At 32.5% G+C, this 144,179-nt stretch overlaps 9 protein-coding genes across 10 annotated transcripts in view; 4 read left to right on the top strand and 5 right to left on the bottom strand.

The window, feature by feature from the left end:
- Window positions 1-5,368: 5,368 nt before the first annotated feature.
- Window positions 5,369-15,139, top strand: LOC135949400 (facilitated trehalose transporter Tret1). Its single transcript, XM_065498951.1, has 7 exons — window positions 5,369-5,552; window positions 5,793-5,929; window positions 6,123-6,233; window positions 6,303-6,388; window positions 12,146-12,262; window positions 12,934-14,460; window positions 14,528-15,139. The coding sequence occupies exons 1-7, from the start codon at window positions 5,518-5,520 to the stop codon at window positions 14,834-14,836; spliced, it is 2,322 nt and encodes a 773-aa protein (XP_065355023.1). The 5' UTR covers window positions 5,369-5,517; the 3' UTR covers window positions 14,837-15,139.
- A 6,346-nt stretch (window positions 15,140-21,485) lies between these two features.
- E(var)3-9 (Enhancer of variegation 3-9) lies at window positions 21,486-24,131 on the top strand. Its single transcript, XM_065515850.1, has 4 exons — window positions 21,486-21,889; window positions 21,946-22,699; window positions 22,819-22,899; window positions 22,970-24,131. The coding sequence occupies exons 1-4, from the start codon at window positions 21,725-21,727 to the stop codon at window positions 23,845-23,847; spliced, it is 1,878 nt and encodes a 625-aa protein (XP_065371922.1). The 5' UTR covers window positions 21,486-21,724; the 3' UTR covers window positions 23,848-24,131.
- Window positions 24,132-24,610: 479 nt separating this feature from the next.
- On the bottom strand, window positions 24,611-25,372 carry MED28 (mediator complex subunit 28). The gene has a single exon (XM_065515851.1). The coding sequence runs from the start codon at window positions 25,316-25,318 to the stop codon at window positions 24,683-24,685; it is 636 nt and encodes a 211-aa protein (XP_065371923.1). The 5' UTR covers window positions 25,319-25,372; the 3' UTR covers window positions 24,611-24,682.
- Window positions 25,373-27,048: 1,676 nt separating this feature from the next.
- On the bottom strand, window positions 27,049-33,624 carry XNP. Its single transcript, XM_065498952.1, has 4 exons — window positions 33,299-33,624; window positions 30,942-33,086; window positions 29,735-30,622; window positions 27,049-28,903 (listed from the first exon to the last, which is right to left on the bottom strand). Exons 2-4 carry the CDS (start codon window positions 33,031-33,033, stop codon window positions 27,771-27,773), a joined length of 4,113 nt encoding a protein of 1,370 aa, XP_065355024.1. The 5' UTR covers window positions 33,034-33,086; window positions 33,299-33,624; the 3' UTR covers window positions 27,049-27,770.
- Window positions 33,625-36,927: 3,303 nt separating this feature from the next.
- On the bottom strand, window positions 36,928-47,046 carry LOC135949403 (nuclear factor related to kappa-B-binding protein). Its single transcript, XM_065498953.1, has 6 exons — window positions 46,772-47,046; window positions 45,173-46,372; window positions 40,990-44,287; window positions 38,760-39,883; window positions 37,837-38,181; window positions 36,928-37,779 (listed from the first exon to the last, which is right to left on the bottom strand). Exons 2-6 carry the CDS (start codon window positions 46,301-46,303, stop codon window positions 37,471-37,473), a joined length of 6,207 nt encoding a protein of 2,068 aa, XP_065355025.1. The 5' UTR covers window positions 46,304-46,372; window positions 46,772-47,046; the 3' UTR covers window positions 36,928-37,470.
- A 1,513-nt stretch (window positions 47,047-48,559) lies between these two features.
- Polr2M (RNA polymerase II subunit M) lies at window positions 48,560-71,174 on the top strand. Of its 2 annotated transcripts, XM_065498956.1 has the most exons (4): window positions 48,560-48,791; window positions 48,846-49,659; window positions 49,722-49,972; window positions 71,087-71,174. In XM_065498956.1, exons 1-3 carry the CDS (start codon window positions 48,640-48,642, stop codon window positions 49,962-49,964), a joined length of 1,209 nt encoding a protein of 402 aa, XP_065355028.1. In that variant the 5' UTR covers window positions 48,560-48,639; the 3' UTR covers window positions 49,965-49,972; window positions 71,087-71,174. The 2 variants fall into 2 exon arrangements, with proteins under 2 accessions (XP_065355028.1, XP_065355026.1); XM_065498954.1 differs by lacking the exon at window positions 71,087-71,174 and having other exon boundaries at window positions 48,561-48,791; window positions 49,722-50,216.
- unc79 (UNC-79 domain-containing protein) lies at window positions 49,978-100,802 on the bottom strand. The gene is made up of 28 exons (XM_065498957.1): window positions 100,723-100,802; window positions 100,361-100,469; window positions 89,181-89,300; window positions 88,936-89,097; window positions 88,700-88,870; window positions 88,548-88,637; window positions 87,565-87,750; window positions 86,097-86,896; window positions 85,496-86,042; window positions 85,165-85,436; window positions 84,851-84,952; window positions 79,075-79,219; window positions 70,857-70,936; window positions 70,361-70,423; window positions 65,823-65,931; window positions 65,527-65,750; window positions 64,705-64,853; window positions 63,900-64,636; window positions 63,081-63,839; window positions 57,398-57,665; window positions 55,323-57,333; window positions 55,078-55,256; window positions 52,381-52,535; window positions 51,609-52,315; window positions 51,367-51,545; window positions 50,784-51,291; window positions 50,603-50,722; window positions 49,978-50,414 (listed from the first exon to the last, which is right to left on the bottom strand). The coding sequence occupies exons 2-28, from the start codon at window positions 100,413-100,415 to the stop codon at window positions 50,241-50,243; spliced, it is 9,072 nt and encodes a 3,023-aa protein (XP_065355029.1). The 5' UTR covers window positions 100,416-100,469; window positions 100,723-100,802; the 3' UTR covers window positions 49,978-50,240.
- A 1,222-nt stretch (window positions 100,803-102,024) lies between these two features.
- LOC135949418 (uncharacterized) lies at window positions 102,025-102,944 on the top strand. Its single transcript, XM_065498968.1, has 2 exons — window positions 102,025-102,416; window positions 102,589-102,944. The coding sequence occupies exons 1-2, from the start codon at window positions 102,137-102,139 to the stop codon at window positions 102,855-102,857; spliced, it is 549 nt and encodes a 182-aa protein (XP_065355040.1). The 5' UTR covers window positions 102,025-102,136; the 3' UTR covers window positions 102,858-102,944.
- A 40,008-nt stretch (window positions 102,945-142,952) lies between these two features.
- LOC135949139 (uncharacterized) overlaps window positions 142,953-144,179 on the bottom strand; it is a 4,183-nt gene continuing 2,956 nt past the window's right edge. The window contains exons 4-7 of the mRNA XM_065498599.1: window positions 143,654-143,754; window positions 143,474-143,596; window positions 143,294-143,417; window positions 142,953-143,203 (exon numbers count right to left, since the gene is read on the bottom strand). Of these exons, the coding sequence (XP_065354671.1) occupies window positions 142,953-143,203; window positions 143,294-143,417; window positions 143,474-143,596; window positions 143,654-143,754 (599 nt within the window). The remainder of the gene's footprint in view (window positions 143,204-143,293; window positions 143,418-143,473; window positions 143,597-143,653; window positions 143,755-144,179) is intronic.

The following is a 144,179-nucleotide window of genomic DNA, read 5'->3' on the forward strand; positions in this document are numbered from 1 at the left end:
TCCAAATCTATTAGAAAAAGGCTTAAGTCAATTTTATTCAATTCATTTTGTAAATGAAAATTTGAATTTTGTATTTAATTTCAATTAACAAAAAATATAATCATTCAAAGGTTTAATGATTTCGGTTAAGAATTAATTCAACGACTTATGACTTCTATATGTTGGGAATAGATTTATGGAATAAATGGCTGAAGTTTTTTAATTCCGAATTAAGATTTTAGTGAATTATGCTCATAATTAATTAATACAGAGCTCTGGTTTCTAATAGAGAACTCGCGAATTGTGATTTGTTGCCAATCGAATAATAGCTAGTTCTTCAGAATTTTATAATTGAAATAGAAGCAAAAGCTAAATCTAGAGAATATAGCCCTTCAATACAACAATCAATTCATTAGAATTTCCTAAAACAAACTTGTTCAAAATAGAGTAGTGTAATTGTTTATTCATTTTGAGCAGGGACCCGAAATAACTGTTATTTTTTTTTAAATAAGCAATTGGTTATAGAAAAAATAACTGCAATAAAATAGGTCCCGTAATAACAATTATAAATAACTAAAAAAAAATTTAGTCTATGATAACCATTATGAAATTTTTTTATTTTTTTTGGTCTTCAATAATCATAATGAAAGATTTTTATTTATTTCGGTCTCTGATAACCATTATGAAAGATTTTTATTTTTTTTGGTCTTCAATACCCATTATGAATGATTTTTATTTTTTTGGTCTTTGATAACCATTATAAAAAATTTTTATTTTTTTGGTCTTCGATAGACTACAGCCATTACAAATATTTATACCCTACACCACCATAGTGATATAGCGTATAGTGCCCCAAGGTCGACGTCTATTGAATTTGGTTAGAATCCGTCTATTATTTCTCCTAGCCCCCAAATGATTGTCCTATCTGAAAACAGATAATCCCTCATAAATATCTTAGTTATATAGATATCCAACCCAAATTCAGCTCAAATAAGTTTTATATAAGTCGAACTCTCACTACTAGATTTTGTGACGATTGGTTCATAATTAGTCGTAGCTCCCATACAAGGCCCACTTCCGAAAAGCATTATAACTAGTATAGATTTCTTAAAAAAGTTGGTATTCAAATAAAATTTAGCACAAATAACTTTCATATATACAGATGACATGTCACTTAATTTTATGCCGATTGGTCCATAATTAGTCATAGCTCCCACATATTGCACATTTTAAAAGAAAACTGTTTATAATCATAAATATTCTTAATTCTTATGAAATTCTGAACCAATTTATCTTTCTCTGTCTATTTTAAAATACAAGAAAACCAGGTCCATGCGACCAAAAAACTTTGTTGGTACTCATAATGTTACGGAAGACCAAAAAAAATAAAAATCTTTAATAATAGTTATCAAAGACCTAAAAAAATAAAAATATTTTATAATGGTTATTGAAGACCTAAAAAAATAAAAATCTTTCATAATGGTTATTGAAGACCAAATAAAATAAAAATCGTTTATAATGGTTACCAAAGACCAAAATAATATTGGTTATTTTTAACTGTTATTCAGGGACCATTTTTCAAAAATTCTTGATAAACGATTATTTCAGGATTTTTTCCAATATTGGTTATAACAGTTATGTCCCTGATTTTGAGAGAACTTTTAAAGTTCCCTCATACAAATACAAATATAGTAAAAACAAAATACATATTTCTGAGTTTTTACCCATTTTTGTGTGAGTCTATTTCTTTTGCGTCAAAGTTTAAAGCATAATTATAATTTTTTTTAAACTTAATTGAGCTTGGTTTAACAAACTTTCTTACATACATAAATATTCATAAATAGATTTACATAATATACATATATGAATGTTTTTTTTTTTTTTGTATATTAAAATGATTTGTGTCAATTTGAAGTTGTGGTCAATAATGATCATTATTAATAATTTATTGTTGATCGTTCAGCAAAGAATAAATAAATATGTATGCAAAACTCGTGACTGTCTAAAATAACTAGAAATAACTTAAGTAATTAACAAGGAAATATACCTAGATACTTTATTCGGCTTTAATAAATTGTTTAAAAACTAAACTCGTATGTTCGTTATAAAGTTATAAATTTGTAAATATGTATATTAATTTCATTATACTATTGGTTACATATTAACACAGATTTAATTAAAATTTGATTTTTATTTTATTTTACAATTTATTCAAAACTTTCACTGTACTGATAATTAAAGCATAGACTTTCCTAATGATGTACAACTAACACTAAAAGCCCTATTTTCTCAATATTTGGTTATATTTTATCATGACGATATACTTTTTACTAATTGCAAGTATATCGTTACGAAAAACGATAACTAGATATTGAGAAAATGGGTCTAAGTGTACGAATCGAATCGTATTCAATTTATTACACATAAAATAATGTTTACTGTTAAAATTAAGAGTTTCGCGGTTTAAAATTCGAACTGAAAGGCATTTCGAAATTGGTGAAAAACATTTCGATGTGATTTATACAGATAAAAGTTAAACCATATATAGTAAATATATGCACACAGACAACAGAATCGTAATAGCAACCGAATTTGTTGTCAATCGGATGTTTCGGTTGCACATATAGAATTTTTCTGGTCAATCAACAGAAAGTCAGTGGATAAAGAAGAATTTCGGTTGAAGCAGCCAAACTTTTGTTACCCCTTCCAAAGTTTTGTAGCCACAACTGTAAAATTTGGTCACTAAGGTAGATTGGCAACAAATTCGGTTGCTATCACAATCCGTTTTCTCTGTGTAGAAGTGGAAAAAGGAAAATTAAACAAAATGCTCTATTTTCACACATATGGATGATAGAATAACATTCTCATGAATTAGGGTTTTGACAACAAATTTAGGTTTTGGCTATCATGCCACTTTTTCGAGCATTTCTGGCCGTATGTCATAAATACCACGAACAATGTTGGCCTCAATTGTTGCTGTTGTGACTTCACGTGACCCTTACAAGAAATAATCGAGAGGTGTCAAATCGCACGAACTTGGAGTCGAATGGTTATCGCCAAATTTTGATAATTTTTTGGGGAAATAAGATCCGATGATGGCACCAGCGTGTAAACAGCACCAAACGGTGCATTTTTCTGGATGTAATGGAGTCTGTAGAGTCTATTGTGGATTGGTATCACTCCATTTGCGCAATTGGTTTTTAACAAACCCGTTAAACCAAAATTTTGTCTTATCGCTGAACACAATTTTGCGATAAAATTGGTCGCAAAATTCGTAACATTGTTCAAGCGTCAATCTATTCATGATGATTTGCTAGTATAATGATCAGAAATATCAAAAAGTGAGCGCATTATGACAGTTCGTTTGACAGTTAACACTTTAGTAAGTTCTACAGGTCTTAAAAACTCCCTATAGTTGTCATAAACAATGAAACACTTATGTAAACAATCACAAATTTATTTCTAAGCAATAGAGAAATCCTTGATCATAGGAGGAAAGGAGAGAGAATTTTTAATGAACAAAATTACTCTTTTTTACACACACGGTTAGAGTTTTTCACGGGAATTCCCGGGACGATAAATCCATAATTTTCTATCCCGAAATCCCGGGAAATTGTGCGAGAATTCCCGGGAATTATTTTCCTTAGTTTTATGAGTTTTTTTTTAACTTGACTTTCTCTAAAAGATGCTTAAAGTTCCAAAAAAAAAATTCAGAAGATTCATACATCAAAAAAGATTTAACCCAAATTGACCAAGAACAAGTTAATTATTCCAAAAACTCGTGAATGTGCATCGCTGGCACAGAAATATATTCCGATCAAAAGTGACATTATTTTAGTATTTTGCTTTTTCACAAAGAGTAAAACGAGTAAACCTTCCTTCATATTATTGGGTTTTCTTCCAGTTTTAATTATCATCTTTACTTAATTTTTGATTTAATAAGTAAAACATTGCCAATTCAAAATTAAAAAAATATATATTTTTTTCAAATTAACAGAATTAATTGGAATCTAACGAAGGTAGAACTAAATCTAATGAAAATTAAACCATTCCGATACAAATGACAAATAGTGACAGGTGTGTATATAACCAAAATTAGAAATCGAGTCAGTTTGTCTCTGTATATTAAAATTTGTTGTGGATTTTTATATTTGTGTCCAATTACACATTAAATTGTTCTAGGCGGGAATTCACGGTACCCCGGGAAATTTCAAAATGAAGCCCGATTTCCCGAGAAATTAAAAATTCTACACACGGTTGATACAATAACAAAATAAATGGCAATTCAGCAGTTCTAGGAGACTGTCAAGAACTAGTGATTTTACCTATCATTTAGGGAGACACTTATGTGACAATTGACTTCATGGTAGATTACCTGGGATTTATAAAGTAACTAATTGACTTCTCTATGCACTACAAAGAGCACATACGTGCCAAATGACCAAAAATACTACTACTTGCTTAACGGCTTAGGTTTTTCGCTCTGAGTTAACTATCTAGTTGACATTGGGTGCCCCGATAGACCAGTCGATAGTGTGCTGAACTATTAATTTGAGGGTTGCGGGTTCGATTCCCGCCAGAGACTCTGGGCCCAACTGCAGACAAGCAAAACGCTTCGCAGTTTGTGTTTGTTTAAAAAAAATCTATGTTCTTGATGATAGGGGATTTGATAAAACCCAGAAAGAAAGCCAGGAGACTCTTTAATAGGTCTTGTGGATGTGGCTTAAGCAAAACATTTTATATATTTTTCAACTTTAGGCAACTTTAGTTGATTTAGACCTTGGATTCTAAAATTAAATCAAAGATTTTAAAAGAAAATAGTTTTTGTCCATATACTTTTATGAGTTTATCAACGATATTTCGATCTATTACAAACGATATTTATTATTTTCCAAGCTGTTTTCCAAAATACATTTTAATTTTATAATACAAAAGTTATTTGCAAAATACGGAACAAAGTCAAGGTCATAAATTTAAATTTCAAACCTCAACCGGTTAACAGAAATTTAGTTACAGTTGTCCAGCTAATCTGTGTATTAAACCAAATTTAACTTAAAACGTCAAAACTGACTCTATAGCAAGCAGGTTTCAGCAAATGCACAATAGCTAATTTCGATTATAACTAAAGTATTGACAATAATAGTTATCACTTGTACTAGATAATTTATATTGTTTTATTTACAATTTTTTAGTAAGTAAATGTGACTTAAATGCAAGTCAATTTAAATAACTAATAAAAATAGTCAACATTTTTCCATTTAAAAAAAATGGCTGACAAATAAAGAAGAAAAAAAACGTTATTTGTTCTATAAATATTTTGTTTTACAATTTGAATAATTTTCTGGTGTTTTTAACAGTTTAATAATTTTACCAAGTATATGATAAAATAATAATAATAAATAACAAACCCAAATAATAAATAAATACATATAAAAATGCCAAAAATTATCAACACCTTATTAGAGTAAAAATAATAATAAAAAATAAAAGCAATTATAATTAAAACAATTTAAATTATTTTAAACACATCACACCATTATGGATATGAATAAATCAGCAGATATAAAAAATGGGTAAATATTAGATTTTAACTATTTTATTCGGAATAAAAAAACGAAATCTCCCCCAAAAAAAGTAATTATATAATTGTTAAATTTGTACAAGCAAAAACATAATATAATGAATTTATTTTGTAACATGTAATTATATTTTATAGTGAAACTATTTTTTTATTATCATTGTGTTGTTATTTATTTATATTTCAATACTATTATTTTTTTCTCTTTTTGATTATTTATATATTTTATTTTTAGTTCGGTTAATGATCGTCCATTGTTTATGCAAAACGGCAATCGTGGTTTCTCGACGAATGATTCACAGGAAATCAGTAATTTCAGACAAGCATTACCACAATTTTTAGCCGTCAGTGTTAAAAACATTTTACTTTTTGGTAATTATTTTATTCACATGTTGTACTACACAAATTTTTGTTTTTATTATGATTATTATTTTAGTATTATTTTGTTGCTCTCTATTTGTAACAACAAATAAAAAATGCGTGAATTTATTTATAGAAATATTTATCACATTTAACACTTAATTGTTTTGTTTGTCTGTTGTCTCTCATTATTTTTGTCAAATAGTTTATGGCATGACATTGGGCTTCCCGACAATTGTTATACCCGCCATACAAGGAGGTGATGGCAGAGAACCCAGTGACATCGTATTAAATAAAGATGAAATTTCATGGTTTAGTAAGTATTTATACGAATAGGTTTTTTTTTTAAATATTTGACTTATTTGTTACAACTTTTTGTTTAAAGGTTCCATAAATTTGATATGTGTGCCGTTGGGCTGTTTATTTTCGGGTTTATTAACTCAACCCATTGGCAAAAGAAGAGCTATGCAGGTAAGAAATGTTTTGAAATTCAAATAATAATATAAAATAATGGCCTAATTAAATTGTTGTTTCTTAAACCTGTTTTTTTTTAACAGAAATATGTTTTGATTTTTCGAATATTTGTAAATTGAACTCAACAAGTGTTTTTTGTAGATACAAAACTCTTGGTATTATAAGTTTAAATGCGAAAAGCTGTTTTTGATTCTTTTATTTTTATAGAATATTTTTAACATAGAAAAATATACCACAAAAAAACAAGTATGAGCGCTATATTCAGCTGTGTCGAATATTATATACCCTTCATCTAATTATATTTTAAATAGTTTTAGGTAAACAAATTAAAAACTAGTAAGAGAGCTATATTCGGCTGTGCCGAATCTTATATACCCTTCACCAAATTATACTTTAAAATAAATTTTTTTAAATATTTTTAGGTAAACAAAATTTAATTTTTTTAAATTGTTTTTCAAAATTTTTTTTTAAATTGTTTTTTAATTTTTTTTTTAGTTTTTAAATTTTTTTTTTGGAAAAAAAATGTATGGAAAAAAATTTTTTGATGAAAAAAAAATTCGGGTTAAAAAATATTTTTCCCGATTTTGACCCATTGTAGGTCCAACTTAATATAGACTTATCTACATCGTTGCAATGGGCTTTGAAATATCTATCATTAGATATCCATATTGTCTATATTAATGACTTAGTAATCCAGATATAGATAAAAAATAGGTCAAAAATCGAGGTTGTCCCGGTTTTTTGCTCATATCTCCGTTATTTATGGACCGATTTTGCTGATTTTAAATAGAAAACTTCTCGAAAGCATGTCTGACAGAATTATTGAAGATTTGGATCCTGAAGATATCTGGGGTCTTCAGAAAATTGATTTCAACAGACAGACTGACAGACAGACAGACGGACATGGCTTAATCGACTCCGCTATATATAAGGATAGGGTCGGAAATATAAAATGTAGAAATTACAAACTTATATATACCATTCTCACGAAGGTGAAGGGTATAAAAATGGGTCAAAAATCGAGGTTTTCCGGTTTTTTCCTCATATCTCAGCAATTTGTGGGCCGATTTTGTCCATTTTTGAAATAGCAACCGAGCTGGGGGAATTCCCGATATATTGATGTATGAATCATGTATGTAAGTTACTTTGGGGCTACGGAAAGATTAATTCAACATACAGATGGACAGACGGACATGACTATATCGACTTCGCTATCTATAACGATCCAGAATATAAATACTTTGTGTGGTCGCAAATGAAAAATGTCATTCCGTTTGTAATTTCTACATTTTATATTTCCGACCCTACAAAATATATATATTCTGAATCCTTATAGATAGCGGAGTCGATTAAGCCATGTCCGTCTGTCTGTCTGTTGAAATCAATTTTCTGAAGACCCCAGATATCTTCTGGATCCAAATCTTCAATAATTCTGTCAGACATGCTTTCGAGAAGTTTGATATTTAAAATCAGCAAAATCGGTCCACAAATGGCTGAGATATGAGGAAAAAACCAGGACAACCTCGATTTTTGACCTATATCTGGATTACTATGTCATTAATATAGACAATATGGATATCTAATGATAGATATTTCAATGACATTTGTAATGACGTATATAAAACCATAGTAAGTTAGACCTACAATGGGTCAAAATCGGAAAAAATATTTTTTAATCCGATTTTTTTTTCAACAAAAGTTTTTTTCGCTAAATATTAAAAAAAAAATTAAAAATGCTAAATATTTAAAAAAAAAAAAACATTTCAAAATTTTTTTTCCTAAAAAATAAAAAAAAATGCTGTTTACCTTAAAATATTTAAAATTTTTATTTTGTATAATTTGGTGAAGGGTATATAAGATTCGGCACAGCCGAATATAGCTCTCTTACTTGTTTTTTTATATAGTTTTTTTACATTTTCAACCCTTATATTTTTGACAACTGAGTTAGGTCTTTGACAGGAGAGTTTCCAAATATGCCAAATGACATGGCATAAAATTGCTCTCAAAGTGTTTATATTGTCTTAGATTAGCTTAAGGAGAGGAGCGAGTTTGTCGGACCATACCTATTTCAGTCATACAATGCTTATTGTGGACTCTAATAGGAAAGTATGCGAAAAGCACATCACTAGTCTCCTCTATATAAAGTCCCAGAGATTTCCAATACAAGCACCTGAGGTACTCCAAATCAGGTATCGTGTGCTCAGAAATTGTTTGCTCAAATCAAATTAAATTTTATCTCTTAACCTTTTCATTAAAGATTTTTTATGAATTAATTCGTAGGCCTAATTCCTCAGTTCCTCAAATATATTCAATTTATTTCGAAAAAAGTTTTCATTCAATTTGAAAAATTTAACCATTCAAAGAATGAATTTATTTATGAATTAATTCAATTAAATAAAAGCCTTTGAATGAATCTAATGCTACGTTCACACGTTGATTTTTTAGTTTCATGATTTTTTTATATTTACCTTATACACAGAGTTGACTTTTTTAATTTTTAATCGGGTTATCTATACAAAATACAACAAAAAAATCACGAAAACAGAAATTGTGATTTTTTTCTCAATCCCTCTTTCACGCTTCCAACCAAAAAAAAAAAACATGATTTCAAATCAACGTGCGAAAGTAGCATAAGAAATTTGTTTTGTTGGGAATGGTTTTATGGAATAAATTGCTGACATTTTTAATACAGAATTAAGATTAAATGGAATTAATTTGAAGCTCTGCTGCCCATACTACTAAATACAGACTATATGTAGATACAAGAAATATTCCACTATCCTACTTTTCGCAACCACAGTGCACAGTGGTGCAGAAGTCAACTGTAAATAAAAGTCCAAGGCTCTAGCTTCAATCTAGACAGTTGACTTAAAAGTTGTTGCATAGGAATATCCAAGTAAGGACTTACAGCATATGACACGAAAAAAAAAACACGTTTGGTTCACTGAAGTTTCTAAGCCTGTCAATGTATGAGAAGAAGATTGAAAGTTTTTAAGAATTTTGTGGACATCTCGCAACCGGATGATATTTTGGGTAATTGGTAATGCTGAGAACGAACCGATTGTATAACAGTTAGATCAGTGCGTTTTCATAAGAATGGAACCCTGTTTTCTTGGGTTGAATCGATATTCGTTCGCCCATGGTTAATATATTCGTGCTAAGGCAGGAGAAGCTGTTTATTATTCTATCCAGGGGAAAGTTCCAGAAGTTTCTATAGCTCCATAAGAAAGATCTTAGAGTGCTTACGAAACTATTTATTGAAAATTGTGATCTCAGAAACCACTTTGAGCAATTTTAGAAAAAAACAAGTAATAGTGCTATATTCGGCTGTGCCGAATCTTAAATACCCTTCACCAAATTATACTTCAAAATTTTAAATATTTTTAGGTAAACAAAATTTAATTTTTTTTACAGTTGTTTTTTGAATTTTTTGGAAAAAAAATTTTTTTTTGTTCATTTTAATTTTTTTTTTTAAATTTAAAAATTTTTTTTTTTAAATTTAAAATTTTTTTTTTTTAAATTTAAAAATTTTTCTTTTTTTTAAATTTTAAAATTTTTTTTTAAATTTAAAAAAATTTTTTTTTTTTAAATTTTAAATTTTTTTTTTGTTTTTTAATTTTTTAAAAAAAAAAAAAAAAATCTGTTTCAAAATTTTTTTCCCGATTTTGACCCATTGTAGGTCCAACTTTCTATGGTCTTATATACGTCGTTGCAAATGTCTTTGAAATATCTATCATTAGATATCCATATTGTCTATATTAATGTCTTTGTAATCCAGATATAGGTAAAAAAATAGGTCAAAAATCGAGGTTGTCTTGTTTTTTTCCTCATATCTCAGCCATTTGTGGACCGATTTTGCTGATTTTAAATAGCAAAATTCTCGAAAGCATGTCTGACAGAATTATTGAAGATTTGGATCCCGAAGATATCTGGGGTCTTCAGAAAACTGATTTCAACAGACAGACAGACGGACAGACAGACAGACAGACAGACAGACAGACAGACAGACAGACAGACAGACAGACAGACAGACAGACAGACAGACAGACAGACAGACAGACAGACAGACAGACAGACACACAGACAGACAGACAGACAGACAGACAGACAGACAGACAGACAGACAGACAGACAGACAGACAGACAGACAGACAGACAGACAGACAGACAGACAGACAGACAGACAGACAGACAGACGGACATGGCTTAATCGACTCCGCTATCTATAAGGATCCAGAATATATATACTTTATAGGGTCGGAAATGAAAAATGTAGAAATTACAAACGGAATGACAAACTTATATATACCCTTCTCACGAAGGTGAAGGGTATAACAAGTAAGAGAGCTATACCGAATCTTTCACCAAATTATACTTTAAAATAAATTTTTTAAATATTTTTAGGTAAACAAAATTTAACATTTTTTTAATTGTTTTTCAAAAATGTTTTTTTTTGAAATTGTTTTAAAATTTTTTTAATTTTTTTTTTTTAGTTTTTAATTTTTTTTTTTTTTGAAAAAAATATGTATGACAAAAAAAATTTTTTAATAAAAAAAAAAATTCAGGTTAAAAAATATTTTTCCCGATTTTGACCCATTGTAGGTCCAACTGTAAATAATAGTTTTTAAATTTTTGTTTTTTTGAAAAAAATATGTATGACAAAAAAAATTTTTTGATGAAAAAAAAAATTCAGGTTAAAAAATATTTTTCCCGATTTTGACCCATTGTAGGTCCCACTTACTATAGCCTTATCTACATCGTTGCAATGGACTTTGAAATATCTATCATTAGATATCCATATTGTCTATATTAATGACTTAGTAATCCAGATATAGATCAAAAATAGGTCAAAAATCGAGGTTGTCCCGGTATTTTGCTCATATCTCCGTTTATGGACCGATTTTGCTGATTTTAAATAGCAAACTTCTCTGACAGAATTATTGGAGATTTGGATCCCGAAGATATCTGGGATCTTCAGAAAATTGATTTCAACAGACAGACAGACGGACAGACAGACATGGCATAATCGACTTTATAAGGTCGAAAATGAAAAATGTAGAAATTACAAACGGAATGACAAACTTATATATACCCTTCTCACGAAGGTGAAGAATGAGTGATTGAGGAGAACTTTAAGGGGTTTTAGGATGCCAGACTGCCTTATCTTCCTATTAGATACGGTTAGACTGTATTACATCCCAGAAGGAAGTTGGTGGGCACAACGGAATGATATGGCTGAGTACTTGGTCATGCTGAGGACGAACCGAATGGATAGCAAAAGGCTCGGCGCGTTTTTATGGAAGCTAATTTTTTGCTTCTTAAGCTTCTTTTATTTTTATATCCAGTAGAAAGTCCCATAAGTCGCCATTGCTCCATTACAGAGATCTTAGAGGGCTTAAGGGATTATCTATTGGAAATTGAGATCTCAGAAACTTCATTGAGCAATATTAAGATTTTGCAAAATATACGAGAGACCTTTGGGAATATGCATTGTGAGTACCCCGCATGGGGATCTTACATGGTGGAGAATTTCGGAATGTCCTTCTTCCTACCATGTTTCCAACACTATATTGGCTTCATAAGAGTGTGGTTAAAATAATAATAATACTTTTGGAAGTTAGTTAGTTTAGAAACAAATAGAAGGCTGGATATCTATCTCAGAATTGGTTAATTATATTATTTTTTAAATTTCTCAAAACTTATAAATATAGATCGAATAGAAATAACAATTATTTCTTAATATCTCTTTAACAGATTGTTAATTTACCCATACTAGCATCATGGCTGCTGTTTCATTTCTCCACCAAAACTGAACATTTGTATGCGGCCTTGTGTTTAAGCGGCTTAGGTGGTGGTCTAATGGAGGCACCGGTGAGTATCACAACTAACTACATATCTATGGCAATAAGGAAAAATAGCATAATTCAAATTATTGGGGAATCCCTATGATAAACTTCATACCAGGGCACACTTAGAAAGGTGACTGCGATGAAACAGCTGATTATTTTTTTTATTCAGTTTGAATTGTCAATTCACTTGTGGTTGTTGTGGCGAAAAATACAACAAACCCAAAAGCAAAAACAACAACAGGCAACTTTGACAGTTCACCTACTTTTTGACAAAAACAAAGTACCTGTTGTTTTTGTATTGTTGTAGTGATGCAGTCACCTTTCTAAGTGTGCCCTGCTTCATACTGTTTAAAATATGTTCACAAATCTGATCAGTACTATGGTTTTGAATTGAAATTTAGAAGTTTCAATATTGACACCTTAAAACGATGCCAAAAATTCCATGCAAAATTTGATTTATAAACCTTTGATGTTTACCAAATCAAATTTAATTTTAAACAATAATTTTTCATAGCTAAGTATGTACAGTGTGTTTCTTTAATTATATTACAATAATTGCCATTATTATTATTGTAAAGCACAATGTAATCATTAACATTAATAGACATTAAAACATTCTTTATATTTAATTAATTATTTATTTAATTAATATAAGAAAACAATTGTTTTCTATTGTTTCTTTTGTCGTTGTAGGTTCTAACGTATGTAGCTGAAATTACTGAACCCAAGTATCGTGGTATTTTATCAGCTTTGGGATCAACATGTGTCATTACAGGTGTTTTCATACAGTTCATAATGGGCTCTTTAATGGATTGGCGTACAATAGCAGCTGTAAGTTCTGTTTTTCCCGTTATATCAATAATCTCCTTGTGCTTTGTGCCTGAGTCACCCACTTGGCTAATACGCGAACAAAGATTTCGAGAAGCTATTAAAGCCTTGCAATGGCTGCGCGGTTGGGTGTCCGAGCAACATATCGAAGAAGAATTTAATAGACTGTACGATGAGTTAATAACCCAGCCTGCTTTGGAAGAGCAAGCGGAACAGGTTCGTCAGCAAGAGGCGGGCGGCAAAACATTTTTCACCCGTTTCCGAATGTTTAAGAAGCGCTCATTTCTAGTGCCATTTTTGTTGGTGGCTTTTACCTTCTTTGTGGGTCATTTTTCGGGTAAAACCTCTTTGCAAACCTATGCAGTACAAATATTCCATACCCTTAAGGCTCCCATTAATAAATATCATGCGACCATATTATTGGGGGTGGCCGAAATGATTGCCACTATATTGTGTGTATTTCTTATACATTTTACGGGTAAAAGGCCTTTGGTTTTAATATCAACAGTTGGTGTGGCCCTGTGTTGGTTTGGTACAGCCACATATGCCCATTATCTGAAGGTAGTACCCGGTTTTGCTATCAACAACGTAGTGGTGAATGCCTCCTCACTTGTGAACAAAGATAATATAATTTCAAGTGATAACATAACGAAAATATTCGAAAGTGAAGAAAAGGCATTGCTGCTAAAAGCACCAATGGAAATGGATATTGAAATGACCACTTTAAGTTCTTTTGGAGACATGACAGCTAACACACAAAATCGTTCAAGAAGACAATTAGCAGCTGAAGTATTGAACACTACTTTGGAACCTTATAACATAACATTTGTGGATTTGAAAGATTTAGATTACAACGACAGTACATCAAATTACACCGAGTCAACGCCTCAATTTGATTTTGAGGATTCAAATGAAAATGAGGACAAATTAACCACCACTATTATGCCTGAAACTGAAGTTTTGGTTTCATCAACTACTACGAGCTCGACCAGCACAACAACAACAACGCCAAAGCCCAGTTTGCCATCATCAAAAGATCAGTCTTCCATATCTAAAGAGATTCTATTGAAAATTCCCCAACAGGAGAAAAACAACCTAGTATGGATTCCTCTAATCTTACTATTAGGAGCAGCATTCTTTGCTCACTTTGGTATACGTATGATTCCCTGGATATTGATAGGCGAGGTATTTCCAGCACCTGTACGCAGTACAGCTTCTGGTTTGGTTAGTGGTCTGGGCTATATATTTGGCTTTTTGGCCAACAAACTATTTTTGCAAATGTTGACTACTCTAACACTGCCAGGAACTTTTTGGTTTTATTCGGTGGTAGCCTTTGTGGGAGCAATAACGTTATATTTCACATTGCCAGAGACGGAAGGCAGAACACTGGGAGTAAGTTATTTTCAAAAAAAAAAAATAGTGAATAAATACTAGTCATATCATTATTTCTTATTATCAGGAAATTGAAGCACATTTTTCGAAAAAATCCGACAAAAATCTTCTATGCAAAAAGCAGCAAAAATTAGAGAGACTGCAAAAACAACAGCGAAACCAACAAAACTGTCCCATGCACATGGATAATTTGGAAAACTTACAAATACCCATTGGTCCCTACACGGAGGCAAAAATCATACAACTACAACAAAGCGATTTCATACCGAAACACAGTAGCAGTAGTAATGGTAATAACAACAACATTAACAATAACGGTAATCAAGGCGGCATTACCAACATGGCGTATGAAGAGAACAACACTACTCATTTATAGTTTGTTTAATATGTAAATATTTATATGTATGTTTGAATGTGGGAGCATCAAATTAATTAGTTTAGACTTGTCTACTTTTAAGTATTATGTGGACCATAATTCCATTTCCTTACGGAAGAAAAACCTACTACTACACAAAATTTGATTTAACTAAACCATAATTAAGTGCCACAAAATAGATTTATTGTTGTGTATAGAAATAAAGTGAAAATGCATCAACAACAAAAATTGTGATTAATTTTAAGAAAATAATAATAAATAATGTAATAAAATAATTTTGTACAAAATTTAAAAACAAATAAACATGATATTTTATTAAAAAATGTAAGATATTGTTACGAAATTGTACTTGAATTCAAATATAACGATTTTAACGGCTGATAATGCTTTCAAATAGCAGTGCTGTAATAGCAAACTGTAACATATCTGTGGGCATTACTCCCTGTCTATACTTGACAAATATTTATCATAACAATTAATGACGTTTGTTGTCAAGACAAAGTTGTCTGAGCAAAAGCACTAACAATTTTGTCATAACGAAGCAATAATACTAATAAATGAGGACTATACCTGATAATTTTTTATCTTGACAACGATTTTGACGTTTATCATGATAAAAATTTATCAGGTATAGACAGGGAGTTATTAACATTGAATAAAAGCTTTCAGTTGACCATTGATCGTAAGTATGGCAACGCTGTTTGCTGCGACCGTATATTCGAATTCGAATATTCAGTTAAAGAACATTGTAGAAAGTACACCACAGATGGTGTATGTATTAGAAAGCTCTAGACAGTTAAAGAGCAATCTAGAGTGCAGATGGCAGTGTTATAAATCGTGTTGCAGTCGTTAGTTTATCAGAGACGCTTTTCGAATAAACATCAACTGAGTGCTGTGTTTTTCAAGTGAATTCGTGTATGTACACTATAAAGTGTGTCTGTATTTCTGCGAATTTATAAACGTGTACATTGAGTGACTATTTCATTTTGTTGTTGTACAATTTTTAAACTACTAATCGGCTTTTATTTGCAATCAAAAGTATCCGGTTTATTTAAAGGAAATAAACCAACGTTTTGAAAAGGTTAAAACGTAACAATATTTAAGACTGTTTTGCTTATTAGGTTAACCATCATCGGATATTATTACAAACTGTATTATCGTCATTATTACTGCCGGTAATACAGTATTTAACTCCGTACAATAAGGTTTTATAGTTGAAAAAGGTCGACTTTTTGAACTTTCGACATTTTTCGATTTAAAAAAAAGTAAACTTTTCGACTCTTTATGAAAAGTCGACTATTTTCGACCATTTATCCTATTTTAACGTAAAATATTGAAGAGAACACGCATTTTTAAAAATTGTTACAGCAAAAAGTGTGTATTACACAGGTTTAGGTTAGTTCGAATGAGAATGAGAAAAATGTCTTCCCAAGGCCAATTCATACAAACTGGTGTCAGTTCTACAAAAACAACGATTGGTCTGTCAAAAAACCAAAATGAAAAATTAAACAAATAAGTATTTAAACTTAATATAGTGTAGATAATTGAATAGTGGGGGATTTACTTATTTATGTAAACAATAAATATTTTGTTAATAAGCTTAGAATATGGAGATATTTAAATATAAAAACAAACCAAAAAGCGAAAAAAAATTATCAGCTGTTTGACTGACTCCACCTTGTGCCTGACTTTCAATTTCTGCATTGTAAAAGGGGACTTAGTGCATAAAATCAGCTGTTTCTTAATTCGCCGTGGTTTAATGTAGGTCTTCTGTCAAACTATGTTTATGTTTACATTTGTTCAAGGTGCATTTAATAAGGTGCCATCGGCAGCACAGCTGATTATAGAAATAGCACGCACAAATGTCAAACTACATATATAAAAAATATTCGCCCGTACGTCCGTATGTCAAACTCTATATATAAAAAAAATAAGTGAATTCGCCTGTATTTATTTCAATTCGCCACTGCTGTCACCTAGTTAAATACGTCTTGCATTTGTTATTGCAAATAGCAGTTAAATTTTAATTCGCCTTGATTTTGACATTTGTTCTAAATTTTTACAAAAACAAAATGCCTGTTGTTTTTCGATTGTTGTATTTGTTGCCGGGACGCACTCATCTTATTAATTCGAAAAATGTCTGCCTTTCAATTTCTGCATTATAAAAGGTGCATTTAATTAAGGTGACAGCTTATTATAGAATAAGCACGCGATTTTTAAATATGCCTTGGCACTCACCTTGTTAATACGTCTTGGTTTGACAGAAGACCTACATTAAACCACGGCGAATTAAGAAACAGCTGATTTTATGCACTTACCTTGTTAATACGCCTTGGTATGTCATAGTTCACCAAGGTATATTAATTATAAGGTAGTGTCAAGGCGTATTTAACAAGGTGACAGCAGTGGCGAATTGAAATAAATACAGGCGAATTCACTTATTTTTTTATATATAGAGTTTGACATACGGACGTACGGGCGAATATTTTTTATATATGTAGTTTGACATTTGTGCGTGCTATTTCTATAATCAGCTGTGCTGCCGATGGCACCTTATTAAATGCACCTTGGGTAGTGTTATCAGCACAAAGTATACAGAGATGTCAAATTTTACGTTTCAAGAAAGGGATAGCAAATATTTTGTACTACAATATAAGTGATGTGTTAAAGCAAAACGCTATATACAACGCGAATATGGTAGACAAAGTAATGTAATCAAAACAAAGAAATAAACAAAACAAAACGATGAAAAGGGCAGTTTATAAAGAAAGAGACAAATAGAAAACGAGATTATTTTCTGTCTCGTGACGCCTCTGTATACTTTGTGGTTATCAGAACAACTGATCGTTTTTTGCTACTATGTTCATTTTAAATTCGTTTATGTTTTAAAAACAATAATAATACTACACGAGATTAGTTTTATTTTTAAAAACATCAAATTAAATTACAAACAGTTTCAAATTTATAAACATTTTTTGTTTAACAAAATTTCCCTTTGCTTTATTTGTGAGCTGTTTTTGACATTTTTCCCTGACAGCCAATTCGCCTTCAAATGCAGGCACAATGTCAAACTACATATACATATAACCAATTCGCTCGGTATTCTGAATTCGCCGATGACACTACCTTATAATTAATATACCTTGGTACCAAGGTATATTAATTATAAGGTAGTGTCATCGGCGAATTCAGAATACCGAGCGAATTGGTTATATTTTTTTTATATGTAGTTTGACATTGTGCCTGCATTTGAAGGCGAATTGGCTGGCAGGGAAAAATGTCAAAAACAGCTCGTTTGACATTTACAAAATGTAAACAAAGTTTGACATTTATAATATAATATAACTACGGCGAAAAATGAACATAGTAGCAAAAAACAATCAGCTGGTCTGATAACACTACCTTATAATTAATATACCTTGCCTTGGTACAATTACCCGAGGCGTATCCAAGGCGAATTTATATACCAGGTGGTGTTGATAGCACAGCTGATTAATGTTGTTTAGAGGTTTGAGCTGTCAAATTATCTTGTGTTTGTTGCGGCGAATGCTACAACAAACGTAAAAGTAACAAAAACAACAGGCAAACTTTGACAGCTGAAACCACATAAACAAAAACAAATTGCATGTGGTTTTTGTAAATGTTGTAGAATCGTGCATTTAAGAAGGTGTCATCGAGAGATTAAGCACGCTTAAATGTCAAATATATAAAAAAATACCGGCGAATTCACTTAGTTTTTATATATGGACTGCTGCCACCTTGTTAAATTAGACTTGGGTGGGGTCAACTGATCAGCTGGTTATGGTTGTTTGGATGTGGAAGATGCCAAATTCACTAGTGTTTATTGCGGCGAATACTACAAAAAAAATGCAAAGACAACAAAAACTACAGGCCGATTTGACAGCTACAGCCGACATAAATAAAAACAAATTGCATGTAGTTTTTGTAAATGTTGTACTTGTTTTAAGAATCAACACCTTAAATTTAATTCGGCTTGGTGTTTGACATACCATCGTTCGGTCGAATATTTTTTATGAGTAAAGCACAAGGCAAATTTATATATCAGGTGATGTCGGTGGCGAATTCATGAATTTTGTATATATGGAGTTTGACATTCTCAACAATAAGATAGTTGTTTCGAATGTCAAACTCCATATATAAAAAATAATGAATTCGCTCGCTGTCTGAATTCGCCACCGACCAAGGCGAATTTATATACAAGGTGGTGTCGGTGGCGAATTCATGCAAATACGAGCAAATTTATGCATTTTTTATATATGGAGTTTGACATTCGAAACAATGAGAGAGTGGTTTTGAATGTCAAACTCCATATATAAAAAAATAATGAATTCGCTCGTATTTCCCTGAATTCGCCACCGAAACCACCTTGTATATAAATTCGCCTTGCCACCGACACTGGTATAAAGTTTGACCCAAGGCGAATTGAAATAAATACAGGCGAATTCACTTATTTTTTATATATGGAGTTTGACATAAATGCGGGCGAATATTTTTTATATATGTAGTTTGACATTTATGCGTGCTATTTCTATAATCAGCTGTGCTGCCGATGACACCTTATTAAATGCACCTTGATTTGATCGGAAAAAGCCTGAGTCTGGACCAAGGCGAATTTATATATCAGGTTGTGTCGAATGCACAGCTGATTAATGTTTACTTTAGTTGTTAGATTTTTAAACAGTCAAATTCACTAGTATTTGTTGCGGCGAAAACTACAACAAACGTAAAAGAAACAATAACAACAGTAGACTTTGACAGCTTAAACAAAGCGAATTCATATATTTAATAAGGTGTCAGCCAAGGCGTATTTAACAAGGTGACAGCAGTGGCGAATTGAAATAAATACAGGCGAATTCACTATTTTTTTATATGGAGTTTGACATAAATGCGTACCGACGAATATTTTTTATATGTGTAGTTTGACATTATCGCGTTCTATTTCTATAATCAGCCGTGCTCCCAATGACACATTATTAAATGCACCTTGGTGACAGCAGTGGCGAATTGAAATAAATACAGGCGAATTCACTATTTTTTTATATGGAGTTTGACATAAATACGTTCCGACGAATATTTTTTATATGTGTGGTTTGACATTTATGCGTACTTTTTGTATAATCAGCTGTCACAAAGTATACAGAGGCGACACGACAAAAAAATATATTTGTCTCTTTCGCTCGAAACAATTTCAACCCGTTTGGTTTTGTGCTTATTTATATAGTTGTTTGTTTTAACGCACTATCTGTATTAAACAGCAAATTTGTTTTCTCTTTCTATCGAAACAATTTCAAAAAAAGCTGATTTTAGTGTTTTTGAACTGTCAAATTTGACACCTCTGTATACTTTGTGCAGCTGTGTTCCGATGACACCTTATTAAATGCACCTTGAAAATAACCATACGGTTCGATATTAATTTTTTGACAGCTGTCATTTGTTTCATATCTGTAATAATCTCTGATATTAGCCTTGAACAGTAGGTAACGGGCAAACGTTCAATATATGTATACATATACACGTTCAATATATATTGACAGCGATCCAGTATCGCGACATTTAATGAACGCAGTATTGATGGATCGCAAAATAGCCTAATATTGTGAAATCCTGATCGCGATCCAAATATGTATCACAATATATATTGAACGTGTAGCAGTAATATATTTGTCCCTCTTTTCAAACCACAACCACTTTGACATTTTCTTTTGTTATTTTTCTATTGAAACTAGCTGATTCATATCTGTATAATTTATGAATTGCATTTTGTTACGAAGCTGAGAATAAACGGAAAAAGAAAAATGTAAACAAAAACATATGTTTTCTGTTTATATACAAAAGTTTGTTTTTCTTATTTTCTTTTCCTTCTTATTTTCGTCACTGTTTTCGCTAAGGTGATTTTTCTATATTGTGTTTCAGAGCGATTTTTACTTTATGTTATTTATATTAAAATGAAATATAATTGTATTGAAATTTGTCTCTATACCACTATTTATAAGATGATATTTATAAAATCATTAAACTGAACTATGGGAGCAATTATTGAACGAACTATACAAAAAAAAGAACCCTATTGAATTAAAAATTGTTATTTATAATTTTACTTTATCCTATTCGCATTTTGTTACGAAGTAGAAAATAAAAACAAAAATGTAAACAAACCATATGTTTATTGTTGATAGACGCTATTTTTTTCTTATTTGCTTTTGGCTTACTTTCGTTGCCATTTCAATTGTTTATGCTTGCAAATATTTCCCGTATTTTTAATAAATATAAAGCATTAGACTTAAATTATTTATGAAACTATAATATATATTATTGCTAACACTTACCTTAAATATAATTCACACAATTTCACTTTCTTTTGGTAATATTAAATTAATAACTCTTAACTACACAAAATAAAAGCAACAACTAAACTTTTGACAGCTCACACCGCGCAAAACATCCGCATACACATGTAATATGAATGTGTAGGTGCTAATTGAAATCTGGCAATACCTCTTATTGATTTATATACAAACAATAGTAGATCAGAAATTCTGCTGTCAAAAACCTAACTGAGTTGTCAAAAACCTAAGTGGTGTAAATGGATTATTGAAGAAAAACTATGTGAAAACAAAAACAACACTCGTGTGTGTGATTTTTTGAGTAAAATTTGTGTTTAAACTTATTTCTAGTTTCCGCTCTATGTGAATTTTATCTATGAAACAAACGCTTTAACAAGTGAGGGCAATACTTCATTGTATTTTTCTGAATACTTAAAAAAAACGCCAAAATTGGCTTACTGCAAACACATTTTTGTTATAAATCTCAAAAAAGAATACAAATTTAACCAAATTCACAATTAAATATAAATGAATTTATAAAAAAATGGATACCGATAGTGAATTTCTTGAAAATATTAAAGCCTGTCGAACTTGTGGCATACACTACGTAACACCAACCAGTCATCAGCTTAAGCATCTTTTTCAGTCACCACTGGAGCACTCAGAAATAATGTTAATACGCTTAGAATTAGCTCAATGGAATGTGGAGGTAAGTTTATTGTGATATTTTTATAGAATAGACATAATTCTGATGTAATATTCAAGGTATCAGAGAACGATGGCTATCCCCAGTTTATTTGCAATACCTGCATACATAAGTTCGAACAAGTATTCGAATTGCGTGCCTCTTGCATTAATGCCCAGAATGAGTTTCGTAAATTTTATAACGTAGCAAATTCCAATATCGCCAATATTAAGATAAAATCAGAATTGCCTGAACCGGATGAAGAGCTACCGATATGTGATTTTATATATGTGGATGATTTGAGTGATACGGAATATGATGGTGCAACACCTTTCAATATACCTCATGTCCCCATCAAAGTAGAACAGATAGAGGCCGCCACCATACCAATGGAAGTAACACAACAGCCTACACATCTAGTGGAATCAGCCAGCCGTGTAGTTGTACAAACGGCACCTTCCCCACCACATACGCCTCAACGTATGCCGTCGCTTAACGAAAGTGTAGCTGCCGCCAGTCCACCAGCCGCAATTAGTGTACCAATGCCTGTAGATCAAGTTGAGTGCAAATTATGCCAGCATCTTTCCCCTAGTCCGGATGAACATAAGCTACATAAGCAACGTGCTCATGAAATCAGAGATATGGGTTGTCATATATGTGGCAAAGAATTCAAAAATTCTACTCCGGCGCGTCTAAAGTTTCACATGAAATGGCATACACTTAATAAACATGTAAAGTGTGCTCAATGTGGTTTTGTGTGCAAATCCAAAGAAGCTTTAAAGGAACATAAACGGGCTAATCATGGCAGAATAAATTGCAAAATATGTGGCAAAGGTAAAATTCTATTAAAATATGTTTAATTTATTTTGCATCTTATATAGATATCCCGGGAAATAATACAAAAAATTTCATGATTCGAAACTTTAATATTTTTTTCTATTGTTTTCTTGTAGGTGTTTTAGCAAAAAAGATGAAATCACATTTACGTCAACATGAACTACTAACGAAATATTCCTGTGAATATTGTACAGAAGGTATGCAGTAATTCAATATTGTCGCTTAAATTTTAAATTGAATAATAATAAAAATCCCTTGCCTTTTCAGCATTCGCTACAGAGGATGAACGAGAAAATCATATTTGGCAAATACATGCCAATGAAGACATCAATACAGCAGCCAACACTATATCAACATCTCAAATAGCAAGTACCCAAGAAGCAACACAAGAAGCAATGTTTGAGGTACAGCAAGCGCCAGAAATATTGAGTCACGAACCTGAAGATGATATAATCAACTATACATTTCTGTGTGCCCACTGTGAACAAGGATTTATGGAACAAATTGATTTGGAAGCACATGTAAAAGAACAGCATCGTCCTAATACATACTTAACAGCGGTACAAACTGAAACTGCAGACTTTGATGAGCAGGCAGTAGTAAATAAAACTAATGAAATCACTCATCATGACCAAGAGGATAATGATGGTGAACATACTAATATAACGGTATTTGAAGATTATGACAATGATACAGAAGAAGTTCATGTGCCTGCAAATAATAATGATTGCTTTATAAACAAAACTCCAGTAGTTACACAAGAATCCGAACATATGGAAAATGAAGAAAACGATCAACATGAGTATTCTGATGAAACAACCGAATATCACACTGAAACAGCTTCAAATACCTCAGCCACAGACGAAGAAGAAGAGTCCAGTGCCACAGATTCGAATGACGAGACTGGCAGTATGTTGCCTGCATATGACCAAAATAAACTTAATACATTTGCTTGTGCAAAATGTTCGGAAACATTTGCCACCATTGAACAATTACGTCAACATTATGGACAGCATTTGGCAGCTGCTCAAACAAACATAACTCCCACTAAATCGAAATTTAAATGTAATTTGTGCGGCAAATCTTTTGACTTGAAATTTAGTCTTAATCGACATGTTAAAAAACACAAAACTGCTCCAATTTGAATAATCCAAAACGCATCATATGCCTAGTATTTCATAATGTACATATTATTTGTAATGTATACAAACCTCATCCAGCAAAACCAACACTCATATATATAATGTATTTTCTTTAATTTTTCTTATTTAAGATTTTAGTTTTAAGATTTTTCTCGCTACCATAAATAATTTTCTTAAGAAAATTATCTTAAAATTCCATAAATATACATACATATATTTCATTATATAACTATTTAATATTAACATAAATAAAACTTTAGTAATGAAACTTGACAAAGTTTTCTCGTTTACATTTTGCATAAATGCACCATTATTATTATTGAAATTTAGAGTCAGACCGAAACGAATCTAATAATCGGCCTATTTCAAATGTACTATTACATCAATATATCCGCTTTTGTTCCGTTTAGGTTGCTAATTAAAATAAAGCCCACAATTGGCTGAGATATAAGTAAAAACTTATAAAGCCCACAAAAAAATGTTTACACCAAACCTTTACGACCTTTCTTCAATTATTCTAAACAGTTTGTTATTTAGAATTACTTTATCAATAATCAATCTGACAGATCAGTGCAATATATAATTTATTAAAGGGTTTTTTTCTGGTCAATTTGAACAAAAAGTGTAAATTCAGTTTTCTTTTTGCACTCAGTTTTACCTAAACGCCCTCATTAAATGAGCTTATTTCCGAAATTGTATGTTTCCTTGGAATATTTAAGCCGCACATACATATTTAATTTTTAATACAATTAATTCATCAATAAGATTTATATCTTAAACATTAAACGAAAAATTTATTTAAAAACTATATTTTACAAAAATAAAAAATGAAAACTAACTACTTTGGTAATTTTCCCATCATGCGCAATTGTTGCATTTGTTGGGCCTGCAACATTTTTTGATTTTGTATGTGTTGTTGCTGTTGACCCACCTGGCCCATATGTGTCATAGGTCCCATAGCACCTGGCACATTTGGCATCATGCCACCCCTTCCGGGTGGTCCACCCATTGCTGCCATCGCTGCAACACCTATGGGTCCAGACGATCCGGATGGTCCCACCATGCTACCGCCTGCTTCTCCCAAACCAACCGGTATTCCTCCTACCGGCCTATTGAGAATAGCCGGATTTTGTTGTATGTCCGAGAGACAGGCCTTCCATTCCTCCAAACGGCTGTAATGTTTGTTTAACAAAGCCTCTTTGCGGGAAATTTCTATGCGTAAATCTTGATTTTCATCTTTTATTAGTTGGTCGGGCTTTAGAGTGGACACCAAAAAGCGTTTTTGTAAAAAGAATGCTTCCATTTGGCGGGCCACATCAATGAAACGATTTGTTGTTTTTTGTACTTCCAACTCGACTTCTTCCTTGTTGGTGCCTGTGTTGGCTTCTAGTTTAGTGAGTGAAAGCAGGCAATTTTGAAAAGCCTCTTCGAACTCGTCCATTAGATTGCCATTAACATTGGAAGAGGTTGACATTTTTCCGTGGCAATTGTAAAAACCAAAGTAAATTAATAAAGTAGCGACAGTACTACAACAAATACAACATTTACAAAAACCACAAGCAATTTTGTTTTTGGTTTAAGGTCTGAGCTGTCAAAGTTGCCTGTTGTTGTTTTTGCTTTTGGGCTTGTTGTATTTTTCGCCACAACAACCACAAGTGAATTGACAGTTCAGACCAAAGTAAAAAAAATAGTCAGCTGTTCTACTGAGTCTACTTTATTAATTTACTTTGGTAAAAACTATACCGTGAAATCAAAACCACAATAATCAAAACAATGCTCACTGACAGTGCTTCTTCTTTATGGCTTGTTCAGGCGAATTCATTACTAATGAATTCGCCTTGGCCTTGTCTGCAAAAAAAAACAAAGTGGCCAGATTTATAATAATAACATTAGTGGAAATCACAATCTTGTACATTTTATTGCAAATTCAAGCAATGGTGCATGAATTCGAATCGAATTAGAGAGTAACCCCCTACGTATGTGATGAATTCGAAAACGATACGATTTGCAAACTAAAAAGTAAGAGAGCTATAATCGGCTGTGCCGAATCATAAATAAAAATTTTAAATATTTTTAGGTAAACAAAATTTAAAAAAAATTTTGTTTGTAATTTATTATCGAAAACGTTTGTGATGGATTCGAAAACGATACAATTATTTTCACTAATAAATTTTTGTTTGGTGAAAAAAAAATTCAGGGTAAAAAATATTTTCCCCGAGTAGAAGTTTTTCAAAATGATTTCTTTTAATTTTTAGTGAAAAAAAAAATGTATGACAAACAATTTTTTGGTTAATAAAGAAAAATTAAGTTAAAATTTTTTTTTCTCGTTTTTGACCCATTATAGTTCCAAATTAATATTGTCTATTAATGACTTAGTAATCCAGATATAGCTCAAAAATCGAGGTTGTCCCGGTTTTTCCTTATATCTCAGCCATTTATTGGCCGATTTTCTCGATTTTAAATAGGAACCGGACCGGGAGAATTCCCGATGCACAGTGGTATAGAAAACAAAAGAGGGAAATAAATCTGTAACTTCTAAACGGTTAGTCCGATGTGAATGAAATTTGACATGCGCAAAGAGGAAGTGTTGTGTTAAGTTTTGAATTTGGACCTCATGGGCTCACCAGGGGCGGTGTCCCAAAAGTAGGAGACCCCGGGTATGTTCAATTTTAAAAACGATCCTATTTCTTCGTTTGTGTTCCGTTGTCAAAGATAAATCTTTTCTTTATTTTCTACTGCTCTGTCTGCCTTCTTACTATTAAATAAAAAATATTTCAAGTTTTTAAGTGCTATTTAAAAAACGTTTTGCAGTATACGTTTTGCAACACCAATCATTATATATTATATATAATTTTATTACTAATTAACCTGGTGTTAGCTTTATATGGGGGGTTTTATGTGTTTTTTTATTTATTCTTTTTGTTGTTGTTGTTGGTTTGTTGTTTATAATTAATTTATAAGTTTAAAAATATTATTAAATTGTGTTTGTTTTTTTTAATGATATAAAGGAGTGTGAGAGGGATTATTTTAGTTATATGTATTTTATAATGTAGCATTACATGTTGTTGTTGTTGTTTTGCCGTTGCTAATTTATTAAACTTATTAAATAGTGAACTAAACCAAAGATTTTAAATATCCTTTTGTTTTTAAAGATTTTCTTATTTCTTTTTATAAGTTAAAATGTTAAAGTAAAGTAAATATTCATTATTAATTTAAATGTGTGTATGTGGTTGTGTATTTGTTAAATTAAAAATAAAAAATTATGTATAATTTATCTTCAATAAACAATATGTAACTTAAATTGGATTTAAAGAGTTTTAATCTATACTCTTTCTTTTATCAACAAAAAAAAAAATAAAAAATATTTGCATATAAAAATAAAAAATGTAAAAATAGCATCTAAATCAACTTATCAAATTGGAAATGAAAGTAGAAAATGATTGAGTAGTGGAAACGATATAGAAATGTAATGAAAAAGGGTTGAGGTTGAGGCTAATAAGGGTTGAATAAACAAACAGAGAGTAAAATTAAAGTAAATTTTAAATAGTTTTTCCTTTTCAAGTTTAGGGGAGATCAGTTTAAAGAATAATTTACAAAAACATAAACTTTCTAAAACATCCACTTTTTAAAAGGGGAAGGGGAAAAAAATCAAAAATAAATAAATCTTAAAAACACTCATAAATGTTTGTTTTGCCAGAAAACTCTTCTGGAGTTGGGAAAAAAGGAAATGTTTTTAGGAAAAAAGGCGGAAGAAAAACTGCATGAAAATAAATGTCAATAAACAAAGAGATTAATTATTACAATTAAACAAAAAATTAAATAATAATAGTTATAATGTCTCCTAGTCTACAAATTATATAGTCGATGAAATGAAATTGTATTTTATTTGTTGTCAGTGTATATGTGTATGTAGGTTACATTATTTTTTAATCAATTTCATAAACCTCATTCGGATCGAAACCTGGTGCTGGTCTTGGCGGGGCAGCCGCAGCTTGAGCCGCTGGATTGGGAACAATTTGTGCACCACCGACGCCAAGACCAACACCAGCACCACTACCAGCCACACCATTGGCTGCCTGGCCCTGAAAGTAGCCAGCCGCCTGTGGATTTTGATTAACATATAATAACGGATTCATATACATGCCACTCGGATGGGCCAGAGTGCCATGCAATGACAGAAGATCCTTATACATAGTAGGATCACCACCATTCATTTGGCTGTACAACTGATTCAAATATGTTGGTACTACTTGTATAACTTGATTTTGTGTCATTTCAGGATGATCCTGAGCAATTTTCATGTTAAGCAATTGTAGTAGTACATCCGAACGAAAGCCGAATATTTTATTGGAAGTAACACTACCCGAGGCATTGCCAAATTGGCCGCCATATGCGGAACGATCATACGCCATAAATTGAGCCGTCTGCACAGTACGTGTCTTCTCGGCCTCGAACTCAGACCAGGCCTCCTTACGCTCCGATTCGCTAAGATTCTCACTTTCTTCGTTTTCGAGCAATGAGTCGTGTTCGTGGTATTTGAACAGCAGCTTCTCATGTTCCGACAGCAGTTCAGCGAACAGACGATCCTTGGGTAAAATGGGTATTTCCCGGGGCACAGTCGGTTGCAATTCGTATGTGTACAGTTCCAGTAAATCCGACTGATTGTAATGACGAGATATTTGCTGTTCATCAATAACACGTTTGGCAGTGGCCTGTTTTGCCACCTGACGTTCATACAGTTTCTGTTCCATGGTGCCCATGGCAATGAGGCGATATATATAGCAAGGCTTCACTTGACCAAAACGATAAACACGGAAAATACTTTGCGTGTCATGCGATGGATTCCAAGAGACATCAAATATAACCACACGATTAGCGGAAACCAAATTGATGCCCAAACCACCGGCTCGTGTGGAAATTAAAAACAGACGAGCTCTCAAATTGGTAGAATCATTAAATCTCTTGCACATGGATTCACGTTGCTCCACCGAACACGAACCATCTAAGCGGAAATAATCTGTGCCGTTATTCCAAAAGCCACTGAAATCGCCGACATCACCTGCAAACGGATAATAGAGTTATTGACAATTTAGTTTTGTTGCAGGGTACGAAAATAAAAGATACTTTTTGGATAATATGGTTTTACTAAAAAAGTACTATTTGGTAAAGGTACTTTTTAAAAAAGTACTTTTCCTAAGGTTAATTTTTTTTAAAAAAGTGTATTTGGAAAAGGTATTTTTAAAAAAATACTATTTGGAAAAGGTACTTTTTAAAAAAGTACTAGTAGGAAAAGGTAGCATGATACGAAAATTAAAGGTACTTTTTGGAAAATATGGTTTTATTAAAAAAGTACTATTTGGAAAAGGTGCTTTTTAAAAAAGTACTTTTCCTAAGGTTATTTTTTTTAAAAAAAAGTGTATTTGGAAAAGGTACTTTTTAAAAAATACTATTTGGAAAAGGTACTTTTTTAAAAATGTACTAGTTGAAAAAGGTACTATTTGGAAATTGTACTTTTTTTAAAAAGTACTAATTGGAAAAGGTACTTCTTTTAAAAAGTACTATTTTTAAAAAAGTACTATTTGAAAAAATTACTTTTTAAAAAAAGTACTAATTGAAAAAAGTACCTTTTAAAAAATTACTTTGAAAAAAATTAGTTCTGTTTGGAAAAGGCACTTGTTTGAAATGTACTACATATTTGGAAGATGTAATTTTTTTTGAAAAGTACATACTACTGATTTTTTTAAAAAAATGTAGTTTCATAATAAAGTAGTTTTTTGAAAATAATGTTTTCAAAAAAGTAAATTTTTTAAGTCATTTTAAAAATAGACTTTTAAAAAAAAAATAAAAAAATTTTGATTATGTTTTTATACATTTAACTTTTGTTACTCACCCTCGTACTCATAACCTCTAGTTTTACTATCTACCAATGATAGAAAATGTTCAATTGTGTCCAGACTCTGCAGTGACTGTGAGAAAACCAACAGTTTATCGCCAATTTGTTCGCATTGTTCCAATAGTCTCATCAGCATAACCAATTTGGGGGAATGATTGACATTGTTAAGTTCTTTGTCAGCCACAAACCGTTTCCACCACTCCGATGGATCATCTTGCTGTACGGGCGGCAACTCCTCTATATCGCTGTCAACATCTACGCCAGCGGCAGCAGCTTCGCGACGGAAGTTTCTAGTCTTGCGTGACTTTGAAGGGGCACCTCTACCACCACCACCCCCACTGCCAAATGATTTAGACGAACCAACCGACGACTCCGATGAAGAACCTGCACCCGCCGGCTCATCATCGTCGTCGTCATCATTGTCGTCCAGGAAGTCATCCATTGAATCATTGTCATTAGCTAATACCTTTTTACGTATAACCGAATCGCTGTTAATGCGCATATTCATGGGATGTGTCCATATGCGTCGTAGCTCTTGAAAGTCTTGGAACAGACGAGCTCCCTTACCCTCGGATATTGAACCGCCGACATCACGTTGATATGTCATATAGTGTTCGTACAACAGTTGCTGCAACGTGGACAGCGTGGTGTAGACAACATATTCATGTTTGGGTGGTAGATACGGTGCCAGCACCGAATAATCTCGCCGTTGTATGCAACCCTGCAACAGCTGATGCAAGATATGCGAACGATGTTTCATTAAACGTATATCGCGTTCTGTGGAGTCCGTATATTGACCATTCGATATGGGATTTACGAAACGATTAAGATATTCCTTGTATGTACCCAAGAGATTGGGTTTGATAAATTGAATCATACAATAGTCTGAAATTTAAATTGTTGGTGTAAAATGTGAATGAAAATATAAGAAATGTTTGTAACGTGAGGGACTAACAAAAGATATTTACGTTCAAGCTGAGAAACAAATAAAGCATATAAATGAAAAATTACATAGGTACTTTTTCAAATTCTTGTAAGTGTCTGCATACAGTTAGTTGTTCAAAAATTTATTTTCCTGATTTTGGGAATTCTTTAGAATATAAATTTATTATGTATTTTTCTTCTTAACTTCTGTTAGTTACAACTCGTCCACAAAAAAAAAAGAATAATAATAATAATGGAGCAATATTATACATTTACTTACATTCCTTGAGATTATTTTGCAATGGTGTACCGGTCAAAACGATACGTCTTAAGGTGCGCATACGTGTTACAGCCTTACTAATCGAAGTCTTTTCATTCTTTAACAAATGGCCCTCGTCACAGACCACCAGATCGGGACCGGGATCAACCAGAGACTGTTGCAACTGTTCACGTTGTTTCTTGCGCAAGCCCTTGGCCTTTTCGTTGGTCAATATACGATACATATCGTAACCCATAATACAGACACCGCCCTCCTCGAACCATTCGTTCAGTTTGAAAATTCGTGTATTTTTATCTTTATACTTGGACATATCGTAGATTTCTATGTTGCGTTTGCGTGTAAAGCTTATCCAGTGTTTGAATTCCCGGGCCCAATTGTTAAGCGTACTTAGGGGTGAAATGATGAGCACTCGTTCGACATTGGTTTTCTTGGAATTGGCCAGGAGTGTGTGAGAGAGGGTGACAATCTGCATGGTTTTACCCAGACCCATGCAATGGGCTAAAATACAACCAGATCCTGGTTTTTCTTGTGCATCCTCTATGGTCTCGAAACAAGCGTCCCACATGAATTTAACACCTGTTACTTGATGAGGCTTGAGTTTTTTCATTAGGCCCTTGTCCACCTCTAGCAGAGTTTTCCTTGATTCGGGATCAAAATCTAAAACCAACTCGTCAACTTCAACACTGTCGGGTTTCTCGTAGATTTGATTATACAATTTCTGGCGCTCTTCAATACGTTTACGTCGTTCTTCCTCTTCCTTGGTAGCGGTTTTAGTGCTAATATTAAGTTCCGAAGTTTTTATTATTTTACGAATGTCCTTTCGTTTGGTCTTGTCCTTTTTCTCATCATCGTCGTCATCTGAGTCATCAGTGGAATTTTTTCGAATACGTCGCTTCTTCTTTTTCGATTTATTGTCGGGTTCAAAATCCTCATCGGAATTATCTGACTTTTTACCTCTATTGAATACACGTCTTTTGCGTGTTGGGATTACTTCGCTATCGCTGCTATCCCTCTGGCTGGCCTCCTCTTCGTCTTCATCAGCATTATCCTCAACGTCAGAGACTCGTACATCGGAATCGGAATCATTTTCGTTATCCGAAAATAGAGGTTTTCTGCGGGCGGCCGATGTGGAAGGCTTTTCGGTGCCACCATTCATTTTAGTTTTTTTGTTGGTTGTCGACTTTAGATTCTTGAAATCCGATAATTTGGAACGTTTTATTTTTACTACACAGCGTCTTACGGTAGATGGAGAAGGAGGGCGGGGTTTGGATTTAAATTTAGCAGCAATTACCTTTGCTACTTTTTTAGTTGGCGGCGGTTCCTCTCCACTTGATTCAGACTCACTTTTACTTCGCTCAGATGTTTCTTCCTCCGATTCACTTTCAGAAATTACTACAAAAGAAGTAGGTTTACGTGCCCGTTCGGGCAAACGTCTAACGGGATTATCTCTGCTAGATCTTGCACTTCTTACGAATCGTTCGTTTTTTTTCTTTAGGGGTGGAGATGCTGAACGCTTCTTTTCTTTTGCTACTTCGATTTGCTTAGGCTTTTCGAGTAATTTTTCTAAAGGTACTATGCGTAATTTAAAACCTGTGTTATTGGAGGCCACGCGGAATTGAGGTTCTTCTTTTTTATCTTCTGACGTTTTATCGTCCGACGTTTTATCGTCCGATGTTTTATCGTCCGACGTTTTATCGTCCGACGTTTTATCGTCCGACGTTTTATCTTCACTTGCTGCTGGATTTTCGACTTTTTCTTCGGTTTCTTGTTTGTTATCCGTTGCCTTGTCCGTTGCTAATGATGAAGTTTTACTCTTTGAAGTTGAAGTTTCTTTTGAGGCTGAGGTACTGGAGGAATTATTGCTTGAGCTGCTGCTGGCTTTTGTGTCTGTACTTGTACTGCTGTCGTTACTGTTATCATCCTCCAATACCTCTGATTTTTTGGAATTCAATTTGCTGCTATTCTTTGTTTTCTTATCGGATTGTATGGAATTTTTATCCTTTAAAGAATTTTCCTTGTTTTCCTCAATAGTTTTCTTAGCATCATTTGAATTATGACAGGCTAAATCGGTTGTGGATTTTTCTTTGCCCATTTATGTTAATATTTAATCAAATACCCACCCTGTATGAAAGTGTTATAGAAAATCTAAAAAATAAAACCAAAAAAATGTTTGTTGGGTTACTCTTTTCAATTTCTTTCTTTACATTATAATTCGTTGAGTGCATGCAAAATTCATGTTAAAACAATCTCAAACATGTCTAAGCCTAATTGCTAAAATTGTAATACACAGTTAAGTGTAATAAACATTTTTTATTTCAGAAAAAATCACCAGTAATTGTCTCAAGAAAATTACTTACTTTTTTCATAGATTTTTAATTTATGTCTTCTTTCTTTCCTTTATTTTACGTTTTTCTCTTTATTTTTTCTTGCAGCAGCTTCACTATTTCTCAAGAATATTGTCGTTTCGCTTATTTTTTTTCTTTGCAACTTTGCTAAACTTTTTCTAGAAAAGTTCACTTATTAGCGTATTTTTCACATATATTTCTTCGAAACTATCAAGTTCACAATATAATTTCACTTTATTATTTATTGTTTAAGCATTTTTTGCGAATGTAAATAGAATAAAATAGTTTCGCAAATTATGTTTTTTCACCAGCCACATAAGAAACGCCGCTAAAAAAAGTATGAAAAAACAGTTTCAGGTATAGAGAGTTGAACTGTGTTCAGTTTGAACAGAGTTGTATTCAAGTCAGTTGTTATTTTTATTCGCTAAACACAGCTGGAGAAATAGTGTTGATTTATACGAATAACAATTATTAATCGAATAAAATTTGGGAGTTATCACATTTGAATGTAAAGTTTTAAATTCGTTTTTAATGGAAATGTGTTCAAAAATAAATTAGAAACAAATATGTGTATTGATGTACACTTAGTCGAAAAACTTTACATTCTTCAATACATTTGATTTTTTTTGTTCTAAGGCAGTACCTCGCTTTCTTCAAACTCTTGGGCGACCATTGTTTTCAAAAAGGTTTAACTAGCATTTGTCTGTAAAATCGATCCTTTCTTAAAACATAGTTTTAAATTAAATGGACGTCTTGTTACTGAACAGCATAGTTCACTAAAACTAACGGTTTTTTTCTGGCCATGTACTACTGAAGTCCAGATTTTACGCATTAATATTTCATCAAAATGTAGCATATAGTTTTTAAAATTTTTTATTACAGTGATATAAAAGTATACTATGATAAATATTTACAAGTTGTAATTTTCAAAGATTAAACATTAACTATAAAATTACTTTCAAATTAAATAAAATGTCGATATCGTTTTCTTCATTTTGATCAATAATAGTCTCTGTTAACTAATTGCTGTGATATCTAATGACATAATCTTAAATACTGCTACGTTTTTACCTTTTAATATCAGTGGTTTATTTCATCTAAATAAACCGTATTCTTTTAATTGCAAATAAAAGCGATCAGTAGTTTTAAAATTGTAACAACTCTTTATTTATTTAAATTTACACAACAATTAATTAAGTTAAGTCTAACATCAACTTGCTGTTACTACTTATATATACACAGTGCCATCTTCTAGTAGTTTCAAAAGTTATCTAACGGCTAGAATGCTGTATTTCTAGAGATTTTAGCAGCTTTAATGTTAATGTTACCAGGGGAGTTATTATATAATTCCTTTTGAAAAGAAATTCGTTCTAATTTGTATGCTTTATATATTGTATTTCGAAAGTGTTTCGTTTTGAATTACATAATATCCCCCCAGCTTTAATAGTTAATGTTTTTATATTTATAAATAATGATAATAACAGCGTGTAGAAGTTTCGAGCACTGATAATGTTTATAACATCATTTATCATGTCAGTGCAAGCAGTCGTTACAGACCAGTAAATTCAAATTGATAGTGTAATTTCGTAATACATATTACGAAATTGTAATTTTTTTGTAAAATTAGTGAGTTTTAAAATCAGTTTTTTCAAGGTTGGAACCGATTTATTGAATTATTAAATAAAAAATGTAATTACATATATTTCGTTTTTTATAACTTTCTGTAATATATCGGTATAAATACCGATATATTAGTTTTATACTGGTATACCGATACCGTTATAATTTAAATACCGTTACAGATATCGGAATAATAATAAAATTAATGCGGATACCGTTATTCGTTTCGGTTGCCAACCTTGGTTTTTTTTCTTCGAAAAATTACGAATTTTTATTTTTTTTTTAATTCAAGATTTTTTGTAAAATTATGATTTAAAAAAGAAATAAGTTTTTTTCGTAAAAACTACGAATTATTTATTATCCCAAATGTTAAGGGTCCCTATAGAATATCTAAAGTTCTTCGAAATGATCGATACCTTCTTGAGGAAGTAGATGGATTTCAGCAATCTCGTACGGCTTACCGATGCTTTTGGTCAGCTTCTAACATGCGAGGTCAGGAGATCTCTTGGTCTGGATGGCCGAGTTGTAGTAATACAGATAGTTGTGAGGTCTGTGTTATGTTGAAGATGTATTGCACTATTATTTTATTTGCAGTTCATCTATTATGGCCATTTGGGATAACGGTATATTTTTATAAACTTCACCATGAGTGGAAAGGGTATATATAAGTTTCTCATTCCGTTTTTAATTTTTCATTTGGATCTTATAGATAACGAAGATATAACCATGTCCGTCTGTAAGTTGAAATCAATTTCCCGTAGCCCTCCCCCCCACAAATTCATACATCCGCTATAGACCCGACACGGTTGCTATTTAAAATCGAGAAAATCAGCCCACAAATGACTGAGTTATAAGAACAAAACCAGGACAACCTCGATTTTTTACATATTTTTATCAATGTATATCTAGATTACTCAGTCATTAATATAGACAATATGGATATCTAATGATAAATATTTCAAGGACCTTTGCAACGACGTATATAACGCCATAGTAAGTGGACCTACAATGGGTCAAAATCGGGAAAAATATTTTTAAACCGAATTTTTTTTCCAATAAAAAAATTTTTCTTAAAATTTGTTTCATTAAATTTTTTTTTTAAATAATTAAAAAAAAAATTTGAAAAAAAATAAAAAAAAATATTTTCACTAATAAATAAAAAAAAAAATTGGAAATTTAAATTTGTTTCACTAACTAAACTTATTTAAAAAAAAAATTTTGATAAAAAATTTTATTTTTTTTCCACTAATAAATAAAAAAAAATTTTAAACATAAGTTAAAGTTAGCACTAGAGTATCCAAAACCGAAAAACGGTCAACCGGTTTTTTCATCTTTGTAAACTCGACCGGTTTCGGTTTTCTTTAACATTCCGGTTTTTTGAAAAACCGGTTTTTGTAAGACGGTTAACCGGTTTTAATGAAATATATTTTCAAAAGCTCATTTCAACATATTTTTGAAAAACTTTGATACCATTTTTGATTGATTCATTTTATGGAAAATTGTAGCATTTAGCAGTATTTCGAAATATATATAAGACAATTGCATTAAGAATTCCAAAATTTTAAATTAGCGTATTTTTCATATTGAATAAAAATTTAAGATAAACCGGATAATCGGTTTTTTTAAAAGATAAAAATCAAAACCGGTTTTTTCAAAAACACACTTTTTCAGTTAAACCGGAAACCGGTTTTTTAAATTTGCCGTTTTTTTGGACACTCTAGTTAGCACCATTTTTTAAAATAATTTTTTTTTAAATACATATGTAATTAAAAAAAATTTATTTTCACTAAAAATAAAAAAAATTTTGAAATTTAACTTAAAGTTAGCATCATATTAAATTTTTTTTTTAAATAATTTTGTGGTAGCAAAAATAATGTGACATATTTCAATTAAAATTTTCATTATTAATACCTATAGTTAGTGTAAATTTTAAGTTATGTTTTAATTGTTAGATCAGTTATAGGATCAGATAAAATTAACCTTATATATCAAGTAAAACCCCCATTTATTTGAAATACAAATTTCTAAAAGCCATATTATATTCAAGATGTTTTTTATTTAAGTTTTTATTATTAAGCTAATCATTTATAATTTAAAAAAAATAAACTCTTTTATTACTAACTCAAGTAGGGGGGATGTAGGTGTAAGTGTGTGTTAAACATTAATTAATATAAATTAAATTTCGTACAAAATGTGTTTTGTATAATTAACGCTTAAGTAAAATGATGAAACTAAAGCAGGGAGGGAGGGAGTTTGGAAGTGAAGGTATGATTGGGTTGGGGGGAATAATTGCAAGTTTATAATATAATAATAGTAATAATGTTAATAATATTTATTTATTCTATATATGTGTATTGTATATTACATTATCTATAATGTATGGGTGTGTGTTGTGTGTCCTATGTACAAAAATATTTTGGGTTATAAATGACATATTATTTACGCTTGGCGTATGTATAGATTTATAGACTAAAAAATGAAACGACAATAAACGCTTATTTGCTTTTCTTTTTTTGTTTGTTTGTTCACATTATATAAAAAAAAGAGTTTTAAAAGTAATGCTTTCAAACATTTTTATCACTTGTAGTGGGTGTAGATGTCGTTTTTAAAATGGTCTGTTGAGCTGTCAACGATGAGGAGGCGGATGACGACGATGATGCTGATGCGGAGGTGCTTGAAGTTGTATCTTTAACTTTAGCTGAGGGATGTTGAGCCAACGATACCACCTTCATATTTTGCAATGACTTAAGATTAATATTACCACCTTGAAAATTGGGTGATAAAAATATTTGACCACCACCTTGTACGGCTAAAACGACGCGATTTGGTGTGGTGCTGACATTTCCACTGGTGGCAGTTTTATTTGTGGGATTCTTTAAAGTAATATAAATTAATTATGTGTTAATTTAGAGTTTAAAAATAAGATTTACCTGTTGCTGCGTTTGTAAAATTATGTTTTTATTTTGTATTGTTTGTGTTTGGGATGTGGCTGGCTGTAGTCTTAACGTTTGTCCCGTCGATCCTACAAATATTGTTTTTGGCGTATTGGAGTTTGTGTTTGTTAAACTATTATCCATATTATGGCTAATTGTTTTTGTGTTGGACACATTTAAACGATTTGCTGTCGATACGATTTGTGGTATTTGTTGCACCCTTAATATTTGATTACCCATGATAACGGTCTGCAGTTGTGGTGTTGCCGTTGTGAGATTTGTTGATGAGTTTTGGCTCGCAATGATATTGCCGCTCTTTTGCAGCAATTGTTGAATATTTGTCTAAATTATAAAATTAATTTTTTTGTTAATTATTTTCTCAATTATTCTCTAATTATATAGCTATTGCTAGATACCTCAAAATTCGATATAAAAGAAAACTGTCTCTAGCTGGCTCAAAATTCATCGATATATTTCTAAAAATTCGATATATACATAAGTTTCTGCTAAAAATTCGGCGTAGTTGAAATTGCTCGCTTCATCTAAATTACATTTATTAGAAATAAAGCGCTACATAGAAAATACATATATTTTGCTACCTCAAAAAGCAAAGTCGCAGAAATCTCTCACGAACTAAAAAACAATTATTTTTGTACAAGAAATATTTCGAAATGAGGTATAAAATATTCGCTGTATAATAAATCTATATATGTCCTATATATGATTTCTACCCTATCTATCCTTCCTATCCCATCTATCCCTCTCTCCAATCTATATAATCTACCCTATATATTCAATAAATCTATCTATCCTACCCTCTTCAATCTATTTAATCTATCTTATCTATTCAATCTCTCAAATTTACTCAGAAACTTTTGCTAAAAAACAAGATTAAACACACATTCGCAAGCTTTACTTACAGTTCCTTGCTGCAGCTTAACCGTTTGTCCACCAATAACAATACTGCCCTGTTGAGTTTGTACCACATTTTGCTGATGCTGTTGCAGTTGAGCTTTGCTAATAGTATTCAAAGTCTTACCGGAGGTTAAGACCACCTGTTTACCCTGTAAGGTGGCCAAATTAATGTTGCCCGTTTGATTGACCGTGTTTATAACACGTATATTACCAGCTGCAGCTGAGCCGGCAGATGACTGTTTTGTAATAATTTTCGTGCCAGCAGCTGTAGCGGTAATAACACGTCCTGTGCCCGTTGAAACTACTGAAGATGTTACTTTTGTGGTGTCTAAATTCACCAAAGACGTAGTGTTGCTGGAGCCAGCCTGGGTGGTGATAATTCTTTGGCCCACGGTAAAGTTTGAATTGCTGCCCAGTGAAATAATACTATTCGGTACAGAAACAATGGCATATTGTTGGGGCTGCTGCTGCTGTTGTTTCACTTGTTGATGTTGTTGAGATTTTTGCAGCATATTTGTTGTTTTAATAGTCTGTGCGGCATTGCCGGTGCCAGTAATACGCAGTGTGCCTCCTTGTTTTTGTATTAAACTATCCAGTGATATTATTTGGCCGCTAGAACTTGTGATAACGCGGGTGCCTCCAGCCGTTGCTGCCGACATTTCGGACTTTAATTGTGGACTGGTTGTTTTGAGTATTCGTGTTATATTTTGTTGTGGCTGTGTTCCATTGTCTTGTGAGACTACCACAACAGCGGTTTTTGGTGTGTTTTGTTGTTGCTGCGTTGTGGCCATAGTTACAGTCTGTGCTCTTCCGGCCATATTAGCTTGTGTAGCTGATGCACTGCCCACCAATTGTACGGTTTTAAATTGTATTTGATTTTGATTTATAGTTTGTTGTTGATTTTGTTGTTGCTGCTGTTGTTTTAGATTTTGTATTAGTATCCGTTGCTGTTGGGGTGTCAAATTTTTAGCATTAATGGTTTGTATTTTGTTGCCGCTTATGGTTGTGGTGGTCGAGGAAATTGTTGCCGCTTGGGAGGGTGTAACTACAACCGAAGATGATGCCACTGGTATTTGTTGTAGGACAATGTTTTTACCTTGACCAGTTTGACCAACAATTGAAGTGTTGCCTAAAAGATTTAAATGAATTAATGAGATTTTTTTTGTTTTGGTTAGAATTAATGTGGAATTCTGAATTTTATAATGATGAGGTGTAAATGCCGAAATTTAACCATATTTTTCTATAGAAAATTTGTGTATAACTGATTTTTTCCATAGAAAACAAGGTTTTTCTTTAGAAAAATGTGTGTATAACAGTTTTTTTTATAGAAAAATGTGTGTATAACAGTTTTTCTATAGAAAAATATGTGTATAACAGTTTTTTTGTAAAGAGAAATGTCTGTATAACATTTTTTTCTATAGAAACATGTGTGTATAACAGTTTTTTCTATAGAAAAATGTGTGTATAACAGTTTTTTCTATAGAAAAATGTGTGTATAACAGTTTTTTCTATAGAAAAATGTTTGTATAACAGTTTTTTCTATAGAAAAATGTGTGTATAACAGTTTTTTCTATAGAAAAATGTGTGTATAACAGTTTTTTCTATAGAAAAATGTGTGTATAACAGTTTTTTCTATAGAAAAATGTGTGTATAACAGTTTTTTCTATAGAAAAATGTGTGTATAACAGTTTTTTCTATAGAAAAATGTGTGTATAACAGTTTTTTCTATAGAAAAATGTGTGTATAACAGTTTTTTCTATAGAAAAATGTGTGTATAACAGTTTTTTCTATAGAAAAATGTGTGTATAACAGTTTTTTCTATAGAAAAATGTGTGTATAACAGTTTTTTCTATAGAAAAATGTGTGTATAACAGTTTTTTCTATAGAAAAATGTGTGTATAACAGTTTTTTCTATAGAAAAATGTGTGTATAACAGTTTTTTCTATAGAAAAATGTGTGTATAACAGTTTTTTCTATAGAAAAATGTGTGTATAACAGTTTTTTCTATAGAAAAATGTGTGTATAACAGTTTTTTCTATAGAAAAATGTGTGTATAACAGTTTTTTCTATAGAAAAATGTGTGTATAACAGTTTTTTCTGTAATAAAATTTATGTATAACATTTTCTTCTATAAAAAATGTGTGTATAACAGTTTTTTTTCTGTGTATAACTGGTTTTTCTATAGAAAAATGTGAGTAAAACTGGTTTTTCTACAGAAAATCTTGTGAAACTTACCCAAAATAACTCTCTGAGGTTTGTTACCCGTCGTCGCCAAAACTGTGCTTTGGGTTTTGTTAACGCCTGCCTGCTTCACAATAATATGTTGCTGCTGTTGACCATGTTTCTGCTGTAGGGAGGCAAACTGTTGTGGCGACATTTTAACAATAGAACCAGCTTGATTTGAAACCGTGCCGGCCACAGTAATCACATTGCCATTATTCGATAGCAACTGCAAGCCAGTAGTTTGAGTCTTTTGTTGTTGATGTTGCGGAGTAGCTGGCCGGTCTGTACCTGCTGTTGTGCCCACAATTTGTCTTTGCCTATTGACAATTTGCGTGGTTGTGGCTGTGGGTGAATTCATGAGGTTTTTAACATTTGAAGCGGGCACTAAACGTATGATATTCTGTTTATTGCTGAGGGAAGCAGAAGACGAGCTAGTACCAGTGCTAGATTGAGCAGTGGAACTGTCTGTAACATTGGAAGTAGGATGCATATTAAGCGTCATATTGTTGGCCATTGATATGGGTATAATAAGATTCGATTGTTGCTGCTGTTGGGTTATAAGCTGGTGTTGATTTGTTTGTAGTGTGATGCGATTTTGTATTAATTGAGTTTTTTGTATGAGTTGGGGTGATTTCAGCTTTTGATTGGCCATCGAGATGTTCGAAGAGCTGGCTGCTGAGGAGGGAGATGAGGATGTTGTTGTAACTTGGTTAATGATTATGGGCTTGTTGAGAGTGACTCGTTTGCCGGCTAAATTGGCGGTAATGTTGGTATGTTGTTGTTGCTGCGCAGTGGAAGTTTGCGGTTGTTGTTGTTGTGGGTTGTTAGCCGATTGTGCCGGCATGACCGAGGTGGCATTTGAAACATGCACTGTTTGCAGACCTTGCGGCGTGGCCACTATAATAGGGGTAGTATTTTGATTAGGAGCATTCTTTTTTTGTGGCATTTGAAAACTATGCTGTTTGATTAGATTGCTGCTGCTGCCGGCATTAATGGACGTGGAAGATATTGTTTTGTTTTCTGTTCGTATGGTGGTTTTTAATAAGGATTTCTGTTGTTGTTGTTGCTGCTGCTGCTGTTGGCTCTGATTACTACTGATGGTTTGTGTGGTGTGGGGTATATTGTATTTCAAGGGAGGAACTGGTGGACATTTGTTAGTGTTTATCAACTGCTGTTGCAAAACCTGTTGCTGCCTTTGTACTCCGCTGTTGTTGCTAACAATAATGGGATTTGAAGGTACCAAGGCAGGCATGGTTATTAGAGAACCTGTGACGGGGCTGCTGCCATTACTGGCTTCAGAACTGTTTACTACTATGAAATTATCATTGTCCGCCATTGATGACGGCTTGCCACTGCCTGTGGTATTGCATAGAGGCTTGGGTTTTCTTTGGGGCAGCTTTTTCGTTTTGCCTATAGTTTGATTTTGCTGATGCATGCGCTCAAATTCATCTTCTGTGCGATTGCGATGTAAATATATCCATATTTTGCGTTTGGGGTCGTAGCGCACACACGGATCGTGTTCAGTGTGCATACGATCCAAAGCCCCACTGACTATGGTTTGTAAAACATTTTCCGAAGCATCGCGATTTATGTATTGTGAACATTTTAAAAGTTCGGAGATTTCTGCACGAGTGCCCTCACCATTGGGCAAACGGGCAGTGGCATCTCTTACCAAGGTTAGAATGGTAACAAAGTTAGGTCTATCCCCCACCATCATGCTGTGACCGCGAGCCTTGCTAAGTGCTAGCAAAGGCGAGTAGATGCCTTTTACCGGACCCACCACACTTTCATAGCCATGCATGTGATAAGTAAAGGCCTTGTGAGGCTGCTCGAATCTGTCTCTTTCCTGTCTTTGGAATTCGCTAATTTCCTCCAAGGTAGCTGCTCTTACAGTCCAGTTGGTGGGACATCTGGGCGGTGGAGGTGGTGGTGTTAAGCCTCCCCCATTATCGCTGCCTTCATCCCGCGAGTCATCATTTTCTATCGAACTTCGGGGGCATATTTCTAATTTAAGTTCCGAGTGTGTTACACTGTTGGCATGTTTATCATTGGGTTGTTTACGTTTCTCCATCCACAAAGTACACAGCTCACTGAGCCGGTTATCGGAATCACGTCCCGCTCCTATCCACTGATAGATATTCAATTGCATCTTATGCTCTATATAGGGCACATATTCATCTGGTAGATCGGGAAATTCACCCACCAAAAATTGTATAGCCGACTTTAAGAGATTTGACCAATTTTCCGACAAAGAATACCATTCATTTAGAGCTGTAATGGGATTGCGCAGCCAAACATCAATCTTGTGTCGCAGGTCATCGTAACGCATACGATGATTAGGCGTGGAACAGAAAAAGTCACGTATTAAAGAGAAGTAACAAGCATGAGTTTCCTGTATCAATTCACTAACAGTGGGTGGTGTGCTTGTGGAGGACGAAGATGAAGATGATTTCGTACTTATTAAAGGTGTTCTAGAGAGAGGTTCTAATTTTGGCACTGGCTGTTGCAAAACAACATTTTCCAATTGCTGTGTCTGATGACTGGCTCGTACATTTAACATGTTTTTCTTGCTGTCATTAAGCTTGTCGCCTGAAGGCATGACCACATCATTGCCAATAACAAAGGCCGGTATAGTTTCCTCACAGGTGCCACCGAATGTTTCTACCTCTTCCTGCTGCAATTCCACCTCATTGTCGAGCATGTTGAAGGCATCATGGTCGCCCGTTAAAAGCGAAGAATCATCCATGCACAAATTAAGATTATCCGCATGATTCGTTATTAGTTGGGCAATATTTAAGGTATCATTCGTTTTGTGTGGCATTTCTAAAGATACGTTTGAGCTATGCAAGGAATGTTGTTGCTGCTGGGATAAATGATGTTGCTGCTGCTGTTGCAGATGATATTCCTTTGGCGAAGATTTGGTGGCTGTTGTGACGATTTGATATGTTTCGGGCTTTTTAAGTGTTGGCTGTATGGGCACTAATGCGGGCGGTTCACTGAGTTTTGGTGGTGGTGGTGGCAGCGGCAGCGATGGTGGCGGTAGTGATATGAGAGTTATGGGATGTGTAATTGTTGTTGTGGAGGGTATGGTATTTGTAGCATTTGTTGTTAACATTGCTGATGAGATGTTTGTCTGCGTAGCTGGTGTTGTTGTTGCTGTTGAGGTTGCTGTCAAAGTTGTGGACGTTGTTTTGGGTTTACGTCCGGGAGTCTTACCAAAAGCAAACATACGCTTGAAATTACCACCCATTTGAGCCCGAGCACACACATCTCTCAAACGAATATCAGATGTTTCAAATTCGGGCTGAGTCTAGAAAATGAATAAAAAAAAAATTTTAGAGAAATTGTTTAATTGAAAATAATATATAAGAAATGGAGTAATAACAGAAATAAAGCCAAGACATTTTTTTTATTGATAAAAATGTTCCATAAAAAAAAAATTTGGAAAAGAAAAAATTTGGGTGAAAAAAAACGGGTTAAAAAATTTAAAAAATTTACAGAAAACCATATTTTCACCAAAAATAAGTTTTTAAACTTAAAATATATTTTTAATAAAAATATAAAGTTTTCTCAAAAAAATCATTGGATTCACCAAAAATCTTGTTTTCAACGAAAAATAAATTTTTCTACAACATTTACAAAAACTACAAGTAAATTGTTTTTGTTTATGTTGCCTGGTGTTTTTGTTACTTTTACGTTTGATGTAGTATTCGCCCCAAAAAACACCTGTTAAATCAATTCGCCGTGATTCATTGGTTTCACCATAAAATCATTGTTTCACCAACAAATTTCAGAAAAAAACAAAAAAATGCTTAGAAATTACTTGATTATTATGATTCAAATCTACATACAAGTTTCGTTGAATTTATTTTTTTTCCAATTTCGTTCTAATAATTTTTTTTACATAAAATTAGTTGGGTATATAATTACTAGTCAGAATAATTAGAACAACAAAATATATTGAGTACGAGAACGATTTTCCATGAAACCTACACCCAACAACTTTCACTTTAAAAAAATCTAAAGATTTTTTTCTTATTGAAATAAGAATTCCCAATATAAATTTGCTGTTTTGCAGATTCATACAAATCTAATTGGAATCGATTTTTTTTAAATTTACAAATTAATTCCATTCAGAATTTAGCCTTTCTTCTTTATATTAAAATAAGAAAAAATTATTTTCTGTAACACTTACCGGCTCTGTTATTTTCCTGCGCTTATGTTCTCTCAAAAACTCTTTGAAGTTGCGATTCGTCAATTTAGATTGTTTTGATTTTTGCTGCAAACGGCAAGCCTCTTCGTCCTCCACATTCTGATGCTTCTTAAAGATCGTACTATAAATACAACGATCAGCCAATGATGTTGAAGTCTTGACGGCTTCACTTTCAATTTCCAAACCGCGCTGTTGTAATTGCATATCCTTTTTCAATTCATCCACCAGCAAACCATCCTCATCTTCCTCATCGGCACTCAACACAACATCGCCTTTTAAGCCCAATTGCTGAGCCAATTGTGAAATTTCGCTATAGAAACGTTTACGGGCACGCATGGCCGACAGCTTGTTGTCTGTGAAAAGATGTGAGGGTTTAGGCTGGTGTTTATTGAGGGAGACTGTGTTTGGTTGCATAACTATGTCCGGTGAGGATTTATAGGCGGTATCCAATAGTCTTTGGCGGGAGAGAAACAATTGTTTAGCCATTTGTGACAGACGTTCACAATGTTGAAATCTTTGTTCTCTACGTCTGGATTTCAAAATATTTTGACGTAGTTTTATGATATCGGGTCTACAGTTGCCAACTTCTAGTTGTTGCTGCAGTGATTTTAAGGGCGATTCGCCAAAACGCGTTAGTTCATTGTTGAAGAGCATAGAAAGCGTGCGAGACTGTTCTACAGCGGCCATTTGAGGGGGTAAAATTTGATTGAAACGGGGCAGGAATTGTTGTAAATGATTTTGCACTGGTTGGGGCAATTCCTGCCATGTTTCCAATGAGAAAAACTCCTGGAATATGGCGGCATTTTCACAAAGCCCTCGAGGTAAACTTAAAACCTCATTGGTTATCTTGGCCAATTCCAAAGTATCTTCTGAGTCTCCTTCATCCGATTCATCGGAGGAAGTTGTCGAGATACTTGACTCTCCGGAAGTGGATGTGGATCCAGCATAGGTCATATAGCTTACATTTTGTTGCTGTATTTGCTGCTGCTGCTGTTGCTGGTTTAAATATTGCTGTTGTTGCTGCTGTTGTAACAGTTGCATGTGTATTTCATTTCCTTCACTTTCATCTTGGCCATTCACATCCAAGGATTCACTGTATTCCGAATCTGACATATGGATTTATACTTTTTAGTATTTTCACTTTAATTGAAATACGTTTGTCACTTTCCTTGTAAAAATGATCTGCAAATAAGAATTTTTTAATTATTTTCCGTTTTCGTAACTTAAACAATTATTTACATTTGCTTGTTCAATTCTTATTGTATATAAATTTCTCTATACTTGAGTTTTTAGTTGCCCATTTCTTTTCTTTTTTTTTAATATTGTTTTTAATTATTTACACTCACGCACTCACACACAACACACTTTAATATACTATTTTTTTTGTCTAACTTATTTTCGTTTTCTTTTCTTGGTTGTATTTTTTTAGTTGCATCATCGTTTTAAACACACTCTTTTTCGAAATATAAATTCTTTAAATTATACACTTTTATATGCACTTTTCTGCCATTTGGAGATTCTTATTACACAGTTTTTGGCCCATACATAGAGAGATTAGCGCCTTTAATGTTGAAAACCTACCTCACACCACCTTATTTCCCCCTTCGGTTGTATATTTTTGGTTTCGACACTTTGTAAGCGGCTCCCAAAGAATATTGTGAATTTGTAAATGCTTATAGCCTCAATTATTTCTAAAATTGATTTTCTTTTTTTCTGTCGGGGCATAAATGCGCAATTTACATGATTTTTCGTCGTTTCTTTCGCAATTGTCTTGTGGCTTGTACTGCTCTACTCGTGTTTTTTTCACTCGATTGTAATTTTCTGAACATTTTTAAAAGCACAAAGTGTCATTTAATACATAAAAAACATTGGACAAGCCATTTTTGTATGGCCGAATGCAACACTGTCTGTGGGGCGAAAATATGCTTTCGAATTTGGCAGCACTTGTTGATTTCGCACATATATGAAAGGTAATTGTTGTGAAAATTGTGTAGAAATGTTACCGGAGGGTTATGTAAATATTTACAAAATGTAATTGAAATAAATGTGACTTTTTGAGGATTTTAAAAATGAATTTCATAGCTTATGGATCAAAAAAGAAAAATAATTGCTGCAACTTTTCTTACATTTTGTTTTATTACATATATATTCTAATACGAACAACAAATATTGAATATTGCCATTTTGTTATTTTTATATTCTTATAGGAATAAAAACTACATCAACAATTATTAATTCTACTACCTACATTCTCCATCTAGTGCAGTTAAATGGAAAACTAAATTCCCACCTCATTTAAAATATAAACCTATGACATCAATGGCTTATAATAAAAAGGGCATCTTCAGGTTTTCCAAAAATAGAGTTTTGATGCCAAACTGTTCAGTATTATATCCTTTACATATAGTATACATTTTGAACAAAAAATAATTCTGATACTCTTAATTCGAATTTCTGTCTTGCAACTATTTACAATTTATTTCGAATAAAAATGTTTAAAAGTCCATAAAAGTCCGTAATGCTTAATAATGTGTACCTTATATTTGAAGACACAATTAAAATTTAATCTTTCATTATTGGATTATTGGCCATAATCATTTTGATACCATCTTATTTCTAAAATATTTTTAGAGGACATTTCATAATATGAATTGCATAGTTCAATTTGTAATTAAATATTCATTCTGGTTATTTTGTGCATATAACATTTATTTACAGATCGTCAAACATTATTTAAGTAGTAAATTTTTACCAAATAAAATAATTAAATTTAATGATTAGTTTTTATTTGTGAGATTTAGGAGAAGTAGTTAAACTATATTGTAGAAGATGGGATGGTTTTTACTAGATTTTTACAGATAGATCTTTTGGAATATAAGCGCTCGACATTAACTGCAAATAAATGCTGCCAAGTTGAAAATTATTTCCAATGGGAATATTAATTAATTAATCTTGATTATAAGATTATAAAACGTGTGGCTCACGTCATGAGAAGCTCACATGAGCAACACCATTTATATATATTATTTTATTCGTAGTGAGAATGAAGGGTCTTCAATCCTATCAGTCCCATAAGAAATACAGGGTGTGTGTGTTTATTGCCTTTGACGTTTGCCAGATGAGCCGGAGTATAAAATTGAACAATATGGCAGCATTTTTGTTATCTAGATTAACCAGAAAGAAATCAGGCGAATTTGTTTATATTTTTTATATATGGAGTTTGACATTCGAAGAAGTAGCGTATTATTTTTTTGTATGGATTTTGACGTTGGCCATTGAAAACAGTTGTTTAGTTGAGGTCACCGTAAATAAATTCGCTTTGTGGCATTATTTTGTTTGTGCATGATAGAAATAGTTGATGAAATTCCTACAAATCGCGCTTAAATTCTTAAAAACAGAAATTCTGTGAAATTAAAAGAAAACTTACAATAAATATAATAGTAAACCAAATGGCTTGCATATTAAGACCCAAACTAAATCGAATTCCTGGCGGTGGCATGCCCTTAGCTAAAAAAGAATCATATGCCAAAGATCTCAACAAATTAACCCAGGTGGAATTGATGGAAATCAAGGAAAGAGAAGAAAAATTATTAAAAAATAAGTATGTTTTAATAAAATAGTGGATAATAAAAAATATTAACAAGGTACTTTTCAGGTCAAAAATGCAAAAATTACCAGACAAAGGGAAACGTATACAAGACTACTATGACAAGGTGCTTAAAGAACTGGAGCGACGTTCCAATGTGGATGAAGCCGCCAAATTGTTTTCCAACTTAAACATAGCCTCGCAAGGGGAGAAAGCATTAAATGAATTAGAGTGGCAGGGAAATTTGACAAATCTACAAGAAAATCTGGATCCTTTGGAAGATGTTTTAGATAGTGATGATGAAAACGAAATGGATCCCTTAAAGATTATAGCACAAAGACAAATGCATGAAAGGAAAATAAAAATCGAACAACCCGAAGTGAAGCTAATAACAGAAGAAGATCTTAAAGAAATTGAATCGTTTAAAGCAGATTCTCCCGATTCTGGTGTGCCGTCGGAAATAGGTTCTAAAGAAACACAAGCTGTGAATGTCATTGAAGCTGAAATTGTAGCCATAGATATAAAGGAAAAATTAGACAGCATTAAGCCCAAATTACAAACTCTTAATAGTAGTATAAATTCCATTAATGGAGAGTCTAGGAGTAGTAGTGCCTGTTCGCAAACATTGGATTTAGAGCCACATGTTCATTATTTAGTGGACATAACTGAAACTAATGTACAGCCAGCGACCAGAGAAAAGTTTAGACCCTACCGTACCACCATCTCTAATGTTCATGACCCCACAAAAGAAAGACTACGTAAGCAAGGCAAACATTGGGAAATAACAGCAGCTACACCACCTCCCATTCAACATAATGGCGCTCAACTTCTTAATCTAATGGATTCTGTAGAAATTCAAGCACAATATATAGTCAAACTTAAGGTATATTGACAAAAATATTTTTTCCACTTGCAAAAAGTTAACAAAAACCAATTTTTTCTTAGGAACTCCAAGAAAAACAAGCTGCCGACCGTTTGGCTGCTAAACTTAAACGTTTAGAAGATCGTAAAATTGTACTACCATCCGAAGAAGAACTCAAAACAAAAGCTGCCTTTACAAAATATCGTAACTCTAAATCTCAAATTCTTAATATAGAAGGCGAACAAAAAATCAATGAAGATGACGAAGTACACGATCCTTTGGATGAGGAAAAGTCGGGCGGTGTAAACTATACCGTTTTTGATTAAAACAACAGGTACCTTTTTCTTTTCAATATATTTGTAGTTAGATTTTTTCTTTATTGAAATCAACAACATTTATTTAACACTGATTGAAACATTTAACTACAAACTCGATTTTGGGTTTCTCTAAAAAATATTGGCCATTATCATTTATAAACATTCTACGACTCTTAAAGAGCTGAGCTCCTTGATTTTGTTTGTTTTTTTTTTTTTTTTTTGTAATTTGGCTGTCTTAATAAAATGTATAAATAGTTTAAATATGTTTTTTTTTTAATAACTATATTAAATTGAATAGAATTGTGTAGCGGTTGAGGCCTGCAATTCAATTTGACCCATTTTGAATTGTAAACGTTGTAACCATTTGAGTAAGTTTTCGGCATGATGTGTCTGCTGTTCCTCATAATCTGGAGCATAATCACGAACGTTTTGTAAACGCACATGCAAAGTATCGGAAAGCTAAAGTGAAGTAAAAAGAAAAATTTTTAATAAATTTTAATAAATCCTCCAGATGGAGGGGTAAAATAAAATAAAAAGAAAAAAAAACTGCGACAACATAAACCACTGTACCAAGTTTTAAAAAATTTATTCAAATTTATTAATATCTTAATATGAAATTATTTTTTTAATTCAATTTGTTAGTTTACCTGTGTCTGCGATGATAAAACTGGACTCCACAAAGGCAATAGTTTGCTTAAAACTGTAGAATTTGTTTCCTTTAATGCCTCCAATAAACTAAGGAAATGTAGATTTACCATTTCGGAAAGCTACATAAATGAAAAGAAACATGTATATACATTCTTTAAAATACTTATTGCTGACACTTACCTTGGCATTGGAATTCTGCGAAAAGTCATTAGCTTCCTTGGTAGGTTTCGAATGTGAAACCAATTGTAATATACAGGGTGTTACTTTAGCCCAAAACTCGAAAAGAACGCCCATGGTATTACCCTCGGGATTATTCGAAGTATGAGCGATTTGTTCCAAATATACTGTCCATAATTGGCATAAAGTGAAAGCATGGAATAATGAGGACATATGCAAGACAGAGGTCTTAGATTGTTCCGCAAAACCGGCAAAAATCACTTGTATATGATCGGCAATATGACAGGAGGCTTCTTGGGGAACAGGTTGGGAGAAATTCGCATGACTAGCTGTTGCATGATGGCCAGCACCGGGATTGTTGGCATTAGTAGGTTGGTTAGAGGTGGCATTTGCATTCGTAGCTGTGTGTATGGTAGAACGTCTTTGCATTAGAGCCATATGGGTGAGAGAACCTAATAACAGCCATGAGAGCAATCTCATGTGTCCCACACATTCGGTAAATTCTTTGGGTCTTTAAGAGAAGGATATTTTAGTTAAGTTTTTGTTAATTATTCAATGTTTATAAAAAAAATTTCCGTAAACCTACCCTTGCTGCAGTGATGAGGGAGCATTGTAGAGCCAGGGCAAATATCTAGCTACAGCCTTATTGTCTCGGGAGTTTCCGCGCGACATTTCCAAAGCCAAGTACTGCGATACAGCACCCTTTAAAACACCACCCAAAGTATCTTCTCCCAAACCATTTTGTGTTTGGGAATTTTTGAAATTCTAAAAGAAATTTGAAATGTTTTAGACAGAATATTAAAGATAAAAATCTCATCCAGCATTTACCTTAATTTTACTCAATGTATGAAAATCTGCCAAAAAGTCTATCACATCATTAATATACTGCCGCATACAATCGGCCGAATTGGTAGATATAGAGGGCGCCACCTCTGGTATATCTTGCAATGTACCCGGTGGCAATGTACCGCCATCATCCAACAATACAAACCCAATAATCATTAGCAGATTATGATCGGGAATATTTATTTTAAACTTCAAGGCCTGCACAAATTCAAATATCAGCTGACGGCACAAATATTGCTTATCACGATCGCGTGAGAACGAACGCGAATAGATGCAGATATCGTATAAAATCGAATATTCCAAATTGGTGTGCTGCACACAATAGGCCAGTATTTTTGAGTAGGGATCTAATAGGGTCTTGGGTACACAATTCAAACGTAAAGTGGCCACAATAAGATCCAAAAGATATTCATGATTTGTCAATGTGGGCAATATAACAATGACCTGTCTCAGTAAATTCTCCAAACTGGCCATAGCCTGAGGCCAAGCAGACTGCACCGTAGTATCGGGCACTACACACTGTAAATACTCGGCCATGTTGCGGAATATAATGGGTAAATTTTCGACCGGTAAAGATTTTTTGGCTTGTAAAGCCTCACACACCATGTATATGGGACTGGAGGCATTCAACTCTTGAAAGTCTTGTAATGCCTTGGCAATACTGCGGAAGGTGTTGCGTCTAACTTTCACTGCAATTAATAAATTTTTTTTAAAATTCTGTGAAATATTGTTAATTTTTTTTTTACATACATACTTATAACTTCAGTTTGTAGAATTTGTAAAAATATGCCGTTGGGTGCTAGTTGGTGTAAAACACAGCGTAGAAATTGTAATGCTACAGCTTGGGCACTGCATAATAAGGGCGGACCATTTTCTCCCTGCCAAGCATAGGTGCAGGTCGATGATATTCTAGAAGTTTTTGTTAATTAGTTAAATTTGATATACAGTGAGTGACAATACAATGGAAACTTAGTTAAAACTATAATACGTAATTTTTGTTTTCAAAAACATGAGAGATCAATAATCTAAAATTGGATATTAGTTCCCGAACTTTCAGTCACAGGGCAAATTCTCACTTAGTTATTGAATATTATAGTGTAAACAACAATATTTTTTTCCTACGAATATATAGAATTGTGTGCCAACGAAGCTTCATATGCGGGACGTTTTGCTTTACATCTTTAATATGAAAAAAGTTTCGCTGAAGCACACCGATTGCTCACCAAAGGTTATGGTGAATGTGTTCCATCGGTTTCAATGTGCGAGAGATTGTTTGTTCGGTTCAGAAGTGGTGATTTTAACACGGAAGACAAAGATCGCCTTGGTCTGTCAAAAAAGTTTGAATACCAAGAATTGGAGGCATGAAGATTGTTGTCAAACTCAACAAGAGCTTGCAAAATCATTGGTAGCTACTCAAGCTGAAATTACAAAATGTTTTCGTGCAGCAGGATTCATCCAAAAGCAGAGGAATTGGGTACCATACGAATTGAAGCTGTGTGATTTTGAAAGACGATTTTGCATGTCCGAAATGATGTTTCAACGCTATAAAAGAAACCCATTTTTGCACCGAATCATTACTTGCAATGAAAAAGGGATCAATTGCAATAACCCGAAGCGTAAGAGATCGTACGTGAAGCCCGGCCAACCAGGCGAATCGGCACCAAAGTCTAAATTGTTGTTGTATAGCTGTTGTTGCTGGGTTATCACGCTTAGTCACGCTCGTATATGACAGCTTTGAACGACATTCACAGAGACGCCATCAATTCCGCGTTAGCAGGATACCGTATGAATGACGTACTTGGAGGTCGCCCACCACCGATAGCAGACGCCGAGAAGATTCTGCCGCGTGGAACAAGAGTCGTTCTGGCACAACTTAGATCAGGATGGAGCAACATGCTTAATGCCTTTTGGTCCCGCATAGACCGTGCCGTCCTTAACTTATGCCCAGCATGTGGTCAGGGTCCTCATGACACCCTCCACATTTAACTGTTCAGCCAACCCTACTTCACTCAGTCCAATGGATTTATGGACTCATCCTGTTGAAGTAGCTCAATTTCTTGGACTTGAACAACAAGCAGAACCACCAGAACATCCAGATTGATTAATGTGCTGCTACAACAACAACACCAAAGTCAAATATCCATGACGCTAAGGTAATGCTCTGTATTTGGTGTGAGCTGCTGAAATCTAGCCAGACCATCACATGGAACCTGTACCAAACTCAACTGATTCGTTGGAAGCGAGCATTTGCCAAAAAACGGTCAGACATGAAACCGTAATATTCCATCATGACAACGCTCGACCACATTATGCAATATCTGTTAAAAACTATTTAGAAAGAAGTGGTTGGGAAATTTTGCCTCACCCGCCTTATAGCCGAGACCTTGCTCTGCCCGAATACTATTTGTTTCGATCGATGCAGAACGCTCTCTCTGGCATACGGTTCACCTTAGAACAAAGTATCCGAAATTGGCTTGATTCTTTCTTGCCCTCAAAATATGAGCAGTACTTTTGGCTTGGAATCCATATGTTGCCAGAGAGATGGGAAAAGGTCATAGCTAACAATGGCCAATACTTTGAATAAATTTATATTCGGGGTTGTCATAGAATCCAATCATTGTCGCAATCGGTTTTGAAAACCGAAAAAATATTTTGTTTAATCGATAAAAAATTTAATTCTATATCGAATATAAAACCGATCATTTTCAATTTCACAAGACCAATGTACTTTTTCTGTCGTTTTCAAAACCGATTCCGACAATGATTGGATTCTATGACAACCCCGATTGTTCAAATGCTTCAAAATAAAAGCTAAGAATTTGAAAAAATCCTGCATTTTAAAGTTATACGCTCAATACATTTTAAGAGGCACTGATGGTAGAACATTTGTAAGACGTCCGAACTGAAAGAGACTGGACTCCAAGTATATATAAAATAACACAATCAAGTTTGGCGGAGTCAACATTATAGTGTGGAATGTTTTTCAGGCAAATATTATGTCTCTAATTCATATCATAAAATATGCAATCGGATACAGATCTATTTTAAACGATGTTATGTAACCATACGCTGAAGAAACTATGCCTCTAGTTTGGATATTCCAGCACGTCAGTGACCACAAACATACCTAGGGTCGTAACCACTCAGTTACTCAGTTACAATCCAATGAGGAACTTATTTTGAAGTGTTCTATCCAATCCAAGAACTCAATACCTTAGAAAACTTATGGGAAATTGTAGATCGCAAAATACGGGATCGTTATCAGATGGGTTTACAAGGAAATGACAAATTATTTCAAAGGAGATGATTGATACTTTAAAGAGCTATCCTACTGAGTCACTAAAAGTGTCAGAAAATGTTTGTTCAAATTAAAGTTTCCATTGTTTTGTCTATTTTAAGAAATTTTGTTCTTATTTTTTGTTTTTAATTTAAGCAAATTTTCAATACTTACTTGGATGTAATGGTTAATATTTCCGGTAAAAAGGGTGCGGCCATAGACGGTTCTCGATGTATGAAAGTGCCCAGTATAACGATTAGCAAACCAATCTCTTCATCCGTATATTCCTCAATTAAAGCACCACATTCCGAACAGCGTTCACATACGGTATAATCTCCTACACGGCGGGTGCTCTGTAAAATTCACATATAAACAATATTTAAAAAGAAAATATTTAAGAATTTTATTAAACAAAATACCACTCTATCTGGCTGTGGTATAGCCTGATCTTGAGGCCCCAAACCATAGTCTTGTGCCTCGTCTAAATCATCATCTTGTTCTTCGGGTGGTTGATAGGGTGGCGGTGGCCAGGAGCCAGCATAACGTGACCGTATATCGGGTATGGCATTGACATCTACAGCAAATGGAGCCATCTTCTGTCGCGGCTTCTTGCCACTATCCGTACGGGTAGCCGTATTAGCGGGCATTTGTGTACCAGCTGCATTAGCGCTAGTAGTACCAAATGTTCCATTCGATTTGATTTCCTGTTGCTGGACCGTTTTCAATATCGATGTATGTAAATCTTGCTGAGATTCATCTCTGTTTATAGCTGACTGTGTTGTAATATGATGTGTTGTATGGGGCTCTTCCAGGGCTACTTGTTTAATTAAGCGTCTAGGAGAATTGGTACGACTTGAGGGTGTAACATCGTCTTTAGTGCTTTCGGAAACATCAAGACTGTCTTGTTTCAAATGGCTGATATCGGGTATATTAAGACCTTCCCGCAGGCGATCTGCTATGGCGGCCACACTTTCTTGGGTGCCTATGGGCAGCAAACGTTCAGGTGTGGGTATTTCTAGAGTTCCAATGTTTTTGGGTGGCGGTAAAGTTGAGGCATCAATTTCATCTACGGGATTGGGCATAACACTCATTTTGGAGAGTGGTGAATCGGGCGAGCCATAAGCTTTATCCGATCTTTTCAAGGTTTTAGAGGTGAGCTTTTTGTGAGTGGCACTTAATCTGGAATCTTCGTTGCCATTCGATGAAGACGAAGTGCCAGCACTACATTCTATAATGGTCTTATGTCTGCCCAAGGGTTTTTTCGACTGTTCCACTGTGGTCTGTTTAGCAGCTGGTCGTTTGTCTGAAACGTCTGCACTACCATTAGCAGAACGTGAGCCGTTAGTGGAGCATTGTGATTTAGACTCGGTAACTCTTGGATTTATATCTTGCAAAGCTCCCAAAGCCTTCAAATGATTGGTGGCTATGGCAGCAAACATTTTAGAGGTGGATGTGGCCGCTGAATCCTGGGACTTGTTGCGTACGGTTATAGCACGATGTACATCAACGGGCGGACTTATAATAGCGGTCTCTGAGGGTTCTGTACCCACCAGGGGAGTAACAATCATGCGCACTCCTTCCTGCAGTGAATGTCTTGAATGTGTAGCCACCACTGTTGTGGAGACAGTCTCTGACACGGTAGATTTTATTTTGGTGGTATAGGTATCTCCAGTTTTTGTAGTGATCATGGTTTTCTGATTCTTAATAGTCTCCTCTGTGGTACGGCGACTCCGTAAAGCCTCCAATTTTGTTGAGTTTATCTCCTCGAAATGTATGGTATCGTCAAACGAACCAGGAGCACTGCTGCCATGTAATGTGCTATCGGATAAATCACTTTCCGGTATGGCTACTAGTTCGGATTCCGTTTCATCGGCATCCAAACTAGAGTCATTGTATTTCCTAAATGCATGCTGCAGTTTAGGTGTAAAAGCCACATTTTGTCCTTTACCCTTGGAGGCACCACTGGTACCTTCCGAAGGAAACATGGGACTAGCGGGGGGACTTTGTTCTTTATCTTCGGGATCGGTACCCAAGGAGGGTTGGCTTACGTCACGTGACCTAGAAGTACCTTGTATATCCAAGATGGTTGTAGTCGGTATACGACGACATTGATGAAAGTGGTTACGTAAACTATTCATTATAATGCGTATAGCTGAGTTAACGTAAGCACTTTGCGGTGGTTGGGTATACGAGTACTTATAGAGCACTACCAACATGGTAAACATCCAATTGCGACGCGGATATAGTTCCATATACCACAAGGAATAGTTAAAGACTTGATTCTGATACGAATCCGCGGCATTGTTGTTGGGATTTGGAGCGTACAGGACAACTTGCATGACCGAGGATAAGATAAGGCCACCTATTAAATGATTTTGATCCAGAACTTGGGGCAAATTAGCCATGAAGGCATTAAAAACAGCTGAGGCTCTATAATAATTAAAAAAAAGAAAATAAATTGCTGAAATTTGTACATATTTTGTTGAAAACTAACCTCAAATTCTCTGGTGATGTATGGAATGTTTTGTCAATTTGATTGTGACCCAATAGCAAAAACAAATGCTTCAATACAATACCCTGGGTTTTGGAAATTGGCTTATCTTCCGAAGGATAAGCTTGATCAGGTCTAGACATAAATTGCATCAATAGAAATACCAGCAAATGTATTGTTTCACGATCTGATTCTTCCAATTCAGTAATACGACTCAATAAACCAATAAGACTGTCATCATTCATGCCACTCAAAGAATGTATATGACCATCTAAACACGTGTACAAGATTAAACAAAAACAAATATTTTTAGAATCATTTTAAAGTGCATTTAATAAATTGTTAACTTAGGAAATTATTACAAAGTCTTTCTTAAAAAATAGATTGTTATTAAATGTGTGTGAAGAAAGATGAGGAAAATGTTGCTCTAAGGAATGATGATATGAAGGGTGTATGGGCTAATAAACAATTTTTAGAAGTTAGTCAACTTTGTCATAATTCCCAAGTCAATTTCATGTTAAAAATTTCGTTTACATTACAACACACTTACACTACATCTAGATTTTTAGTTTTAGTTTTAGGAATTTAGATTACTGATTTAAAATATTTATAGACTCAGCAGTTTTATACACAAACAAGCAGAATAATAGGTTATCAAGTTGGCTTTTAGGAATACATACCAGTTTTGCAAGGGTTAAACATAGTTTGAAATTAAATTTTAAGAAATTATAAAATAAAAAGAAAAATAAAATAAAATATTGTAAAAAGCTGAACATAAAATACAAAATAGTACGAATTTTCATTCACATATGTATCTACAAGAGATCTTAGATTTATTTCAATCTTATTTTCTTTCTTTATTTTTTTTTTTTGGATAAAAAACGTGCATTAATTATTTTCTTTGAAAACGGGGATTAAGTTTTTAATTTACTGTTATTGGCAGTTTAACTTTAAGGAAGTTTTGTTAAACTAGCAGAGCGGGTTATTGTGGTGGGGAGTGAGACAGACAGAGAGAGATAGAGAAAGGAAGCATGCTTTGGCCAAGCTTAGTGTTTATTTCCTTTAATGTTACCAGATGTTTAAGCTGTATAGCTTTTTAGTTTGTTTTGAATGTATAAGAACAGTTTCAGGGCTGTTTTTTGTTCAGTTTAAACTAGAAATTTCCATTTTATCTCAGAAATGTTTAAAATTTTAAATTAACTTCTTTATATAGGGTGAGTTCCAAAACGTCAGTTGCTAAGCAAACTAAAAAGTTCCTCAGTTTTTAATGATATTATAATAAAGATGCCGAATTAATGTACACTAAAATTTTCGATCATTCGATAGGGCAGATAAAGTATTATTAAGTACTATTGAAGCTTATCCAAATCTCCCTTTATATAAAAGTAATATGGGAAGAGAGGGCCTTTTCGAAAATGCATCACTGCGCTGCATCTGATGCGCAGTACATTCTAAAATGCAAAAGTTGCCAACACTGCAAATGTCTTGAGTTCTAAAAAAAAACAGTGAAACAGTTAATGCGCAAAAACCCATCAAACAAGTATCACCAAAAAGGCTGATGCAAACTAATCATAGATGCGCATCAAATGCAGCGCAGTGATGCATTTTCGAAAAGGCCCATACTGAGATTATGCTACCATGTCCTGCATAAATCGGAAAATTTGGGAGAAAAATAGGATCATTTTATTAAACGATCGCAATACGATCACTTTAAACTAATTTATCCAACTCTAAACAGTTGTTATAACAGGCAGTAGTTGGTTGTTCTGCCAATTCTTTTCTGACATGAATTGTGGAGCGATATAATTCTGTAATTTTGAAGTGGGAAGAAGATCTGTTGTGTTCTCTTTTGTCACATTTGAATATTACTCCTTTGGATATCCTGATGTGAAACATAAGTATCCCTTGATCCATCCCATATGCAATTGAGGATTCAATTGTGGAGAGGCACTGGAACTATACAACCAATATTTTTAGAAGGTTTGCTGTAGGAATTCTGTTCAGTTATAGTTCTGCAAGTCTTTTAACTTGTTGCAGTTAATATTCTTGGTGACATGTGCAAGTTAGAAAGCCATAGATAGATTATTTTTCATCGATTCAAAGCTTGTGAATGGAGAGAATGGTTCCGTTCAGGAAACATTAAACAAGAAATGTCTTTAGATCCCGCCATCGGATATTTGTTGGACACAGAGTACAGAAAGGATATCAATAGATCTGTTGTCGTTGATTAAAATCTTGTGCAATTTGTGTGGCGATGGAGGTTATTTCTATGCTGGATGTTGTGTCAGTTTGCGAAGGAGAAGAGCCTCCAGAGTCATGTCGACAGGTGATAATGGAGAGATTGTTCGATTTAAGTGGCGATGCAGGTTCTTGTGTCAGTTTGCTAAGGAGAAGAGCCTCCCGAATCATGTCGACAGGTAATAATGGGGAGATTGCATTGATTGTAAGAATCTCCAAAGCTTGTGTTTTCATGTAAGATCTTCTTCATTAACTCAACTTCTGACTCTTCAAGGATCTTCAATGTATTCTAAACCTTAGAAGAATTGGAACTATTTATTCTTCAACTACTTAATTTTCATAAGTCATGTCGACAGGTGATAATGGAGAGATTGTTCGATTTAAGTGGCGATGGAAGTTATTGCTTTGCTGGTTATTGTGTCAGTTTGGGAAGGAGAAGAGCCTCCAGAGTCATGTCGAAAGGTGATAATGGAGAGATTGCATTGATTGTGTTTTCATGTAAAATCTTCCTCATTAACTTAACTTCTGACTTATCAAGGATCTTCAACTTATTCTTGAACTTAAAAGAATTGGAACTATGTATTTGTTCTTCAACTACTTAATTTTCTTGAGGTAATGATATGAATTTATCTCTTTCATTTGTTAAACTAAGAGTACTTTAAGAATGTCTTCGAAGGGTATATCATAGATCTGTTTCCATTGATTCAAACATTGTGAAATTCGAGCAGCGCTGAAGGTTCTAGCTATGCTGGTTAATGTGTCAGTTTGGGAAGCAAAAGAACCTCCAGAGTCCTGTCGTCATAATGTCGATGATAATTGAGATATCGGTCTGTATGAATCACTCTGGCTTGTGTTTTCATTTAGGATCTTTCTCATAAACTCAACATCAGACTCATCAAGGATCTTCAACGTCAGTAGGGATATTTCGTCTAGATCTTAGAAGAATTGGAACTATGGATTCACGATCCATCTTTTACATCTGTTGGACAAAGAGTACTGTAAGAATGTCATCGAAGAGGCCATCGATATATGTACCTGATTTCGTTGATTTAAACCTTATGAAATTTGAAGGGCGATGCAGGCTACTGCTTTGCTATTTTTTGTGTCAGTTTGGAAAGCATAAGAGTAGCAAGTGTAATGGCGACAGGTGATAATGGAGAGATCTGTCTTTGGTTTCATGGAAGATCTTCCTCATAAACTCAACTTCAGACTCATCAAGGATATTCAACATATTATAGACCTTAGAAGAGTTGGAACTATTTGTTCTTCAACTATTTAATTTTCTTGAAGCAATGATATGGATTCACGATCATCTTTTAAACCAAGAGTACTTTAAGATGTTTTCCAAGGGTATATCATTATAAGCCCATCGTTAGATATGTTTCCATTGATTCAAATTTTGTGAAATTCGAGCAGTGATTAAGGTTCTAACTATGCTCGTTAATGTGTAAGTTTGGCAAGCTGAAGAGCCTCGAGTGTCATGGCGACAACAATGTCTTAGATTCTCGTGAGCACCTGTCGCATGGGCCTTATCTCACGGTGGTCCAAACACCGAAGAACGCTCAATTTGCAAATTCTTGTACAAAAATTGCACAGATCAATGCACAAACCCCTTGCTCGAGAGCTCGGGCTATCTAATCCCTGCCATCCATAGCTAAACAACTAACAAGCCCTGGACAATTATCAGAACAGCAACATCCGGCCTGGTAATCCAGTCCGATGTATGATGTCTGACTTCAAAAGTTCCCGACCGATAAAAGTCAGAGTGTGCTACTATAATACACACTTCAGACCTCGACCTAGAACCAAGCCCAACGATCTGTACATCACGGATGCTACTACCCTAATACATTTCCTGAGCACAAACGCTAGTTATTATCTGCTACTTTCAATGGCTCTGTTGTACTCAGCAACAGCACCCAGAAGATTCATTTGGTGTTCCGAAGTCTATCACTAGCATAGTCATCAGTACTTTAACCAACGATCTTCTTCCCGCGATTTTGGGTTTAAACCACAGCCAGCACGTCGTCACCCAAAGTGACTAACCCAATGATCCTACGGGACCGGAGTCCTGGAGCCAATGATCCCCGTGCTACTAGATAAGACCCTAGTCAGACTCAATGAGGTCCGTGCACCTCGGAGCCCCGGTTTCGCTCCAAATTTCCCATCGAAGCACAACATCAAGGTATGGAGCTAACCAAGATGCATATCCGTGCCCCAAGGGGGGTGTCATGGCGACAGGTGATAATTGAGATATCGGTCAGTAGGAATCACCCTGGCTTGTGTTTTCATTGAGGATCTTCCCCACAAACTCAACTTCCCTACGCTAGTAGGGATATTTCTTCTAGACCTTAGAAGAATTGGATTCACGATCCATCTCTTTCATCTTTTGGACAAAGAGTACTATATGAATGTCATCGAATGAGGAGGCCATCTATAGACCTATTTTTTCGTTGAAATTCTTGTGTCGGTTTGGGAAGCCGAAGAGACTCAGGTGTCATGTCGATAGGCGATAATGGAGAGATCGGCCATGTGTTCTTCAATGGCAGCAGGGATATTTCTTCTAGATAAATAGTTTTCAAATAATCTTGAACTACTTTACTTTCTTAAAGCAAAAATATATCTTGAAAAATTTAAAAATTTCTGAGATGCAAAATAAAAATGGAAATTTCGTGTGAAGTTGAATCAAATATCATGGAAAATCTGATTAAAACTGAATAACGAATGAAAAAAAGTGAGAAGAAAAAGAGAACATGCATGCTGTACTAAATTGAACTTGTAATAAAAGTCATAAGTGATGAAAAAGCTTGAAGAAAAACACCATAAGTGCCAACAAAGTTAGCTTAAAAGAAAATGTATACAAAGTCTACCAGTGAGAATCAGTTTATTTAGTTAACTATTTATTATTACTAGTTAATCAGTGTGTTTTGTTTTTGGTTTTTAGTTAAAATAATTTACATGTGCCTGGAAAATCCGAACAATGGCTGGGCCTGTGAAAATTTAGCCACAAATCTGTTGTTTTACAATTTTATATCCATACGTTTGTATTTACATTTGTATGTTTTTTTTTATATACAAATTTACACGTTAAGTTCAAATATGATATAGTCAATCAATCCATGTTATAATAATTTGTAGAGGAGCAGAGCAGTTATAGAGAGACACAAGGCGTAGTAGGTTCAAAAACGCAGTTATCGAGTTATGGTACATCAAATTTTCATTTCGAAAAAAATATATTATAAGTAAAATGAAATAAAAAGAAAAAATCCAAGAAAAAAAAACATATATTCAAATTGTATATATGTACGTATATAAGACACCATTACGACAGTTATGAGAGAGAGAGAGAAGATATAGTATTATGATTTACACAAAACAAGAGAGCGAGAAAGTAATCGTTCGTTTTTTTTTTTGGTTTGTTTACAAAAAGCATGCTACTACAACCTACCTTGAGGTGCCGGCGCACTAGCACTGGTTGATGCTTGTGTGCAACCGACATCACAAGTACAATTCATTGGTATGGCTGAAGCTGATGGACTGGGACTAGGTGCCGGTGCGGGCGGAGGGGGTGGCAGGAGATTGGGAGCCGAAGGATGCTTTTGGAAATGCGAGTGATAGGAATGAGTGGATGCATGAGGATAATGATGTGATTGTGTGGAGGGTTGGGATTTTGTTTGTTGCTTGTGATGTTCAGCTTCTTGTAACGTCGGCATTGGACTATGAATTAGCGTTTGACTAGGCGCTACACAATGCACTAAATACTGATGACTTTGACTATGAGTCGAGGCTAAAGTTGATGTTGTTGCTACTGGTGCACTACTACTAGACTGATGGGAAGTTGAGGAAAAGAAGAAATGTTGCTGTGACACTGGATGATTATGAGCGGACAAGGAGTGTATGGGACAGGGAGTTTGTAAGGGATTTGTGTGATGAGAGGAGGATGTTGTGTTGGGCGGGGGTTGAGGTTGGTTTGGAGGCTGTGATGAGTAATGTGAATGTGACGACGTTACAGAGTGTGTGGTTATATGAGCACTGTAAGCCGCACGGTGTGATAATGTATTGCTAGCTGTTGGATAACTATAACTAGTACAAGTTTGGCTGGCTCCACTACTAGAGCCTAAAAACTGACCCAAACCAAAGCGTGATGTTTTCCGTTTCAATATGGGTGCCGAAACCTGGCGGCTATAGATTTTCTCTTTATCGGGTACTATAATTAAGGAAATATGAAAAGTTAAATGGAATAAATCTTTTTGGATTTTGTACATACCGAATTTCGAATCCTGTCTGGGTATCATGCTGGCCGGTGCTGACATGGTTCTTTTATATGGCCATTTTGTACCAAACGAAGCACTTAAAGTCTTGGCCATACCCCCGGTGGCTGTATCAGACTGACTTAAGGCCTCTCGAGCCTTTAGTATCTTCGATGACAAAGCTTCACTGCCATTTTCCGAGTTACGTAAATCTCTCAAGTACGAAATATCGCCACACTTCTCCAAAGTTATTTGAGCTTCCACAAATAGAGTATCGAAACGATTTAAGAAGAACTCCCAGGTCAAAATCTTACGATCCGATAGGGAATTATGCAATTGATAAACAGATTGCAAGACCACCGGTCGATCAACGATAAACAAATCAAATTGCGATTCTAAGCAGAAGAGGAGCGACCGAATTGCCGTATCATGTATGGTTCCGATATAGAGTGTAGCCCTTTGGGCCACATAGACATTGATGTCATCCATGCTGGCTATAAGATGACAAAAGGCTGTAGCCAAAGCCGTTTGCAGACCAACTTCGGTGCGCAGAGGAGTCGAATCCATAAATCGTGTAATTACAGTAACTCGTTCAACTGCTGTGAATCGTACCCGCCAATCGGTGTCGTGGAATGCCTCCTGCACCACGCGCCAAAAGACATCAGAGCCCAGAGGCAAGGTTATGCAGTGCAGCAGCAAGGGCACACCAACTTGACAGATGTGCGAATGTTCGGCGTTGCAAAGTTCCCAGAGACTGCAAAGAGAATACATTTTTTTGGAGAATAAGATCATGTTTTTGTGGGAGAAAGAGTTTTTACTTACTTTTTTATAAGCAAATTCTCTTGGCACCATATAAAAAAGCCACGATGTTCTCGTGCGGCCTTGGCCAAAGCATCTCCATGCAAAGCCATTACATTTAAACAGTGTAGGACATAGTAGAGAATTTCCGGCTTTTTAATTGTGGGAATTTCCTAATGAAATATATGAAAAGAGTTAAAATAATACTGGGTTCACACACATCAAGTTTACTTCCGCAAGTCTTTAGTATATAGAAGAGAGAGGAGAAGGGAATTATCTTCTTCTTTATTCTATTAACTCAAAACTTGCGCAAGTAAATGGAAAGAATTCTTTGTTTGTTTTGCAAATTAAATTGATGTAAGTCGTGGACTATGTTTCTAAGTGAGAGCTATGGATAACTTGGCAGCATGTGTTTAATTTCTCTTGTATTCTCTGCTTCGTAATAACTGAATAAACCTATCAGTCTCCTTTGAACAATCATATGTCTGAAACCTGAGTCTTGAGGAAACGTAAAAAGTAGTCTATTTATATTTATTGATAATAGATTTTGGAAACTTTCGATGTCACCTTATGATTCTGGAAGTGTTTACATGATCCATGACTTTCAAAAATTCCATTGCTTTCTAAACAAACTATTTCCTTAATTATAAAACTCTCAGTGGACGAATTTCCGAAAAAGAAAGATCTAAACAGATAGTACGAATTTTGAATTTGAGGCGCTCCACTTTGACAACTTGTGACCCCGTTCCAGTTAGGTACAAAATCCAAAACTCGGACTAAACGTTTAGATTTACATTATTGGAAATTCCGGTTCTGTTCAGCCTCGGAATCTTATCTAATAAATACCGTTAATAGTTGATGTATATATTGCAAACTTTGAGGCAATTGTTCTAAGGAAAATTTAAATTTGCCCACAGAAGTATGCCAAAAATCTTCTCCATCTTCTTCCTCCTCGTCTTCGTCAGAAAGGCTGCCATTTTCTAAGCCACAGGCACCAGCATTGCTGCCATTTCCCAAACCATTATCGCCACCCAAAACAGAAGCTTTGGTAACACTAACATTGGCACTGCCTACAATAATAAAGAAATCCAACAGAAGGTCAAACAAAAATGTTAAAAAATTTAAATATATAAACAACTTACCCACATCCGCATCAGACAAGGTTATAGATCTAGCTATAGCTCGATCTGCGGGCAATATCGAGGCTAAATCTAATTGTTCTGAAACCGTTTCTACGGTAGCCGTCATTATCTAATTTAAAAAATGTTGGATTAAATTAAAATTATTATAATACACATAAATTTTATACTTAATAAACTGAGATTACAAACAGATTTTATTTATTTACATTTATTATAAGAATAATAATAAAAAAATACATTTATTATTTACAAAAGTCACACACATAGGTAGTTTTCTTTTAGGTTAAGTTTTTTTTTTTATTATTTATTTTCTTCTATTATTTTTTTTGTAGATTAATTTTGTACAGTGTAAATTACAGTGCTATCTGAGTTATGAAACTCGAGATATAGGTGCATATTTTTAGGGTTATAATTAAATTGTGCGTTTTGTGTTGCATATTTTTGTGCAATTAATAATAAAAAATTGTACATGCTTTTTACACGGAAAAAATTAAATAATTTTAATAAAATGAAATGAAATTAGAAAAAAATCAAACTGAAATTATATTTGTTTTGGAATAAAATTATTTACATTAAAAAAACAATTTTTAATTGATTTTTTTTTTGTACATTTAGGTATTTTGTTTAATATTCATAAATTTATTTATTTTTTCAATATTCACACACATACAAGATACTTTGAGTCAAAGGAAATTATAGAGTTAAGTAAAAGTTTTTGTTTAAATAAAATACAAAATATTAGAAATATAAAGAAAATTATAAAATAAAACAAGTAAGAAAAGTTCTATATTCGGCTGTGCCGAATCTTATATACCCTTCACCAAATTATACTTCAAAATTTTAAATATTTTTAGGTAAACAAAATTTATTTTTTTTTCCAGTTGTTTTTTTCATTTTTTGGAAAAAAAATTTTTTCGATTGTTATTTTAAATTTTAATTAACATTTTTTTTTTTAAATTTAAATTGTTTTTTTTTTAATTTAAATGTAATTCATTTTTTGTTTTGGATGGCACAAGAACATCTCTTAGCATAGAAGATATTGTTACGTTTTAACCTTTTCAAAACGCTGGTTTATTTCCTTTAAATAAACCGGATACTTTTGATTGCAAATAAAAGCCGTTTAGTAGTTTGAAAATTGTAACAACTCTTTATTTCTTTAAAATGTACAACAACAACAGAATTAAATAGCCACTCAATGTTTTTTTATACACGTTTATAAATTCGTGTACATACAATTTATAATGTACACGAATTTACTTGAAAAAAAACACAACACACTTTAAGGCACTTAGATGATGTTTCTTCGAAAAGCGTCTCTGATCAACTCACTAACGACTGCAACCTCTGCCACTATTTATAACATTGCATTACCATCTAGAAAGCTCTTTAACTGTCAAAGTTCGAATATTCTAGATCATCTGTGGTGTACTTTCTACAATGTTCTTTAACTGATTATTCGAACTCGAATACAGCGTTGCCAACTTACAATCAAATCAACTGAAAGCTTTTATTTAACAATGCCCACAGATATGTTACAGTTTTACAGCACTGTTACTTGAAAGCATTATGATACTTTTAAATCAGCCGTTAAAATCGTTATATTTGAATTCAAGTACAATTTCGTAACAATATTATGTTTTTATGGCGTTTTTCGATATTCCTTCCCAGGCTATTTTAACGGCATGAAATAAATCGTGAAAATTGCCTTTCCTTATTTCAGCAATTTTCACGATTTATTTTCATATTAATAATGTGCCACAAGTTCTCAATAGGATTAAGATCGGGAGATTGATCAGGCCAAAGAAGAACTTGAATCTTATTGCTCTGAAATCAAGTCTTACAAAGTTTGGAGGTGTGCTTAGGATCTTTATCCTGTTGGAAGCTCCCTATAAGTGGCATCTCTTCACTGGCATAAGGCAACATTACATCTTTCAATACATCACGGTACATGAACCGATCCATAATCTCATAAATTTTATGATTTGGCCCAAATCCTTGACCAGAAAAGCAACCCCAGACCATTACATTGCCTCCTCCATGTTTAGTTGTTCCTTTGCAATACTTAGGATTCAGTCTTTCTCCTTTTGGTCTGCGTACACGCCTTATTCCAGAGGAACTTTTTAAGTTGTATTTGGATTCGTCAGGGAACAGTACTGTCTTTAATTTTTGGACACTCCAGTCGATGTGGGCTTAGGCAAATTTCAGTATAGCTTTCTTGTTCTTAACTGATAGAAATGTTTTTTTTGCTGGTCGTCAGCTGAATAATCGCGCTTCTACTACTCTTCTACGGATTGTTCTTTCGCTAACGCATAATCTTAAACTTGTTCGTACTTGAATAGCTGATGCTGCAGGATCTTTTTGTATTGCTCTTTTCATCAAGGAATCATCATATCGTGTGGTTTTACACGAACGACCTGCATAATGCACCGGTGATATGCGACCAGTCTTAAAAAATTTTGAAACGAGCCTGGAAATAACTGATCTGTTAATTGAATATTTTTAACTCAATTCATGTAGTGATAGTCTTCCAGTCTTCAATAACTTTAATTTTAAATTCACTGGAGTACTTGTTCCTTGTCATTGTTTTTTTTAACAATAAACTGTATAAAACTTAAATTTTGCACACTACGTCTTCCTATATTTTTATCTTTTGGAATTTTTAAGTCCATTCATTGTGATTCCCGATAATTCACATTGCAAATATGCAGTACCGAGTCAAATTTTTAAACATCTTATAAGAGGGTGCTTTTGTTTTGTCCGATGCGTTTTGAGTTTTTATATGATTTATCATTTTAAATTAATTTTTAATAAAATTATCTTCATCCCAAAAAAGCCGTTTTTATCAAAACAATTATGATATGAAAAAATTCATTGAGGGGGTGCTTTAGTTATGGCCAATACTGTATATTATGGATCCTTATAGATAGCGGAGTCGATTAAGCTATGTCCGTCTGTCTGTCTGTTGAAATAAATTTTCTGAAGACCCCAGATATCTTCGGGATCCATATCTTCAATAGTTCTGTTAGCCATGCTTTCGAGAAGATTGCTAATTAAAATCAGCAAAATCGGTCCACAAATGGCTGAGATATGAGGAAAAAACCAGGACAACCTCGATTTTTGACCTATATATGGATTACTAAGTAATTAATATAGACAATATGGATATCTAATGATAGATATTTCAAAGACCTTTGCAATGGGTCAAAATCGGAAAAAATATTTTTTAACCCGATTTTTTTTTTCACCAAAAGTTTTTTTTTTCGCTAAATATTTAAAAAAAATTGAAAAAACAAAAAAAAAATTTTTAAATTTAAAAAACAACTCGAAAAATTTTTTTTTCCAAAAAATGCAAAAAAAATTAATTTTGTTTTTAAATTTTTATTTTGAAGTATAATTTGGTGGAGGGTATATAAGATTCGGCACAGCCGAATATAGCTCTCTTCCTTGTTTTGTTATTGTTTATTTTTGGGTCCATAATTGATATTGCTCTGAAATCTTTTGTATATTATTGGTAATTCGGTCCAAAAGCGGACCAAGGTATGGCATACGCTTCACTTAGCAACAGAGTATCCGATATTGGCTGAATTCGTTCTTGGCATCAAAAGATGAGCATTTCTTTTGGCTCGGAATCCATATGTTGCCAGAATGATGGGAAAAGGTCAAGCGGGGAACAAACTCCCGGGGAATTTTTTATTCATAATTGGGCTGTATAATTTTTTAGAATTTAAATTATGTATAAATTGAGAATGTATTTGCAAAACTAAGTTTTTACAATGCTTTTAAATAATTCTTCAAATGGGTTTAATATTCTCTATCTAATCGAGGTATCGCTTGAGGTCTGTTGTTAAAATTGTGATCTAATCTAGGTAAATTTATAAGCACAATCAAATCGAATGCGATGTCTATGCATTTTGTGGGTTAAAATTTAATAATTTCCACATCTACACCATTTCCAATTGAATTGCAGAAGTTTTCAATTATTTTTCAGAACTATCTAATTGAATTTCAGAATATTCCATTTGTATTTCAGAAATTTCCATTTGGGCAATTCCATATCATTGTACGTGACCGTGGCGATTCTCGTGGAATTGCCCATTTGTATTTCAGAGATTTCCATAAAACAAATGGAAATTTCTGAAATACAATTGGAAATGGTGTGTGTAGTGTTTATACTTTATCTAACAGATAAACTAATTTAAAAACTTTAAAATAAAATATTAAAAAATAATACAATATTAACAAAAAAAAAAAAAAGAAAAAAAAACTTTGTACATTTATATATACACTGAACATATAGTTTGAAATAAATCAACATTTATGAATGGTTCTGATATGAAAAACACTTATTTGAAAAAATAAAAAAATTATGAAATTTTTAAAACTACACCGAGAATTACAAATTGTTTATAAAAAGAAAAAATAAAAGAACAAATCATAATAATAAAATACGGTGAATTTAGTAATGATTTAGATTTAGAAAGTTTTTTTTTTTTTTAGTAAATTTTGTGACTTTTTTTTTTTTTTAATGCACAAAGTACCTCGTCTGTAGCGTGAACTTTTCTCAATTCAATACTATCAACCGATTGGCCATTATCGTTTTTCTATAATAAAATGAAAAATATTCAATCAAGATCAAAATTTTGTAGGTGGAAAAAATTGAAGACAAAAAAAGTTTTATAAAATAAAAAAATAAATTGAAAAAAAAGCAAATTTGAAATTGTAAAATGAACAAATAAAATAATAAATATTTATTTGTTTAAACTAGTTTGCAAAAATTGTAACTTAACCTTTTATATTTTGTTTAAAATTTCATTGTTTTGTTTTAATTTTTTTTTGGTATTTTATGGTGTTTTTTTAGGTATTTATTTTAAACGATTTTAAAACTCAAACTCTGCCTTGGTTTTTTTTTTTCAGGGGTTAAACTTTTTAACGTAACATAACAAAATTTTCATATTTCATACAATGTTTTAATGGTTGCTTGCTTTTGCTTAGATTTGTCTTTTTGTTTCGACTTTTTCTCTGAGTGTAACTTACCGAACAGACATGCGGCATATGCACTAAAACGCCACCCACCGAATGTGGTTCGGGTTGGGGTACTGCCACCGGCACTGGACCTAATTAAGGAAATAATATATTAATTTCATTGCTATTTTCAATTGAACACCTTTATTTGTGTTTGTTGGTTTTAAATATAATTGATTTAGTTTATTTGAAATTGTATGTTTTCTTCAATTCAATTCAATTAAATTTTTTTTTCTTTAAAGGTTCATTCTCATAACTTTACATGCAAGGAAAGTAAAATTAATGGCAGAAAGTTCAATTGCTAATAAGGAAAATGAAACAAAACAAAACAGAACGTAAAATATGGCCACTACTAAATTGTAAGTAATTTTTGTATTGAACTATTTTCAAATCTAAATTCAAAAATGCTGGAATCATGCATTTTAGGGGTTTCCATATTTTTTTTTTTTTGGGGTTTAAAACAAAATTTTATATTGTATACAGTTTTATTACTTCAGAATTCGTTATGAAAATAAACAATATAGATTTATAATTCTAATCGAAGTATCCTTTATTGCATGGGAAGTTTCCAGAACATATTATTTCACGTTTTGCGACGTCAATTGGCCACCAAATTCGTGATATTTGACGCCGTTATACTTTTGTTTGTAGGTCTTCGTCAAAGACCACGTCTATGCGGATAATCTCCTAATGTTGGAGCATTTGAAAACCAGCATTCGTCAAGTTATCGCAGAGATACCGCCCGAAATGTGCGAAAAAGTGGTCGAAGTGGTTGGGAAGTTATGCCTCACCCGCCTTATAGTCCAGACCTAGCTCCGTCCGACAAATATTTGTTTCGATTGATTCAGAACGCTCTCTCTGGGATACGTTTCACTTTGGAACAGATTATCCGAAATTGGCTTGATCTCAATGGCGCGGAATGCATATACGCAGAGAAAAAATATAATTGGACATGGTTACTGTAACCATTTAAATAGTGTTACAAGATTTTTAACAATATTATAGTCACAGTAACCATTTACATGATTGTGGTAACCATAATATGGTTAATTTACTATTCACATGATTGTATCAATCATATATAGGGTTACAGTAAACAAATATATGTTTGCGGCAACCATATTTATGATGAATAATTGTATCATAATATGTTGTTCTCAGATTATGATAAGCCTTAAGCCGTTTACTGTACAAAATCAACAAGTTTGTGGATCAGTGTTAGAATACCAAGATTTTAAAAATAAATTAAATCGTCCATAACACGGTGCTACGATGGAAAAAAAAACTTGGAAAACGACCCAGCGTGGTTATAGGTCTTGCTGAGAACATTACAAATTGTGTCTTAAAATTTCCGAAATACCCTCAAATTCAGAAGATTCTAAAAAACCGTTTTCAGTGATGTTGGTCAACTTATCGACCTGTAACTCAGTCAGCTTTTGTCCGACTTTAAATGTTTTAACGGGTTTGGAAAGAAAACTGACAACGCTTTAAAACGACCTGCATTTTTTGATACATATGTAAGTTATGAGTATTGTTTTTGTGAAGAATATCTAATAGAAAAATAAAATTTATCAACTTTTTTGATTTTCGTCGCCTTTCATTGCTTATTTTGATATGAAAGCTTATAAAAATTTATATCTACGTATAAAGGAAATTTAGTTCTTAACAAAACATCGTTTTAATTATTCAAATCAGATGAAAATTGTAAAAGTTATTCAATTTTTCATTAACACTTTTTTTTAGTACTTTCTTAATATTTGTAAAATTTTTAATTTTTACAAGGTAAATTTTTGCGTAATTTTTTCGATAAAGTTTAATAACTTTTGCAAATATAAACCGATTTTAACAAGTAATATCTCATTTTTGTCTATATAAAATTGTCTTTATTGCCACTGTCCAAAAAAAATGGTTTTCATAGAAAAAAATTTAAATAACTATTGTTGAATTTGAAAAATTACGAAAAAAATATAAAATAAAGCGAAACTTTTTACAGTGGTCGACATACAGTGGTTGACAAAACCATGGAAACTTTTCCAAATATTTCATTAGTGGCCTAAAATCTGAAATAATTTTTTAAAAAATGTTAACATTTGTATTCTTTTATTAAATAAATTTAACAAAAAACAAGTAAGAGAGCTATATAAATTATACTTTAAAATAAAAATTTTAACTATTTTTAGGTAAACAAAATTTAAATTTTTTTCCAGTTGTTTTTTAAAAATTTTTAATTTTAAAAAATTTTTTTTTTAGTTTTTCAATTTTTTTTTTTAATATTTAGTGAAAAAAATTTTTATGAAAAAAAATTCGTGTTAAAAAATATTTTTTTCGATTTTGACCCATTGTAGGTCCAACTTACTATGGTCTTATATACGTCGTTGCAAAGGTCTTTGAAATATCTATCATTAGATATCCATATTGTCTATATTAATGATTTAGTAATCCAGGTATGGTTGTCCTGGTTTTTTCGTTATATCTCAGCCATAGACCGATTTTCTCGATTTTAAATAGCAACCGAGCCGGAAGAATTTCGGAGATATTGATGTATCATTCGTGTATGTAAGTTATTTGGGGGCTTCAGAAAGTTGATTTCAAAACACAGAGGGACAGACGGACATGGCTATATCGACTCCGCTATCTATAACGATTCAGAATATATATACTTTGTGGGGTCGCAAATGAAAAATGTAGAAATTACAAACGGAATGAAAAACTTATATATCCCCTTGCCACTAGTGGTGAAGGGTATAACAAAGGACATAATTAATTAAATTCTAAAAATGAGAAAACAAAATTAAAAGATTTCTTTATTACGGCATTGACAAAACAATGGAATCTTAGGTATTATTTTAACAAATATGGTCTAAACTTTGCAACAACTCAATATTTTGTTGGGTATCCCTTATTTTTTAAAACTGCTACACATCGATGAGTCAATGGTCTCCTTTGAAATATTTTTCCATTCCCTTATAACCGCCTCCGATAAATCTTCTTTCCTGGTGTAATTTTGGGTCCTTATTTTACGATCTACAATTTCCCATAGATTTTCTATGGGATTGAGATCTGGCGATTGGGCAGGCCACTTCAAAACACGTACCTCGTTGGATTGTAACCACTCGGTTACAACCCTAGATGTGTGTTTCGGGTCGTTGTCGTTTTGGAATCTCCAAACTAGGGGCATATTTTCCTCAGCGTATGGATACATAACATGGTTTAATATGGTTCTGTATTCTATACCTGTCATGGTATTGTAGACAAGCAGAACGGTTCTTTTTAGAAATGAGTGGTTTTTTCACAGGACGATAGCAACGAAGACCAGCCTCATTTGCCCTGCGTCTAACTGTTCGGGTACATATTTCTAATTTTAGGCTATTAACAACCTCTCGAGGAGTTATTTTTGGGAATTTCTTGAACTCTCTCGCTATTAAATTATCTTGTCTAGGAGCAGTCTTACGAGGTCTTCCACCTAAATGTTGAGTTTTTACCGAACCGGTCTCACGAAATTTCTTTATAATTTTTGAAACTGCTGATTTATTTATTGAATATTTGTCACCGATACTTTTTTGTTTTAAACCAGCTTTAAAATCGTTAATTATTTTATTTTTTAAGTCTTCACAAATCTTAACTTTAGCCATTTTCGCAACATGATCAGAAGTTATAGTTCATCCACGAACAATTAAGAGAACATTAAATAATAATGGTAATTAAAGCAGAACTCCTCGTAAATTACCGAACGGATGGCAAACTTCGTTTGGAATTCGCCCAAAAACACTTTGAAAAGGACATGGAATTCTGGAAGCGAGTTGATGAGTTGAAGTATAACATATTTGGAAGTGATGGGAGAGATAAAGTATGGCGCAAAACAAATAGCGCAATGGATCCGAAAAACTTACTCGCTACAGTTAAGCATGGTGGTGGCAGTGTGATGGTTTGGGGTACTTTCGCTGTTTCTGGATTGGGAAAGTTAGTGTTTATTGAGGGTAATATGGATCGTGATCAGTACAAATCCATTCTGGAACAAAATTTGAGAGCTTCGGTTGATATTTTAACTAAAAACATACAAAATAAAAGTGTATAAGTGTATTTAATTTTTGTATGAAAATTTTCAACAACAAGCTTACACTATTGCATTCTAATACAATAATACACTCGATACAAGGGTTTTGTGAATTCAGCAATTGTTAATGTTCATATAACATTCATTTAGTAAAAGGTAATTTTATGAACAATTAATTTAAAATGATAAATCATAAAAAAACACAAAACGCAACGGACAAAACAAAAGCACCCCCTTATAAGATGTTTAAAAATTTGACTATGTTACTGTATATTTGCATTGTGAACTGACGGGGCTGACAACGAATGGATTTAAAAATTCCAGAAGATAAAAATAAAGGAAGGCGTAGTGTGTATAATTTAAGTTTTATACAGTTTATTGTAATAAAAACAATGGCATGGAAAAAGTACTCCAGTGAATTTAAAATTAAAGTTATTGAAGACTGGAAGACGGGTTTATCACGACATGAATTGAGTAAATAATATTCAATTAACAGATCAGTTTTTTTCAGGCTCATTTCAAAGTTTTTGCAGACTGGTCGCATATCAACGGAGGACGTCCGCGAAAAAACACGATATTATGATTCCTTGATCAAAACAGCAATTCAAAAATATCCTATAGCATAATCTAGTCAAGTATGAACAAGTTTAAGATTATGCGTTAGCGAAAGAACAATCCGTTGAAGAGCAGTAGAAGTCGGATTATTCAGTTGACGACCAGCAAAAAAACCCTTTATATCAGCTAAGAACAAAAAAGATAGACTGGAGTTTGCCAAAGCGCACATCGACTAGAGTGTGCAAAAATGGAAGATAGTACTGTTCACTGACGAATCCAAATACAACTTAAAAAGTTCCGATGGAATAAGGCGTGTACGCAGACCAAAAGGAGAAAGACTGAATCCTAAGTATTGCAAAGGAACAACTAAACATGAAGGATGCAATGTAATGGGTCTGGGGTTGCTTTTCTGGTCAAGGTATTGGGCCAATTCATAAAATTAATGGGATTATGGATCATTTCATGTACCTTGATATAATGAAAGATGTAATGTTGCCTTATGCCAGTGAAGAGATGGCACTTAAAGGGAGCTTCCAACAGGATAAATATCCTAAGCACACCTGCAAAATTTGTAGGACTTGGCTACAGAGCAATAAAATTCAAGTTGTTCATTGGACTCCTCAATCTCCCAATATCAATCCTATTGAGAACTTGAGGGATATTGTTAATATGAAAATAAAACGTGAAAATTGCCGAAATAAGGATCGTAAATTTTCACGATTTATTTCAAGCCGTTAAAATAGCCTGGGAAGGAATACTGCAAGACAAGATAAAAAATTGAATATCTTCTATGCCTAATAGGGGGGTCAGACGGCATGTATTGGGACATGTATTCGACACATATGGAATTCCATGTGTATGTCAAAATTCACTTTATACATACGATTCATAATTTCCACGTTCAAACGTACATATGTAATTGCATGTGACATAACCTCTATTAGTTTATATGTTTGTTGTTTTTAACAATATATTTATTTAAAACATTTTTAAATAACAATAAATATATTCAATGCAATGAAACTTATTTTGTTATGATTTTTCTTTACACTTTTTTGTTTTGTTTTTTTTATTTTGCACTCACACAGTGTTGTATTTCAAAATACAACACTGTTATACACACGAAAATAGAACATGCTCTAATTTCAAAAATGTCACGAGTAATACACATGTATTTTACATACACAAAGTTTCATATGAATCACACGGTATGTATATGTTTACATGTGGAAAAATGTCCCAATACATGGCACAAAACACGAGCAATACATGCCGTCTGATCCCCCTTTAAGTGATGTGCTTGTGTCATCCAATGTAAAGGATATGCAACAAAATAGTAATTAAAATTAGTGTTATATTATATCCATCAAGGGGTGCTTTAGTTTTGTCCGTTTCATTTTCTATCTTTCTGAAAGATTAACTTTAAAAGTATTTGTTTATCAATAATAAACATATTAACAAATGAAAATAATACATAACCGAAATTTAAAACATTGTTTTTATAAAATAAAATATAATATGAAAAGAATTCACTGAGGGGGTGCTTTAGTTATGGCCGATACTGTATGTGATCGTTTTGAAATCGGAACACAGCCGAAGAAATAGGACCGTTTTAAAAATTGAACATACCCGAGGTGTCCTACTTTGGGGAATCCTGGCCGCACCCCTGGTGGGCCCGTGCGGTCAAAATTCTAAACTTAAACTCGACAACACTTCGTCTGTGCGCATGTCAAATTTCATTCAAATCGAACTAAGGGTTTAGAAGTTAAAGATTTATTTCCATCTTTTTTTTTTTTCATACCACTGTGCAACGCCCATTAGGTCGCTTTTCAAGTTCTGACAAAAAGTGTCATTTTGTAGCAGAATGTATTATTTCGATAACGGTAACTTAGCGGTAACGATAATTGCAGTTATTTCGGTAACGGTATTTTCATTCAACCTTGGAATAAATCGAAAAATCGTATTATTCCTTGATACACTGCGATTTACTTTTAAATTTCAGATTCTTGGGATTTAAAAAGAATATAGAGCTGGTAAAACTAACTGTATACAATATTTTTTGTTTTATTTTTTAATTAAAGTATTATGCATTAGGCTAAAACAAATTTCCAAGCTAAAACCAGAAAAAAACAAACTAAGTTAGAAAAAAATAAACAAAACTGCAGTGTTGTACTTGGAAAGGGTATGTGTTGTTGTTGTTATTGTTTTAAAGAAAAGTATGTTGGTGTATTTTTGTAATTATGTTTAAAAAAAATATGGCAACTTATTTCGCTCAGTGTAGAAGTAAGAAAGTGTGTGAGTGAGGAAGAGAGATAGAGAGAGAGAGTGAGAAGAACTTTGTGTATCAGCAACAAAGGACAGCTGTTTAGAAAAATTAAAGAACTCAAAACAATCAGTGTAAATTGTAGACGAACTTATTTGTTTTAAGGTGTGCTTGAGTGTCGTTTAGATCATTAAAAGAAGCATAAATTGTATGGAAAAACTTGAAAAAAAAATTCGAACACATTAGTTACGATAGGAAAGAGACAACAAAAGGAACATAAAAACGAACGAACGAAAAAGAAAAACAATGGAACAAAATCAATAAAACTTTGTTCAATAAAACAAGAGAAACAAGAAGTTTTGAAATAAACGCAGTTCGTTGTGGTTTAAAAATGTATTTGAAATTGTTAAGAAGAATTATTTATATTAAGAAAAAAAGTTAATGATGCATCACCTGCCATAATAATAATTTTTCCATCGTCTGAAAAAAATGGATCGAGCTTAAAAAGGTCTTGAGTGTGGAGAGGGCATCATAAACGTAAACATATTTTGATTTATTTTTTTTTCAATTTTATTATAAGAGTAAATAGAGTAGTGATAATAATGATATTTTTTAAAAGTAAAAATATTTTATGTTTTCTTTTTTATAAGTTAGAATTAAAAAAAATAAATAAAATAAGTGTAGAAAAAAAGTAATGGTTTTAGTTTATAGTTTAAATTTTTGTTAAAATGTATAAAATATAGATAGAGTGTTTAAGAGAGATCAGAAGTAGAGTAGAGTTTTGTTATTATATGCCAAAGATGCATAGAATTTTGAGAGTAGATAGTTAGAAGAAGAAAGAAATGTAGAAGAGATAGAGAAAGAAATATCATGTTGAAATCATTAAGATTTTTGAAAACTGTGATAGTTGAGTTGAAGAGTTTGATTCAAATTTGTTTGGGGGATAGTTTAATTTGTTGATCACAATCAATTTCTTAGCTTTTTTTTAAAAAACTTTTGTGTTGGATTTGTTTTTATTACTTTTTTTTTGGTTTTAAAAAGTGCATATAAAACAAGATATACAAACTAATTTTGATTTGTTAATACTCTAAGTGGATTTTTTTTTTTTTTGCTACTAGTTACTCTAAAATGTTTTGCTTTTGTTTAGAGAGCCAAAAAGAGAGACGAGCTGAGTTGCTGTTTTTAATGCTTTCTTTAAACTCTTCTTGTTACAAGCCAGAGAGTATTAATGAGTATTTTTAAGGGGAGTTTTTTTTAAAAGGATTTTACTGTTGTTACTTTTTTTTGTTTTTTTTTGGGGTGGGGAGTTTTAAGGATTGTAATATTTAAAGGAAATTATTGGTTTTATAATTAAGCACCTGAAAATCCTCCTAAGGGACCCAAGGGTATGGGCAGGGGGGCCATGGATAGGGATACATCACGTTCTCGGCTCTTTTCCTTATCACTTTCGGGCGGGCTTTTGCGTGAGGATTTTTCCTCTTCGATAATGTCTTCAATGGGAACCTGGAAGTTGGAAAAGAAAGAAAATATTAATATTTTATACAATTTTGTGAATTATAAAAAGTTTTTCTAGCAAGCAATGTGTAAAAATAACATTATAGCAACATTGTCTTATAACTAAGAGTAGATATTAGTTCATCTTATTTTTTTTTCCATTACCCCACTTGGGGGCATTTGGCTTCCACAAAGCATCTCCATCTTATACAAATTGTTGAAGTAGTTGTTTTTTTTCGCGTATTTCCCCATGTAGATTGCACTGTCCTTCCTAATTATTGGAGTATCGTGCGTTTTTTGTACGGTGTTGCCATTAAATCGATTGTTTTTGTTTGTATCAGTTTAAACGGATGTTGTTCCGGCTAAGTAGATGATTGGTCTGCTGTAGCGGGTCTTCGGATACATGTATGATGTTGCCATAGGGATTCAATCGGTTGTTATTATTGCCTTGTGTCAGTTTCGTTAATCGGTTGTTGATCCAGCTAAGTAGATGATTGGTCTGCTGTAGCTGGTCTAGGATAATGGTGCTGCCATCTGTCGTTGCCTAGAAACAACGCTCTCTGTGTATTTGGTGTAGTGGTGGGGAACCTTGCTGATCTTTATCTTTGATTCCTACCTTTTTCTCCCAGGGGGTGGGTGGCGGTCTGCCTGACCTTTTTCCATGATGTTATCCTCTTTTAAAGGTGGAGGAGTGGTCAGGGGGCTTCTTGGATGGATTGTTTAGAAGAAGGTTAATTTTAAAAACTCGAAAACCATGATTTAAATTTTTCGTCCTCTGCCAGGGATCGAACCTGGGGTGCTTGGTTTTGTAGGCAAGCACTTTAACTACTACACCATGCCGCCACTTATATCTTTGATTAATCAAAAAATATATTGGGTGTATGACTGAAAAATGCGGGAACTTTTCCCATCTTTCTGGCCACATATGGATTCGGCGCCCAAAAGAACTGTTCATCTTTTGAGCCCAAGAACGAATCAAGCCAACTTCGGATATTCTGTTATAAAGTGAAGTGTATCCCAGAGAGTGCGTTCTGCATCGATCAAAACAAATAGTAGTCGGGCGGGGCAAAGTCTGGTCTATAAAGCGGATGAGGCGAAATTTTGCAACCACTTCATACTAAATACTTTTTAACAGGTATTGCAACATGTGGCCGAGCGTTGTCATGATGGAATATTACGGTTTCATGTCTAACCGCAATTTTCGGTCAATGCTCGCTTCAAACGAATCAGTTGCGTTCGGCATAGGTTCCCTGTGATGGTCTGGCCAGATTTCAGCAGCTAATAATAGATAGGACTCTTTTGCTCCCACCAAATACAGAGAATTACCTTAGCACCATGGATATTTGGCTTTGGAGTCGATTCGGCTGGTTGGCCGGCTTCACACACGATCTCTTACGCTTCGGGTTATCGTAATGGATCCATTTTTCCCACATTCTTAGGTCATACAACCAATACAAAAAGTATCAATATAACTTTTCCTTTCCAAAACACATTAAATTGTCAAGTTTCTTTATGAATCGAACTCGAATGAGACTATTAAAGCGTAAATATTATCATATACTTACGGTCAAGTTCGGTAAAGTTTCTTTAGTTTTGGCTTTACACTTTATTTGAATTGAGTAACTCGACGTTGAACATTCACAAAATAATCCGATCAATTCAAAAATGTTTGATCAAAGACGGAATATTCTCAGAACTAACTCTCAAACTTGTATAGATTTGTTAGTGCATGACTACGTGAAACGTGTGATCCACTCTCCATATGAAGGTCTCACTGCTTTGAGTTTTACAATGACCATCGGTAATTCAATCTTATTATAAAGAACAAATCAGATGGATTGCTTAATTAATCGCTATATATTTTCTTACTATCTCTAGTGGTAGATGTATGAATAGTTCACCGTATTCGTGGAGGCATGAAAGGTTCAACATCTTCTTTGTATTTTCTTATATTCTTAAGCAGCTATACTTCTTTAAATTAGGCCAATACGTGTCAAATGGAGCTTGATATCTGTAATAGCAACATAGGAATCTCTAGTATGGGGAACTGCAATAAGGAAATCAGTTCAACTGTACCTGATTCAGAGTTCTAATCGAATTTCTAATTGAATGGATATATGCACTAGTAGACTATTTCCTTGAGATCATGGACGGATCTTAAGCTTTTTGCTCTCTTCCGGAAACCAATCGCCTAAGATGAAGTAAATGTATGTCGCAATATCAGGCTATTAGCAGTGCTAGCGAGTCAATGGACTGTCTGTAAGCATTCATTGTCTTCCCTTTAACAGTTTTTGTTGCAACGGAGAAACTTCTCTGCGAATATCCAGCTATTTATGCAATTATACATACATATATAGACGTTATATCTGAGACATCGGCATTCCATATCTCTACCGGATATGTCTAGTTCATGCATGTGGATACCAGGATGCTATCAATTAGACAACCTAATGTTTTGTTAACCATACAGTTCCTGTTGGTTTATCACGTGCCTAGTCATCCCAACCATCAGGTTCCTAAATATATCCTAATAGATTTCCGACGCTTTCGTCCAGAATATCATCCCATCCCATAAACTAGACTATGTATGACCTTAAAACGGCGGCTCCCTAAGGTACAACACTTTCCTAAACGAACACTCACTGCGATATCGGATGGTGAGAAGCTACTTAAAAGTTATTGGGTGTATGACTTAAAAATGCGGGATCCACAATAATAACTTATATGTCATTTTGAAGAATACACATCTGCCATTTATTCTCACTTATTTATTGAACATTATAGTGTAAACAACAAAGTTTTTTTGCTTCGAAAATTTCGAATTTTGTACCAACAAAGAGTCATATGCGGGAAGTTTTGCTTTACTTATTGAATTTAAAAAAAAAGTGTCGTTGAAGCTCACCAAAGCTTATGGTGAAAGTGTTTCATCGGTTTCAACGTGCGAGATATGGTTTGTGTAGTTCAAAAGTAGTGATTTTGAAACGGAAGACAAATATCGCCCAGGCCAGCCAAAAAAGTTTGAAGACCAAGACCAGGTGGAATTACTCCAAGAAGATTGTTGTAGAATTCATCAAGAGCTTGTGAAATCATTGAGAGCTACTTAATCAGTAATTTCAAAGCGTTTGCAAGCAGCAGGATTCTTCCAAAAGCAGGGTACCTTGCGAATTGAAGCCAAGAGACCTTGAAAGACGATTTTGTATGCCTGAAATGCTATAAAGGAAAATCGTTTTTGCACCGAATCATTACTTGCGATTAGGATGGTTTTCGTATGAAAATTTAAAAAGTGAATTCATTATTTATAGAATTTATTATTTCTTATTGAATCATTCTAATTTCTTTAAATTTCTTCTTCAAATCCATAACAAAATAGCTTCAAAAATTGATTAAATTTTTCTTCAATTAAAATCTAGTACAAAAAGGCTTAAGACAATTTTTATACCCTTCACCTTCGTGAGAACGGTATATATAAGTTTGTCATTCCGTTTGTAATTTCTAAATTTTTCATTTCCGACCCTATAAAGTATATATATTCTGGATCCTTATAGATAGCGGAGTCGATTAAGCCATGTCCGTCTGTCTGTCTGTTGAAATCAATTTTCTGAAGATCCCAGATATCTTCTGGATCCAAATCTTCAATAATTCTGTCAGACATGCTTTCGAGATTTAAAATCAGCAAAATCGGTCCACAAATGGCTGAGATATGAGGAAAAAATCAAGACAACCTCGATTTTTTACCTATATCTGGATTACTAAGACATTAATATAGACAATATGAATATCTAATGATAGATATTTCAAAGACATTTGCAACGACGTATATAAGACCATAGTAAGTTGGACCTACAATGGGTCAAAATCGGGAAGAAAATATTTTAACCCGAATTTTTTTTTTCAAAAAAAAAAAATTGAAAAAACAAAAAAAAAAATTTAAAATTTAAAAAAAAAAAAATTTTAATTAAAAAAAAAAATTTAAATTTTAAAAAAAAAAATTGAAAAAAATTAAAATAACAATCGAAAAAATTTTTTTTTAAAAAAATGAAAAAAACAACTGGAAAAAAATTAAATTTTGTTTACCTTAAAATATTTAAAATTTTGAAGTATAATTTGGTGAAGGGTATATAAGACTCGGTACAGCCGAATATAGCACTCTTACTTGTTTCAATTAATTTTGTAGATGATTTGATTTAACAACAATTTAATCATTCAAAGTTTGAATAAATTCTGTTATTAATTAACTTTAAAATTAATTAAATTAAATATTAGGAATGGATTTATGGAATGAAAGGCTTACATTCTTTAATTGCGGATTAAGATTTTAGTGAATTAAGCTCAAATTTTATTAATTAATTCGAAGCTCTGATATTTAATAATTATAACAGCAAGTTTTTATATGAAATTTGGCTATAATATTCCTAATACAGTATCATTATATATTTCGGGAATAGCCGGGTACCCGGGAATGTAGAAAAAAATGTCCCAATTCCCGGGAATCAAAAAAGGTCGGGAAATTAAAAACCCTAATTGTTATAGAAAATCAAAAAAGTACCATTAGAAGAATAAAAAAGTACCTATAGTTCAGTTCTCTCACACTTTGGTACCTAAATATTATCCCCTATTCCTAACACTAACTTCACTCAGATGCATATCAGCTAACTTTAATGTCGATAAGTGAAATAATTTAAAATATTAAAAAAGTACCATTAGGAGAAAAGTACCAATTTCCCTTTTCCTCCTTGAACACACCTCAATTTTGAATTTTAAAAATATTCCATTTGCAAAATTTTTTATGTCTCAAACGATTAAAATCTATGTTAATGTGCTTATGAAAAAATATGTTTTAAAAAAAGTACCAAACTGTTATCCGGATTTGGCCCAAAATAAACCTTGGCACTCGATTTCCAAATAACAACCTGTTAGTTAATTTTTGTATGAATCCAGGAACCAATGTTAAAAAAATTATCAAAATTGGCTTAATAATTTCAAATATAATGTATTTTCTCGATTTTATCCCCTTTTTGGTACCTTTTTTATCCCCATTGCGGTGGTAAAATTTTATTCAAATAAATTTCTGTATCGTGGTGAGAGCTCATAATAAAATATTCGTATGCCTATGTCAAATTATAGAAAAACTTATTTTATGAAAAAGTACCAAAAATAAACACAATTTTTATCCCTTAAGGTTTCGAATTTCCAAAAAGTACCAAACTTATATTTTTTATTTTTTGATAAGCAAAGAATACGATTTAAATTTTGTTTCTATGTTAATTGATTTAAAAGATACCTAGGGTGCCAAAAAAGTACCAAAATACAGTTTTTACCCGTTTACTCCCCTAATAGGTTCGAATTTCGAAAAAGTACGAAACACCTGTCAGCTTATTTTTCAATTGGAGTAACATGCAATTTTAAGTTTGTTTGTATCTTTATTAGTTTTGAAGATATAAGGTTACCGAATTTACCCGTTTTTAACCCCTAAACGTTCGAATTTCCAAAATCGTTTTGGGGAGGGAGGAACCCACAGTTAAAATTTCATGATTCTAGCTTTAGTTGTTTGGGCTGTGCGATAAGGAATCAGTCAGTCAGTAACGTTACTCTTTTATATATATAGACTACCTTAAATTAATATATATGGGTTCTACTTACATCTGGTGGCCTTAAAGGATTTAGTGGAGCCATGAATTGTACAATCTTGGTGGACAATTGATGCCACATAATAGAGGCCTCACAATAGGCACATTCAGCCACCTGTAAATATAAACAAACGATTCTTGAATAAAGATAGTAGGAATGTAATTAAATACTACTGTCCTATCAAAATAGATATATCTTGACAAATAAATAATAAACGAATAAAAATAATGCTACGTATTGCAAATAGGAAAATTTATATAGTTAAACCGCTGGCCTAAAATCATTCCAAACAAAAAGAAAGTTAAGAATTTCTCCAACAAATTTACCTTCAAAGAGCAAACATGGCTACTGAGACCCACACGAGCGGCCGTAACCATGCATTTCATCAGACGTGAAACATCTTCACACACGAACGTATGAATGCCCATGTGTTGTTCTATATCCTGCAATTCCATTTGTTTCAACAAAATGTCCAACATTAGAATGCAACAAGTCAAATTGTGTTCAGCATCTGTGGAGAATTCCGTATGACGATTGGTGGGAGCCTCATCATCCGAAATGGCAGATGTATTGCCCGAATCATCCTCAACAACGGGAGCTGGAATATAAGAAATTTAAATGAATAAACATTTCAAAATATGTTTGATAGATATTTACATATCGAACTTCTACGCGGAGGATTATCCTTGGTATCTTTGGGTACTGCCTTAACACCGCCTTTTGGGCCACCCTCCTTCTCACGCATCAATTCGTGCTGGACACCATACTTCATGATGCGCACACCATCACCAAACATGGCAAACAACTGCACCAGATGTATTAGAATACCCAATTTGGAGAGAATTTGCAGCCAGCGTAAAGCCTGCTGCTGGACTTTGGCGGTTGTCTTCTCAAAACGTATGGCCACAAAGTTGTACATGGTTTTGGCATCAAAGCCTAAGGGAGACATTACCGGATCTAAGATTTGACTTAAAACTACTTTCAATTCGCTGAGTTCCTTTTCGGACACATCATTGGTAATGGCTTCCATCCAATGGGGCATAACATAGTCCCAAATTTCCGAGGTAATGACTTCATAGGGAACCAAACAGATCAAACGTTGTAGGCCCTCCTTGAGGTGGGCGGTGCGTGAAGCTAAGGTTTCCCAATGACCGCCAACACGACCATATTCCGGAGGATGGGGCAATAAACAGGAAATGAAAACCTGTGAATTTAAATGAAAATTATTTCTTTGTTTCAATTCATTTAAAGCACTTACTCTATAGTGAATGCGGCAGATTTCCTTTAGCCAATCCACTACATGTTCCGTTTTCAATTTCTCAATGGTACTTTCAATTTGCCCAGCATCATAGGAATAGGCGGTGACATGGAACCAATGGAACAGCATGCTTAAAATTCTACCCAATATCTCAACGGGTGTATCTGCTGTGGGAGTACAACGTCCCACCAACAACCATATGCCATATCTACCCAACATTTGACGCTCCTCCAGGGTAATGGCATCGGGCATGATGCCATTACCACCAGTGGCGCTACCGGCACCATTCTTCTTTGAATCCGAACTATCTTTGCCCGGCTCAAAGTTAATGGGTTTGGCTTCCCTCAGCAAACTCACCACACACTCCACCATGTGCATTTGCATTTCGGGATCCATTTGCCAGGCGGGCGGCAAACTGCGATGAACAACATGATCACCGCCCCGCCGAGAATTGTGACGATTACTGTGACATTGTGAACAATAACGTATGGGATGATTGCCATTGTAACTGGCACATTCGGTGGAAAAACAAATCGAAAAGGCCGATTTCTCGCTAGAGCGACAGTTTTTATTCTCACACACCATGGAAACTTGTTGCATGGGATGTAGTATGTCGCCAAACTCGAGATTGGCATGTTCACGATGAATTTCATTGGCACACTCGATACACAAATAGAGAGGCGGAGGACAGTCGGGGGCATAGGTAATGCTAATGCTGTGATCGAAACAAACTTTGGCTGCTTCAGCATTACCGGCATTGGGACAATGTTCTCGTTGGCACACAAAGGGGACTAAATCATCTGGAAAAAGGAGGTTATAAAATTGAGTTTCTTTATTGTTTCTAGGAGAAGAAAGATCGCACAGTTGGGCAAAATCGAAATTTTTTGGAAATAAATCTGGCAGTTCTAAACGGCTGCTCCGATCGGGATAAAAGAAAACTTTCTTTAAGAACATATAACAATTTTATGTTTTTCTGTAAGGTATCTTTACAGAGAACATTTTGGTTTTTTGAAAACGTAGCCAAGGGCTTTTCAAAAATATTAAAATCTTTGAAATCGGATTGGAAATAAAAAAATTACATGTGTTTAAAAATTTTACATATCGAAGGTACCCTACTTTAAGCCCCCATAGCGCCGCCCCTGGTTCATTTGTATGTCCCATTTTAATATCTTTAACTCGAATACTCCTTGGCTACGCCCACGTCAATTTTTATCCCTAGCGGACCAGCCGTTTAGAAATGACAGATTTATTTCCAAAAAATTTTGATTCTGCCCCATTGTGGATCGTGTAGAACAGTGCCCGGCAATCATAGCCACCAACTGGAGAACATAGCAAGAACAATGTTCTAGACCCGAGGTTGGCTTAAAGAGAACTTGGATTATAATAAAATGTTAAGCATTTTCTTTCCCTTTTAATGCCGACCACTGGTCTCCAGATAATTAATGTTTAAATGACAATTTAGACTTACTTGTTAATTTTGAGAGTAAAACCTTACGATCAAATAGATTTGGATTAAAGGCGGGCCAATAGTAAAATAATAATTTGGCCGCCGATGATCTGGACACAGCAGTACCATATGCAATAACACATAAAATATCCTTAACTACATTATGCTTAAGAGTCATTAGACATTCCAATAGTTGACAATGATGAGCTAAATTTAGAAAAGAATTTTATAGAAAACAAGTAAGAGAGCTATATTCGGCTATGCCGAATCTTATATACCCTTCACCAAATTATACTTTAAAATAAATTTTTTTAAATTTTTAGGTAAACAAAATTTAATTTTTTTTTAATTGTTTTTCAAAATTTTTTTTTTAAATTGTATTTTAATTTTTTTTAAAAAGTTTTTTCCAAATTTTTTAAAAAATTTTTTTTAAAATTTTTTTTTGGGAAAAAAATGTATGACAAAAAAAATTTTTTTATGAAAAAAAATTCGGGTTAAAAAATATTTTTCCCGAGTTTGACCCATTGTAGGTCTAACTTACTATAGCCTTATCTACATCGTTGCAATGGACTTTGAAATATCTATCATTAGATATCCATATTGTCTATATTAATGACTTAGTAATCCAGATATAGATCAAAAATAGGTCAAAAATCGAGGTTGTCCCGGTTTTTTGCTCATATCTCCGTTATTTATGGACCGATTTTGCTGATTTTAAATAGCAAACTTCTCGAAAGCATGTCTGACAGATTTATTGAAGATTTGGATCACGAAGATATCTGGGGTCTTTAGAAAATTGATTTCAACAGACAGACGGACGGACAGACAGACAGACGGACATTGCTTAATCGACTCCGCTATCTTAAGGATCCAGAATATATATTTTATAGGGTCGGAAATGAAAAATGTAGAAATTACAAACGGAATGACAAACTTATATATACCCTTCTCACGAAGGTGAAGGGTATAAAAATTCACTTAATTCCAAGTTTTTTTAAACCCACCTGGATTATTTGAGTATTGTAGGACCATCATTATAACGGATGAGACCGATTGACAAGCCTGGGATTCCTGTTCATCGGCACTTCTTCGGGCTTAAAATAATTTAAAATTAATTATTTTCTATTAAAGTTTCTTTCTCTCTCGAAAAACTTACTTATAGTGAATGGCAAGATATAGTAACATAGAGCATTAACAATATCTTGATGTAGAGCTGGGGGTAAGACAGATATAGTAGAGCTGGCTAAATAGGGTAAATTATCAATAAGATCTTTATCTAAAAATGGCAAGATACAGCATAAACATTGTAAGAGAGCTTTGCCAAAAACTGTAAACAAAACAAAACATGATATTATTAGATGCTTTCTACAGCTGAATATTAAAAAAAATTACCTATTTGACCATATTGTATACAGGGTGCCACATCAATGAGCATAGTAAGAGCATTATATAGATTTCCATATTCAAGATTGGGATAGGCAGACATACGTGTGGGATCTTCAGAGGGATCGCGTATAAGTTCGTGTGGTGAGGTACGTACATCTTTAAGGACAGCTGGGAAAGGGAGTAGAGAGAGAGAGAGAACAATATTATTTATTTAATTATTTTGTTGGTGTGAGGGAACAAGTAGTACTTACTTAATAGAGTTTGAGAGAAATATTTAATATTGTTAGCGATGTCAACGCCAGAGGGCGCTGGTAAGACATTATGTAATAGACGTACATGATAATCATGAAGGCAACGCAACTTTGCCTTGACTGAAAATATTATTAAGAAATAAATTATGATTATTAAGAGTAATTCAAGTTAAAAGATACACGCAGAGAAAAAATATAATTGGGCATGGTTACTGTAACCATTTCAATATTGTTACAAGTTTTTTTAACTATATTATAGTCACAGTAACCATTTACATGATTGTTTTAACCATAATATGGTTAACTTACGATTCACATGATTGTCTCAACCATATACACATCTGCTCAAAATAATAGATACACCAAAATTTATTTTTTAAAAACGAAAAAAAATAATGGTATATTGTAAAATTATAAAAAAAATTCAGTCGATTTTTATTTATAGTTAAAAGGAGAGTAAAAAACAAAAACAAAATATTTCATAATTAATAATAAATATTATAAAGTAAATTAAATTTCTTAAATTTCGAAAAATTTGGTGCTCATAATAATAGATACATTTTTAAAAATTCTTATTAAACAAAAGCTAATAAATTTTATCTTAAAAAAATTAGTTTATTATTAAAGTAAAGCTAGTATCCAGTATATCCACCTTTGTTTTGTAAAACTTTCTCCACTCTTCTGGGCATACTGGATATCAAGTTCTGACACTTCTCCAATGGAATCTCGTACCATATTTTTTGCGTTTTCTCCCATAAATCGTCTTTATTTTTGAAAACTTCCTTAGAAAGCCTTATCTTTAATTCACTCCACATGTTTTCTATTGGGTTTAAATCAGGGGATTGGCTGGGCCAGCTTAAAACAGGTACGTTATTCTCCAAGAACCAGTTTTTAACTAATCTTGAACTATGTTTTGGGTCGTTGTCCAGCTGGAATGTCCATATTAATGGCATATTTTCCGATGCATATGGAAGCATTACGTTTTCCAATATGTCTCTATACCCACTAGCATTCATGGTATCTTCTATTCGGAATATCGGACCAACACCATTCCATGAAAAGCAACCCCAAACCATTATGTTTCCCCCGCCATGTTTTACCGTTTTTTTTTGTAAATTTTTTCTTTTCTTCTTTTCCTTTTGGTCGGCGTACATTTCTTTGGCAGTCGTTTCCAAACAAATTTATTTTTGTTTCGTCGCTCCATAAAATATTTCTCCATTTTTTTTCGCCTTCACACCCGGACCATTGTAAGTGCTCTTTAGCAAATTCTAATCTTGTCTTGATATTTTTTTGGCGCATTAGTGGCACTTTTCTGGCAATTCTTCCCGGCAATTTAGCTTGTAAAAGACGACGACGAATTGTTTGTGGACTGATTTCGTTACATAGCTCCGCAGAAATAGCTTTCGATGATATGAAAGGGTAATTTTTAACCATAAGGACGATCCGCCTATCTGTTTCTGGACTGGTTTTCTTTGGTCTACCGCGAGTTTCTCTTTTTTGTTTTTTAGATAAAGCATTTTGGACAAAATGTAAAGATCTACCTATGCTCTTTGCTATTTCCCGTAATGATTTTCCTTGATTTCTCATCGTTTGAACAATTTTTTTCTCATCTTCGGTACAATGATGATTTCGTCCCATTTTCTTCAAAAGAGTCCTATTTTTTATAAAATTGTTGCTAAAATTTAAATTATACTTACTGTTTCACGTAAATAGGAACAAAAAATTGCACAAAAAAAAAATTGTATATAAACAAATTACAAATTACTGATGTGTATCTATTTTTATGAGCAAATAATTTTTTGTAATTCAAATAAATTCGTTTTTAAAAATCAACATGAAAGCAAATAGTTGCCAGATTTTTGACTGACATGACATTGCCAGATAGAAATTTTAATAATATGATGTATTCTTAACGCTTGCGAGGAAATTTTCAATGTTACCGCCATTTAAATTTTTTCCAATTAGGTGTATCTATTATTTTGAGCAGATGTGTACATATATGGTTACAGTAAACATATATATGTTTGTGGCAACCATATTTATGATGAATAATTTTATCATAATATGTTGTTCTCAGATTATAATCATATAAATGGTTGTCACAAACATATACATATATGTTTACTGTAACCATATATATGGTTGATACAATCATGTGAATCGTAAGTTAACCATATTATGGTTACCACAATCATGTAAATGGTTACTGTGACTATAATATAGTTAAAAAACTTGTAACAATATTGAAATGGTTACAGTAACCATGCCCAACTATATTTTTTCTCTGCGTGTACACAGAGAAAACAGATTCGTGATAGCAACCGAATTTGTTGCCAATCGAATGATTCTATCTTAGTGACTGAATTTTACAGTTGTGGCTACAATATTTTGTAAGAGGTAACTAAAGTTTGACTGCCTCAACTGAAATTCTTCTTTATCAACTGACTTTCTGTTGTTAGAACTAAAAAATTCTATGTGTGCAACTGAATCATTCTATTGGCAACAAATTCGGTTGCTATCACGAATCTGTTTTATCTGTGTATGGAAAAATTGATTGCCATTTATATAACTGATATACTTTTAAGAATTAAGATCGATCAGATATTTGTATATTCTATATTAATTATCACTAGTAGAAATCCGCAAAATGTGGTTAAATAATCAATGTTGAAAATTCAAATTTAATTTTGATTAATTTAGCAAATTTTAGCCATTTTTAAAATAATCAAACGCTTTCGGCTGTGTCGAATTATAATTTTAAAATTTAAAATTTTTTTTTTTAAATTTAAAAAGATGTTTTGTTAAATTTTTTTTTTGGTGAAAAAAAAATTCGGCTTAAAAATGTTTTCCGATTTTGACCCATTGTAGACAATGGTCTTATATACGTCGTTGCAAAGCTCTTTCAAATAGATATTCAGCCCAATTATGAATATGAATTCCCCGGGAGTTTTTTCCCTTTTTTCATTTTTCCTATTAAAATTCAATGGGAAAAAACTCCCGGGGAACAAACTCCCGCGGAATTTTTTATTCATAATTGGGCTGATTGTCTATATTAATGACTTAGTAATAATAAAAATCGAGGTCCTGGTTTTTTCCTCATATCTCAGCCATTTCTCGAAAGCATGTCTGACAGAATTATTGAAGATTTGGATCCCGAAGATATCTGGGGATCTACAGAAAATTGATTTCAACAAACAGACGGATAGACTGACACTGACTGACTGACTGGCTTAATCGACTCCGCCATCTATAAGGATTCAGAATATATATACTTTATAGGGTCGGAAAATTATATTGTGGAAATTACAAACGGAATGACTAACTTATACATATGTATATACCCTTCTCACGATGGTGAAGGGTATAACAAGTAGAGAGCTAAATTCAGCTATGCCATCACCAAATTATACTTTAAAATACAAATTTTAAATATTTTTAGGTAAACAAAATTATTTTTTTTTTCAAAATAGTTTTAAAATTTTTTATAAAATTTTTAAAAAAAATTATTTTTCTAAAAATTTTGAAAAAATAATTTTTTTCAAAATTTTTTAAAAAATAATTTTTTTCAAAATTTTTTAAAAAAATTTAAAATTTTTTAGTGAAAATTTTTTTACTAAAAAAAATTGTGTTAAACTATATTTTTCTCGATTTTGAACAGTTGTAGGTCCAAATTACTATAGCCTTATATACATCGTTGCAATGGACTCGGAAATATCTATCATTAGATATCAATCCATATTGTCTATATTAATGACTTAGTAATCCAAATATAGATAAAATAAGTAAGAGAGCTATATTCGGCTGTGCCGAATCTTATATACCATACCCTTCACCAAATAATACTTAAAAATATTTTTTTTTTAAATATTTTTATTTAAACAAAATCAAAAATTTTTTTTTAATGTTTTTTTTCCAAATTGTTTTTTAATTTTTTTTTTAAATTTCTTTGGAAAAAGAATTTATGACAAAAAAAATTTTTGATGAAAAAAAAAATTCGGGTTAAAAAATATTTTTTTCCGATTTTGACCCATTGTATGTCCAACTTACTATGGTTGCCTATATTAATGACTTAGTAATCCAGATATAAGTCAAAAATTGGTCAAAAATCGAGGTTGTCCTAGTTTTTCCTTATATCTCAGCCATTTTCTGGATTTTAAATAGCGAACGAGCCGGAATAATTTCGGATATATTGATGTATGAATCGTGTATGTAAGTTATTTGGGGGCTTCGGAAAGTTGATTTCAACACACAGACGGACATGGCTATATCGATTCCGCTATCTATAACGATCCAGAATATATATACTTTATGGGGTCGCAAATGAAAAATGTGGAAATTACAAACGGAATGACAAACTTATATATACCCTTGCCACTTATGGTGAAGGGTATAAAAAGTAAGAGAGTTATATTCGGCTGCGTCGAATCTGATATACCCTTCACCAAATTATACTTCAATATAAAAATTTTAAATATTTTTAGGTAAACAAAATTCATTATTTTCATTTTTTGGAATTTTTTTTTTTTAAATTTTAAAATTTTAAAAATTTTTTTTTGTTTTCCCATTTTTTTTAATATTTAGCGAAAAAAAACTTTTGGTAAAAAAAAAATTCAGATTAATAAATATATTTTTCGATTATGACCCATTGTAGGTCCAACTTACTATGGTCCTATAATGGTCGTTGCAAAGGTATTTGAAATATCTATCAGTAGATATCCATATTGTCTATATTAATGACTTAGTAATCCATATATAGGACAAAAATAGGTAAAAATTCGAGGTTGTCCTAGTTTTTTCCTTATATCTCAGCCATTTGTGGACAACCTCGATTTTTGGCGTATTTTTATACCCTTCACCTTCGTGAGAAGGGTATATATAAGTTTGTCATTCCGTTTGTAATTTCTACATTTTTCATTTCCGACCCTATAAAGTATATATATTCTGGATCCTTATAGATAGCGGAGTCGATTAAGCCATGTCTGTCTGTCTGTCTGTCTGTCTGTCTGTCTGTCTGTCTGTCTGTCTGTCTGTCTGTCTGTCTGTCTGTCTGTCTGTCTGTCTGTCTGTCTGTCTGTCTGTCTGTCTGTCTGTCTGTCTGTCTGTCTGTCTGTCTGTCTGTCTGTCTGTCTGTCTGTCTGTCTGTCTGTCTGTCTGTCTGTCTGTCTGTCTGTCTGTCTGTCTGTCTGTCTGTCTGTCTGTCTGTCTGTCTGTCTGTCTGTCTGTCTGTCTGTCTGTCTGTCTGTCTGTCTGTCTGTCTGTCTGTCTGTCTGTCTGTCTGTCTGTCTGTCTGTCTGTCTGTCTGTCTGTCTGTCTGTCTGTCTGTCTGTCTGTCTGTCTGTCTGTCTGTCTGTCTGTCTGTCTGTCTGTCTGTCTGTCTGTCTGTCTGTCTGTCTGTCTGTCTGTCTGTCTGTCTGTCTGTCTGTCTGTCTGTCTGTCTGTCTGTCTGTCTGTCTGTCTGTCTGTCTGTCTGTCTGTCTGTCTGTCTGTCTGTCTGTCTGTCTGTCTGTCTGTCTGTCTGTCTGTCTGTCTGTCTGTCTGTCTGTCTGTCTGTCTGTCTGTCTGTCTGTCTGTCTGTCTGTCTGTCTGTCTGTCTGTCTGTCTGTCTGTCTGTCTGTCTGTCTGTCTGTCTGTCTGTCTGTCTGTCTGTCTGTCTGTCTGTCTGTCTGTCTGTCTGTCTGTCTGTCTGTCTGTCTGTCTGTCTGTCTGTCTGTCTGTCTGTCTGTCTGTCTGTCTGTCTGTCTGTCTGTCTGTCTGTCTGTCTGTCTGTCTGTCTGTCTGTCTGTCTGTCTGTCTGTCTGTCTGTCTGTCTGTCTGTCTGTCTGTCTGTCTGTCTGTCTGTCTGTCTGTCTGTCTGTCTGTCTGTCTGTCTGTCTGTCTGTCTGTCTGTCTGTCTGTCTGTCTGTCTGTCTGTCTGTCTGTCTGTCTGTCTGTCTGTCTGTCTGTCTGTCTGTCTGTCTGTCTGTCTGTCTGTCTGTCTGTCTGTCTGTCTGTCTGTCTGTCTGTCTGTCTGTCTGTCTGTCTGTCTGTCTGTCTGTCTGTCTGTCTGTCTGTCTGTCTGTCTGTCTGTCTGTCTGTCTGTCTGTCTGTCTGTCTGTCTGTCTGTCTGTCTGTCTGTCTGTCTCTGTCTGTCTGTCTGTCTGTCTGTCTGTCTGTCTGTCTGTCTGTCTGTCTGTCTGTCTGTCTGTCTGTCTGTCTGTCTGTCTGTCTGTCTGTCTGTCTGTCTGTCTGTCTGTCTGTCTGTCTGTCTGTCTGTCTGTCTGTCTGTCTGTCTGTCTGTCTCATCTATCTATCTGTCTGTCTGTCTTGTCTGTCTGTCTGTCTGTCTGTCTGTCTGTCTGTCTGTCTGTCTGTCTGTCTGTCTGTCTGTCTGTCTGTCTGTCTGTCTGTCTGTCTGTCTGTCTGTCTGTCTGTCTGTCTGTCTGTCTGTCTGTCTGTCTGTCTGTCTGTCTGTCTGTCTGTCTGTCTGTCTGTCTGTCTGTCTGTCTGTCTGTCTGTCTGTCTGTCTGTCTGTCTGTCTGTCTGTCTGTCTGTCTGTCTGTCTGTCTGTCTGTCTGTCTGTCTGTCTGTCTGTCTGTCTGTCTGTCTGTCTGTCTGTCTGTCTGTCTGTCTGTCTGTCTGTCTGTCTGTCTGTCTGTCTGTCTGTCTGTCTGTCTGTCTGTCTGTCTGTCTGTCTGTCTGTCTGTCTGTCTGTCTGTCTGTCTGTCTGTCTGTCTGTCTGTCTGTCTGTCTGTCTGTCTGTCTGTCTGTCTGTCTGTCTGTCTGTCTGTCTGTCTGTCTGTCTGTCTGTCTGTCTGTCTGTCTGTCTGTCTGTCTGTCTGTCTGTCTGTCTGTCTGTCTGTCTGTCTGTCTGTCTGTCTGTCTGTCTGTCTGTCTGTCTGTCTGTCTGTCTGTCTGTCTGTCTGTCTGTCTGTCTGTCTGTCTGTCTGTCTGTCTGTCTGTCTGTCTGTCTGTCTGTCTGTCTGTCTGTCTGTCTGTCTGTCTGTCTGTCTGTCTGTCTGTCTGTCTGTCTGTCTGTCTGTCTGTCTGTCTGTCTGTCTGTCTGTCTGTCTGTCTGTCTGTCTGTCTGTCTGTCTGTCTGTCTGTCTGTCTGTCTGTCTGTCTGTCTGTCTGTCTGTCTGTCTGTCTGTCTGTCTGTCTGTCTGTCTGTCTGTCTGTCTGTCTGTCTGTCTGTCTGTCTGTCTGTCTGTCTGTCTGTCTGTCTGTCTGTCTGTCTGTCTGTCTGTCTGTCTGTCTGTCTGTCTGTCTGTCTGTCTGTCTGTCTGTCTGTCTGTCTGTCTGTCTGTCTGTCTGTCTGTCTGTCTGTCTGTCTGTCTGTCTGTCTGTCTGTCTGTCTGTCTGTCTGTCTGTCTGTCTGTCTGTCTGTCTGTCTGTCTGTCTGTCTGTCTGTCTGTCTGTCTGTCTGTCTGTCTGTCTGTCTGTCTGTCTGTCTGTCTGTCTGTCTGTCTGTCTGTCTGTCTGTCTGTCTGTCTGTCTGTCTGTCTGTCTGTCTGTCTGTCTGTCTGTCTGTCTGTCTGTCTGTCTGTCTGTCTGTCTGTCTGTCTGTCTGTCTGTCTGTCTGTCTGTCTGTCTGTCTGTCTGTCTGTCTGTCTGTCTGTCTGTCTGTCTGTCTGTCTGTCTGTCTGTCTGTCTGTCTGTCTGTCTGTCTGTCTGTCTGTCTGTCTGTCTGTCTGTCTGTCTGTCTGTCTGTCTGTCTGTCTGTCTGTCTGTCTGTCTGTCTGTCTGTCTGTCTGTCTGTCTGTCTGTCTGTCTGTCTGTCTGTCTGTCTGTCTGTCTGTCTGTCTGTCTGTCTGTCTGTCTGTCTGTCTGTCTGTCTGTCTGTCTGTCTGTCTGTCTGTCTGTCTGTCTGTCTGTCTGTCTGTCTGTCTGTCTGTCTGTCTGTCTGTCTGTCTGTCTGTCTGTCTGTCTGTCTGTCTGTCTGTCTGTCTGTCTGTCTGTCTGTCTGTCTGTCTGTCTGTCTGTCTGTCTGTTGAAATCAGTTTTCTGAAGACCCCAGATATCTTCGGGATCCAAATCTTCAATAATTCTGTCAGACATGCTTTCGAGAATTTTGCTATTTAAAATCAGCAAAATCGGTCCACAAATGGCTGAGATATGAGGAAAAAACCAAGACAACCTCGATTTTTGACCTATTTTTTTACCTATATCTGGATTACTAAGACATTAATATAGACAATATGGATATCTAATGATAGATATTTCAAAGACATTTGCAACGACGTATATAAGACCATAGTAAGTTGGACCTACAATGGGTCAAAATCGGGAAAAAAATTTTGAACCCGAATTTTTTTTTTTTTAAAAAAAAATTTAAAAAACAAAAAAAAAATTTTTAAAATTTAAAAAAAAAAAAAATTTTAAAATTTTAAAAAAAAAAATTTTTTAAAATTTAAAAAAAAAAAATTTTAAAATTTAAAAAAAAAAAAATTTTAAAATTTAAAAAAAAAAATTTTTTTAAATTTAAAAAAAAAAAAATTAAAATAACAATCGAAAAAATTTTTTTTCCAAAAAATTCAAAAAACAACTGGAAAAAAAGTTAAATTTTGTTTACCTAAAAATATTTAAAATTTTGAAGTATAATTTGGTGAAGGGTATATAAGATTCGGCACGGCCGAATATAGCACTCTTACTTGTTTATCTATATATTTCTGGATTACTAAGTCATTAATATAGACAATATGGATATCTAATGATAGATATTTCGAAGTCTATTGCAACGATGTAGTTGCACCTACAATAGGTCAAAATCGGGAACATTTTTTTTTATAAATTTTTAATAAATTTAATTTTTTTTTTAAATTTAAAAAAAAGTTTTGAAAAAATAAAAAAAAATTTAATTTGTTTACCTAAAAATATTTAAAATTTGTATGTTTGAAGTATAATTTGATCAAGTGTATATATGAATCGGCAAAGCCGAATATAGCTCTAATACTGTTTTTTTTTTAAATACATTTTTTTAAAACAATGATATAAATTACATACAGCCCAATTATGAATAAAATACTCCGCGGGAGTTTGTTCCCCGGGAATTTTTTCCCATTGAATTTCAATAGGAAAAATGAGAAAAGGGGAAAAATTCCTGCGGAATTTTTGCTCATAATTTGGCTGATAATTTCACAGGAAATCACTAAATTATGGAAAAAATTATAAATGCAGGGAAAAACATACAATTTCTTATAATTGAATCGTTTATTTCAAAAACCATTCAAGCAACAAAAAATGAAAAATTTAGTTATTGGATGACTACTTTTTGTAAAGGTAAATGCATTGTTTAATGCAAACAAAATTAGATAATGCTCCTTATTATGATGAAGCAAAGCGTTAGAAATACGAGTTTAGTGCAGAAAGAAGTCAAGTGACAGCGCTCGACTGGTTTCGGCTTATGTATTATTAGGCCCTAATCTATTTTTTTTTTCATAAATGTTGTAGGTCTCAATAAATTTGAATAAAATAATACATTTACAGGCTCTACATGGTTGGATATGTAGAATTTTATAGGAATATTTTTCAATGGTCTACAGCGGAAGCCGAATTCACTGTAGAACAAGTGTGTGATGACGAATAGTCATTTCAAAACAAATATTTGCATATAAAAAGTGCATTTGTCATTTTACTAATAATATTGGAATATTTCAGAAACCAGTCAAGTGCAAACTTTATATTATTATACCCTTCACCATGAGTGACAAGGGTATATATAAGTTTGTCATTCCGTTTGCAATTTCCACATTTTTCATTTGCAACCCCACAAAGTATATTTATTCTGGATCGTTATAGATAACGGAATCGATATAGCCATGTCCGTCTGTGTGTTGAAATCAACTTTCCGAAGCCCCCAAATAACTTACATACACGCTTCATACATCAATATCTCCGAAATTCTTCCGGCTCGGTCGATATTTAAAATCGGTCCACAAATGGCTGAGATATAAGGAAAAAACTAGGACAACCTCGATTTTTTACCTATTTTTGACCTATATCTGGATTACTAAGTCATTAATATAGACAATATGGATATCTAATGATAGATATTTCAAAGACCTTTGCAACGACGTATATAGGGCCATAGTAAGTTGGACATACAATGGGTCAAAATCGGAAAAAAATATTTTTTAACCCGAATTTTTTTTTCATTTTCATTTTTCATTTAAATAATATAGAAAAAACTTTCATTGGAACAAATTTAAATTTTGTAAAAGTAGTTTTTAGGTTGCTAGGAAGTTTTCACTTATTTACTCAAAATCACTAATATGTTGCTTGACTGGTTTTTGAAATAAACGATTCAATTAAGAAAACTATAACTTCAAAATATCGCCAATTTCTAAAAAAAATTAAATTTACAATAAAATTTACATTTTTTACAAAAAAAAAGAGTTTCGCAAAAAAACGAAAATTGCTATAAAATCGCTATTTTCCAAAAAAAATCACAAAATCGTTAGTATCTCAATAAAATAGTTATTTTCATTAAAATCGCAAAGATTACAAAAAGCGCTAATTTCACACAAAATTCCAAATTTGAAAAAAAAAATATTTGAAAAAATTACCAATTTCTCAAAAAACGGTAATTTAGAAAAAAACGAAAAATCGTTAAGTTCAGAATAAAACGCCAAACAAATAAAATAGAAAATTTGCCATAAAACGCTAATATTATAAAAATTGTTCTCCAAAAATGGTAATTTTAGAGAAAACATATAAAATCGCTAATTTAACAAAAAAAAAAAAACGGTTAACAAAAAATCGCCAATTTCACCAAAATTTTAAACTTCACATAAATAGAAAGTTTAACAATAATAACTATACCAGAATATGGATTTCCAAAAGTAGCTATTTTCATAAAAACGCTAATTTAATCATGAAACCCCTAATTGCTTATTTCACCAAAGAAATAAAATTCTATAAAATCGCTAATTTAAAAAAAATGTATAATTTCCTTTCTGTTGATATATAATATGGTGTTCTTTTTCATTTCTACACATCACATAAATGAACTATAACTTAACGTTCCTCTTGTGTTATTATGTTTTGGAGGTGAATTTGTGTCCAATATAAATTGGGATTCTGTCAGACATTCTTCTACTTAAAAATTACTAAAATCCTTGCAGTAAAAAAAAAGTAACTCAATTCATTGTCCTCCATATTTAAAAAAATAAATATAATTTATGATTTCAAAACAAAATACTTACAGGCTTGAGCACGAGTACCCATATTGACAAGCTGCGTCTTAAAACTATCGGTCATTATATCAGACACATCCTTTGAATTACCAAAGCTCCTTCCAATGGACTTGCCATTCTAAAACGAATAAGAAATGGAAATTAATACAAATTAAAATAAAATAAGGATAATTTTATAAAATTATAACATTTTCTTTAACAATACTTCAAATATTATCAAATTCCTTTAAACATTTACTTATATAACGCCAAATATAAAATTTTCAAACTTTCTTTTTCTTTAATTTTAAACAAATTTCATGCAATTCTTTAAAATTTTATATAAATTTTAAACCAAGCTTAATAATCTTTTAGAATCTTTGAAAATTTACCTCAAAATTTGTAAATTTCTTTAATAAATTTGCAATTTTTTACGGATTTTTGCTAAAAACAGCACCACACAAATAAAATTTCAACTACAATTGGTTTGTTAATTTTTTTCCAAATGAAAAAATGTATCTGTTTATTTTCAAAGTATGTATAACTATTTACTAGCAGATGCGCATAGAACAGCTGTTAACAAAACAAAAATAAGGTAAAATCAGTTTTAACTATAAATATAAATTTATGAAATTAAAAGAAATTAGAGAAAAATAATAAAAAAAAGTCCAACCTGTTTCTTTTATTGTAGCTTTTCTGTTAGTTTGAATATTTATTTGCTTAGTTTTTATAAATATTTTAGTTTAACTACCGCCCCCGTTAACTTAATCCTGCAGCCTTTGGTTTTTCACTAAATTATGTATACTTTACATATACAACCCTGTGTTGTAATGTATAACACCACCATTTTGTTATCATGGATGTTTGGGGGAAAAAAATCAATATTATTTTCCCGTCAAAACAAAACAAAGAGCAACAGTTGTTTTCTTGATTTATTTATTAACTGTTTGTTGTGTGCTCATTTGGCGCCTGCTCTGTTTATAGATTAGTCAGCTTTTGTATAGGTCAGCTGTTTTTTGTTTTTGTTTACATTTGCCTGTGAGTTGGTTTTTGTTGTTGTTGTTTTGCCATCAACAAGTGTTTGTATGGGGTGGTGGGTGTTATTTATGTATGTACCGTTAGTTTATTACTGCAGAGTTGTTTATAAATATTAATCAGCTGTTTTGTTTTGAGTAGTATGAAGAAATCAGCTGTTAGTAAAGGTAAACAACAAGTGTTTGTTTATAAATTGTGCTTGTGCGTGATAAATATTGTATGGTTTATTGTATTTCCTTAAATGTCCGGCCTTTTCCTTATATAAATCCACATATAAAGAGAGGCCTTTAGAGAGAGTACTAACATGAATTTAATAGAAATCATGTGTGAGAATTTTACCTAGGTGGCTGTAAAAGTTTTGGTTTTTAAGCTATAAACTTTAGAAGAAAATAAATAAGAGTTTAAGTATTTTGTATTTTAAATTAACTAAAATAATTGTGAGATTCTTTAATCTAATGTATTGAAAAAGAGTTTTTTTAAACCATTTTTTTTGTTATAAAGAGATTTTTTGTGAAAAAGAATTCCATTCCGATCGATTTGATTTGATTTAATGCATTGAATAAAATTTCCCCTGCTGTATTTTTCTATTTCTGCAATTGCCTTGAAATTTCTTTCAAATTTGTCCCAAAATCCTGACATTACAAGTCAATCAAAATAAATTGAAATAAAAAAAAATACAAAACAAAAAAAATATTTTTCTTAAACAATATTTTTCAATACTTATAAAATAATCTTGTAAAATATAAAGAATTAAATTAAAATAACTAAGAAATGTCAGAAACTTTAACCAGCCAAGAACTAAAAGCCTTAAAAGAAATGCCCTCATCCCCGGAAATGGGAGAATTGCGTAAGATTACCACTTTACAGGACATACCCTTGGCCGAAGGTGACTGCAGGCAGCAGCTAGATTTTCAAAACTCAACTGAAATTGAAGCTGAAAGTAAATTGAAAACCAATTCCCTTAAAAGATTCTTTCGTTTGCCCATGAAAAAGAAAACCGAACAGGAGGAATGTTTGGAGGGCGCTACTTCACATATAGAATTTGAAAAAGGTTTTAAAGTTAATTCAATTCAACAAAATCCTACACAAATGGATTTGATTCATACATCATTGGAATACAAACGTTTTAAATTATCATATGGCCATTATGAGTGTAGGATTTTGTTATATTTATTTGGTAAAGAATGTAAATGAATTTTCATAAAATATTTTTAAAAATTTAGCTAATTCTAATAATATGGCTGGGAGTAACAAGGAAATGACGGCCTCAGTTTCAAAAGCCAATTTAAAATCCTCTTTATCCAGCTATTGGAATTCGGTGTTCAAGCTAAAGAAATCTAGGAAATCTTCAAAAAGCCAAAAGGAATTGGAACAGGCAGCTACATCTAATGCTGAAACAAATTCTGCTAATGATCTTCAAAATAATGAGACATCCAGTATTTTAGAGGAAATTCATAATTTAAAAATTTCCGAGGAATCCCAAACTAAATAATCATTTACTTTAATGTTTTTTTTTTTAAATTCTTTTGTTTAAATTTGAAAAATAAATTTTTTGTGGTTTTGTTTTGGTGTATGGTAATTTTACACATTTTAGTAACAGTTTAAGTTCAAAGGTTTTTAGCTAATCAGGTGTAAAACTTAAATATTGTTTAAGACAAATTTTAGGGTGGTTTAAAGCAAATGTTCTTTGGGCTTTTTTTGGGGTAAATTCTACTGGTACTAGTGTCTGTTTACCATTTACCTTCATTACGCTTTCATTGGGTCATTTAAAAGTTCAGAGACGTGTGTATCTTGTTAGCTAATCCTATAGTTTTCACTTTTTCACTCAGGCATTATGGTTAAAGGGGGTGAAAAGTAAAAACATTTTACAAGTTTAAAAAAATAGAATCCTTAAAAATATTTTGCATGAAATCAACTTGAAACAAGTAAGAGTTATATTCGGCTGTAACGAATCTTAAATACCCACCATCAGTATGTAGTTTTGGCCTTCTAGGGGGACTTGAATCGGTTGTGGTCCGAACTATAGATAAATACAGATAGATCGGAAACTCTTGACAGGAAAGTTACTCAAAATAATCACAAAATAATAATTACATTCTCACCATTTAGGTTTTTGACAACTGAGTTAGGTTTGTGACAGGAGAGTTTCCGATATAGTATATGTATTTATCTATGGACCCCATAGGGTCCATATGGCTTCCACAATCTCTAGCACTTTCAATCTCCGATCAGCCAACAACACCATAAGTGATTTTTATACCCTTCTCAGGAAGGCGATATAAGTTTGTCATTTCGTTTGTTATTTCCACAATATAGTTTTCCGACCCTATAAAGTATATATATTCTGGATCCTTATAGATAGCGGAGTCGATTAAGCCATGTCCGTCCGTCTGTCTGTCTGTCTGTTGAAATCAACTTTCCGAAGCTCCCAAATAACTTACATACACGATTCATACATCAATATCTTCGGAGTCGATTAAGCCATGTCCGTCCGTCTGTCTGTCTGTTGAAATCAACTTTCCGGAGCTCCCAAATAACTTACATACACGAATTCTGGAATTCTTCCGTCTCGGTTGCTATTTAAAATCGAGAAAATCGGTCCAGGAAAAAACCACGACAACCTCGATTTTTGACCTATATCTGGATTACTAAGTCATTAATATAGACAATATGGATATCTAATGATAGATATTTCAAAGACCTTTGCAACGACGTATACAAGACCATAGTAAGTTGGACCTGCAATGGGTCAAAATCGGAAAAAATATTTTTTAAACCGAATTTTTTTTTTTACCAAAAGTTGTTTTTCGCCAAATATTAAAAAACAAAAAAAATTTTAAATTTAAAAAAAAAATTGAAATTTAAAAAAAAATTTCGAAAAATTTATTTTTCAAAAAAATTAAAAAAAATTCATCCAAAATTTTTTTTTTGCTAAAATCGCCAAAAAAAACCAAAAGTTGTTTCACCAAAAAAAAAAATTAAATTTAAAAAAAAAATTGAAATTTCAAAAAAATTTCGAAAAATTTATTTTTCAAAAAAATTAAAAAAAATACATACAAAAATTTTTTGCTAAATTCGCCAAAAAAAAAATTAAAAAACCAAAAAAAATTTTAAATTTAAAAAACAATTAAAAAAATTTATTTTTCAAAAAATTTTAATTTAAACAAAAATCCGAAAAATTTATTTTTCAAAAAAATTAAAAAACGACTTTGGAAAAACAAATTTTGTGTTTCTAAAAATATTTAAAATTTTTATTTTGAATTATAATTTGGTGAAGGGTATATAAGATTCGGCACAGCCGAATATAGCTCTGTTACTTGTTTTAAATTGTTTCGGCACCTTCCGTGCTTGTACAGCCACAACGAAATTCAGAACACCACTTTTTTACCATTTAAATTGATGGTGCTGAGTTCCCATTGTATTTATCAAGCTTAGCCTTGGTTTGAGTGATGGTTTTATTTCGAAACAAAATAATGCTTAATGAGCAGACGAAATTCACTTTTTTACAATTTCTCCTCAAGTCAATAGCTGTCAAATATATACTAAATGACTCAGCTTATTCGAATTTGTACTGGAGTCAACTGACAGATGCCTGTTGACAAGAGCAATGTTGCCTTTTCTGTTATTTGCCGGGAAATTCAAAAAGCCGCGGATTTAATTTGTGCAAAATTTTATCAGGATTGCATCATATTCCGAGGGCACATTTGTATGGGGGCTAGGTGAATATACCACACAAACCTTATCTGCAAAGAGGATTTGTGGAAAATTTCAGCCAGTTAGGTAATTTCCTTTGGGCCCTATCGTGTTTTCAACAGACAGACAGGCGGTCAGATAAACGGACAGACATAGCTAGATCGTCTTAGAATGTTATGAGGACCCAGAATATGTATTACATATACAAATATTTGGATGTGTTACAAACGGAATGACAAAATCAATATACCCCCACTTTTTAATATTGAGTAAAAAGGGGAGTGTGAATTGTAATTAATATAAATATTTATAAACAAAATTAAACAAAAATGTTTAATGAAATCCCAAAAGTTTTCTATATAAAATCAAAATACTATAAAAAAGAGGGGATGTTGTTAAAATTACTATTAATTTTCAAAATATTTGCCTTTAATTGTTTGGTTTTGCATACCTGTTTTTTTTTGGTCTCAATTTCACTATTACTTCTGTTTAATTGTTAAATTCCCCATTTGTTATAAATGCAAAATATTCTACCATTTTTATTTGCCATATTTTTCCACTAAATAATTTTCATGATTGTTTTCTGTATTTTTTATTTTTATATTTGCTACGTTTACACTTGATTGCCATCAGAGGCACTGAAGCCATTTATTTTCTCCAACTACCAACTACCAATAATAACAATTTCATTCATTCAGTCATTCATTTATTTTCTTTTTTTTATTGTTCATATGTGCAACATTCATTGTTTATTGATCAGTTTTTGAATTGCAATTGCTTTGAAAGGTGTGGGGTAAAAAAAGGGAGATTGAAAAAAATTGTATTTATTCTTCGGGAAAATCAATTTCAAATAAAAAGGAACCAATTAGAAAACCATTCATATTTTCCATGAAAGATTTATAAAAAAATACCATTTTTTGACTTTGGGTCTTCAGACTTTATTATTTATGGAGCCATTTTCACATTTCCCTTTTTAATTTTTCTAATTTTGAAAAACTCGTGATTTAATTCACGATTTTTGAAAAGTAACATAATTCGATACAGTATGTAAGTTTATATCTTGTAAAGCTGTGATACGATTCGGTTGTTTGTGGGAAATGGGCAATATCGGTCCATGATTTCACCTAGCCCCCATACAAATGTTCCCCCGGAGTACTCATTGAGCAGTTATATGTTGATTATGCGGCAATCCTGATAAACTCTACTTGATTGTTCGCACGTAGTGAACTACCACGTAAACCAAAGAGGGGTGGGTCAATAAATTCCCGACTTTTTTAATTTCCCAGCTTTTAACTGAAGGGGAAACAAGCTGCGTCATTTAGTTTCTGTTTTACAGCCATTGATAGCAGGCTCCCTCGTGACTTGAGGAGATATTTGAAAAAAGTGAATTTCGTCTGCTCATTAAGCATTAGTTTTTAAGGAAAAAATACATCACGCAAATAAAGTCTAAGCTGATTAATACTATGTGACCTCTGAACCATCAATTTAAATGGTAAAAATGTGGTTTACTGAATTTCGTTGTGGCCGTACAAGCACGGAAGATGTCGAACGTTATGGACGTCCAGCTGAGATCTCTACACCCGAAACAATTGAAAAAATTACTATATGGTGTTGGCCGATCGGAGAATTAAAGTGCGAGAGATTGTGGAAGCCATAGGTATCTCACATAACTCAGTGGTTTAAATTTGCGCAAGATGGCTGGCGCTTTTGCTCACAATCGGGTGCACAAAAGGGTACACACATGTGCAGTTTCCATGACAAAAATCCCTGAATTTGGCTACTAAATGCTGCCTCTTCCAATTCTCCGGATTTAGTCCCGAGTGAATATTTCTTGTTTCCAAACCTGATGAAATGTCTAGGCGGAAATATATTTGACTTCAGCTTTTAACTCCCGACTAAAAATCCCGAGAATCGGGTAGTGAAAAATTGGCAAAATTCCCGGAAATTCCCGTGATAAAAACCCTAGCTGTACCGAATCTTATAAAATTTTAAATATTTTTAGGTAAACAAAATTTATTTTTTTTTCATTTTTTGGAAAAAAATTTTTTTTTGAATTGTTTTTTAAATTTAATTTTTTTTTTAAATTTAAAAATTTTTTTTTAAAAAAAAATTCGGGTTAAAAATTTTATTTTCCGATTTTGACCCATTGTAGGTCCAACTTACTATGGTCCTATATACGTCGTTGCAAAGGTCATTGAAATGTCTATCATTAGGTATCCATATTGTCTATATTAATGACTTAGTAATCCAGATATAGGTCAAAAATCTAGGTTGTCCTGGTTTTTATCTTATATCTCAGCTATTTGTGGACCCATTTTCTCGATTTTAAAATAGCAACCGAGCCGGAGATATTGATGTATGAATCGTATATGTATCGTATTTGGGGGCTTCGGAAAATTGATTTCAACAGACGGACAGACGGACATGGCTTAATCGACTCCGCTATCTATAAGGATCCAGAAAAATGTAGAAATTACAAACGGAATATATATCCTTCTTAAGAAGGTGAAGGGTATAACAAGTAACAGAGCTATATTCGGCTGTATCGAATCTTATATACCCTTCACCAAATTATTCTTCAAAATAAAAATTTTAAATATTTTTAGGTAAACAAATGTAGGAAAAAATTGTATGGCCAAATTAGTTTTTAGTTTAAAAAAAATAAATTTTTAAAAATTAATTTGTGAAAAAAAAACTTTATAATAAAAAAATTGTTTGTATGAAAAAAAAATTCGGCCTTATATACTGTTACGTTTTAACCTTTTCAAAACGTTGGTTTATTTCCTTTAAATAAACCGGATACTTCTGATTGCAAATAAAAGCTGTTTAGTAGTTTGAAAATTGTAACAACTCTTAATTTATTTAAAATGTACAACAACAGAATTAAATAGTCACACAATGTTTTTTTATACACGTTTACAAATTCGCAGAAATACAGACACATTTTAAAATGTACACGAATTCATTTGAAAAACACAGCACACTTTAAGGCACTCAGTTGATGTTTATTCGAAAAGCGTCTCTGATCAACTCACTCACGACTGCAACCTCTGCCATCTGCACTCTAGATTGCTCTTTAACTATCAAAGCACGAATATTGTAGATTTTACTAATACAAACGTCATCTGTGGTGTACTTTCTACAATGTTCTTTAACTAAATATTCGAATTCGAATATACGGTCGCAGCAAACAGCGTTGCCAACTTACGATCAATGGTCAACTGAAAGCATTTATTCAATGTTAATAATGCCCACAGATATGTTAAAGTTTGGCCACTGCTATTTGAAAGCATTATGCAAAAAAAATTTTGTCTACATATTTCTTTTTTTTACTTTTTTATATGAAAACTTTTTGCTTTTGGGGGGGGGATGAGGTAAATTTCTACTTCACGCCCTCTGGATCCGCACCTGGTCCAGCATATATATATATATACTTTGTGGGGTCGCAAATGAAAAATCCGGAAATTACAAATTGTGAAGGTTATAAAAAACCTGACCTTTAAAGAACCTGGACGGAATAAATTACTCCATTTAACTTATCGAACTTCGTATCAACTATAAACTATTTTAAATGACAAGTTTTATGATCTATTTCTGATAAAAATCATAAAAATATTGAATGAAACCCTTTTTAAAGAAACGTGGGAAACATTTTTACTACTTTCATGGTTTTTAACCTAAATAAACACAAATTAAACAAAATATTTATGACTTCAATATTTACCACCTAAAATCGTAATATCAGATAGATATTTTTTGTGAATGTAATTGATAGTAATAAATAGTAAAATAGGTACGAATGTTTAAAATAAAAAACAAATAAAGGATTAATAAGTGTTAAAATAAAATAAAAATGATAAAGAAAGAAATTAATAAAACATTTTGAGAAAAGATAATTATCGGGCGTTATCAATAAAACCATAAATTATTTTTAAAGAAAATCAACTCTTTTTATTATCTTTCAAATCAAGTGTTAAAAGTACTATAACTACAAACTGTGTCTTTATGAAGTGTTAGTTTTCTTTTTTATTAAAATAATATAGTTTTTTTTTGTCATTTATTGCTTTTATGATTCTAACATTGAAGTTGTTGCCAATTTCTACTCAGTCTAAACCAACAGTCTTTGGTTGCAATAAGTTTAGATTTTAAATAATTTATTTGTTGAAAACATTGCACTTGTTGTTTTGTGGTATTTTTTCTCATTTCTCAATAGCATCAGCAACATCAGTTTAAACAATAAATGTTCTTTGCCAAAAGCTAAAATACAATATTTTACAAGAACAACAGAAGAAAATCTTCTCAACACAACCTTCAACCATCCAGTCAGCCAGCCACTTAGTAGGTGTCTGTCTGGCATTGTTGCTGCAACATTGCTTATTATATGTATGTAGTTGGAATGTGTTGCATGTACATATGTTGTGGTTCTTGCCACTAATTCCCTTTTCTACATTGAATGCCAAAAGGGTTTTTCATAATTTTTTTCTTTATTATTTTATCAGTTGTTATAAACTCCAACACCCCAAAGTATTTATTACAGAAATATTTTACTTACCACTCTTACTATTATTGTACAACAACAACAAAATAAATCCAGTGGCAATTTAAGAATATGTTGTTAAATCTTTGATTGTTTTCGAAACTCACTCCTAAAACAAAAACAGTGTAGCAGCCGTTGCAGCAGCAGCAGTATTCATTTGCATCCTGGGTGTACACTGTACAGTACCCAGCAGTTAAGCAATTAGTCAATGTATCCCTATCACTTGTCTAACTGCGATTTATATATTTTTGGTCATTTGCAACGTATGTTCTCTTTGTAGTGCAGAGAGAAGACAATTGGTTACTTTATACATCCCAGGTATTCTAGCGTAGAGACAATTGTCACTTAAGTGTCTCTAAGTAATCTAGAGTGTAGTCACTTCAAACGTTTTGTGAGTAATTTTTACAAACTCGATTTATACAAATTGTGTTGGTATAAATATCAGATAGTTCTGTTCTAGTTCTGTTCTAGTTCTGTTCTAGTTCTGTTCTAGTTCTGTTCTAGTTCTGTTCTAGTTCTGTTCTAGTTCTGTTCTAGTTCTGTTCTAGTTCTGTTCTAGTTCTGTTCTAGTTCTGTTCTAGTTCTGTTCTAGTTCTGTTCTAGTTCTGTTCTAGTTCTGTTCTAGTTCTGTTCTAGTTCTGTTCTAGTTCTGTTCTAGTTCTGTTCTAGTTCTGTTCTAGTTCTGTTCTAGTTCTGTTCTAGTTCTGTTCTAGTTCTGTTCTAGTTCTGTTCTAGTTCTGTTCTAGTTCTGTTCTAGTTCTGTTCTAGTTCTGTTCTAGTTCTGTTCTAGTTCTGTTCTAGTTCTGTTCTAGTTCTGTTCTAGTTCTGTTCTAGTTCTGTTCTAGTTCTGTTCTAGTTATGTTCTAGTTCTGTTCTAGTTCTGTTCTAGTTCTGTTCTAGTTCTGTTCTAGTTCTGTTCTAGTTCTGTTCTAGTTCTGTTCTAGTTCTGTTCTAGTTCTGTTCTAGTTCTGTTCTAGTTCTGTTCTAGTTCTGTTCTAGTTCTGTTCTAGTTCTGTTCTAGTTCTGTTCTAGTTCTGTTCTAGTTCTGTTCTAGTTCTGTTCTAGTTCTGTTCTAGTTCTGTTCTAGTTCTGTTCTAGTTCTGTTCTAGTTCTGTTCTAGTTCTGTTCTAGTTCTGTTCTAGTTCTGTTCTGTTCTGTTCTGTTCTGTTCTGTTCTGTTCTGTTCTGTTCTGTTCTGTTCTGTTCTGTTCTGTTCTGTTCTGTTCTGTTCTGTTCTGTTCTGTTCTGTTCTGTTCTGTTCTGTTCTGTTCTGTTCTGTTCTGTTCTGTTCTGTTCTGTTCTGTTCTGTTCTGTTCTGTTCTGTTCTGTTCTGTTCTGTTCTGTTCTGTTCTGTTCTGTTCTGTTCTGTTCTGTTCTGTTCTGTTCTGTTCTGTTCTGTTCTGTTCTGTTCTGTTCTGTTCTGTTCTGTTCTGTTCTGTTCTGTTCTAGTTCTGTTCTAGTTCTGTTCTAGTTCTGTTCTGTTCTAGTTCTGTTCTGTTCTAGTTCTGTTCTAGTTCTGTTCTAGTTCTGTTCTAGTTCTGTTCTAGTTCTGTTCTAGTTCTGTTCTAGTTCTAGTTCTGTTCTGTTCTAGTTCTAGTTCTAGTTCTAGTTCTGTTCTAGTTCTAGTTCTAGTTCTGTTCTAGTTCTGTTCTAGTTCTGTTCTAGTTCTGTTCTAGTTCTGTTCTAGTTCTGTTCTAGTTCTGTTCTAGTTCTGTTCTAGTTCTGTTCTAGTTCTGTTCTAGTTCTGTTCTAGTTCTGTTCTAGTTCTGTTCTAGTTCTGTTCTAGTTCTGTTCTAGTTCTGTTCTAGTTCTGTTCTAGTTCTGTTCTAGTTCTGTTCTAGTTCTGTTCTAGTTCTGTTCTAGTTCTGTTCTAGTTCTGTTCTAGTTCTGTTCTAGTTCTGTTCTAGTTCTGTTCTAGTTCTGTTCTAGTTCTGTTCTAGTTCTGTTCTAGTTCTGTTCTAGTTCTGTTCTAGTTCTGTTCTAGTTCTGTTCTAGTTCTGTTCTAGTTCTGTTCTAGTTCTGTTCTAGTTCTGTTCTAGTTCTGTTCTAGTTCTGTTCTAGTTCTGTTCTAGTTCTGTTCTAGTTCTGTTCTAGTTCTGTTCTAGTTCTGTTCTAGTTCTGTTCTAGTTCTGTTCTAGTTCTGTTCTAGTTCTGTTCTAGTTCTGTTCTAGTTCTGTTCTAGTTCTGTTCTAGTTCTGTTCTAGTTCTGTTCTAGTTCTGTTCTAGTTCTGTTCTAGTTCTGTTCTAGTTCTGTTCTAGTTCTGTTCTAGTTCTGTTCTAGTTCTGTTCTAGTTCTGTTCTAGTTCTGTTCTAGTTCTGTTCTAGTTCTGTTCTAGTTCTGTTCTAGTTCTGTTCTAGTTCTGTTCTAGTTCTGTTCTAGTTCTGTTCTAGTTCTGTTCTAGTTCTGTTCTAGTTCTGTTCTAGTTCTGTTCTAGTTCTGTTCTAGTTCTGTTCTAGTTCTGTTCTAGTTCTGTTCTAGTTCTGTTCTAGTTCTGTTCTGTTCTGTTCTGTTCTGTTCTGTTCTGTTCTGTTCTGTTCTGTTCTGTTCTGTTCTGTTCTGTTCTGTTCTGTTCTGTTCTGTTCTGTTCTGTTCTGTTCTGTTCTGTTCTGTTCTGTTCTGTTCTGTTCTGTTCTGTTCTGTTCTGTTCTGTTCTGTTCTGTTCTGTTCTGTTCTGTTCTGTTCTGTTCTGTTCTGTTCTGTTCTGTTCTGTTCTGTTCTGTTCTGTTCTGTTCTGTTCTGTTCTGTTCTGTTCTGTTCTGTTCTGTTCTGTTCTGTTCTGTTCTGTTCTAGTTCTGTTCTAGTTCTGTTCTAGTTCTGTTCTGTTCTAGTTCTGTTCTGTTCTAGTTCTGTTCTAGTTCTGTTCTAGTTCTGTTCTAGTTCTGTTCTAGTTCTGTTCTAGTTCAGTTCTAGTTCTGTACTAGAACTGTTCTAGTTCAGTTCTAGTTCTGTACTAGAACTAGAACAGAACTAGAACTAGAACAGAACTAGAACAGAACTAGAACAGAACTAGAACAGAACTAGAACAGAACTAGAACAGAACTAGAACAGAACTAGAACAGAACTAGAACAGAACTAGAACAGAACTAGAACAGAACTAGAACAGAACTAGAACAGAACTAGAACAGAACTAGAACAGAACTAGAACAGAACTAGAACAGAACTAGAACAGAACTAGAACAGAACTAGAACTGAACTAGAACTGAACTAGAACTGAACTAGAACTGAACTAGAACTGAACTAGAACTGAACTAGAACTGAACTAGAACTGAACTAGAACTGAACTAGAACTGAACTAGAACTGAACTAGAACTGAACTAGAACTGAACTAGAACTGAACTAGAACTGAACTAGAACTGAACTAGAACTGAACTAGAACTGAACTAGAACTGAACTAGAACTGAACTAGAACTGAACTAGAACTGAACTAGAACTGAACTAGAACTGAACTAGAACTGAACTAGAACTGAACTAGAACTGAACTAGAACTGAACTAGAACTGAACTAGAACTGAACTAGAACTGAACTAGAACTGAACTAGAACTGAACTAGAACTGAACTAGAACTGAACTAGAACTGAACTAGAACTGAACTAGAACTGAACTAGAACTGAACTAGAACTGAACTAGTACTGAACTAGAACTGAACTAGAACTGAACTAGAACTGAACTAGAACTGAACTAGAACTGAACTAGAACTGAACTAGAACTGAACTAGAACTGAACTAGAACTGAACTAGAACTGAACTAGAACAGAACTAGAACTGAACTAGAACTGAACTAGAACTGAACTAGAACTGAACTAGAACTGAACTAGAACTGAACTAGAACTGAACTAGAACTGAACTAGAACTGAACTAGAACTGAACTAGAACTGAACTAGAACTGAACTAGAACTGAACTAGAACTGAACTAGAACTGAACTAGAACTGAACTAGAACTGAACTAGAACTGAACTAGAACTGAACTAGAACTGAACTAGAACTGAACTAGAACTGAACTAGAACTGAACTAGAACTGAACTAGAACTGAACTAGAACTGAACTAGAACTGAACTAGAACTGAACTAGAACTGAACTAGTACTGAACTAGAACTGAACTAGAACTGAACTAGAACTGAACTAGAACTGAACTAGAACTGAACTAGAACTGAACTAGAACTGAACTAGAACTGAACTAGAACTGAACTAGAACTGAACTAGAACAGAACTAGAACTGAACTAGAACTGAACTAGAACTGAACTAGAACTGAACTAGAACTGAACTAGAACTGAACTAGAACTGAACTAGAACTGAACTAGAACTGAACTAGAACTGAACTAGAACTGAACTAGAACTGAACTAGAACTGAACTAGAACTGAACTAGAACTGAACTAGAACTGAACTAGAACTGAACTAGAACTGAACTAGAACTGAACTAGAACTGAACTAGAACTGAACTAGAACTGAACTAGAACTGAACTAGAACTGAACTAGAACTGAACTAGAACTGAACTAGAACTGAACTAGAACTGAACTAGAACTGAACTAGAACTGAACTAGAACTGAACTAGAACTGAACTAGAACTGAACTAGAACTGAACTAGAACTGAACTAGAACTGAACTAGAACTGAACTAGAACTGAACTAGAACTGAACTAGAACTGAACTAGTACTGAACTAGAACTGAACTAGAACTGAACTAGAACTGAACTAGAACTGAACTAGAACTGAACTAGAACTGAACTAGAACTGAACTAGAACTGAACTAGAACTGAACTAGAACTGAACTAGAACTGAACTAGAACAGAACTAGAACTGAACTAGAACTGAACTAGAACTGAACTAGAACTGAACTAGAACTGAACTAGAACTGAACTAGAACTGAACTAGAACTGAACTAGAACTGAACTAGAACTGAACTAGAACTGAACTAGAACTGAACTAGAACTGAACTAGAACTGAACTAGAACTGAACTAGAACTGAACTAGAACTGAACTAGAACTGAACTAGAACTGAACTAGAACTGAACTAGAACTGAACTAGAACTGAACTAGAACTGAACTAGAACTGAACTAGAACTGAACTAGAACTGAACTAGAACTGAACTAGAACTGAACTAGAACTGAACTAGAACTGAACTAGAACTGAACTAGAACTGAACTAGAACTGAACTAGAACTGAACTAGAACTGAACTAGAACTGAACTAGAACTGAACTAGAACTGAACTAGAACTGAACTAGAACTGAACTAGAACTGAACTAGAACTGAACTAGAACTGAACTAGAACTGAACTAGAACTGAACTAGAACTGAACTAGAACTGAACTAGAACTGAACTAGTACTGAACTAGAACTGAACTAGAACTGAACTAGAACTGAACTAGAACTGAACTAGAACTGAACTAGAACTGAACTAGAACTGAACTAGAACTGAACTAGAACTGAACTAGAACTGAACTAGAACAGAACTAGAACTGAACTAGAACTGAACTAGAACTGAACTAGAACTGAACTAGAACTGAACTAGAACTGAACTAGAACTGAACTAGAACTGAACTAGAACTGAACTAGAACTGAACTAGAACTGAACTAGAACTGAACTAGAACTGAACTAGAACTGAACTAGAACTGAACTAGAACTGAACTAGAACTGAACTAGAACTGAACTAGAACTGAACTAGAACTGAACTAGAACTGAACTAGAACTGAACTAGAACTGAACTAGAACTGAACTAGAACTGAACTAGAACTGAACTAGAACTGAACTAGAACTATAATTAGAACTGAATTAAAATAACTAGTCATGTAAGGAGTGAGATCGAAAAATTCTTAACACACGTTTTTCATTACATTTTTTAACCCAAGTATTATTTGAATTTTTTTTTGATCAAGTTACCTTTGAAAAACATGTCAGTTATTATGTGTAATGTCAATTATATTAATTTTTTTGTTAATCTGATTAAAATGAGTGACCAGAAAAAAGTGCGTACTGAAATTATTAAATATTTTCAACAAAACCCAACTTGGTCTTACAAAAAGTTGGCCAAGCATACAAAGGTCTACCGTCAAACTGTTTCCAATGTTATTAAACAGTACCGGGAGAACTTGTCAGTTGATAGAAAACCTGGTTCAGGTAGAAGGAATGGTCCACATGATGTTTCTAAAGCCAAAAAAATAGAACGCATTTTCAAAAGAGCTCCCAACACATCCGGTAGGAAAGCAGCCCGGTTAGCTCAGTGCTCGGACTATTTGGTACGAAAAGTTAAAGCTAATGCAGGTTTAAAAACATACAAGGCTCAAAAAGTTCCTGACAGGAACGCTACTAAAAATTTAGAGGCCAAAAACAGAGCACGGAAATTGAAGTCAAGTTTTATAAAAAAATATTCTTGCTGCATAATGGATGACGAAACGTATGTTCTGGCAGATTTTTCGCAACTTCCAGGTCAAAAATTTTATGTTGCTGATGCTCGAGGGAATGTTGAAGAAAAGTTTAGGACCCAAAAGCAGACAAAATTTCCCAGAAAGTTCTTGGTATGGCAAGCAATATGCAGTTGCGGCAAAAGAAGCCACTCATTTGTTACAACGGGCTCTATAAATACCGAAATTTACATCAAGGAATGTTTACAAAAAAGGCTGCTTCCATTCATAAGACTTCATAATGTGTCCACTTATTTTTGGCCTGACTTGGCATCCTGTCACTATGGCAAACAAGCCCTTGAGTGGTACAAGAACAATAATGTGGTATTTGTACCAAGAGAGGCAAATCCTCCAAACTGCCCGGAGCTAAGGCCAGTGGAGAGATATTGGGCTCTTGTTAAAAGAGAATTGAAGAGTACAAAAAAGGTGTCCAAAAGTGTGGTAGATTTTAAACGGAGATGGACTACATGTTCGAGCAAAGTGACAGAAAGCACTATAAAAACGTTAATGGAAGGGTTTCCGAAAAAGGTTCAAAATTTCATCACTAGTGATTAAAACTATAAAAATAATTTTTTTTGTAAATTGTAATAATAATTTCAATCAAATAAAAAAAAAATTAAAGCTGTAAGTTTAGTGGTTTCTTTTTTATAAACATATATGTATGTTAAGAATTTTTCGATCTCACTCCTTATTTTTAGATTTAGTAATTAGTTTCCACCCTAAATCACTAGTTCGGGACTGTCTCCTAGAACTGCTGGGTTGTGAGTTTCTGTTTCCATTTGAGCTTGTATTGTATTGTGTTTTTACCCTTTAGCACTTCCGTTTATTGTATTTGAGTTGTTTTTTTTTTTGGTTTTTGTTGCCTTTGAGTGTGGTTGGCAAGTTGGCAACTAAGTAAAAGACCAATAGCAACAACAATAGAAACCCTGCCAAATCAACAACAATACTCATAGTAATGAAAACAATTTGTTGAAAATTAATATTGCTGCTACCCAGACTTAAAAGTGCAGAAAAATTGTTGGGAAAAATATGTTCTAGATTTATTAAACAGAACAGAAGCGCCAACCACAATTAAACTTAAGAATATTATTAAGAATTTTTATTAAGTTTTGAAGGAATTAAATAATAAAAGATGCTGGGTAATTAAAAATGTTTGAAAATATCTAGCTATATTTCCGCCAGCAAAAATTTTGTGAATTTTGGTAATGACAACTAGTTATCACATGCAATATTTTGTAATGAGTGGTCGTTACCCAGCACATTATTTGAAATTAGCGTTTCTAGTGAAGTACAAACAGACTTACGCTCCTGTTTTCCAAAACCCCCTCCTCCCACAAAAAAACATAGACAAATTTTAGCAATAAAATGCATTATTTTCACACCCCAATTCATTCATTTATTTCAATACATCCTCGGTACTTTATCTTGTATAATTTTTTTCCTCTTAAAGTCATTGTATTTGGCAAAGCCAGCAACAATTGGTGTTGATGACTGGCTGGCTATGGGTAGACTGGGAAGCTTATCAAACAAATGACACAAAAGAAAAAAAAAACTTGTTGTTTATTGTTCAATTGTTATCTGGTCCTTTATCCTTGAATACTTCTTTTGCCATTAAATGCATCTTGTATTTAATTTTGTGATTTATTTATAATGAACAAAAGGAAGTCAAGTCTATAAAAGACCAACAAAAGCCAAAGTCAATGCAAGAAAAAAAAGAGAATTTTATGAACTAGTATTTCAATGATACGAAGAGGGATCGGAATCTATAAAAAAAGTATTAAAATTTAATCTAAATACTTTTTTTTTGGTTTTATTTTTCTTTTTTACTTTTAGATCTCTAAAGCTTTGGCAACAAATATATTAAAATTTGTTATCATTTAAAGGAGAGAAAAAAAATCATACTTGATTGGGGATCTTCTTTTAATATTTATGTTGTCCAGGGACAATTTATGCAACACCTGTTTCCCTAAAAAGATGTGTGTTAAGGCGCTAATATAAAATTTGTCATCAGCAATAAAATCAGAGAAACCTGTTGTTTCATCAGCAATAAAATCAGAGAAACCTGTTGTTGCCACATAAAAAATAACAAAAACAAACTCTTGAGGAAATGTCAACTCTATACCACAATTTTCAAAATCATTTTTCAAACTAATGAAATAAAAAAGTGAAGAACATCAAGCAACCAACCAATCGGTCAATAAAATTGATCATCAGTGAAAATAAATTAAAATGTGCCACCAAAGCAACACGCATCATGAAATCGGCAACAATTAACCAAAAACCAGAATTATTCAAGGTAAGTGACAGAGAATAAAATATATATAGAAGCGGTACTGAGATATAAAAAACCTATGTCTTGCAAGAGCAAAATATATGTAAATCCAAGTATTTTGTTGCTGGTTGAGCCATACTATTTGGAAGAGAGTAAATATTTTTAACATATTTTACTCTCAGATTTGAATTTTAAAAAAATGTTTTGAAAAGGGGGATTACTTTGATTTAATATGTTCTGAGAGTAATACTAATAATTTGAAAATTCGGAAATATAGTTTCAACGAGATCTATTTAATGGTTGAAATGAGCTTTCCAAAGAACTCACTGAACTTATTCGTTGCAGCGATAAATCAGATATAAATATATACGATTATGTTGCGACTGAAAATCAGAAATAATTCAATAATTTCACTAAGATTCATATTGTTTTACAAAAACACTGACATCTATCTGTATATATGTATAAAATAAATGTATCTATGTATGTCTGTTTATTAGTTATAGGAGCCTTAAACCCCTGGATCGATACTCATAAAATGTTTACTGTATGTTCCTATGTTTATGTTTATTTATATTGAAATTCTAAGTGGGCGTGGCACTTCCCATACATAGTTAATAGTTATTATGCCATATCTGGTGAACTATAATTGTGAATGCCATAAAACTTCGCTGGATTTACTTCGGTACCATTGTGCCCAGTTTGTGTGAAAATGGGTATGATTTGATAAATAGGCGTGGCAACATCCATACAAAGTAAATAGTTATTTTCGAATATCGGCAGAACTACAATTGTGACAGTCTTCAAAATTTGCCCGAATATCACCCTCATTATTTCACATAATTTTTGTGAAAATGTTCGGTATTGTATTAGTAGGCGTGGCACCTCCTACACAATGTAAATTGTTAATTTCGAATATCTAAAGAACTATAATCGTAAAAGTGTAAATACTTTGTATGAATCAATTTTTTTATCACGGAGTTTTGCCGAAAATTGGCGGGATTGGATTAGTGGGCGTGGCACCAATTGTACGAAGTAAATAGTTATTTTTTAATATATGGAGGTTAACGTTTTCCGATTTTAGTAAAACATTCAGACTATATTTAAATTGACCTGGACTACAATATTCTGAATAGCATTTACTTAAAAATCATAAGAGTAAGGAAATTCGGCTCCTTCGCCAAAATATGGCCAAAAAATTAGTTTTTCTTGAAAATCGCAAAATTTATATTGCAGGTACGGAAAAACTGTAAGAGGTATTAACATAATTTTTTCATGTTTTTATTTCCTATTATGATCTCAATAAATCCCAATGTGATGATCGAAAAAATTCTGAAATTTGTTTAACAAAATTTTTAAAAATTTGAAAATGGAGATTTATTTTAAATAAAAATTTGCTTTTATATTAATTTTTCTCGAAATTAAATAAATTTTCAGCACTTAACTTTTAGGCCTAGTGTCACAATATTCCATCCGGCACTCTTCAAAATTTTAACAAAAATTTTTTTCCATACAACTGATTGTCACTCACATATTTGGATTACTAAGTCATTAATATAGACAATATGGATAACCAATAATAGATATTTAAAAGGATTTCGCAACATAAGGCCAAATTAAGTAGGACCTAAAATGGGTCAAAATCGGGAAAAATATTTTTTACCCCCAATATATTTTTACCTAAAAATATTTAAAATTTTATTACCCCTGCGAATTTGTCACACGATTGCGTCTGTGAGCAAACTCGGCACCCATCTTGATGACTGCTTTCTCCTAACCGAGTGATCATGTGAGATGCCTATGGCTTCCACAATCTCTCACACTTTCAATATTCCGACCATATACCCTACATACACCACCCTACCTAATGAGAAAAAACATTTTTCTTTTAAAATATCAATTAGTCCCAGTAAGCACCAAAGCCCCAAAAATTCAAGCACTTGAAGATTTTGTTGGAATTTGACTTGAATGCAAATGTAATTATACTTTAAACATGAAAAATATTTGAAAATTTATTTATTTTTCAAACAAAAAACATATGGTTGGAATTTATGTTTCTTTTTTACTGGAGAATGCTATTGAAATAAAGTGTAATTCAAATGCTTGAATTACACTTGCTATCAACTTGAATTCCAGTAAAAATGCTTATTGGGGTTTTTGTTCTCGAGTGATTTTCGGAAGTGAGCTTTATATGGGAGCTATGACCAATTATGGAACGATCGTCATGAGATCAGGTCGTGTGATTTATGTCTACATATATGAAAATTAGTTGTGATACCAACATTTTTAAGAAATATATGCTCGTTAAAGTGATTTTTGGATGTGGGTCTTATATGAGAGCTATGACTAATTATGGACCGATCATCATCAAATTTGGTGACATGATTTCCGTATATTTAATTCTTTTGGAGCGAAATTGTATACCATTATAAATTAAACATTTATGATCGATAAAGTCCAATTTGGGGAATCCATTTGTATGGGGGCTAGCTGAAATAATGAACAGATCCCAGCCAGTTTCAATAGACGTGGCACAGTGGTATGAGAATAAAAAAAGAGAAAAATAAATCTGTAACTTCTAAACCCTTACGATTTGAATGAAATTTCACATGCGCAAAGAGGTAGTGTAGTCGAATTTAAGTTTTGAATTTGGGCCTCATGAGCCCACCAGGAGCGGGACCAGGGGTTCCCAAAATAGGACACCTCGGGTATGTTAAATTTTTAAAATGACCCTATTTCTTCGTTTGTGTTACGATTTAAAAAAAATTGCACATTTAGAATCTCCTCGTCGAGCACTACATAAAACCGTAGCTATCAATTATCTCTTATAGCTTAGGAGATATTCGCATTTGAAAATTTAATTTTCAACATTTTTACCCACCCTACTCCAGTATTTTGGTGACCGCGGTTCCAAATATTCCCCGATTTTATCCATTTTTCTTTTATAGAATTAACAATAGATCTATATATCAAATAAAGAAAGAAGTGTTTAAAAATCATGGCTGAGTCCAAAGTTATATTCATTTGAATTTAAAAAAATTAAAAAAGGCGATTTTTCGCAATTTTTTTGGGAAAAAAGTACTTTTATTCTTTTTAAGTTATCTAAAAAATTTCTAACAGGATGTATAATGAATTTGTACTTTTTGAAAAGCTAACTTTACGCCAAATATTTTAAATGAAAAAAACATTTATAATTTTTGATACCGACGGGAGCAGGTCCATTCAAAAAATGCCTATTTTTTATGTAAAATTCAACTTTAGTGCAAAAATTCTCAAATCGCATATTCGATATCAAAATATAGTAACCTATTTTATATGGCCCAATAAGTTCTTAATTATTTTGCAAAGGGTTCCGATAACCCCGCCCCTGGTATGGATATTGTAGCCAAAAAACAAAAAAATCCCATTTTTGGAATTTTTCAAGATTTTTTTAGGAATTGCGGGATACTTGATAACAAATTTCAAAATTTGTTTTTATTTTTCCATTTTGAATAGAAAAATCTACATAACTGTGAAATTTTATTAAAAAATATTCATAAATAAAAATTTTATTTCAATTTGAAAAATTTGTATCTATGCAAAATTCAATAAAAAGCATTTTTTGTCATATTTTTCAAAAAAGTATTACATGAATTTTTTAATTGTCAAAATATATATAATTTTTGAAAAGTACACAAAATCCTCTATCCATTGATATATAACATGTCTACCTTATGTTTTTTACGTGTCAAATAAATTAGGGAAAACTAAACAACTCGCTGAGAATTTACCTAACATAGAAATTCATAAAACAGCATGTTGCCTACATAACAACATTTTTATGAATGTAAATAACAGTGCTAGGTAAATTCTCAGCGAGTTGTTTAGTTTTATCTAATTTATGAAAATTAAATTTTCAAATGCGAATGTTTGTTAATGATTTTAAATAGAAAGTTAATCGAATCAGAAATTGATTCTGAGTCGATCGGTATACTTTAAGGAGTGACTAATATTTTTGGCCGTTACAAATATCAGCATAACCGCATAATACCCTCCCCACTATGCAGGTGTAGGGTATACAAATTCATATCTTAAAAAGAAACTTGGATTTTAACAAAAAAAATCAAAGCTAGCTTACAAATTATCTTAAAGCTTTCAATTTATAAAGATGATGTGCTTTTAAAACACAACTTCATAGGTGTTCATCCCACCTTAAACTGAACCAATTAACAAGTGTACAAGATGATTTCTTCACTCCACTTAAAATCATGTTGCTAGTTTTTTATTTGTTTGTTTTTACAAATTTTGTCTTGATTTCAAAAATACAAACGATTTTTATCCAGTTGGAGTTTAAACCTAACTCATAATTAATCATTTCTTTAATGCAGCAGATTTTATTTTATTTTTTTTTATTTACAAAATGACCTACCAACAAATGACGATGACAACGACGACATCAAAGATGTCGAAGATTCTTGGTTAAAAAAAAAGTTTTGTACAAAATTTGTTAAAAGCGCAGAGACAGACAGACAGACAGACAGACAGACTTCTTTAACATTTGATGGAATGTAACGAACATGTTTTTTAAATCACCAAAATATGTTCGAGACTTGTTGTGGCATTTAAAAAATGTGTAGATTCTGTACAAAGTTTTCTTTAAAAACCAAAACTGTGATTGTTGCATGAGTGTCTGGCTGGCTGTCTCACTGTGTGTTTGTTTGAGTGGCACTGGTAGTTAGTGTGGCACTATGTTTAACATATTAGGCTTTGAGGCCCCACTCTCTTCTTCCCAGCTTATTTAAATACTACTACTACTGCTGCTGCTGCTGCCGCAAGTTGCTTACCAACCAACTAACTACTCCATTAGAGCTACAATTGTAAAAATGTTGTTGCCAGCTTAAGTTTACATTTTGTTTCTTTTTTGCCACATTTTTTCCGTTAACCTTTTGACCAAACACTTCTACGACAGCCAACTGAAAAGGTATTTAAATTAAAAATTTAAATCTGATTGCTACAAAATATTTCTTCACAACAAATAATATCTCCAGTCTTTTCATAGATTTTGAATGTTCTTTTCCAGCTGCCTTCGAATATATTACAAACTCTATGGTCATTGGTCTGCTGTTTAATGTAACCCACTCCCCCATCTCTGCCTCGTACCCGTTTCTGGTTTTAGAAATGTGTGATGTGCGTTTTCATCTTCGTCTAAAACACTCCTTATTTAAGTTATTTGTTGTTGTTGTTTTGGTGTTTTTGCTCTTGTCCAAAGTATAACTTGTTTCCTTGGTTTTGGTTAAAACTAAAAATTCAAAATCATGGTCATTCACTTGTATATTTTAGTGTTTGTAACCTTAAAAGTGGGAAGGACGGACGGAGGAACAGACGGACAGGCAGGTCGAACATTCATTCAAATTGCATTCGTACGTAAAACTACAGCAAACAAACAATTTTTACAATCCATCCATGATTATTTACACAACATTTTCTGTTGTGTTGCACTCTCATTGTTGTTTGTGTTGTTGCAGTTGCATGTATTTATTGTATTTAAAAGTGCGTAAAAACTTCTGCTTTCAATGTTTAATGATGGCTATAGCTAGAATACTATTTAACTATACTTGCTCGTAAGCCAGTAACTAACTAACTAAGTAAGTAGTTTAGACATTCTGCTTAGTTCTTTTTTTTGCTTTTCACAATTTTTCGGTTGGTTGGCTGGGTTGCAAAGTGAAAAAGGGTTTGCGAAACTAGGAACTAATATTTGGACATGAATTTCCCAGCTCTTAACTGAAAGGGCAATACTGCTACTGTCAACTGTCATCTGTCAGTTGACTCCTGTCAAAATTTTAACAAGCTGCCTCGTTTAGCTTGTGTTTGACAGCCATTGATAGCAGACTACCTCGTGACTTGAGGAGAAATTGGAAAAAAGGAGCTCAATAAACATTTTTTTTGCACCATCGATTTCAATGGTAAAAAAGTGTTTTTGAATTTCATTGTGGCCGGAAGACGCCGAAAGTTCGAAACACATATTCTAGGTCACCAGAAACAATTGAAAAAAATCACGATATGTTGTTGGCCGGTCGGAGATTGAAAGTGCGAGAGATTGTGGAAGCCATAGGCATCTTACATGGCTCAATGGTTTAAATTTTGAACGATCACTTGAGTATGAGAAAGCTTTCCCCAAGATTGCTGCCGCGTTTGCTCACAATCGGGTGCAATCCACAATTTTGGCTACGCTATGTTCCCTCTTCCGATCTATTCTCCGGATCTGGCCAAGAGTGACTATTTCTTGATCCCAAACCTGAAGAAAGGTCTTGGTGGAAAGAGATTTGACTTTAACTATGAAATAATCTCACAAAAAATATCTATTTTGATGACGTCAACAAATCTTATTTTTTTGAAAAGGATAGAAAAATCCAAGGCTGGGTTTACACCATGATTTTTACAACTTCGTTTTCTCTTAATTCCCTTTTGAAATTGCTTCCAAAATCATGTTGCGTTTATACGATGAATTTTGGTTGCATGTCTTTTTTTTTGCAGCCAGTGTTGATTTTTATTGTTTAATCGGTTAATCTTCTATATTAAACTTCACAATCAGGAAAAGAATAAAACGGAACAAGAAGAAAAGAAATTAGTATTAAAAGAAACCTGAAAAAAGACACGAAAAACACAAATCGAGTCTATTTTTTTACCCCCCAAGCTTCTCTACACCGCTCGCCTAAAAACAAAAAGAGACGTCGAAAAAGCAACATTGTAAAAATCATCATGTAAACGCAGTGCAAGAAATGTTGGACAAAGTATTGTTACGTTTTAACCTTTTCAAAACGTTGGTTTATTTTCTTTAAATAAAGCGGATACTTTTGATTGCAAATAAAAGCCGTTTAGTAGTTTAAAAATTGTAACAACTCTTTATTTATTTAAAATGTACAACAACCACAGAATTAAATAGTCACTCAATGTTTTTTTATACACGTTTATAAATTCGCAGAAATACAGACACACTTTATAATGCACACGAATTCACTTGAAAAACACAGCACTGAGTTGATGTTTATTCGAAAAGCGTCTCTGATAAACTCACTCACGACTGCAACCTCTGCCACTATTTATAACACTGCCATCTGCATTCTAGATTGCTCTTTAATTGTCTAGAGCTTTCTAATACATACACCATCTGTGGTGTACTTTCTACAATGTTCTTTAACTGAATATTCGAATTCGAATATACGGTCGCAGCAAACAGCGTTGCCAACTTACCATCAATGGTCAACTGAAAGCTTTTATTCAATGTTAATAATGCCCACAGATATGTTACAGTTTGCTATTACAGCACTGCTATTTGAAAGCATTATGTTACTTTTAAATCAGCCGTTAAAATCGTTATATTTGAATTCAAGTACAATTTCTTAACAGTATATAGAACTCAAAGGAGACTATGTTGGAAAATAAAATAATTTTTTTTATCCAAAAACTTGCGTATCATTCAAAAAGGCACGGACTTTTTGACCCTTCCTCGTAAAAGGAACTCACAGCTCCCATATAAGGCCTAATTCCGAGAATCACTTTCATGAGCATAAATCTCCTAAACATTTCATATAAGCAGAAATAAATCATGCTCCTATATGAGATCCACCTACGAGAATTACTCATGAGAAAAAATTATTGAAATTTTAAAAGAAAACTTATTTGCTCTTATGCTCAGTGTAGGGTATTATTTGCGACCCCAAAAAGTATATATTCTGGATCGTTATAGATCGATAGAGTCGATATAGCCATGTCCGTTTGTCCGTCTGTATGTTGAAATCAACTATCCGTTGCCCTCAAATAACTTACATGCTTGATTCATACATTAATATCGAGCCCTTAGCGCCAAATTATCGTAAGCGACAAAACACAAATTTTACAGGAGAAGGTTTTTTTTGATTATTTTGAAATTTATACATAGAATTAAAAATGTTATGATGCGATATAATATAATTTCGTTCAAGCTATTTGTCTATTTTTGAAAAATATTTATAACTTGACAATTAAAAATTCATGGAATAAATACTTTATTGAAAAATATGACAAAAAATATTTTTTATTGAATTTTTGCATAGATACAAATTTTTCGAATTGAAATAAAATATTTATTTATGAAAAGTTTTTAAAATTTTCTATTTGAAATAAAACAAGTAAGAGTGCTATATTCGGCTGTGCCGAATCTTTTATACCCTTCACCAAATTATACTTCAAAATTTTAAATATTTTTAGGTAAACAAAATTTAATTTTTTTTTCAGTTGTTTTTTTAATTTTTTGGAAAAAAAAATTTTTCGATTGTTATTTTAAATTTTTAAATTTATTTTTTTTTAAAATTTAATTTTTTTTTTGATTTTTAAATTTTTTTTTTTTAAAAAAATTCGGGTTAAAATTTTTTTCCGATTTTGACCCATTGTAGGTCCAACTTACTATGGTCTTATATACGACGTTGCAAATGTCTTTGAAATATCTATCATTAGATATCCATATTGTCTATATTAATGTCTTAGTATTCCAGATATAGATCAAAAATAGGTAAAAAATCGAGGTTGTATTGGTTTTTTCCTCATATCTCAGCCATTTGTGGACCGATTTTGCTGATTTTAAATAACAAAATTCTCGAAAGCATGTCTGACAGAATTATTGAAGATTTGGATCCCGAAGATATCTGGGGTCTTCAGAAAATTGATTTCAACAGACAGACGGACATGGCTTAATCGACTCCGCTATCTATAAGGATCCAGAATATATATACTTTATAGGGTCGGAAATGAAAAATGTGGAAATTACAAACGGAATGACAAACTTATATATACCCTTCTCACGAAGATGAACGGTATAAAAATATATAATTTGCCTAAAAATATTTAAAAATTGTGTTTTAAAGTATAATTTGGTGAAGATTATATAAGATTCGGCACAGTCGAATTTAGATCTCTTACTTGTTTAAGTTTGAGTTTTCTGGTGACATTTTTCTAATGAAAAATTTCATAATTTTTGTACCGATTTCTCAGATTTTCAATATCATTATCAATGAGGCTTTTAAGCGTTTTATATAAAAACATTTTATTCATGGAACAATTTGGCTGATTTTCAATAGTAAAAATTCTCAAAAGTATAACTGATACGTCCGAATGATGCCTTGTAATATTTCCTATTCAAGACCAAATGCTTCTACATATCAATCGGTTTGATTTGTCATTGTCTGTGGCTGAGTTAGAAATTTTTGTTAAAGAAAGGTTTCCTTAATTATGAGTTCTTGAAAACCCTGCCTTCAATTTTTTAAATAATTGTAATGCATCGTTTTTCGCAAAACCGATTTTTTGTTGTTATTATTATTATTGTTTGCTTTCGTATGCTTAAGCCTTAAAGATTAATGTTCTACTCGCAAAGAGTTTAACTAAAAACAAAGTATTTTCGATAAGACAAAGGGTTTGTAACAAAAAGAAAAATGTTTACTTAAAATTACACAACAGGAATGTGTAAATATTCCTATTGAATTCAGTTCCAACTTCTAGAAGTTTCATGAATTATCTAATGGACAAAACTAGAATGAACTTTTAGCAGCTTTAATTTTAATATTGTTATTCTTATAAACAATATTAATTCTACTGATGAAAATGTTTAAAAATATGATGAATATTGCAAGCAGTCGTTACAGAACTTCTGCCAGTATAGCTCCCTAACCCAGTCGTGCTGGCCTCTCTTGCCACATTTAGTTGCATGTTTTCTTACCAGTATTTAGTTAAATGTGTTTATTTGGTTTTTAAATCATTTCTGCGTTGTATTGTTGTTGTTGTTGCTATTCCTTATTCATTCTTGGTTTTTGGTTTATAGTTTTGTCGTTCTTGGAATAGTAAAAATTGTTCAATGTTTAAACGGTTTTTTAAAGGTACTTCTTCTCTTCTTAATGTTGTTTAAGCTAGTAATTGTCCGTATAGGAAAATGATTTCTTTATTTTTTGTATATTTTTTTTTGTTGCTCAAACTATTCTTGGCTATTTAAACATTTTTCTTTTAACTAGTTTGTTGTTGTTAAATGTTAAAATTTATTTGCCAACATTTCTTAAATAATCTCGCTCCTTTATCCCTCTACATTGTTGTAGTTGTTGTGGTTTTTGCCTTTAACATGTTGCCAGGTTAACTACTTAACATCATTGTCAATTTACTCCTTTTTAAAGCGAATGATTAATTGCCACCATTTTCGTTTTTACGTTACAAAAAAAGATTAGAAAAGAAATGTTTAGTTATTTACTCGTATAGTGAGAGGTTCTGTACAAAATAAATGGCTGGCGTAAGAGAATTTGTTTATTAAAGTAATTGGCAAAAGGAGTTTAGAATGTGGTGGAGATTTGCTTGGCATATACTTGTAAGTCTTATAAGGATTTTGAATTATATTTGAGGTTTCGTAGGGAAATTTTTATTGAGATGCAAAATATTTTTAATTTAATTTCGAAATTTCGTATTTAAATTTTCTAATTTTCTTTAGAAAAACTCGTGTTCGAAAATCTAAAACAAACATAAAACTCTCAGAATCCAAACAAAATAATAATTTTCTTTCATTATTATTAGCAAAAATTATTTTGGCATTTTTTTTAAATTTTCGAAAATCTGTTCGAATTTTCGAAATAAATTTCGAATTTTAAAAATCATCTAATATTTCAAATAACACTAGGATTTTCTAAAAGAATTGGTAACAAATAAATTTTCCTTTTCAAAAATAATTTTTTTTTTAAATTTTAACTCAAAACTTTAATGTTCGAAAATTGAAAACAAGCGAAAAAATCATGAAATCTAAATTAAATTAAAATTTTCATTAATTTTAAATACGATAAATGATTTTTATAGGTTTTTTTTGAAATTCGAAATTGAGTTCGAATTTTCGAAGTTAATTTAAAATTTTCGAAATTACCTGAAATTTTCGAATTTTTTAAATTTCTTTAGAAAAATTAATATTTTTTAATTCAAGTTACTAAGTTAAATGTTCGAAAATTTAAAAAAATTTTGAAAAAACTTTTTTTAAAAAAAATTAAAAAAACAATTTGGAAAAAAAAAATTTTTTAAAAATTTTAAAACATTAAAAAAAAATTTGATTTTGTTTAAATAAAAATATTTTTAAGTATAATTTGGTGAAGGGTATATAAGATTCGGCACAGCCGAATATAGCTCTCTTACTTGTTTTTATTAAATTCGAAATTAATTTTAAAATTCGAATTTATTTTTAAAATTATCAGAAAGCTGTATTTCTGAAAATACATAAAAAGAAAATTTTCCAAAGAAACTGAAATTGCTTTTGAAAAAATCATATTCACTTCATTTTAGTTTCGAAATTCAAAGTTTGAAAATCTAAACCAAGAAAAAATTCATGAAATTCATACAAATCTTATAATTAGAAAAATTTGTTTCAAAAAATGTTCCAGTTTTCAAAATTGCTGGATATGCTGGAATTTCGAAAGAATTTTGAAACAAAAAAATCAAACAAAATCTTAATTTTAATTATGCAATTTCGAAAAAAAGTTCAAATTTTCGAAATTATCAGAAAAGTTGGGGTTTCTAAAATATATGTTTAAGTAAATTAAAATTTATCTTATTTAAGTTCGAATTTCAATGTTCGAAAATGAAAATCAGGAGACAAATTTGTGATAGTTTTAGTTTCAAAATTCAATATTCGAAATTCTAATACTTGTAAAAAATCCATGAAAGCCAAACAAAATCTGTATTTCTGTCATTCATTTTAATGATTTTCCACATATTCGAAAATAATTTCGAATTTTCAAAACTACCAGAAATGTTAGAATTTCAATAATATATTCAAAATTTACAAAGAAAAAAATTAATTTATGTAGAAAATATCTATTTTATCTGAATTAAGTTTCGAAATTCAATGTTCGAAAATTCGAAATCTAGTAAAAATTCTGGAATTCCAAACATAATGTTAAATTTAAATCATTTTTTTTACGCTGCATGCATTTTTTGAGTTTTTTTTAATCAAATTCGAATTTTGAAAACTATCAGAAAGAAAAAATATTTAAATATAAACAACATTTTGTGATGAAACAATAATTTCTTTAGAAAAATTCATATTTATATTATTTTTGTTTCAAAAATCGAAAACAAGTGGAAAAAGTGATTTTTCCGTTATATTGCCTCGATTTAGAGAAATTCGAAAATAAGTTTGAATTTTCGAAACTAATTTCGAATTTTTAAAATTATCAGAAACGTTCGATTTTCCGGAATATATTCAAAAATAAATTTCTTTAGAAAAATTCATATTTTGTTTAAAAATTTAATGTTCGAAAATCTAAAACCTGGCGCAAAAACCTGAAATTTAAATAAAATCTTATTTTTCACATGATTTTTCATAATTTCGAAAAAAAAATTCCAATTTTCGAAATTACCAGAAAATTAAATCAACACAAATTGAATTTTTTTTAGAAAAATGCAAGAAATCCAAACAAAATATAATTTTTCACGATTTCGAAAAATGTTCGAATTTTCGAAATTCCAAGAAAATAAAATTTCCTTTAGAAACATTCATGAAAATTGCAAGGAAATTGATTTTTTTTTCGAAATTGCAAGAAAATTAAATTTTCTTTAGAAACATTCATGAAAATTGCAAGAAATCATTTTTCTCTAATTTTTCGCGATTTCGAAAAAGTTCGAATTTTCGAAATTAATGAAACTCTTAAAATTTCTTAAATATATACAAAATACTGTCAAAAAATTTAAATTTCTTAAGGAAAATTAAATTTTATCTGGTTTTAGTTTCGAAGTTTAATGTTCGAAAATCTAAAACAAGGGAAAAATTTATGAAATCCAAAGAAAACCTTAAATTTCGTGCAGTTTTATTTCAATAAATTAATTTTATACGTTTTTTACAATTTCGAATTTTTAAAAATAATTTCGAAATTTCAAAATTTTCAAATTTTAGTAAAGCAATAATATTAAGTAATTCGAATTTTCTAGGTTCATATTTATCAACATAAATTTCGAATTTTTTTAATTATGATTTCGAAATTAATTAAAAATTTTTCAATATTTTATTTTCAAATAAAATAAATGAAAATCATGAAACAGAAGAAGCATTCGATATTCAATTATACATAAATTTAAAATTAAATGCGAATCTTCGAATTTAATGTAAAAATTAGAGAACTTTTTCAATATTTGAAATTTTAAATAAATTTTGAAAACAATTTTTCTAATTTGTCCTTGTTTGTTGTTGATTATTCAATCTAAAACATGTTTCTTTCGAAAGTCTCATTATATTTTTACAAAAAGTCAACATTAAAAAATTGTATCACTGTGATTTGTTGGATTGGTAAAAGTTAGCCATTGTTTATATTTGGTTTTTTGTCTTTGTGTTTAAGCTAAAACCCAAATTTAACCTTTTCAAACTCCATTCTATTGTATTCCAATAAAAAGCAGTTCACTCAATTAAGTTGTTTGTTCTGTCGTTGGTCAACCCACCAAAAAACTTAAAAAGAACTTTGCTCCCATTTAGCCAAAGTTTTTTTTTTTTTTAAAAAAAAAAGAATCAAATCTCCTAACAACTGTACACTCAGGTCTCGTTTTATGCGGATTTTTTTTATGCGGATTCAAATTTATGCGATTTTTAAATAAAATCTTTTTTTTAGAATTTTAAAAGATTTTGAAATTTTGGATGGTTTTTAAAGCTTTTTTTTAATTCTTCATTTACATATCCGAGCCCTTAAAGGCCTTACCTTTTTACCATTTTTAAATTAAACCAATTTTGCATCACTGATATAATGGTTTTAGTTTGTTTTTTACAAAATCATATTCTTAATATAGATTCAGATACGGAAAGATAATTAAAGATTCATCGCGGACTGACTGTTCTCCGGATATCAAGAGATGCATAAGCAACTTAAAATTCAAAATCGCAAAGTTTAATGACAAATTATTTTGCAAGAAAAAAATCAATTGAATCTCCTAAAAATTCTTCGATTTCGTCCCCTATTCACTAGATTAATTCTAGTAATGAAAATGATATTTTACCATATGGTGAAAATATGATTATATCATCTAGTAATGAAAGTGACGTTGAACCAATTCCAAACCGATGCAGACAATTATTCAGATTAATCATGCATATTTACAGAATTTCCTTAAAAAATGTGTTAGCTCATTTTTTTTGGATCATTTTCACTTTATCTGTAATTATAAATATTTTTGTTTATTTTTTTTAACGTATTTTGTTTTTATTGTTTAAGTAAATAAAATATATATGGGGGATTTCATGTCAAGTGAACCAACTTTTGAAATCGATGTCTTCCGATCGGGATGAAATTTGCACCAAGGTTAGCTCTATTGGATAGTAACTCAGACACAATTTTTCAACAACATCGGTCGAGAACTCTCTGAGTTATAGGGGGTAAAATTTTGACAATTTGGTCAAACAGGGGTTTTTTCTTATCCATGTAACTTATTACCTATTGTTCTTAGCAAAATGTGTTCCAAATAGTATAGATAGCTATTTCTTCGATCTTTCGAAAAAAAATATTTAAAAAAAAAAATAAAAAATTTTTAATATTTTTTTTCCGAAATCAAAAACTTTTTTGACTTTTTTTTAAAATACGCTATTTTTTTTATTTTTTTTTTTTTCTTAAAATAAAGTTTAGATATTTTCCTTGAACACCTACTTGGTCGCTTAGTGGGATGCGAGTGGGATATCTATCAAAATAAATATTTTGTAACTCAAAACATAAAATTTTTGACTTTTTTTGCAAAATCAAAAACTTTGTTGACTTTTTTTTTTCAAAATGGACCCTTTTTTAATCTTTTTTTTAGGTCAAACAAAAGCTTAGATATTATCCTTGAAGACCCTTTTGGTCGCTTAGTGGGATGCGAGTGGGATATCTATCAAAATAAATATTTTTTAACTCAAGACTTACAATTTTTGACTTTTTTTTTTGCAAATACGATTTTTTTTCCAAATGGGCCCTTTTTTTAAAATTTTTTTTGTAGTCAAAAGAAAGCTTAGGTCCATTCCTTTAAGATATTTTTAGTCCCTTAGTGGGATGCGAGTGGGATATCTATCAAAATAAATATTTTGTAACGCAAGACATACAATTTTTTAATTTTTTTTTGCAAAATCAAAATTTTTTTCCAATATGGGCCCTTTTTTAATTTTTTTTTTTTGCTCAAAAGAAAGCCTAGGTCCATTCCTTTAAGATATTTTTAGTCCCTTAGTGGGATGCGAGTGGGATATCTATCAAAATAAATGTTTTAACACAAAAATTGTATGTCTTGAGTTACAAAACATTTATTTTGATATATATCCCACTCGCATCCCACTAAGCGATCAAAACCATCTTAAAGGAATAGGCCTAAGCTTTCTTTATAGCAAAAAAAAAAATTACAAAAAGGGCCCATTTTAAAAAAAAGTCAAAAAAGTTTTTGATTTTGCCAAAAAATCAAAAATTGTATATCTTGAGTTACAAAATATTTATTTTGATAGATATCCCACTCGTATCCCACTAAGGGACCTAAAATATCTTAAAGGAATGGACCTAAGCTTTCTTTTGACTAAAAAAATTTTTTTAAAAAAGGGCCCATTTTGAAAAAAAATTCGAATTTGCAAAAAAAAAGTCAATAATTGAATGTCTTGAGTTACAACATTTTTATTTTAATAGATATCCTACTCACATCTTCCTAAGTGACAAAATAGGTCTTAAAGGAAAAGACCTAGGCTTTCTTTTGAGCAAAAAAAAATTTTAAAAAAAAGTCCCATATTGGAAAAAAATTTCGATTTTGCAAAAAAAAATTAAAAAATTGTATGTCTTGCGTTACAAAATATTTATTTTGATAGATATCCCACTCGCATCCCACTAAGGGACTAAAAATATCTTAAAGGAATGGACCTAGGCTTTCTTTTGAGCAAAAAAAAAATTAAAAAAGGGCCCATATTGGAAAAAAATTTTGATTTTGCAAAAAAAAAATTAAAAAATTGTATGTCTTGCGTTACAAAATATTTATTTTGATAGATATCCTACTCGCATCCCACTAAGGGACTAAAAATATCTTAAAGGAATGGACCTAAGCTTTCTTTTGACTACAAAAAAAATTTTAAAAAAAGGGCCCATTTGGAAAAAAAAATCGTATTTGCAAAAAAAAAAGTCAAAAATTGTAAGTCTTGAGTTAAAAAATATTTATTTTGATAGATATCCCACTCGCATCCCACTAAGCGACCAAAAGGGTCTTCAAGGATAATATCTAAGCTTTTGTTTGACCTAAAAAAAAAGATTAAAAAAGGGTCCATTTTGAAAAAAAAAGTCAACAAAGTTTTTGATTTTGCAAAAAAAGTCAAAAATTTTATGTTTTGAGTTACAAAATATTTATTTTGATAGATATCCCACTCGCATCCCACTAAGCGACCAAGTAGGTGTTCAAGGAAAATATCTAAACTTTATTTTAAGAAAAAAAAAAAATAAAAAAAAATAGCGTATTTTAAAAAAAAGTCAAAAAAGTTTTTGATTTCGGAAAAAAAATATTAAAAATTTTTTATTTTTTTTTTTAAATATTTTTTTTCGAAAGATCGAAGAAATAGCTATCTATACTATTTGGAACACATTTTGCTAAGAACAATAGGTAATAAGTTACATGGATAAGAAAAAACCCCTGTTTGACCAAATTGTCAAAATTTTACCCCCTATAACTCAGAGAGTTCTCGACCGATGTTGTTGAAAAATTGTGTCTGAGTTACTATCCAATAGAGCTAACCTTGGTGCAAATTTCATCCCGATCGGAAGACATCGATTTCAAAAGTTGGTTCACTTGACATGAAATCCCCCATATGTATGTATATTTTTGTTGATTTTTTTATGCGATTTTGTTCCGATTTTTTAATTAAAATCTGAATTTATGCGGTTTTTCAGAATTTTGGAACGAATCATTAGTTTTTATATGAAGCTAGAGTATCGTTTTATGCGAATTCAATTTATGCGATTTTTTTTGGAACGCATCTATCGCATAAAACGAGACCTGAGTGTATTTGTTCTGTACTTGTGTGGCATTTTTTGTTGTTGTAGTTTTAAGGAATATAAACATATGTATCTGCTTCCTATCAGAGATTTGCCAGCAAGATGCACGCAAGTTGCAGCTACAAGATTCAATCTTAATTTTCCAAAACAAGATACGAAAGTCCTCTAAAACAATTGCTAATACATTCTAAACTTTAAGAATAGAGTAGCAGCCAGACAAAAAAATAATATCACTCTCATTGTAGAACGATCGAACATAAAAACATTAGCAACAACACATTGTGTTATGTATTCCAAAGCAGTTGAACCAGGAATGAATGAGTAACTACTTACAATTTGGCCAAAACAACCAGGCTGGCTAACAGGCGATAGTATTTTATTGTATTTTTTTTTGTTGTTGTTCTGCCTTTGATCAAGTTGCAAAACATAATGAGATAAATTTCTTCAACTACATGTGGCAAAAAAAGTAGTAAAATCTGATGATCAAATCGATAATAATGATGATGACGTTAGTTTGGTTTTTTGCGTCATTCGAAAATTAAAAGATTTAGGAATCTGTAGCGTTTAATACAAGAATTAATACAAACAAATAGTGGAAAAAGTATTGCAGTAAATAGCGGTTTATGGTGATTTGAAAAATTAAACTGTTAAAAAGGTTTTTTCTTGTGGCTGGGATTTTTAGCTTGTTTGGCCATTGTTGGGATTTTTTAGGAGTTTGTTAACAATGTTTTGGTACTTTTTGCTTTTGCTGTGTGTTTTTCTTTCTAGAGCCGACAAACAGTGGGCAGATGGGAATTAGAAAGGAAATCTGACTCAATTTTTCTATAACGAAAATATGGCAGATTGCTAAGAATCTGACACAGTTTTCCTATAGAAAATGCCTCATAATCTAAGACAGTTTTCCTATAAACTGCTCAGAAACTGAGACAATTTTTCTACAGAAAACTGCTCAGAAACTGAGACAGTTTTCTTATAGAAAACAGCTCAGAATCTGAGTCAGTTTTCCTTTAGAAAAGTGCTCAGAATCTGAGTGAGTTTTCCTATAGAAAAGTGCTCAGAATCTGAGTCAGTTTTCCTATAGAAAAGTGCTCAGAATCTGAGTGAGTTTTCCTATAGAAAAGTGCTCAGAATCTGAGTGAGTTTTCCTATAGAAAAGTGCTCAGAATCTGAGTCAGTTTTCCTATAGAAAAGTGCTCAGAATCTGAGTCAGTTTTCCTATAGAAAAGTGCTCAGAATCTGAGTCAGTTTTCCTATAGAAAAGTGCTCAGAATCTGAGTCAGTTTTCCTATAGAAAAGTGCTAAAAAGGTAGTATTTCTACTACTATTTTCAAAAAGTAGTATTTCTACTACTATTTTCAAAAAGTAGTATTTCTACTACTATTTTTCAAAAAAGTAGTATTTCTATTACTATTTTAAAAAAGTAGTATTTCTACTACTATTTTAAAAAAGTAGTATTTCTACTACTATTTTTTAACAAAGTAGTATTTCTACTACTATTTTTAAGAAGGTAGTATTTCTACTACTATTTTTTAAGAAGGTAGTATTTCTACAACTACTAGTTTTACAAAAATAATACTATTTTTTAAAAAAGTAGTATTTCTACTACTATTTTCTAAAAAGGTATTATTTCTACTACTATTTTTTAAAAAAGTAATATTTCTACTACTATTTTAAAAAAGTAGTATTTCAACTACTATTTTTTAAAAAAGTAGTATTTCTTCTACTATTTTTTAAAAAAGTAGTATTTCTACTACTATTTTAAAAAAAGTGGTAGAAATACACAAAAAGTTTTATTTATACTACTATTTTTCCAAATTTTTTTTTCCAAAAATACTATTTTTTAAAAAAGTAGTAGGAATACTACTATTTTTAAAAAGGTAGTATTTCTACTACTATTTTTCAAAAAAGTAGTATTTCTACTACTATTTTCTAAATAGGTAGTATTTCTACTACCATTTTTTAAAAAGGTATTATTTCTACTACTATTTTTTAAAAAAGTAGTATTTCTACTACTATTTTAAAAAAAGTGGTAGAAATACAAAAAAAGTATTATTTATACTACTATTTTTCAAAAAAGTAGTATTTCTACTACTATTTTCTAAATAGGTAGTATTTCTACTACCATTTTTTAAAAAAGTAGTATTTCTACTACTATTTTCTAAAAAGGTAGTATTTCTACTACTATTTTTTAAAAAAAGTAATATTTCTACTACTATTTTCTAAAAAGGTAGTATTTCTACTACTATTTTCTAAAAAGGTAGTATTTCTACTACTATTTTTTCAAAAAGTAGTATTTCTACTACTATTTTCTAAAAAGGTAGTATTTCTACTACTATTTTTTAAAAAAGTAGTATTTCTACTACTATTTTATAAAAAGGTAGTATTTCTACTACTATTTTCTAAAAAGGTAGTATTTCTACTACTATTTTTTAAAAAAGTTGTATTTCTACTACTATTTTCTAAAAAGGTAGTATTTCCACTACTATTTTTTAAAAAAGTAGTATTTCTACTACTATTTTTTAAAAAAGTAATATTTCTACTACTATTTTAAAAAAAAGTAGTATTTCTGCTACTATTTAAAAAAGTAGTATTTCTACTATTTTAAAAAGTAGTATTTCTACTACTATTTTTAAAAAAGTAGTATTGCTCTGAATCGGAGTTAAAATTTCTCAGATTCTGTGTCAGTTTTTTTTGTTAAATCTCAAGAAAGAAATCCATTCTCATCCACTGTTTTGTCGAGCTTCTCCATCAATATTTGCTTGCAGTTGTTGTTTTTGTGTTGCCGCTGTTGTTCCATTGTTTTGTGTTTTTGTTGTGTATTTTGATCGTCTACATATGTTTTTTTTTTTGTATTGATGCTGTTGTTGCAGCTAATGTTATTATTTTGCTGCTGCTTATGCTGGTAGCAGCATAGCTAATAGCTTTCTAATGATGTACTTGTTACATTTAATCATTGTCTAATGTTGTTTGTTTGTTGGTTTTTTTGCTGTCTCTCTAAATAATGCTGCTGCTGTTGTTGTTACATATTGTCCTGTTGTGTTTTATGGCTCTAATAATGTCGCTATTGGTTGTTTTTTGCTTGTTGATGTTGCAGCAACATGTTTTTGTTTTCTTTTGTTGTTGGCAGAATAGCTGGCTGTTGTTTGTTGTTGGTTGGTTGTTTGCTGTCAATTTGGCTTGTTAAACTTTAAATATCTTTTTTAATAGTTCAGTTTGTTGTTGTTGTTATTGTTGCTACTGATTTTTTTGTGTGTTCCCCTATTGCCCTCTATTTTTAATAAATTAAAAATTTCATTGTTGTTTGTTTTTTTTTGTTTGTGGAGGGAGGGGGGTTTTGATGGTTTGGTTACAACAGATTGCTGCACTTTGCTGTTGTTCAATTTTTATTAGTTGTTATCGTGTGCGGTATCAAAAGCTAAATCTTCAAGATTAAGTTGTCATTTTAGCAACAAGAGGAGAAAAAAACCCCAACATTATTGGAGTGCTGCTGCTAAATTGTTGTTTAGATGTTGAGGTTGTTTCGTTTTTTTTTTGTTGCTGATGTTGCTCAAATTACTGTGTGTGGTTTATTTATTTAATACGTCTTTAATGAGGATTTAATTTTTTTTTCAATTGTTTTTGTGTTGTGTTTTCCTCAATTTTAATTAAGTTGCTCACTAGATGTTTTAGCTTGTTTTTAAGTTTTTATGGCCTGTTTTTGCCGGATTTTTTCTAATAAATTTATTTTTAGCCAACATTTTGTTGTTTATGCTGATCAGTTTGCTTTGTAGTTTATTACAGAGAAAAAATGTCATGGGAACTTTATGGAAATAAGTAGGAAAATCTATGGTTTTTTCAGTTATGGGGGTGAATACAATGAATTGAAAGGAAAATGTTGATTAAAAACATGAATATGTTTTAAATAATAAGCTAATTAACAATTTTGAAAGGAAAAAGGAAGACAATCACCAAAATAATGACCACAAGGATAATTGTCTTAAAAACTGTTTTAATTGGGAAATTAGAAACTTAAATACTTAATATTAGCTTATAAACTCTGCCCTACCTTCATATCAAATTTAATGTTGCCAACTCATTTTTCTAATCCTTTTAGAAACACTTTAAAATGCCTCCCCTCCTTTAAGTTTTAATTAAATTTAACATTTAGACCTCACAGAACGTCAAAGACACTTAAACCTATTAAAATTTGTCATAAAATATTACAGCAATTACCTAAAGAAGGAAAAAAACTCCTCAAACAAAATTAGAAATAAAAATCACACACTCGAATTATAAACAGACAGACAGATCTAAAGACAGTTAAATATTAAAATCTAGACAATAAAAAAAAACTCCAAATGATATGCAAATTAAATCTTACTCACAATATGGATGAACAACATTTGAAAATGTCTTTTACCCAGCCAATATCAAGCGAAAATAGAGGGCGTGGGTTAATGTTAATATAAACCAACAGAAATATTATAATTTCCTACAACAAACAAAACGAAATAAAATACTAATGTATGCACAAAAACTTTTGATGAAATAAATTTCGTCATAGATTTTTTTTGGGGCTTAAAATTCCCAAAAAAAATCTCTAAGCAAAACTAAATTTGCTATATGAAGCGAATTTCCACACTTTAAGGTTGAAAAACATTTCAAACCTGTCAATCTTGCGGGAATATTGTAAACAAAACTTCAAAACATAACGATGAACTACGAACTCTTGAATTATATTTATGTATATTCCTTGCTGTCTGTCTCTCTCTCCCTCTCTCTTTGTCTCTTTATCATTATAAGGTGACAGTTAGAGTAACGGTTAGATGGAAATAAAGTTGCCACACTAAAAATGCTTACTTAGCTGCAATCCATAAACAGTATACAGGTTGCACAGTGGGAAAGGACTAACAAACAAAAGGCTAAGAATCTGGAAGTTTTCCTAAAAAAAATTGATAAGAATCTGATATCTCAGAATCTGAGACAATTTTCGTACAGAAAATATCTCAGAATCTGAGACAATTTTCGTATAAAAAATATCTCAGAATCTGAGACAGTTTTCTTATAGAAAATTGCTCAGAGTCTCAGACAGTTTTCCTTCAGAAAATTGCTCAGAGTCTGAGACAGTTTTCTTATAGAAAATTGCTCAGAGCCTGAGACAGTTTTCTTATAGAATATTGCTCAGAATCTGACACAGTTTTCTTATAGAAAATTGCTCAGAATCTGAGACAGTTTTCTTAAAGAAAATTGCTCAGAATCTGAGACAGTTTTCTTAAAGAAAATTGCTCAGAATCTGAGACAGTTTTCTTAAAGAAAATTGCTCAGAATCTGAGACAGTTTTCTTAAAGAAAATTGCGCAGAATCTGAGACAGTTTTCTTATAGAAAATTGCTCAGAATCTGAGACAGTTTTCTTATAGAAAATTGCTCAGAATCTGAGACAGTTTTCTTATAGAAAATTGCTCAGAATCTGAGACAGTTTTCTTATAGAAAATTGCTCAGAATCTGAGACAGTTTTCTTATAGAAAATTGCTCAGAATCTGAGACAGTTTTCTTATAGAAAATTGCTCAGAATCTGAGACAGTTTTCTTATAGAAAATTGCTCAGAATCTGAGACAGTTTTCTTATAGAAAATTGCTCAGAATCTGAGACAGTTTTCTTATAGAAAATTGCTCAGAATCTGAGACAGTTTTCTTATAGAAAATTGCTCAGAATCTGAGACAGTTTTCTTATAGAAAATTGCTCAGAATCTGAGACAGTTTTCTTATAGAAAATTGCTCAGAATCTGAGACAGTTTTCTTATAGAAAATTGCTCAGAATCTGAATGAGTTTTCCTATAGAAAATTGCTCAGAATCTGAATGAGTTTTCCTATAGAAAATTGCTCAGAGTCTGAGTGAGTTTTCCTATAGAAAATTGCTCAGAGTCTGAGTGAGTTTTCCTATAGAAAATTGCTCAGAGTCTGAGTGAGTTTTCCTATAGAAAATTGCTCAGAGTCTGAGTGAGTTTTCCTATAGAAAATTGCTCAGAGTCTGAGTGAGTTTTCCTATACAAAATTGCTCAGAGTCTGAGTGAGTTTTCCTATACAAAATTGCTCAGAGTCTGAGTGAGTTTTCCTATACAAAATTGCTCAGAGTCTGAGTGAGTTTTCCTATAGAAAATTGCTCAGAGTCTGAGTGAGTTTTCCTATAGAAAATTGCTCAGAGTCTGAGTGAGTTTTCCTATAGAAAATTGCTCAGAGTCTGAGTGAGTTTTCCTATAGAAAATTGCTCAGAGTCTGAGTGAGTTTTCCTATAGAAAATTGCTCAGAGTCTGAGTGAGTTTTCCTATAGAAAATTGCTCAGAGTCTGAGTGAGTTTTCCTATAGAAAATTGCTCAGAGTTTGAGTGAGTTTTCGTATAGAAAATTGCTCAGAGTCTGAGTGAGTTTTCCTATAGAAAAATTGCTCAGAGTCTGAGTGAGTTTTCCTATAGAAATTTGCTCAGAGTCTGAGTGAGTTTTCCTATAGAAATTTGCTCAGAGTCTGAGTGAGTTTTCCTATAGAAATTTGCTCAGAGTCTGAGTGAGTTTTCCTATAGAAAATTGCTCAGAGTCTGAGTGAGTTTTCCTATAGAAATTTGCTCAGAGTCTGAGTGAGTTTTCCTATAGAAAATTGCTCAGAGTCTGAGTGAGTTTTCCTATAGAAAATTGCTCGGAGTCTGAGTGAGTTTTCCTATAGAAAATTGCTCAGAGTCTGAGTGAGTTTTCCTATAGAAAATTGCTCAGAGTTTGAGTGAGTTTTCCTATAGAAAATTGCTCAGAGTTTGAGTGAGTTTTCGTATAGAAAATTGCTCAGAGTCTGAGTGAGTTTTCCTATAGAAAATTGCTCAGAATCTGAGACAGATTTCTTGTAGAAAAATTATGCAATTTAACTTAATTTTAAACCTCACCAGCCCATTGTTTCCTCGAAATAGGGTGTTGGAGTACTTTGTTTATTTTTAATCCAACAATCCATAATATTAAAAGGGAACTTTGTACGAGTGAGTGAATGAATGACTGAATGTATTGCATTTATGGCATGTGGGTGGCGCTTTGATATGCTTTTGTAATGATGAAAACCAAAAAAATGGCACAAACGGAAAAAATTGTAAAAAAAGAACAGGCGACAAAGCAGGAATATAGATGGATGTGTTTGTGTGTATGAATCAATGGATGGATGGCTGGATAGCTGGATGGATACATAAGTCATGCATTTACCTGCCTTCTTTACCTTTTAATATGCATTTAGCTGGCGAACAATAGCAGGGCAAAAAAAGAAAACTAAAAAAAAATAAACATAGATGGGAATCTAATAGAAAAATAGAGTTTTTGTCGTTTGATAAAATACCCAAACATACAAACACACACCATAAAATCATCAATCAGTTTTAAGGAAATTGTTGACGATCAACGTTTGCAACAACACAGCAAACGTCAGCGACAACAACTTTAGCAACATATGTTAATATTCCCATGATATTAATGAAATGTTAAATCTAGCGTAACTGGAACAAGTGGAACCTCCACAAACAAACCCACCAACCAAAAGAAAACAGAAAATTGTAAAATTATAAGAAAACCAACAACGACACCAACAAACCCACAATGACCATAAACAAATTTAATGCAAATTTTCCGAAAATTTCTTTAGATTTTTTCTTCTCTAAATAACGGTTTTTTATTTTCTGTTTGTGTTATTGTTTATAAACATAATTCCTGCTTATAAGCCAAACGAAAACCACGTCCCACATATTCCTCATCTGTGCGAAAGGGCAAAATAATTGGTCCCGGCGCGACATCTCTAACTGGTGCATGAATGGTAAAATCTTCATTTTCGGTGCCATCATTGAAACGTTCACCACACAGACGCACCTGATTGATGCCCAAAAAATCATCGGGACAATTGAAAATGCCAGCACCAGCCTGACCATCCGGCACTAAATCATTTTCATCTGGAAATCAAAAGAAAATTTTATAATTTATGTAAAAAAAAGAAAACGTGAGAGTTTTGTAGAATAATTTGAAAGAAAAAAAACCACCACCTTCATCTTTGTTGATGATTTGAAAATCCAATTGATCTGCACTGCCTCCAATTTGTTCCATTACATAATTAACACTGCAATAATCCTTAAAACGTTGCACACAAATAACATAATTTAAGTTGTTCTAAAACAGAAACAAATTAAAAAAGATTTTTATGAAAATATTACAAGTTTACTTACAAAATAGGTAGCCTCCTTGTTGTCCACTATGGTGCCCTCTATGTCATAATTGAAAGACTTGACTATGCCCTCCAATTCATTATAATATTGCAAGCAGCCCTCTGGTGCCAAATTGTCCTCCAACTAGGATTTTTATTGGTTTTGTTAGTGTTTGGAATTTCATATTTTTCTTCAACTTGCCTGAGTTATTTTAATGTTGAAAGATCTGGCTCCTGCTGGCATTTTTGCGAAAAACGATAAATATATTTTACTATCTGGAGAATTATCCACATCAACATAAACTGCAAGGATAAAATGAGGATTAAAGTTTTACTAAGGATTCAATCTGAGACAGTATTTCTATAGAAAAGTGCTCAGAATCTGAGACCGTTTTCCGATAGAAAAGTGCTCAGAATCTGAGACAGTTTTTCTATAGAAAAGTGCTCAGAATCTGAGACCGTTTTCCGATAGAAAAGTGCTCAGAATCTGAGACAGTTTTCCGATAGAAAAGTGCTCAGAATCTCAGACAGTTTTCCGATAGAAAAGTTCTCAGAAGCTGATACAGTTTTTCTATAGAAAATTTCTCAGATTCTGAAACAGTTTTCTTATAGAAAATTGCTCAGAATCTGAGACAGTTTTTCAATAGAAAATTGCTCAGAATCTGAGACAGTTTTTCAATAGAAAAGTGCTCAGAATCTGAGACAGTTTTTCAATAGAAAAGTGCTCA

This window comes from Calliphora vicina, chromosome 1 (assembly GCF_958450345.1).
Source record: "Calliphora vicina chromosome 1, idCalVici1.1, whole genome shotgun sequence".
Lineage (NCBI taxonomy): Eukaryota > Metazoa > Arthropoda > Insecta > Diptera > Calliphoridae > Calliphora > Calliphora vicina.

What these genes read in the sequence shown, in the direction of transcription:
- Polr2M (XM_065498956.1), top strand. Translation starts at nt 48,640, where the DNA reads ATGGCTTGCATATTAAGACCCAAACTAAATCGAATTCCTGGCGGTGGC. An exon ending in GAAAAATTATTAAAAAATAA is followed by an intron (nt 48,792 to 48,845) that starts GTATGTTTTAAT and finishes GGTACTTTTCAG; the next exon opens with GTCAAAAATGCAAAAATTAC. An exon ending in AATATATAGTCAAACTTAAG is followed by an intron (nt 49,660 to 49,721) that starts GTATATTGACAA and finishes ATTTTTTCTTAG; the next exon opens with GAACTCCAAGAAAAACAAGC.
- LOC135949400 (XM_065498951.1), top strand. Translation starts at nt 5,518, where the DNA reads ATGGATATGAATAAATCAGCAGATATAAAAAATGG. An exon ending in TCAGCAGATATAAAAAATGG is followed by an intron (nt 5,553 to 5,792) that starts GTAAATATTAGA and finishes TTTTATTTTTAG; the next exon opens with TTCGGTTAATGATCGTCCAT. An exon ending in CGGAAGGCAGAACACTGGGA is followed by an intron (nt 14,461 to 14,527) that starts GTAAGTTATTTT and finishes TCTTATTATCAG; the next exon opens with GAAATTGAAGCACATTTTTC.
- LOC135949418 (XM_065498968.1), top strand. Translation starts at nt 102,137, where the DNA reads ATGTCAGAAACTTTAACCAGCCAAGAACTAAAAGCCTTAAAAGAAATG. An exon ending in ACATATAGAATTTGAAAAAG is followed by an intron (nt 102,417 to 102,588) that starts GTTTTAAAGTTA and finishes TTAAAAATTTAG; the next exon opens with CTAATTCTAATAATATGGCT.
- unc79 (XM_065498957.1), bottom strand. Translation starts at nt 100,415, where the DNA reads ATGACCGATAGTTTTAAGACGCAGCTTGTCAATATGGGTACTCGTGCT. An exon ending in TATACAATATGGTCAAATAG is followed by an intron (nt 88,871 to 88,935) that starts GTAATTTTTTTT and finishes TTTTGTTTACAG; the next exon opens with TTTTTGGCAAAGCTCTCTTA. An exon ending in GAGAATTTGCTTATAAAAAA is followed by an intron (nt 64,637 to 64,704) that starts GTAAGTAAAAAC and finishes TTCTCTTTGCAG; the next exon opens with TCTCTGGGAACTTTGCAACG.
- LOC135949403 (XM_065498953.1), bottom strand. Translation starts at nt 46,303, where the DNA reads ATGTCAGATTCGGAATACAGTGAATCCTTGGATGTGAATGGCCAAGAT. An exon ending in ACCTCAGAGAGTTATTTTGG is followed by an intron (nt 39,884 to 40,989) that starts GTAAGTTTCACA and finishes TAAATCTTTTAG; the next exon opens with GCAACACTTCAATTGTTGGT. An exon ending in TTTTACAAACGCAGCAACAG is followed by an intron (nt 37,780 to 37,836) that starts GTAAATCTTATT and finishes ATTACTTTAAAG; the next exon opens with AATCCCACAAATAAAACTGC.
- XNP (XM_065498952.1), bottom strand. Translation starts at nt 33,033, where the DNA reads ATGGGCAAAGAAAAATCCACAACCGATTTAGCCTGTCATAATTCAAAT. An exon ending in GCAAAATAATCTCAAGGAAT is followed by an intron (nt 30,623 to 30,941) that starts GTAAGTAAATGT and finishes TTTAAATTTCAG; the next exon opens with ACTATTGTATGATTCAATTT. An exon ending in TAGAGGTTATGAGTACGAGG is followed by an intron (nt 28,904 to 29,734) that starts GTGAGTAACAAA and finishes ATCCGTTTGCAG; the next exon opens with GTGATGTCGGCGATTTCAGT.
- MED28 (XM_065515851.1), bottom strand. Translation starts at nt 25,318, where the DNA reads ATGTCAACCTCTTCCAATGTTAATGGCAATCTAATGGACGAGTTCGAA.